Genomic DNA, 144179 nt, shown 5'->3' with positions numbered 1-144179 from the left:
AGCACCCTCTTCTGCTCTCTCAACCACGCTCTTTTCATTTCCACACATCTCTCTTACCCTTACGTTACTCACTCGATCAAACCACCTCACACCACACATTGTCCTCAAACATCTCATTTCCAGCACATCCATCCTCCTGCGCACAACTCTATCCATAGCCCACGCCTCGCAACCATACAACATTGTTGGAACCACTATTCCTTCAAACATACCCATTTTTGCTTTCCGAGATAATGTTCTCGACTTCCACACATTCTTCAAGGCCCCCAGAATTTTCGCCCCCTCCCCCACCCTATGATCCACTTCCGCTTCCATGGTTCCATCCGCTGCCAGATCCACTACCAGATATCTAAAACACTTCACTTCCTCCAGTTTTTCTCCATTCAAACTCACCTCCCAATTGACTTGACCCTCAACCCTACTGTACCTAATAACTTGCTCTTATTCACATTTACTCTTAACTTTCTTCTTCCACACACTTTACCAAACTCAGTCACCAGCTTCTGCAGTTTCTCACATGAATCAGCCACCAGCGCTGTATCATCAGCGAACAACAACTGACTCACTTCCCAAGCTCTCTCATCCCCAACAGACTTCATACTTGCCCCTCTTTCCAAAACTCTTGCATTTACCTCCCTAACAACCCCATCCATAAACAAATTAAACAACCATGGAGACATCACACACCCCTGCCGCAAACCTACATTCACTGAGAACCAATCACTTTCCTCTCTTCCTACACGTACACATGCCTTACATCCTCGATAAAAACTTTTCACTGCTTCTAACAACTTTCCTATCACACAATATATTCTTAATACCTTCCACATATATATATATATATATATATATATATATATATATATATATATATATATATATATGATTTGGTAAACAGAGAAGAGGTAGTAAAAGCTTTGCGGAAGATGAAAGCCGGCAAGGCAGCAGGTTTGGATGGTATTGCAGTGGAATTTATTAAGAAAGGGGGTGACTGTATTGTTGACTGGTTGGTAAGGTTATTTAATGTATGTATGACTCATGGTGAGGTGCCTGAGGATTGGCGGAATGCGTGCATAGTGCCATTGTACAAAGGCAAAGGGGATAAGAGTGAGTGCTCAAATTACAGAGGTATAAGTTTGTTGAGTATTCCTGGTAAATTATATGGGAGGGTATTGATTGAGAGGGTGAAGGCATGTACAGAGCATCAGATTGGGGAAGAGCAGTGCGGTTTCAGAAGTGGTAGAGGATGTGTGGATCAGGTGTTTGCTTTGAAGAATGTATGTGAGAAATACTTAGAAAAGCAAATGGATTTGTATGTAGCATTTATGGATCTGGAGAAGGCATATGATAGAGTTGATAGAGATGCTCTGTGGAAGGTATTAAGAATATATGGTGTGGGAGGCAAGTTGTTAGAAGCAGTGAAAAGTTTTTATCGAGGATGTAAGGCATGTGTACGTGTAGGAAGAGAGGAAAGTGATTGGTTCTCAGTGAATGTAGGTTTGCGGCAGGGGTGTGTGATGTCTCCATGGTTGTTTGATTTGTTTATGGATGGGGTTGTAAGGGAGGTAAATGCAAGAGTCCTGGAAAGAGGGGCAAGTATGAAGTCTGTTGGGGATGAGAGAGCTTGGGAAGTGAGTCAGTTGTTGTTCGCTGATGATACAGCGCTGGTGGCTGATTCATGTGAGAAACTGCAGAAGCTGGTGACTGAGTTTGGTAAAGTGTGTGGAAGAAGAAAGTTGAGAGTAAATGTGAATAAGAGCAAGGTTATTAGGTACAGTAGGGGTGAGGGTCAAGTCAATTGGGAGGTGAGTTTGAATGGAGAAAAACTGGAGGAAGTGAAGTGTTTTAGATATCTGGGAGTGGATCTGTCAGCGGATGGAACCATGGAAGCGGAAGTGGATCATAGGGTGGGGGAGGGGGCGAAAATTTTGGGAGCCTTGAAAAATGTGTGGAAGTCGAGAACATTATCTCGGAAAGCAAAAATGGGTATGTTTGAGGGAATAGTGGTTCCAACAATGTTGTATGGTTGCGAGGCGTGGGCTATGGATAGAGATGTGCGCAGGAGGATGGATGTGCTGGAAATGAGATGTTTGAGGACAATGTGTGGTGTGAGGTGGTTTGATCGAGTAAGTAACGTAAGGGTGAGAGAGATGTGTGGAAATAAAAAGAGCGTGGTTGAGAGAGCAGAAGAGGGTGTTTTGAAATGGTTTGGGCACATGGAGAGAATGAGTGAGGAGAGATTGACCAAGAGGATATATGTGTCGGAGGTGGAGGGAACGAGGAGAAGAGGGAGACCAAATTGGAGGTGGAAAGATGGAGTGAAAAAGATTTTGTGTGATCGGGGCCTGAACATGCAGGAGGGTGAAAGGAGGGCAAGAAATAGAGTGAATTGGAGTCATGTGGTATACAGGGGTTGACGTGCTGTCAGTGGATTGAAGCAAGGCATGTGAAGCGTCTGGGGTAAACCATGGAAAGCTGTGTAGGTATGTATATTTGCGTGTGTGGACGTGTGTATGTACATGTGTATGGGGGGGGGGGGGGGGGGGCATTTCTTTCGTCTGTTTCCTTGCGCTACCTCGCAAACGCGGGAGACAGCGACAAAGTATAAAAAAAAAAAAAAAAAAAAAAAAAAAAAAGTTTGTTGAGTATTCCTGGTAAATTATATGGGAGGGTATTGATTGAGAGGGTGAAGGCATGTACAGAGCATCAGATTGGGGAAGAGCAGTGTGGTTTCAGAAGTGGTAGAGGATGTGTGGATCAGGTGTTTGCTTTGAAGAATGTATGTGAGAAATACTTAGAAAAGCAAATGGATTTGTATGTATCATTTATGGATCTGGAGAAGGCATATGATAAAGTTGATAGAGATGCTCTGTGGAAGGTATTAAGAATATACGGTGTGGGAGGAAAGTTGTTAGAAGCAGTGAAAAGTTTTTATCGAGGATGTAAGGCATGTGTAGGTGTAGGAAGAGAGGAAAGTGATTGGTTCTCAGTGAATGTAGGTTTGCGGCAGGGGTGTGTGATGTCTCCATGGTTGTTTAATTTGTTTATGGATGGGTTTGTTAGGGAGGTGAATGCAAGAGTTTTGGAAAGAGGGGCAAGTATGAAGTCTGTTGGGGATGAGAGAGCTTGGGAAGTGAGTCAGTTGTTGTTCGCTGATGATACAGCGCTGGTGGCTGATTCATGTGAGAAACTGCAGAAGCTGGTGACTGAGTTTGGTAAAGTGTGTGGAAGAAGAAAGTTAAGAGTAAATGTGAATAAGAGCAATGTTATTAGGTACAGTAGGGTTGAGGGTCAAGTCAATTGGGAGGTGAGTTTGAATGGAGAAAAGCTGGAGGAAGTGAAGTGTTTTAGATATCTGGGAGTGGATCTGGCAGTGGATGGAACCATGTAAGCGGAAGTGGATCATAGGGTGGGGGAGGGGGCGAAAATTCTGGGAGCCTTGAAGAATGTGTGGAAGTCGAGAACATTATCTCCGAAAGCAAAAATGGGTATGTTTGAAGGAATAGTGGTTCCAACAATGTTGTATGGTTGCGAGGCGTGGGCTATGGATAGAGTTGTGCGCAGGAGGATGGATGTGCTGGAAATGAGATGTTTGAGGACAATGTGTGGTGTGAGGTGGTCTGATCGAGTAAGTAACGTAAGGGTAAGAGAGATGTGTGGAAATAAAAAGAGCGTGGTTGAGAGAGCAGAAGAGGGCGTTTTGAAATGGTTTGGGCACATGGAGAGAATGAGTGAGGAAAGATTGACCAAGAGGATATATGTGTCGGAGGTGGAGGGAACGAGGAGAAGAGGGAGACCAAATTGGAGGTGGAAAGATGGAGTGAAAAAGATTTTGTGTGATCGGGGCCTGAACATGCAGGAGGGTGAAAGGAGGGCAAGGAATAGAGTGAATTGGATCGATGTGGTATACCGGGGTTGACGTGCTGTCAGTGGATTGAATCAGGGCATGTGAAGCGTCTGGGGTAAACCATGGAAAGCTGTGTAGGTATGTATATTTGCGTGTGTGGACGTATGTATATACATGTGTATGGGGGTGGGTTGGGCCATTTCTTTCGTCTGTTTCCTTGCGCTACCTCGCAAACGCGGGAGACAGCGACAAAGCAAAAAAAAAAAAAAATATATATATATATATATATATATATATATATATATATATATATATATATATATATATATATATATATATATATATATATATATATATATATATATCCCTGGGGATAGGGGAGAAAGAATACTTCCCACGTATTCCCTGCGTGTCGTAGAAGGCGACTAAAAGGGGAGGGAGCGGGGTGGCTGGAAATCCTCCCCTCTCGTTTTTTTTTTTTTTTAATTTTCCAAAAGAAGGAACAGAGAAGGGGGCCAGGTGAGGATGTTCCCTCTAAGGCCCAGTCCTCTGTTCTTAACGCTACCTCGCTAATGCGGGAAATGGCGAATAGTATGAAAGAAAGAAGAAATATATATATATATTTTTTTTTTCTTTTTTTTTTTTTTGCTTTGTCGCTGTCTCCCGCGTTTGCGAGGTAGCGCAAGGAAACAGACGAAAGAAATGGCCCAACCCACCTACATACACATGTATATACATACGTCCACACACGCAAATATACATACCTACACAGCTTTCCATGGTTTACCCCAGACGCTTCACATGCCCTGATTCATTCAACTGACAGCACGTCAACCCCGGTATACCACATCGATCCAAATCACTCTATTCCTTCCCCTCCATTCACCCTCCTGCATGTTCAGGCCCCGATCACACAAAATCTTTTTCACTCCATCTTTCCACCTCCAACTTGGTCTCCCACTTCTCCTCGTTCCCTCCACCTCCGACACATATATCCTCTTGGTCAATCTTTCCTCACTCATTCTCTCCATGTGCCCAAACCATTTCAAAACACCCTCTTCTGCTCTCTCAACCACGCTCTTTTTATTTCCACACATCTCTCTCACCCTTACGTTACTTACTCGATCAAACCACCTCACACCACACATTGTCCTCAAACATCTCATTTCTAGCACATCCATCCTCCTGCGCACAACTCTATCCATAGCCCACGCCTCGCAACCATACAACATTGTTGGAACCACTATTCCTTCAAACATACCCATTTTTGCTTTCGAGATAATGTTCTCGACTTCCACACATTCTTCAAGGCTCCCAGGATTTTCGCCCCCTCCCCCACCCTATGATCCACTTCCGCTTCCATGGTTCCATCCGCTGCCAGATCCACTCCCAGATATCTAAAACACTTTACTTCCTCCAGTTTTTCTCCATTCAAACTTACTCCCAATTGACTTGACCCTCAACCCTACTGTACCTAATTACCTTGCTCTTATTCCCATCTACTCTTAACTTTCTTCTTTCACACACTTTACCAAACTCAGTCACCAGCTTCCGCAGTTTCTCACATGAATCAGCCACCAGCGTTGTATCATCAGCGAACAACAACTGACTCACTTCCCAAGCTCTCTCATCCCCAGCAGACTTCATACTTGCCCCTCTTTCCAAAACTCTTGCATTCACCTCCCTAACAACCCCATCCATAAACAAATTAAACAACCATGGAGACATCACACACCCCTGCCACAAACCTACATTCACTATACATTATATATATATATATATATATATATATATATATATATATATATATATATATATATATATATATATATATAAGTATATATATATATATATAAGGAAAAGCAATTGTAAAATAGTTATAGCACTAGGCCACGTAAAGTATAAAAAAGTAATATATGCTCACTGGTCTTTAACAGTGAATGATAATCAGGGAAATACTTCATGGTGGAGGGGGCTATGGTAAAAGTTTCCTGGGGTATGTGTAAGGAAATGCAACTGTAAGTTACATAATGTTTAAAGAACCTTCGAGGAGAACACTGGAGGAGGGATGGAACTCTTGTGTGTTCATGTTCGTTCGAGACGCTTGGCGTCGCCGAGGGAAACTATTATACAAAGAGCAGGAGGAGTGAGGGAGGAGGAGGAGGAGAGGCGCTTCATGCTGCCTTGTTAGGCCAGTGTGAGGCCGGTTGCCTCCACTGCTGTTTGGGTGATTGTAGTGTGCAATTAAGTGATGCTCATTGTTTAAGGTGCTGTTAACGAAAGTAATATTGTCATTGTCGTAGAGGCAAGTGAGATATGTGGAACACGAATGTTTACATATGAGACATCAGTGGCAGGTAGCATACAAAAATGTATTGATGCCTGGCGAGACGCGTCGTGTATGCGATTTAAGATTCCCCAAGTGTAAGCTTGGCATTGACGCCTGTCAATGGTAGCCCGTCTTTGGCTGTGTCATTAGTGGCACATATTAGGTGGGAATTACCGTGGCTGACACACTGAGAGAGAAATCAGCTCCGGGTATATTTAGACGCCAGAATGAAATCAAAGACTTGACTCGGTCCCAAGGTAAAAATTACTCTGAATCGATGCGCCACATTCCTAAGGCAAGCAGTAACAACTGAAAAAAAGACTACAGCTCCTTCAGGAGTTTAACAGTTGTTTACGAAGCAAACCCCAAACTCTCAGCATTGTTATGCGCGTCAGACAACACTGTGATACCACAGTTCGTTGACCAAGGTAGGCAGCTTTAAACAAGTACAACCAGCGCCATGCTATTGCAAAAATTCACACATACATTGGGACTGTGGATTAAAGTCTGGAACATATTATTGTTGACAAGATGGGATTGGCAACAACTGTGTGCATTATCTTTTTTTTTTTTTTTTGTCATTGCTGGACCGGGACGCGCTATTGCTTCTCTGTGTGTGAGCTGTTTTATTCCGTGTGTGAGTGTGTGTGTGTGCAAAGTGTGTGTGGACGTGGAGGATTATATTTTGAAGGGCCATGCCGGGTTCTTGTGTGACTGGCATGGTAGTCTCCATCCTTAATACTGCTCAGGCTGGGGATGCCTACCAGGTCCTTGTGTGTGTACGTTCCCAACAAGGTTGTTTCAGAAACATTATTATGAGCACTCGTATCTAGTTCAGTTGTATTTTTGTGTACTCTTTGTTATTCTTTACCTTGAAATGTTACTAGGACTACGTTTAAGATACTCATATGTAATTCTCTTTTATCCTCGGTGAAAGTAAAGTATTATTTTACTGAAAGAAACTCACTCGCGAAATACCCGATTCACTCGAAATCTTTAGTTTCTCATACAACAGAAGCGATTGTCATTTTCTTTTATAGGTGCTTCATTGCTTTTGTAACGGTAACTAATTCAAATAACTTTAAAAGTACAATTATGTATGTAAGTTTTCCCACTAATCTAGAATTGCAAATTATGATTACTTATCGTTATGAGAACCCAAATCCCTTCAGTCTATCGCCTCAAAGTACCCCACTGTCAATACTTCACCCAAATTGCAGTGGTGGAAGAGTTCAGCTTTGTGTCGCAGTCGAGCAGGTATCATGCCTTATGTTACCTTAGTGGTGCACTTGTCCATATTACTTGGCATGAAGATAAGAACAATGACAAAACACTTTTATAGGATTCATTGAAATACTTTTGAATAAGCTGCTTTCCAATAGCAACCCAATATCATGGAAAACATTGTCTCTCTCTCGAGGGACAGTTTAATGAACCCGCCCCCCTCCCGGCATGAACCTCAACCAAAGTCGTGGGGTAATGTGTCATAACTGGATGCACTTTTCTTTGTTAAGAATGAATGACTTCAGTCGGCATGCATTTTGTGTGTGTGTAAAGATTCACCAGGTCCAAGCTCTGGGTGTGTGTGCATGCATTATCTTTTTCCTGGTTTGTCATTGCTGGCACAGGCTGTTTTTTGTTTCCAAATTTGTAAGATGCTTTCTTGTGTGTGTGTGTGTGTGTGTGTGTGTGTGTACACAGAGGATTCTATTTTTGGGGCGCCCTACCGGTTCCTTGTGTCATTTGGAAGATGGCCCCCATCTTTTATATTTCTCAGGTTAGGAGACTTTACCAGGTCCATGTGTCACTTGGCAAAGTGGTTCCCATCTATTTCTCAGATTAGGGAACTTTAAGTCCTTGAGTCACTGGCAAAAATGTCCCCATCTTTCATATTTCTCAGATTGGGAGACCCTACCAAGTTCCTGTATCACCAACATGGTGGTCCCCATCTTTTATGTTTCTAAAGTTGGAAGACCCTACCGGATCTTTGGGTCATGTACAAAGTATTGCCCATCTCTAATATTTCTTGGGTATCCCTACTAGGTCCCAATATCACTAATAATTACCACTCTTACTACTAAACAAGATGCCACTTAGCCAACTGTAGAACACTTGTGCCTTAGGGACAAGTTCTATTTACAAGAAACAATCTTTCTCATTCCGAGTCATGACCTATAGCAACTAAGTTGTCCATACTATTCATGCCATATCCAGAGTAAAATAACATTTGCATTTTTTACTATGTTCTTGAAATATCCAAGTTCCTTAAGTAATTCATCAGTTACATGTTTTCTAATAGATATTTTTGGTGTTTTATGTGCTAGTCAGTCTTTTGATAACATATTCTTAGCATCAGTTATCATACCTTATACTGAGCCAAAACTTTGGTCTGGAGTAAAAGCATTTTCTATTTGCATACAGACAGTGGAAAAATATGCCCTCAGCTGTTTGAAACATTCCACAGACTAGACCTCTGTCTTCCGTTAGAGCTATTCCCATTTTGCCTTTCAAGTGTTTCATGTAGGGCTGGGTTGAGCAGTGACATTACTGTGCTTTTATCAGCAAGGGAAAGTTAGGAATTTCACATAAGATACTAATCCTATAGGTACTGGCAGTATCATTTGTCTCTAAAGAAGCTGTCACTAACCATCCTGATACCCAGGTGGGTAGTGCTGGTAATATGCCTCCTTGGTCATTGGCTACTACTACCTGATTGATTACATTATCACAATAGGGCATTAGATCACACACACATGTACCATTATAGAAAAAATTAATGAGACCTGGTGGCCAATGGTGACATCCAGGAAGCCTCCTAATTATGTGGATAAATAATTTGATGTTTTCTTTAGTTATGGTGCTTCTTAGTTGATAAATTGCTTAATGCCTGTCTATGACATCCCATTGTACCTATGCATACCAACACACATGAATGCATAACGATCACATTTGACAGAATACAAATATTTAGATAACCAGAATGCATAAGCTGTCAGTGTGTTTGGAAATGAATGATAGAATTTTCCTTTTTTTGTGTGTGTCATACATGAACCATTAACCAAACTGTTGTCATATCTTAGTAAACATTAATACTCCTCGCCTGTTCATTAATGTACTTCAATGCAGTCCTTTACATTGTTTCTGATCCAGCAGTGAAGCTTGCCATTAGAGGTTAAGGAACTTTTCTTCCTATTGCAAGTGACACATCCCCAGAAATCAAGCCCTTCATCTAAGTGTTACTGGGTTAGTTTAAACCAATGCTTATGAAGTATCTCTATTAATCCTTTTTTGTAGCAGATGTCCTGTGATTTGTGACAGGAGGTGACAGAGATATGCAAGAAGTATGAGTGAATAAACCTCATAGAAGTGAAATACTTGCTCTCAAGAAAATTATATAAGGCACCTGTACAAAATTCCTAGCATTTGGGAAGCAGACTTTATGTCAATTCTGTTGGGTTTCCAAGACAGAATGCTGGGTATGGTCATGGACAACATACTGAAATGTGAAATTCAAGAGAGGGAGTGCATTACAGCTCTTTTCAATTCAGCTAGGTCACTGCTTCCACATTCTGATTTGTTGCATAGAAATTATGCATTAGTAAACATACAAAGCAGAAAAACCAAAGGAAGGGAGTTCAGAATGCAGACATATGCAACATCTTTTGATCTCCAAAGAGTTTGGTAGGGTGTGACATGAGTCTTTGCATACTAAACTACCTACTTTGGTTTTTCTGCTTCTCTCTGTTCCTTAATGCATAGTTTCCCTTCTGGCCATTTCATTGCAGTAGTCATTAATGGAGTGAATTACCTCTCTTATCCTAACAAGAGTGGTTTTCTTCAGGGTTCTGTCCAATCATCTATTCTTTTTCTTATCTCAATGTGATTTCTCTTTTACATCTAAACTCATTTATTTTTATGCTAGTGATTCCACTTTACATGCTTCAGCTTACTCTTTATCCCCTCTTCCCTCTAATAATCGTTCCTTTCTCATACTAAACGTATTTTCACTTTTCAGACTTGCCTCTGTTCTGGAGGTAAACTTGGGCCCTTGCATTGTAAATATACATAATGACCTTATGGTTCTAAAGCAGTTCCTTACAGTAAACTTAGAAAATAAATCCTTCAACCACTCCATCTGAATCTATGCGATATCTGGGTGACCTTTTTTCCCATATATTTATGAATTGAGATTTTCTAGCACAGTTCCGTGGCTAAGTTCTGTGATGGGGTATGAGAGAGGGGTATAAGGGTGTTGAATTCCTTCACAGGACCTATCATGTTCAGTTGCCCTTCATGCATGAGGGGGGGAGGTATTACACAGTTTGTTTTATGTTGCCACCAGAGCCAAAATTTTCCTGCTTCTACTTACCTTCACAATTTTTTTTACCTTGGAGGCTCCAGTCACAGACAAAATTTCACATGAGGGCTGTGTCTTATTTGAAATATGGAGCGATTAATGAAAAGGGAAAAGAAGAGACAAAGGAAAGTAATTACAAATTTTGGAGGTGAAAAGCCTGTCCTTTAAAACATAGAAAAGACATGAGAGGGTAAGAGTTCCAAAGCTTTGAGGTGCAGATAAAGAAACAGTTATCAAAATGACACCCTTGAGTTGTCAAAAACCACACAGTAACCATATGATGCAACAATTTGCCAAGTATTGCATGGTCTAGCTAGAGGTGGAAGTGCACAGGTAGCCAGCTCTCAGGAGCAAAAACCACTGAAAGCAAAAACCAAAGTAGTACCTATAGAAGAGGGAAAGTTAACCAACATGGCAGCTAGGGCAAACAAGCTAAGTTGTAAAATTAGTCTCGCAGAGTTAAGAAGTTGGACCATTTTGGACTCTGTTGAGTAAGGCTGCAGAGCTTGAACTGCCCTATGTGTGAGAGCAGCACTCCATAAAAGGATGGATCAGTCCTCTATACGAATGGAGCAACTGTTCAGAAGAAAAGAAATTTCAACATCTAAACAGGACTCCCATCTTTCTAGAGGCAGACTCGGCTATTTCTGTAATGTGGGGTTTCCAAGTCAGAGTACATATTACAATAATACTAAGTATGTTAATTGACTTAAGAATTGGAATTACAGAACCATAAAAGGAGAGAAGAAAGTTGTAAGGAATTTTTGATATATAAATGGGCAGAAACTGGGTCTTGGGGCAGTAAATTTGGCTACATTACGTCTACCCAACTGAGATACCCCGTCTAATTCAGACTTTATTGAGGATATTGTGTCAAGATGAGGTGCACATAGAGTGAGAGAAGAAGGACCAGAATTGAAAGATGTGGAGGATCATATGAGCATTTGGTTACTTGTAGAAGAAAGGAAATTGTTGATAAAAAGGACAAAATGTGTAGCAGACATGACAGAACTTTGAGATACCTTTGTTGATGGAGAAAGGGGGCAGCAGCAGCAGTGAGGGAAGGAAACTTAGAGAGGAGCTCAGAGATGAGACCCCACTGCCACATCATGTCAAAAGCTTTGGACATGTCAGGGGCAACTACATAGGATTAACCAAAATGTTTCAGGGATGTTGACTAGACATTATATAGACAGGAAAGAATATCACCAGTGGATCTTGCCTTATGGAAGCCATACTAGTGATCAGAGAGGAGACTTCAAGATTCAAGATGTCTCAGGATACTGGAGTTGAGGAGGGATTCAAAGACTTTGGAAATGGTAAATATCAGAGCAACAGGATGATAGTGTGAGGGGTCAGGCTGGTCACCATATTTAGGGATGGGATGTACCAATGCATGCTTCCAAGGAGAAGGTAAAGTAATGGTTTTTAAATAGAAATGGAACAGATGAGCAAGCAAATCTGCAATTTCAGAGGCACACTCTTTCAGTGCATAGAGGTTGATACCATCAGGACCATAAGCCTTGCTTGTATCCAGAGAGAGAAGCACTTTTCAGACCATTCAAAAAAAGATTACGGGAAAGCAACAAGAGGTGAAGGAATACTAGAGTCATCAAAAGTTGAGTTAGAGGAGAAAAGAGAACTGAATAAAGTTGTTTTGTCTATGGCAGAGACTGCTATAGTAATGTCAGACCAGAAAAGTGAAGTAAAGGTGGACCAACAAAAGTTGTTTGTGATGCCCTTAGCTAAAGACCAGGAAGGTCTATTGGTGGAGGAAGAGGAGAGGTTATCACACTTGCTTTGCATAAAAGAACACTTTACTTCAAGGATAATTTACTTGCATTGATTACAGGCAGTGATAAATGCTAAACAGTAGTCAAGGGAAAGAGAATTTTTGCAAACCCGATATACTTCAATGGATTCAGAATATGAACAGTTGAATGAAGGAAGGATTGGAAGAAGAGATTGTCTTGGAAGAAGAGGGGATAAATGCTTCCATTCCTGTTACAGTAACCTCTGGTATGCATTTGGTGGGGAGTGAAGCATCACCAAAGGAGACAGTAACTTACGTAGGGAAAGTAGAAAAAATGTTGCAGGTTATTTGAGTACGATTTGCTGAAATGTCAATATTTCTATTTAGAAGGAGCTGTTGTGGAGTGGTCCTTTTGAAATAGACCCATTTATGAGAGTGTGGTCCGATGAACCAGTTTGGGGCAAGATTGTGTAGCTACTGCTGAAGGATTAGAGGTGAAAACAGTGCCAAAATATTAAGAGTAGTCAACAGTGATATGAAAGCATGGGTGGGGTGGGTGATAATTTGCTCAGGATCACTAAGAATTGAGAACATGAGGGCTTAAATTCAACCATATATAATACCCTTATCGCTGTTATTCATAGCGTCTATGTACATTAACAGTAATTATAACATCTGGATCGTTGAAATGGAGCATGTGAGGGCTTCAGTTCAACCATATAGGTTATTCATAGTGTCTATGTACATACCATGGTCATTTTAACAGAACAGAGGAAAAATGATAAATCATTTTATCAATATATAGAAAATAAAAAGCATGATAAAACAAGTCTAGTCCCAACATTATTCACTATTATATATAATACTGATGGAACAACTTATTCTTGGACTTTCATGGGCTGAAATTGCCTTAATATTATTTCTCATTCTGTATGGAAAAAATGCCTTTATACAACTTAAAAAAAAGAGATCATACAGAAGTGGGCAGAAAACTACTGAGAGGTTAAAAGGGTTGATCTTGTGTATGAGAGTTTATATCATAAAACAGAATGAACAGAAAGATAAATCTTTCAGTTGTATGTAATAATATTACATAGTTTACATCAAGTATTAAAAAACTCATCTTGAAAACACTTTATTCATAATCAGTACCATACAAATATCCAGAATTTTGATTTCTTTCTAGCTTATTACATGGTAAGGATGAGAAGTTCAAGGAACATTGCTATTCATGTCAGCAAATTAATACCATAATAAAACACTGAAAAAAACTACATCAGTGTTGTTATACAGGTTTTAGCTCTTTCTATATGCAGTATCAAAAATAAACATTAACTACCATTAAAAAAGTTAGCAGATGTATACTGACAATACCCACAATCACAGCAAACTGCAGTCCCAGTAAAACACCTCATGTACAATAGATGCTTTGCATCTTTTGATCTAAGGTCAGTATAATAACCAATTCTTAAAGAGAGAACAATGATAATGAAGACCTGCTGTGATAGTTATGAAGAAAGAAGCCAATATATTCACAACAATATACAAATGTTACTATAGTCTGAAAGCTCCAACATCGTACTTTGTCCAAAAGAAAAAAAAATCACAAAAGATAGTCATTTGACAGGGATTCCTGGCCGAATAACCACTTGACTGGGAGGACCTGCCTGAATTGACATTAACAGTTTCACTGAGGACTAACTATGATTCTATCCTGATTTTGACATGCATTATGTGTGTATAGGGAAGAAAGAATACTTCCCATGCATTCCCTGCATGTTGTAGAAGGCAACTAAAAGGGAGCTGGAAATCCTCCCTAAAAGAGGGAACAGAGACACAGGCTAAGTGAGGATTTTTCCCCCTGAGGCTCAGTAATCTGTTCTTGATGCTAATTCATTAATGGTGAATATGTATGAAAAAAAAAGATACGCCAAGACTAAGTCAAACACAGGCTCTTGTAAGGTGTGTATGTGTGCATGGGCCACCACTAGCATAGGATGGCCCCTGTATAAGTATAGTGTAGTGGGCTGTTGTATGGGTGTATTTTGCAAAATGGAATGATTCGTTTCATTCAGTTTAAGGAATATGTATCGTATATGCATTATACTGCCATGTAAATATTCAAGATCTTACTTTGTGTGTGATTTTACCATGTATGTTTGACTTTACTTGTATACATTACAAGGATGACCTTAATAACTGATAAGTTAATACATATTCTATCTATTTTTACTACTGACATTTGACACACATGATAAGTAAGTCATAATACTGAGTTACATTAAATTTCATAAATAGTCATAAAAATTTACATGGCACTATAGTGCTTATATAACGCAAACTAAGATCAGGGTAGAATCACTCACAAAACCTGGTAAAATAGCTGATGGTAATTTGGCCAGATCCCAGTCAAATTATAATCAGTCATAATTTGACCAAAAGCCTGGGTAATAGCTGATGGATATTCAGCAGGGAATCTCGATCAGATATCTCCTTAAAAAAAGTAAACACTTACTCAACCTTAGGAGCTTTCAGTTTTGGAATTGCTTCCCAAAAATTGAAATTAGGAAAATCATTAATTATGAATTTTTCAAGGTCCATTCTCATTACAAAGGAAAACATCTAGTGAATATATTTCATGTATGGATATATTACTGACAACTATTTGCTTCAATATCAAACTAACAAATATCAATTACATTTCAACCCATCAAAAAGAGTAAAGACACCCGTACTTCTGAACTGTATTGACCATATATTTCCATCTTAAAATTTCTGGTTAAAGTGTGCTGGCATATCTATCAGCTGCTAGGACTGTTGGAAAATATATCAAATGAACTCTCCTAGGATGACAAAGAAAGGGAGGTGACAAGGAGAGTATATAGTTAGTTCCTCACTGAAAGCAGTCTGTCCATTTGATGACAGGTGTGCTAATTTCAGACGAGGTTCTGTCGTCTTCAGAAGACAGTGACATGAATGATATGCTATGCATGACCGTCTTTACCTGACAGTGACAAGAGTGAAAGTACTGATGAAGAGTAAATGACGTAAAATGAATCTGATGGTAGTAGTGAGAAATGTTCATCAGTAGATGAGGAAGCATGTTATGATCCTCTTAAATGACTAAGCTTGTGACCACATGGAAATAGGACGCTTTGGATATAATCTCCCTTAATTTCACTTTGATGACTCATTCTCTACATTAAATGACAAGAATCATAATAGTTGACAAAAATACAAACTCCTGCCATTCACTTGCAACCTTTAAAATCAAGTAGCTTCAAGAGGTCCATCCATGTGTCCAGGAACTCATAGCTTAAAAGGGTTAACCAAATTTTGTGCAAATAATTTTCAGTACTTAAAAACTAATACAGAAATAATTCACAAGTATATCTTTGCACACAGAAAGCAATATTTTCATAACAGTAATGTACTCAAATTACTGGGTAACCAACCATTAAAACCATTATGATTAAGCATCAAAATCAGAAAAACTTCACACAACAGTTAAAAACTAGAGTTCATATCTAATTTTCTTACATTTAGATGTTTACAAAAATTTATCGGTTTCCTCAGAATTTCTTAAAAACTGGTCATCAACTAAACTAATGAACAAAACATAAAACCTTGAGGTGCATTATCATCAGCAGGACACATATGTTTTTACAAATGTTTACATGTGTCATAGCCTATATACCTAATGAGATGAATACATGAATATGAAAATCATACTAGATATCACTAATAAAATTAAATAAATACATGGATAACTATTGTACTTAAATCTATCACTGCTAAACACTTGGAACAGTACCAAGCCTGTGAGACACTCATAGCAAAATGTATTCATCATTACTTGCTTTACTTAAGTCTCTTGTGTTACTAAAATTTGAATTAGTAAATGTAAAGGGTGTAGAAGAACTGATACTCTCTGAAAGCTGATTAGCCAAGTCTTTGTTTCCCATGGAAGCATTACCATTTGAAAGGTGATTTTTCACCTAGCACTGGCATTTTAGAATGCAGCTTACTTAATAGTCAGCCATATATTATCAAACTTAACATTATCCTTCAAATATATACATTATTGGATGTTATTCTTTAGAGATTACTATGATCAACATAAAAGCAAGTTTTCTCTACTATCTTTATTTTCACTATACTGCCTACTACCTTGCATCAAATTGTTACTTTTGTAAACTGTCAGATGTGACCCTAAATCTTTCCAAATAACCTCATTTCCTGGCACAAGTAATATCAAATGCTTCCTTCATATGACTGCAAAATGAGCCTGAAGATGCCTTTATATAATTTTCAAGTACTAACGCTTTTGTTTTTACCTGAATGTGTGGACAGTCATTATTTAGGAGATCCTACATGCCTGATCCTACTTGAAATATGTGTAAAGGTAACATAATACAATGAAATGTCTCTCAAGTTGTCCCAAAGACCTAGCAGTTCTGTCACATTCAGTCACATGAGGGGTAGAATGAAATCATGTTGCAGAGGGATATAAGAAGAATGAATGCAAAAAATCTCGAGAAGAGTTGTGAACTACATGCATATTTCTGTGTACGAAGAGAAAATAAAGCCAACATGAAAAAACTGCTATAACATTTGACAAAGAAAGTTAACATATTAAATGCAAACAGGTATATCCACCCAGTTATAACAACAGTGCTTGCCAATCTCCAAAGTGCTTCATGAAATTAGGTAACTTAATCTCCTATTTTTGTTTAGTTTTTCTTGTTATTTCATTTACTCTTTTTTGTCCCAATCGCCACCATCATTGAAATCATACAGTGTACCACTACATGTATTAGTTCTGAATGATGTTTTGGTATGCAATTTAGTTTTAATCTCAGTATCATGCAGTGCCAAACTTCCTTTATCATGTTCTGACTTTCGGATAAAAATCAAAGCATTAAATCATAAAAACAATTTCCCAAATACTGAAATCTATCAAATAATGAGTGTATATATAATAGGTTAACCTGTTTAAAAAATTACACCCTTAACCACTATAAGCAGGGGATGCATTCCTGGAATAATGTGTGTACAGTAAATCCATGCTAAAGGAACTGAGAGTAAACTGTGTGGGAAAATAATGATGCATTCCAAAATCCTCCCAGATTTCAGTTTTCTTGGGCACTCACCAATTTCTATACTGTCTATTTACATAAAATGCTTTTGCACTCATTTCACTTGAGCTTAACTCTTAAACTCTTAAAGTAATATCCTCCCCACAACATATCTGAAATATTAATTCCAACTAAATTTGAATTCAGTGTTACCTCTACAGACAAGAAGACAAGAAGTATAGGTGCCAGATGTCACTGTCAACTTAAACTAGCATAAGGGAATATCAACAAAGCTTAGTTAACAACAGAAAACCAAGGTGGGTATATAATTATGCACTTGATCCATCTAGGTACCTGCCTAATATGTAGTGTAATTTTTGAAATTTAGTGTAAACCCATCCATGACCTTTACACTAATACATTACTTCTTTACTACCTTCCTGGTCTCTAGTTGCTCTGGCACTGCATATCATGAATTTTTGTCTATCAATGTTGTCCAATTTAGAAATAAAAAGCCTGTAATTAGGCCACTTGTCTCTCTTTTCTCCTCCATGGTGGACAAACATGTAGCCCTCAGCCTCTCATTGTAGTTCATCTCTCTTAGTTTTGTTAACTTCTCAGTTGTCCTTTCCTGAAGAACTTTGAATTCGATCTTTGTGTTTCTGTAGGTGTGGTGTACAGACTTGAGGTCATAATCCAGTTTTGCTATAGCATTTCTTGAAAATGATTACCCAAATATTTCCTTATCCATATCATTAAATGCAATACTCATGTTGGTGAGCAGATGGTTTACCTCTTTCATAGTTACCCTGTAAAGCTATGGCAAGAGATTAGGCACTCTGTTTACCACTAGGTCCCTTTCACACACATAGGCCTACAGCTTATTTCTCACTAGGTAATAACTGTGTGGAGGCCTTCTTTCACTTTGTCCCATCCTCATTACTTTGCACAAACTCATATTGTATTCTCTCAACTATTCATCAGAATAACTTTGGAATTTATCCAAGTTCTCTTGTAAATTGTTGCAATCATCCTTATTCTTCCCTTCTTTTGTGACCCTGCCATCATCCATAAACATCCATGAATATAAACATGTTTAGCCTGTCAGGCAATTAATTTATATATACTATTCCAAGAATAGAAATGGGCCAAGACTGAGCCCTACAGCACACCACTGGTGACCACACCCTTGTAATCTGCATCCTTTGTTTCCCTCCCCTGAGGTAATCAATCCATCCTGCCTTTTGATCACCTTCCAGTGGATTACAGCATCAAAAGCTTTCTGCCTATCCAAGAGTATATAGCCTATCCATCCATCTCTTTGATCTAAAATGGAGCTTACATTTGTCATATTAGTTGAGAAAATTGATTATGCATGATCTCTCCCTAAATCCATGTGTCCCGGTTAGGTAGTTTCTTCTTTGCAACAAGTCATCCATTTTCTTCTGATTGTCTTTTCCATGGTTTAACAGAGCACAGTTCTAAAGGAGATCAGGCTGTGTAGTTTAGTACAACATCTAGATTACTTTTCTAAAAAACAGGCACAACATTTTCCCTTCACACCTTTAGAACAATGCCTTGCTGCAGTAACTTGTTGAACAACATTCAGTGTTGTTGAACAAGTGTCTCTGGACCACTGCCAAAGATGTCACCATCAACCACACTGAGAATGTGATGATGCACATCAACCTAGGCACAGTCAACATCCTGCCCCCTGATATTACACTTGGACCTGACATCCTTTGGGTAGTCAGAGACTTCAGACTTCTTGGTGCCACAATAGATGACAGTTTAAACTGGAAGAGTTATGTAGGTACTATTATAAAATATGCCTCATACCATCTGTACCTTCTCTGACTGAAATCACTAAGCGTTCTACCACAAAAACTTAGGAATGTCTATAACATCTTCATTCTACCTAAACTCACCTGTGCCTCCCCAGAGCTCAAACAGACAGACATAAGAACATTCCCATACCCACCATTATGAATGTCATAAGCAGTCTATGAACAAGTGGATAGGAAAGAAAATAAACAACTCAGTTTTCAGTTACTGCACAACTACATACTTCATATTCATCTACATGCATAATGCATAAACCATAATATTTACCCGGTAAACATCCTTGTATATCTGCCACCCTGACTCTGTAGATGTACTCCACTTCTATGCTTATCCAAATCATGGAAATATCCATTCCACCTTACATGTGTCCTAGCCTATATACCTAATGAGATTTTTTTTTTTTTTTTTTCTTTTTTACTTTGTCGCTGTCTCCCGCGTTTGCGAGGTAGCGCAAGGAAACAGACGAAAGAAATGGCCAAACCCCCCCCATACACATGTACATACACACGTCCACACACGGAAATATACATACCTACACAGCTTTCCATGGTTTCCCCCGGACGCTTCACATGCCTTGATTCAATCCACTGACAGCACGTCAACCCCTGTATACCACATCGCTCCAATTCACTCTATTCCTTGCCCTCCTTTCACCCTCCTGCATGTTCAGGCCCCGATCACACAAAATCCTTTTCACTCCATCTTTCCACCTCCAATTTGGTCTCCCTCTTCTCCTTGTTCCCTCCACCTCCGACACATATATCCTCTTGGTCAATCTTTCCTCACTCATTCTCTCCATGTGCCCAAACCATTTCAAAACACCCTCTTCTGCTCTCTCAACCACGCTCTTTTTATTTCCACACATCTCTCTTACCCTTACGTTACTTACTCGATCAAACCACCTCACACCACACATTGTCCTCAAACATCTCATTTCCAGCACATCCATCCTCCTGCGCACAACATAATTTATTTGATTATTCCTTGGGCATATATGAATATGAAAATCATACAAGATATTACTAATAAAATTAAATAAATACGTGGATAACTATTGTACTTTTTTTTTTTTTTCGCTGTCTCCCGCGTTTGCGAGGTAGCGCAAGGAAACAGACGAAAGAAATGGCCCAACCCACCCCCATACACATGCCTTGATTCAATCCACTGACAGCACGTCAACCCCGGTATACCACATCGCTCCAATTCACTCTATTCTTTGCCCTACTTTCACCCTCCTGCATGTTCAGGCCCAGGAGGGTGAAAGTACTTGTACTTTTTATGATTAGATATATAGTTACCATTATGATCTCACAGTTCCCTATCATCTGTAATACCTCAACTGCGTACTTTTAGCCAAACGGCTGCCTAAATTCAAGAAAACATAATTTATTTGATTATTCCTTGGGCATATATGAAGAGACCTCGTCTGTTTTCATAGCCTAATTGTTTGATCATTTCTATGACTTCCATAACTTCTTCCTATTCCACTTTACTTATGTTAGGGCAATAGAATCATCCACTCTGAAAACACTTTGAAAAATTTCATTCAGCCCCTCATAATCATCAGTTCTTCTTTCCTCTGAATCCCTTAGCCTGATTAATGACTCTTTAAGAGATGATTTTTTTCCTGATGAAATTATCGAAAAGTTTTGACATGTCCTTTGTCTTGCCCACAATATATTTTACAAAGTGTCTTGCTGTTATCATCTCTTGCTTTCTAATATCTTTCATGTGCGGGTAGGATAGTGTCGTCCAAATCTCCTCCATAAGGCATCTCTAAGCTCTATTCTTTTGTGGCACTCTTTATTGATCTATGCCTCTTTCATTTTTAACTTTTCTCATCTATTCACATCTATGATAACCATATTCTGACTTTTGCAGTGTTACCTTACATTTAATCTGGCTAAATTTCATCAAGCATGTTTTAAACCAACTTTGGGAGTCCGATTAGGTCTCCTTTCAACCTGATGTAATCCTCCTTGCTTTTCACTTTCCTCAGAACCTTTGCATCATCTGCAAACATCTTCAGGTATGAATGCATTCTTCCAAGAAAGTAATTAATATAGATCAAAAAGAGTATTGGTCCCAGGACCAAACCCTGTGCCACTCTGGTGGTCACCTCAACCATTTGGAAAAGGCTCCTCTGACATGTTTCCTCTGTTCCCTCCCATTGAGATAATCCTTTATCCAGTGAAACAGTTTCCCCTCTTACTCTTGCTTGGTGATCTGCCTTCTTAATCAGCCTCTATGTGGTACAGTCAAATGCCTACTGGCAGTCCAGATACAGACAGTCCACCAAGCCTTCTATTTTGTATGGGACTGAGCTCGCTTTCTCGTAAAACTCCTTTCCCTATAACCATGCTCTCTCTCACTTGGGAAATCTCTCCTCTGTATTAAGTCATGCAATTGCTTTCTAATAATCTTTCCAAAATCTTACACACTCCACTCATTAGTGAGACCAGTCTATAGTTCAATGCCTGTTCCCTTAGTCCTTTCTTATGTATAGGTATGAAGTATGCACAGTGGCAGTATCCTGACCAACGAGTTTAGGAGGTACTGCTCCTGTGGTATGGGCTCAAAATTGAGAAGTTTTGAATTTCACTGCCTCAAGGTGGTACTCTAGTTTTCTGGAATATCCAAGCCTCACCCTGTCTTCTTGTGATGACCTTGTTAATACATCCTTAGAGGTGGAACAGAAAGGGGATGCATTCTCAACTCCATCAGGGCAATAGTAGTAGTCTTTTTTCTTTAACACAGACAAACACTTGAGGTGTCCTGGGATTTTAGTTTTTCAGGTAACTTGGGAGCCCCACTGCCTCTGGGATTCATGGTACAGAAGTTACCCTGTAAAGAGTGAGGCATGAAAGGCTAGGAAATGGCACTGAAGTATACCAGTTGTGCTGGGGAGTAAAATGGATGAGCAATTGAGGGTGATGACACTGAATGTATATGGGATAACTGGTGAGAGTAAAAGGATGGAGCTTGTGGAGAAATTTAAAAGATATTGTTTGGATGTGCTAGGATTGGAAAAATCCATATCCTTGGTCAGGGTGTATGGAGTGAAAATGGAAATGATGAATGTAAGTTATGGGAGAGAATGAAAGGAGGAGTGGTATGAATAGGAATGAAAGAAAATTATCAGAAGAGGCAAGGAAGGATGAGCTTTTGAATTGGCTTCTAGTCTTCCCTGCTTTCTCCTTTCATCAGCCTCTCTGTGTGTTTGACCTTACTTCTACCCGAGCAGTATTTGATACCACTCCAGGTGATTCAGTGTACACTTTTGACCTTTCTTTTATTTGAAAGTCTCCTGATACTGCTCCGACAGTTCCTTGACCAATAATGTCAACAAATTTTTCCCTCTGTGTCTCTGTTCCTTCTAAGTCTCACTTACTTCCTTCATAGTCCTTGAATAGCTTATTCAGTTTTCTTAACTCTAGTTCTAGTTGTGTTATCCCTGATCTTACTCCTTCACAATTTCCCATAGCATCCCCAAACATTTGCTGTCTGGTGTTTTCATGTCTACCCTTTTTTCTGCTTTTATATCTTGTCCTGCCCTTGTTGATCTTATTATGGCTGGTTTTGGTATATTCTTGCAATTAAATCCATACTATTCATTTCTGGTTCAGGCATTGCTGTAGGTCTTGAATTATCCCCTAAAGAAAAACCAGGTGCAGTCATTGAAGAGTATTAGAGTAAATTATCCAACAAACTAAGGAGAATTTGGATATTCAGCTGCTAGTGATGACATTTGATTACATCAAAAATAAAAATTTCAGTTCCCTTTGGCAAGTTGCACTTTCATACACTGACTTACCACACTCGTATTCTTTACAGTGTTATTCACTTACTCTCTTACAAATTTCCTTTTTTCAAAAGCACACAAATAAATGGATGAACAGGTATTTACTCAAGTTGGCAACACTCCTTTGTTCGATTTGAGCCTGGTAAGCTTTTAATCCAAAACCCCATGTAACTCACAAAATTTGACACTCTAAATCTCTAATACATATACCTCTAAGGGCCCCTTTTCCCTTCAAAATCTTGAGAAAAATGGGAATCACTCCCTGGACCTCTTTCCACAACCACTGTATACTCTATAATAAGCTGATACAGAAAATTCTTCTTGATATATTCAAGTAGCTTGTTTGTCCAAGACTCTATCTCTAAAAGTTTGATTTGCTAGTTTATTTTTTGTATCAAAAATCCCCCATTGTCAGGACTTCACGTTCTCAGAGGAATGAGTGTCTTGTAACTTGCTTCAACATCCTGATTATTCCTTTCTTGCTTGCACTGAACATATGCTCTGGGCCATTCCAGTTCCTTGGAGGGTTGTGAACTAAAAGTAATATATACTTACTTCTAATAATTGCTTTACCCATTATGTAATATTTGAATGTGTCATTCATTAATGTTCCCTGGAATTTCATGATATCCAGACAGACTGCAACCCTACCCCTTTATCCATCTCTCACATTCATCTCTGTTACCACCCCACCCATTAACAAAGTAAACAGCCATTGTGACATAATATGATCTATAGATAATTTGAAATGACTAAAGCAGTGGATGGCCTATTGGCAACAGCCAATGTGTCGGTGTCTGCCACAGCTTCCTCCACTTCTTACTGGCTTAATCTATTAGTATGTTTATCACTATCCCATGTACTTTTGCTTTTAGAGTGCTCCTAGGGCTCCAGAAAAATTATCTATCCTATTATTAAAACAGGTGCTTTTGAAATGCAGAGAGCTGAATACTCCTCTTCCAGTTGTAGTTCAGATGATGAAAAATGCCATGAAGTGATTTTGAAGACTCAGTCTCCAACCACAAGGAGGTAAGTTAGAGAAATGATCACTTGCTTAGGTTGTTGGGTACATCCTTTGTTTGTGTTGGTAATATGTAGAGATTTAAAAGCCTGAATATTGTCCCAAGATTTATATGTCCATGGGGTACAGTTTAAATAGCTTGGGTTGCTTAAATGTCTCGTACTACTTTCTTTTAATACTCTAAATTTCCTAAGATTCCACCATCTGTAGGAGACTATTTTCTATCCGAGGACCATCAAGAAAAAGTTAGTCACCAGTTTGATTTTTATCTTCCTCCCATATCAAAAAGTTTTTCCCTTTCTGCAATCAAAGGTATCTCACTCTTGTTGCAATCCTATCATCTAGAGAGTATGAATAAGCTACAGTATTTTCATTTTACCTGCATCAATTTGCTGGCTCTCTTTTTGGTTGGTTTGAAGATTTCAAGTCTTGTGCCCAATGTAAACATTACTTTTGGTTTCTCTTGAGGGATGGCTGTTGCAAGATTATAATCCAAACACCTATTTTTTCAGTAAAAAGGAAAAAATATATTTTCATTTAATGAACAAATTAAAAGAAATAATCATAAAAATACGCAAAAGTAACACCTACATTGTGAGTATTAATCAGTACTTTACTTGCTGTGCACTGAAGACTTTTCAGTCTCTTTTTCAGTAATATTACAAGGATATTACCATCACAAAAAAATCTGGTCAAAGTCATTGCTCTAATTGTGATGATGACGTAAGGCAAATATTTCCTTTACATCAGTGTCATAATTACGTCAGTGATTGACCTATTTTGTTCTGCAATGACTGTCACAAATTGAGAATATGCCTGGAGGCTGCACCAGGTGCTTAGGCTATTACCAGGACCAGAGAGGCATTACAATAATGGCTACCATATGGACATGTTGGGAACTAATCAATAAACTTAACAAAAATCACCAATCAGTTACAATGGTATAAGAAAACAGTCAAGTTTCTTGGCCACGGCAGGGGTGGGCTAAGGAAAAACAAGTAACAATGTATATCAAGCTATAATTGAAATGGAACATGAATATGTACACTCATGGAACACTTAATTATAATGATAATGCATGCACACACTTCCCATAGACAGAGTGGCTATGGGCCATCCAAACAAAGAGCATCCAAATAAATGCACCATCCTCACTTGCAGATTAATATAATGACAACACGAATCAAGGAACAAACATAAACACCACAAACAGGATAATCTGCAAAACAAAATAAAATCACATGCAATAACAATGATGATTAACTGGAAGGATATCACTATTTCACCTAATAACAGTCAAAAGCTGTTCACAACAACTTTGGAGTTCACACACATCCTAGTTGTCAAATATAACAATCACTTCACAAGTGTATCCACATGACTGGAAGTAGTTAAAAGATTTCACCAATAGCTTACTAAATAAGCATGACCAGTCAGTGTTAATGTGATCATCACTCACTTGGCAACAGTTAAAAGGTGTCAGATGAATCACTAGTTATGTTGAAAAGTCATTAGGCAAGTGTAGTGGTTAAACACTTGGCAACTGTTAAAATTAAATGCTTACTGATGACTTATTTCTGCAGTGTGATGGAAATTTAATGACTTTGTTGATGTGAAGCTAATCCATTGACTTATCTCAGTGATTTGAATCCATAAGAGGACCCAGTGGGAATATATCCTGTGACATTTACACACCTGATGTGAAAGCTTCTCTTCAAGACCTTTGGAGGCTTGTCATGGATTGCAGATGAATCATCATACTTGTAAATGGCACTTGTTTTATAAGGCTTGTCAATTGTGTTCAGAAGACAACAGCCTGAAGATATAAACATTACAACAGGAGCCATAGATAAGACTGATAAAATGCTGCAATCATATGTTGCTGGAAGTGTAGCCAGGCACTATAGGTGAATGCCGCTAATCTGAACAAGCTGAGTGCTGTAAGTGAGCACCAGAGGGCTAAAGTAAGCCTGGTGCTGTTGAAGAATAGAAAACTGAGCAACCCTGGTGCTGCAGATGAGCACTGGTGGAGTAACTGAGCAAGCCCCGCTGGTGAGAAAACTAAGGATTCTATCTAGCCACAAGTCATAAAATTATTGCCTGTGCTGGAATCACTTAACATGGAGCAATTGGAAAAGTGATTCTGAATGGTTACACAACCTTTACAACATATACACACTGAGTGAATATCAGCATTATTACTCACAATATGGAGTAGGTTCTGACACAAACTTTTACAAAATATAATTTAGTTCCATTGTGCTCAAATGAGTCATTTGCTCCCATTTACAGGTTTAGAATAAATAAATATGCATGTAATGATTCAGAAAACTGGATATGATATTTAGAAAGAAAATTAAAAAATAAATGGGAAAATTCTTCCTCTCTGCTACAAGACAATGTAACAGAATATGAATTAACTGACACATGTATGGGTGTGGAGTAATGCACTTTATGTAGTGAATTATTTCGATCTACAGTTTTACAAATATAGTCTGCATAGGGTAATCAAAGTCACTATAACAGGACAGTGATGACATCCTTTTAACATTACTAAAAACATACTATTTAATATATATATATATATTTTTTTCATACATATTCACCATTTCCTGCATCAGCAAGGTAGCATTAAGAACAGAGGACTGAACCTAAGAGGGAAAGTCCTCACTTAGCCCCCTTCTCTGTTCCTTCTTTTGGTAAAGTAAAAACTGGAGGAGAGGATTCCCAGCCCCCCTTCAACTGCATTACCATCCATTCCCACTGCCTTGCTGGATTTCATCTTCTGCAAGGCTTTCATCGCCTCTTCTCTCTTTGCCAAACCACTCTCCCTGACTCACTTTGCACACCACCCTGACCAAAACACCCTACATCTGCCACTCTACTATCAGACACTATCAAACACATTTAACAATCCTTCAAAATACTCGCTCCATCTCCTCCTCACTCCATCACTGCCTGTTATCTTATCCTCCGTTGCCCCCTTCATCGATGTTTCCATTTGTTCTCTTGTCTTATGCATGTTATTCACCTCATTCCAAAACATCTTGTTATTCTCCCTTAAGTTTAATACTCAATAACCCCAATTCTCATTTGCACTCTTTTTCAACCCTTGTACCTTCCTCTTGACCTCCTGCCACTTTCTCTTATACATCTCCTAGTCATTTGCACTCCTTCCTTGTAAGTGTCATCCAAACACCTCTTCCTTCCCTCTCACTAACAACTTTGCTTCTTCATCCCACCACTCTACCCTTTCTAATCTACCCAACTCCCACCTTTCTCAAACCACATGCATCTCTTGCAAATGCTATCACTGCTTCCCTAAAGACATCCCATTCCTCACCCACTCCCCTCACTTCATTTGCTCTCACCTTTTGCCATTCTACACTCAATCTCTCTCAGTAGTTCTTCACAAAAGTTTCTTTTTCAAGACTCTCTTACTCTCTTCTCCCCAACATTTTCTCTTCTTTTCTGAAAACCTCTACAAAGCTTCACCTTAGTCTACACAAGATAGTGATCAGACATCCCACCAGATACCCCTCTCAGCACTTTTACATCCAAAAGTCTCTCTTTTACACACGTGTATATATGCTTATGGATGGGGTGGTTAGGGAGGTGAATGCAAGGGTTTTGGAGAGAGGGGCAAGTATGCAGTCTGTTGTGGATGAGAGGGCTTGGGAAGGGAGTCAGTTGTTCGCTGATGATACAGCGCTGGTGGCTGATTCAGGTGAGTTTGGTAACATGTGAAAAAAGAAGTTGAGAGTAAATGTGAATAAGAGCACGGTTATTAGGTTCAGCAGGGTTGAGGGAGGTAAGTTTGAATAGAGAAAAACAAATTAAACAACAATGGAGACATCATGCACCCCTGCCGCGAACCAACATTCACTGGGAACCAATCACTTTCCTCTCTTCCTACTCGTACACATGCCTTACATCCTCGATAAAAACTTTTCACTGCTTCTAACAACTTGCCTCCCACACCATATACTCTTAATACCTTCCAAAGAGCATCTCCATCAACTTTATCATATACCTTCTCCAGGTCCATAAATGCTACATACAAATCCATTTGTTTTTCTAATATTTCTCATACACATTCTTCAAAGCAAACGCCTAATCCACACATCCTCTACTACTTCTGAAACCACACTGCTTTTCCCCAATCTGATGCTCTGTACTTGCTTTCACCCTCTCAATCAATACCCTCCCATATAATTTCCCAGAAATACTCAACAAACTTATACCTCTGTAATTTGAACACTCACCTTTATCCCTTTTGCCTTTGTACAATGGCACTATGCATGCATTCCGCCAATCTTCAGGCACTTCACCATGAGCCATACATACAGTGAATATACTCACCAACCAGTCAACAACACAGTCACTCCCTGTTTTTAATAAATTCCACTGCAATACCATCCAAACCCGCCACCTTACCAGCAAAACTTGTCCAAATGCCTCTCTCTTATCTTTCACTAATAATCTTACTTCTTCATCCCACCACTCACTACCCTTTCTAATATGCCCACCTCCCACGCTTCTCATTCCACAAGCATCTTTTGCGCAAGCCATCACTGCTTCCCTAAATACAATCCAATCCTTCCCCACTCCCCTTACTTCCTTTGCTCTCACCTTTTTCCATTTTGCACTCAGTCTTTCATGGTACTTCCTCAAATAAGTCTCCTTCCCAAGCTCACTTACTCTCTACTCTCTTCACCCCAACATTTTCTCTTCTTTTCTGAAAACCTCTACAAATCTTCACCTTTGCCTCCACAAGATAATGATCAGATGTCCCTCCAGTTGCACCTCTCAGCAAATTAACATCCAAAAGTCTCTCTTTCATGAGCCTATCAATTAATATGTAATCCAGTAATGCTCTCTGGCCATCTCTCCTACTTACATATGTATAATTATGTATATCTCTCTTTTTAAACCATGTATTCCCGATCACCAGTCCTTTTTCAGCACATAAATCTACAAGTTCTTCACCATTTACATTTACAACACTGAACATCCCATGTACACCAATTATTCCCTCAACTGCCACATTACTCACCTTTGCATTCAAATCACCCATCACTATAGCCCAATCTCGTGCATCAAAACTGCTAACACACTCACTCAGCTACTCCCAAAACACTTGCCTCTCATGATCTTTCTTCTCATGCCCAGGTGCATAGGCACCAATAATCACCCATCTCTCTCCATTCACTTCCAGTTTTACCCATATCAATCTAGAGTTTACTTTCTTACACTCTATCACATACTTCCACAACTCCTGTTTCAGTAGTACTACTCCTTCCTTTGCTCTTGTCCTCTCACCAACCCCTGACTTTACACCCAAAACATTCCCAAACCACTCTTCCCCTTTATCCTGGAGCTTCATTTCATTCAGAGCCAAAACATATATATATACATATATAAAGGGGGGCCGAGGATTTTCCCTCTATGGCTAGTCCTCTATTCTTAATGCTCCCTTGCTAATGCGGGTAATGGCAAATATGTATGGAAAAAGAAAAAATATATATCAGTTAATACTCAATATGTAGTTATTGCATTCCCTTGTTTTAGATAAAAAATTCAAGCTGAAGTTTCAATGAAGCAAAATTTGATTTCAAGTTAAAATTCTCAATTAGATTTTTTGTGTTTATCTTGATTTATTGGGAATCAATCTAACATGCAAAATATAATTCACAATGAACAACATATATGTGGTACATAATCTTTTTCAGCCGCTCTATAAATTATGTCTATCTATTCTATCTCTGATGCCCATATCCTCTGGGAACTTCCTCAAGCGGGTAGCCATGTTAAAAGAGTATCCAAAACAGGTGAACTCCAGTGCTGCTTTTCCTTTAGTGCCTCATCCTTCACAGGCAACTGGCAGAGGGCAACTCTATCAGAGTATTTCCAGAGGCTCCTACCAAATACTACTATCTATGCATCTAACTAATGTTTCTGCCTAATGTTACCAGCTGCTATTACTACTACCTAATGCTCCTTCCCTCAACTGCCCCTATCATTCTTTAAGAGACAAGGCTAGCACATAGCACTTACTGCAAGGAAAATCTGGAGTTCAAAAGAATGAGAAATGCAAGTGCTGTCAAGTGTTACGTGATATCTGTCGATAGAATGCCAGTGATCAAGGTGTGAGCGAGGCAGAAAAAAAGACAGTTACCCGAGTCAAAAGTAATGTAGTATTAATGTTAGCAGTAATAATCTAGCAGTATAATATACAGGTAGATATATTATCAATACTAATGAAATTTGTAAAGATGAAAAAGAGTAGGTACTATAATTTATGTTGCATGTTCCTTTTATTTCATATTGTACTTTACTGTACATGTGAGTGTCATTTCCCAATAAATAAAATAAACAAATAAAAGACTGACTTTTTACCTTGCATCTAGCTGGTGTGAGAACCATAACAGAGAGGCCAGGACCTGGGCACAAGGGGCCTAGAGTATATAAAATCAATATGACAGTGCATATCCTGTTTCATTTGCTTTACAAAGCTAGGTGAATAGTAATAACCCAAAGAACAACTAACTAAATATACTGAAGTGCTTTATTATATTGATAACTGTATGCAACAAAATATGTGGTAATAAATCAAGCCTATATTCCTTTGTATCATTCATCATGTATACCATGTATTTTCTTGTTGTACTGGGTTAATCATGTCCATGTTATAAACACATCAGATTTCATTAGCTCTTCAGAAAATGAACACTCCAAGACAAAACAGACTTTTTAAGTCATCCATAAGTTGCTGTATTTCAATGTTTATTGTTTGAATATGCTCTTGCTATAATAACTGTATCTTTGGCTTTGACAATACTAATTCACTGAAAATTATTCTTGAATTTTGGTATATTGACTCTGTGGTTATAGGCCTCAGTGAAGAGCAGAAATTATGTAAAAGAGGCAGTCAGAGCATGAAAAAAAGGACATTTGACTAGAATATTTTGAGAGGATACATACTATGTATCAAGGGATGGTTAAAGGTTTTAAGGCTGGCAATAATTAAAAGCCTAGAATTAAAAATACCACAGGGCCCCAAAACATCTTTTCCTGCCCCAGGTCAATCTCCCACTCTACCTAGCAGGCACTGATGATGCATGAGTGACACTCACCTAATTTTTCTTGAAACTAGTGTCAAAATACAGGATATGCATAAGTGAAACTGCACATTCTGGGACTATGCAAATGGGAGAGGTGTAAAAATATCACTTATCGAGGTTATGGCTGTCATAGTCATTACAATTATTATTAAACATGTAATGGTCAATACAAATGTGATTAACTTTGAACTATGCACTCTACTTACTCCAAACTAACTCATCAGTAAATACTGTGAGTGTCACACAAATATAAGAAAGACCTATAAAAATAAAACCATTTTTCATATTCATTGTCAAGAATGAAGCATTATGGGTTAAGAGTGCACTGTAAAATACCATTTTGATATAAAGCTCCTCAGTATGATTAAGTTTACTTCACTTATCATACGAATGTTACCCACTTTCACAAATATTTAGCCCAGTTCTCAGGCTAAGAAATCCTGCTCCATGGGCAAATACTGTACCTATAAACTGAAAATATTTTCATTTTCAGCTGAAACTCACTGCATTTCACTGTGTCAATCAAATTTACAATTAGTAACAATATTGTTTCAATTTAAATTCAAACACCTTATGACAGTTTTCCTCAAAAACTACCTTATCTCCCCAACTTCATCTCCACAAAAAGCCTGTGCTTTTAAGTCCCATTAGCTTATAACCTGATGATCAAGAAGCCAAAAAATTTCTCGAGTATCTGACAAATTCATATAAGAATATATCCCAAGCTGGAAAACATCTACTTTGCAAAGTAACCTCCATCTCACAAACCATAGTAAATGATGCTGGTGGCAGCAGAATAATTGGAACACCAATGGGAGGCCTCATGGATTCATGGATGTTGCTGAGTTAAGCTGGTGCTCCCAAAGGTATTAAGTTCTTCCAGTTTTGAATAAGTGGGTGGAGTGAATTTTCGACGCAGGAACTTCAGGATGTACAGGGGAAGGCAAGAGACTAATGTGATGACTACTACCTTCCAGAAGAAATCTTTGGATTTGATGAAGTCCCAGTCTGGAAAAAAAAATTATAAAAATTCCATGAAAAGGACATACTACTTTGTTTACCAAAACTAATACCATAAGTATAAGCTACTGTTCTGTTTCACACAGCAGTAATTAATGAACTTGATAGTCAAAGTTCATGCTTATGTTGCCTATTAAAAAATATCAAAATACCTAGGCCATGGGCAACACCTCTCTTAAACCTTAACTGGAATATGCAGTGTTGAAAAAAAGTTTTTCATACAATTATTAAACTGTCCCTATTGCGACTAACCAACAAATATGGAAAGTTAGCAAGAGAAGTCAAACGTAAACACAAACTAGTTACATCATCATCAACACCAACAGACTGTGCTATCTCACCATGAGCTCTCCAAGTGACATGTACGAAAAGGCATTTGTCCTAGCATGGCAAACTAAACAAAGCCTCAGCTCAAACAGTCTAAGTCCACATAAAAGTTATCTATTTCAACATCATTTCATGAGCATGACAGGGTGCCAAGAGTGCAAGTACTCTTACTAAAAGAAAATAGCTTGTGTGCTGGGTAAGAGGCTACCCATTCATCCTCAATTGGACTGTGGTCTCTGAATTTGGGAAGCTATGATATGGGTTGCTGTCTAAATGTATTTCATTACTATGATATACATATAAAACAGTCCCACTGAGAGTATATAAGGAGCTATCAAAAAGAAAAAAAATTCTAAGCACAATATCTATTAATATGCCTATCTATAACTAGTTCCCTTCGGGAACTTCCATTAAGAGGTGGCCATGGTAAAAGAGTCTTCACTTTTCCCTGTCTTTACATGCCTCCCTCGCATACACTATTCCATGCATTCTTACGCAACTTCACTTCTTCCAGTATTCTTCCACTCTATTTCCCCATGTCAGACGTGGCCATCCTCTCACACCAATCCCTTTAAATGTACATTCATACACTCTCCTTGTGAACTCCAAGTCTTGCACTCTTTTCACATACCCAAACCACCTCAAAGTATTAAATTTCACCTACTCTACCACTCCACAATTAATTTCCTATGCAATCCCAGTTGTACCACTTCTCTCATACAATATTTCATTTCATTCTTCACTCCATCTAGTCATACCACATGCTCCTCTAAAACAGCTTATTTCCACAGCCTAAATTCTTGACCTCTGTGACTCATTCCACGTCCATGTTCTGGCTGCATAGGTCAGGCTTGGAAGAACTATGCTGTCTCTCAATCCTCTCTACCCTTCCTCATTGTATCAGGGGACCCAATGACTCTTGTATTCTGTACTGCTTTCTCCTTTATCTCTCCTTCCCTATCCCTAAACTTACTTCTTATATACTTAAATTCTTTCACTTTGTCCAGTCTTTCTCCCTCAATATCCAAAAGTTTAGTACAATTTCTTCTTTAACTTTATACAGTTTTGCAAAATTTATACTTCCAATTTGTTTCCTTTCAAACACCATTACTTTACTCTTACTTGCATTTACCTCCAATTGCCTATACCTACACACATCATCAAACACAATTACAACCTCCTGCATCTCCTCTCCACTCTCAGAAAACAACACAGTATCATGCACACACAGGCTTGCCACTAGCCACCATACCTTACTGCCACACTCCATCTCTGCACTCCCTTTCCCTGGTTTTGCTTTCATCTCTCTTATCACTATATTCATAGGTCTATCAAAAAGCCACTGTGACATCACAGCCCAGCCTTATGCCAGTATGTGAACTGAAACATTTTTCTCTTAAGTCTCCACCTACTCTTATATATGCATTTACTCCTCTATAGAAGGCTTCCACACCATCGAACAGTTGTCCCCCTATCCTATATATCCTTAACACATCCCATAAAACATTCCGCTTGACTTTGTCATACGCTTTCTCCAGATCCATAAAAAATGCATACAACTTCTAAACCTTCACTAAATACTTTTTCACAGTCACCTTTACCACAAAAATCTGATCCACACATCCCATACCTTTCCTAAAACCCTCCTTGCTCCTCACTTATTCTGCATTCAGTCACTTTCATCATTCTATCAATCAACATTCTTTCATACATTTTTCCTGGAGTACTCAGTGGGCTTATTCCCCTAAAATTGATACATACATATTTAGAACCTTTTCCTTTGAATAAAGAAATAGTAATAGCTTTCACCCAATCCTCAGGCACAACCTTCTGTTTCCATGCTATATCACATATCACACTTTCTCCTTCATACTTCAGCATTTCAGCCATAATCCTACCCACTCCAGGTGCCTTTCCCTACCTTCAGCCTCATTATTGCCCATTTTACCTCACTTTTTGTTATGTGCCCTTGCACTTGTATCCCCCTCCTTCCATCCTCCATACCCATGCACATAACAACTGTTGCCTCACCTCCCACATTCATCAGTTCTTCAAAATACTCTTTCTAGCTTCCTTTCTCATCTTCCTCTTGATTCAGTGACTCCCCTTCCTTACTTCTCACATTAACATTTCCACTCTTAAATCAATCTCTTTCCTTTTTCACCTCCTTCAAGTACAATTTCTTATTTTCCCTGAATGTTTCACTCAACTTTCTTCCGAATCTTCATCTACTCTTTCTTTGCTTTCCTCCATTGGCTTAACACATCTAAAATTCTTCCATACTCTACTACATGCAATTCTCTTCTCTTCCATAGCATTTCTGGTCTCTTGTCTATTCAAGGCTTTCACTCTCTCTTCCTTCTCCTCTCTTCTCGTTGAAGAATGTGTGAGAAATAGTTAGAAGAACAGATGGATTTTTACGTAGCATATATGAATCTGGAGAAGGCATATGATTGGGTGGAAGTGTGGAAGGTCCTACGAGTATATGGTGCAGGAAGTAAGCTGCTAGAAGCAATGAAAAGTTATTAAAGTTACCAAAGGTTATTATGTTTAGTAGGGCTGAGGGACAAGTTAACTGGGAAGTAAATTTGAATGGAGAAAAACTGGAGGAAGTGAAATGTTTCAGCAGTGAATGGAACCATGAAAGTGGAAGTGAGTAACAGGGTAAGAGAGGGGGCGAAGATTCTGGGAGTGATGAAGAATTAGTGGAAGGAGAGAATGTTATCTCAGAGAGCAAAAATAGGTATGTTTAGAAGAATAATAGTTCCTACAATTTTATATGGTTGTGAGGCATGGGCTATTGATAGGGTTGTATGGAGGGTGGATATGTTGTAAATGAAATGTTTGAGGACAATATGTGGTGTGAGGTGGTTTGATCGAGTAAGTAATGAAAGGGTAAGAGAGATGTGTGGTAATAAAAAGAAAGTAGTTGAGAGAGCAGGAGACGGTGTGTTGAAGTGTTTTGGACATATAGAGAGAATGAGTGAGGAAAGATTGACAAAGAGGATATATGTGTCAGAGGTGGAGGGAACATGGAGAAGCAAGAGACCAAACTGGAAGTGGAAAGATGGAGTGAAAAAGATTTTGATCGATCGGGGCTTGATCATACAGGAGGGTGAGGGGCATGCAAGGAATAGAGTGAACTGGAACGATGTTGTATACCGGGGTCAATGTGCTGTCAAAGGACTGAAGCAGGGCATATGAAACATCTGAGGTAAACCATGGAAAGGTCTGTAGGGCCTAGATGTGGATAGGTAGCTGTGGTTTTGGTGCATTACACATGACAGCTAGAGACTGAGTGTGGATGAATGTGGCCTTTTTTGTCTGTATTCCTGGAGCCACCTTTCTGAAGCAGAAGGTAGCGATGCTGTTTTCTGTGGGGCACAGTGGTGACAAGAATGGATGAAGGCAAGCAAGTATGAATGTGTAAAGTGTATATCAATCTATCTATCTATCTATATCTCTGATGCCTAATTGGAATTCCCTTAAAGGGATATATATGAATATGTATGTGTATGTACATGTATGTATTGTACATGTATGCGCATGTATGTAAATATGTGTGTATATGAGTGGATGGGTCTTTCTTCTGTTTCCTGGTGCTACCTTGTGCGGAAATGAGTGACAAGGTGAGGGAGGAGGTGAAGGTTCTTGGAGTGATGAAGAAAGTGTGGAGGGAGAAAACATTATCTCGGAGTGCAAAAATGAGTATGTTTGAAGGAATAGTAGTTCCAACAATGTTATGTGGTTGTGAGGCATGGGCTGGATGTGTTGGAAATGAAATGTATGAGGACAATATGTGGTATAAGGTGGTTTGATCAAATAAGTAATGAAAGGGTAAGAGAGATCTGTGGAGATAAAAAGTGTGGTTAAGAGAGCAGAAGAGGGTGTGTTGAAATGGTTTGGACATATGGAGAGAATGAGTGAGAAAAGATTGACAAAGAGGATATATGTGTCAGAGGTGAAGGGAACAAGGAGAAGCAGGAGACGAAACTGGAGGAGGTAGGATGGAGTGAAAAAGAGTCTGAGCGATTGGGGCCTGAACATACAGGAAGGTGAGAGGCATGCAAGGAATAGAGTGAATTGGAACAATGTGGTATACTAGGGTAGACATGCTGTCAATGGACTGAACCAGGGCATGTGAAGTGTCTGGGGTAAACCATGGAAAGGTCTGTGGGGCCGGGATGTGGATAGGGAGCTGCAGTGTTGGTGACAGCTAGAGACTGAGTGTGAACGAATGTGGCCTTTCTGTCTGTATTCCTGGCACTACCTCAATGAAGCAGGGGATAGCAATGCTGTTTTCCTGTGGGACGGGGTAGTGACAGGAATGAATGAAGGCAAGCAAGTATGAATATGTACATGTGTATGTATGTAATGTCTGCATAAGTGTATGTATATGTATGTATGTGTGTGTAAGTGGGTGTAAATGTATAAATATGTGTATATTAGTGGATGGGCCATTCTTTGTCTGTTTCCAGGTGCTACCTAGCTGACACAGGAAACAGCGATTATGTACAATAAATATAAAAATATAATAGTAATTTTTTTTTTCTTGCTTTGTCGCTGTCTCCCGCGTTTGCGAGGTACCGCAAGGAAACAGACGAAAGAAATGGCCCAACCCACCCCCATACACATGTATATACATACGTCCACACACGCAAATATACATACCTACACAGCTTTCCATGGTTTACCCCAGACGCTTCACATGCCTTGATTCAATCCACTGACAGCACGTCAACCCCGGTATACCACATCGATCCAATTCACTCTATTCCTTGCCCTCCTTTCACCCTCCTGCATGTTCAGGCCCCTGATCACACAAAATCTTTTTCACTCCATCTTTCCACCTCCAATTTCGTCTCCCACTTCTCCTTGTTCCCTCCACCTCCGACACATATATCCTCTTGGTCAATCTTTCCTCACTCATCCTCTCCATGTGCCCAAACCATTTCAAAACACCCTCTTCTGCTCTCTCAACCACGCTCTTTTTATTTCCACACATCTCTCTTACCCTTACGTTACTTACTCGATCAAACCACCTCACACCACACATTGTCCTCAAACATCTCATTTCCAGCACATCCATCCTCCTGCGCACAACTCTATCCACAGCCCATGCCTCGCAACCATACAACATTGTTGGAACCACTATTCCTTCAAACATACCCATTTTTGCTTTCCGAGATAATGTTCTCGACTTCCACACATTCTTCAAGGCTCCCAGGATTTTCGCCCCCTCCCCCACCCTATGATCCACTTCCGCTTCCATGGTTCCATCCGCTGCCAGATCCTCTCCCAGATATCTAAAACACTTTACTTCTTCCAGTTTTTCTCCATTCAAACTTACCTCCCAATTGACTTGACCCTCAACCCTACTGTACCTAATAACCTTGCTCTTATTCACATTTACTCTTAACTTTCTTCTTTCACACACTTTACCAAACTCAGTCACCAGCTTCTGCAGTTTCTCACAAGAATCAGCCGCCAGCGCTATATCATCAGCGAACAACAACTGACTCACTTCCCAAGCTCTCTCATCCCCAACGGACTTCATACTTGCCCCTCTTTCCAAAACTCTTGCATTCACCTCCCTAACAACCCCATCCATAAACAAATTAAACAACCATGGAGACATCACACACCCCTGCCGCAAACCTACATTCACTGAGAACCAATCACTTTCCTCTCTTCCTACACGTACACATGCCTTACATCCTCGATAAAAACTTTTCACTGCTTCTAACAACTTGCCTCCCACACCATATATTCTTAATACCTTCCACAGAGCATCTCTATCAACTCTATCATATGCCTTCTCCAGATCCATAAATGCTACATACAAATCCATTTGCTTTTCTAAGTATTTCTCACATACATTCTTCAAAGCAAACACCTGATCCACACATCCTCTACCACTTCTGAAACCACACTGCTCTTCCCCAATCTGCTGCTCTGTACATGCCTTCACCCTCTCAATCAATACCCTCCCATATAATTTACCAGGAATACTCAACAAACTTATACCTCTGTAATTTGAGCACTCACTCTTATCCCCTTTGCCTTTGTACAATGGCACTATGCACGCATTCCGCCAATCCTCAGGCACCTCACCATGAGTCATACATACATTAAATAATGATGATAGAGTGGCAGATATAGGGTGTTTTGGTCGAGGTGGTGTGCAAAGTGAGAGGGTTAGGGAAAATGATTTGGTAAACAGAGAAGAGGTAGTAAAAGCTTTGTGGAAGATGAAAGCCGGCAAGGCAGCAGGTTTGGATGGTATTGCAGTGGAATTTATTAAAAAAGGGGGTGACTGTATTGTTGACTGGTTGGTAAGGTTATTTAATGTATGTATGGCTCATGGTGAGGTGCCTGAGGATTGGCGGAATGCGTGCATAGTGCCATTGTACAAAGGCAAAGGGGATAAGAGTGAGTGCTCAAATTACAGAGGTATAAGTTTGTTGAGTATTCCTGGTAAATTATATGGGAGGGTATTGATTGAGAGGGTGAAGGCATGTACAGAGCAGCAGATTGGGGAAGAGCAGTGTGGTTTCAGAAGTGGTAGAGGATGTGTGGATCAGGTGTTTGCTTTGAAGAATGTATGTGAGAAATACTTAGAAAAGCAAATGGATTTGTATGTAGCATTTATGGATCTGGAGAAGGCATATGATAGAGTTGATAGAGATGCTCTGTGGAAGGTATTAAGAATATATGGTGTGGGAGGAATGTTGTTAGAAGCAGTGAAAAGTTTTTATCGAGGATGTAAGGCATGTGTACGTGTAGGAAGAGAGGAAAGTGATTGGTTCTCAGTGAATGTAGGTTTGCGGCAGGGGTGTGTGATGTCTCCATGGTTGTTTAATTTGTTTATGGATGGGGTTGTTAGGGAGGTGAATGCAAGAGTTTTGGAAAGAGGGGCAAGTATGAAGTCTGTTGGGGATGAGAGAGCTTGGGAAGTGAGTCAGTTGTTGTTCGCTGATGATACAGCGCTGGTGGCTGATTCATGTGAGAAACTGCAGAAGCTGGTGACTGAGTTTGGTAAAGTGTGTGAAGAAGAAAGTTAAGAGTAAATGTGAATAAGAGCAAGGTTATTAGGTACAGTAGGGTTGAGGGTCAAGTCAATTGGGAGGTGAGTTTGAATGGAGAAAAACTGGAGGAAGTGAAGTGTTTTAGATATCTGGGAGTGGATCTGGTAGCGGATGGAACCATGGAAGCGGAAGTCGATCATAGGGTGGGGGAGGGGGCGAAAATTCTGGGGGCCTTGAAGAATGTGTGGAAGTCGAGAACATTATCTCGGAAAGCAAAAATGGGTATGTTTGAAGGAATAGTGGTTCCAACAATGTTGTATGGTTGCGAGGCGTGGACTATGGATAGAGTTGTGCGCAGGAGGATGGATGTGCTGGAAATGAGATGTTTGAGGACAATGTGTGGTGTGAGGTGGTTTGATCGAGTGAGGTAACGTAAGGGTAAGAGAGATGTGTGGAAATAAAAAGAGCGTGGTTGAGAGAGCAGAAGAGGGTGTTTTGAAGTGGTTTGGGCACATGGAGAGGATGAGTGAGGAAAGATTGACCAAGAGGATATATGTGTCGGAGGTGGAGGGAACAAGGAGAAGAGGGAGACCAAATTGGAGGTGGAAAGATGGAGTGAAAAAGATTTTGTGTGATCGGGGCCTGAACATGCAGGAGGGTGAAAGGAGGGCAAAGAATAGAGTGAATTGGAGCGATGTGGTATACCGGGGTTGACGTGCTGTCAGTGGATTGAATCAAGGCATGTGAAGCGTCTGGGGTAAACCATGGAAAGCTGTGTAGGTATGTATATTTGCGTGTGTGGACGTATGTATATACATGTGTATGGGGGGGGGGTTGGGCCATTTCTTTCGTCTGTTTCCTTGCGCTACCTCGCAAACGTGGGAGACAGCGACAAAGTATAATAATATAATAATAATAATCTTACAATTTTGGATATTTTAATTCTTTAAAAAAATGAATTCCACTCCTAACCATTGCTGTTGAAGCTGCATACAAGTCCAAATAGCCAATCAATCTAGCATGGCTGAATATTGGACGTACAAGACTGATTGATGGATAGTTAATGGTGGGAGATCAACCTTTACTCTGTGCCATTACCGATGGTTCATATTGTGAAAACGTATGTGGTATTTTGAGTACCTAAAACAAAATTCTATCCTTTCTCTACACTCAAGAGACTATAGAAAAAGATTATGACATCCTAAATTTGAATGGTTTCTTGAAGAAAATCAATATCTTTTTTTACTAAAGATCTGATTTTAATACTTTTGATTGTATATTTGATGATTTTATCATCTTAACTTTTCAAAAAAACTAATGTACTAATAATTTTTCGAGTCCTTTTTCAAATATCTTACTTTTTTACAATTATAATATCTTAATATATCCCTGGGGATAGGGGAGAAAGAATACTTCCCACGTATTCCCTGCGTGTCGTAGAAGGCGTCTAAAAGGGAAGGGAGCGGGGGGCTGGAAATCCTTCCCTCTCGTTTTTTTTTAATTTTCCAAAAGAAGGAACAGAGAAGGGGGTCAGGTGAGGATATTCCCTCTAAGGCTCCGTCCTCTGTTCTTGGCGCTACCTCGCTAATGCGGGAAATGGCGAATAGTATTAAAGAAAGAAAAGAAATATCTTAATATAAAAAAAGTCTGCTACTAATTACCTGTGTTGTTGCCATGGCACACAATTCTAAATAATCAATCTAGTTGGAGGTTAGGGGTTAGTTATGGAGTGATTTGGGTCGGACGGGAAATATTGTAGAGAAAATATTGGCAGTGTACTTCCTATATTTATGAGCCTAAGAACAGGCTGACAGGATCTGTCTACATAAAAGTTTGAATACTTATCAAATAAGATGATGCATTCAAAGACTGTGAAGGAATTCATAGGCACAAATGAGTAAGGAAACATTTTGGAATGTGAGTAGCTCAGAGGAACTGCAAACTGCTATGTAGGAAACTGAAAAACTGTATGAGATAAACTGAAAAAGGGAATTCACAGAGTAGATCTGTTTGGGTCCTAGCAACATGGAAAGTGTTCAAATTTCCAAGTAACTAAGGATTGATCTTCTTATAATGAAGGAATTTACAGTAGCATAATTGACTGGGTGAGGAAGGAAAGGGTAGCTGCTAATAGCCTATGGAGGTAAAGATGAGATTTCTCACATGTGATGAAGTTCCAGAGGGTACAGTTTAGCTTAATATATGGCAAAAGATTGAAACACTGGTCAGTAGTGTCAGAATGTCAGTACAATAGGTGAATACATACTTCATAATGCTTATCAGAAAGATCAGATTAAATACAATGTCAGAATTAGGTATGGAACAAAGAGAGTAGCTACAAAAGTGATGAATGAAATTCTGAGATGTTTTGGACATAAAGAGAGGGATCTTGAAGGCATAAAAGAGTGAAATGAAAGAAAGGTGAGGGATAGGAGGATCATGGGTAAAGTGGGAAGTCTGAATGAGCGACTGTGTGGCCGACATGAATATAAACTTGGGCATCTGATAAGAATTATGTAAAGTGAGAAACATGGATGAGACACAGCATATGCCTTTCTTTTTGCTTGTGGAAGACTGCATATCAATCAATTAAAGCCAGATGGATATCATGGAGTTTTGTGAAAAGGCAAGACTACCTATTTGTTCCATATCTTACAGAAAAGTTTGTATTATTGTACTTGGAGTCTACATTTTCTCACAGTAAAGATGATGACTCATAAACTTACCAAAGTAATGCATGAAGATGACAGACAAGGCATAAAAGCCAAGTGAGAGAAATTGTGCAACAATCATGAGAGGATGCCACGTCCGCACCGTAAGACCCACCATGAGCAGCTCCGTTAGGATCAGTGAAGTAAAGCTGATACTTACAACATGAATCAACTCATCCTCAAACAACAGCATTGCACCATACATAAGCACACCACCTATTGAAAAAAGAATGTTGCTAGTCAATTCTTAATTGCCTGATTTGAAGTAAATATATGTTTGCATCTTTTTGGACTGAAAAATGTGATTTGCCTCTCCACTCATATAAAAGGAACTGTTGGAATACTTCAGAAATTCAGAAGGAATCTGAAAGGAGACTGGTTGTCTGGTCATTTTGATAGAATATGTGTACAAGAACTGCTACCAACATATACAAATATTTACTGTTTTTCACTCTTGATTACTGTTTCCCACATTAGTGAGGTAGCACCAGGAACAGACAAAGACTGGCCACATCTGCTCACATCCATTCTATAGCTGTCACTGCACCAAAACCACAGATCCCTATCCACAACTAGGCCTCACACACCTTTCAATGGTTTACCCTAAATGCTTCACATGCCATGGTTCAGTCATTCCAAATCACTCTATCCCATGCATGTCATTCCCCCTCTTGCATGTTCAGGCCCTGATCACTCAAAATCTTTCTCAGTCCATCCTTATATCACCAATTTGTCTCCCTGTTCTCCTTGTTCTCTTCATTTCTGACATATATATCCTCTTTGTCAACCTTTCCTCACTCATTCCCTGCATATGTCCAAACCATTTCAGCATGCTCTCTTCTGCCCTCTCAACCATACTCTTTCTATTACCACACATCTCCCTTACCCTTACATTATTTACTCAATCAAACACTAACACTACATACTGTCCTCAAACATTTCATTTCCAACACATCCACCCGCCTCCTTACATCCTCATGATACTCTAGGAATTACTATTCCTTCAAACATACTCATTTTTGCCCTCCCAGATAATGCTCTCTCTTTCCACACATTCTTCAGTGCTCCCAGAACATTCGCCTATGACTCACTTCAACTTCCATGGTTCCACTCACTGCCATGTCCACTCCCAGATATCTAAAACACTTGCACTTCCTCCAATTTTTCTCCATTCAAACTCACATCCCAACTAATCTGTCCCTCAACCCTCCTGAACCTAATAATTTGCTTATATTCACATTCACTCTTAACATTTTCCTTTCACACACTCTTCAAAATGCAGTCACCAACTTCTCAAGTTTCTCACTCAAATCTGCTAACAGTGCTGTATCATCAGCAAACAATAACTGAATTACTTTCCAGTCCCTCTTATCCCCTACTGACTGAATATTCGCCCCCTCTCCAATACACTCGCATTTGCCTCCTTCACCACCCCTTCCATAAACAAACTGAATGATCATGGGGACATCACACACTCCTGCAGCAGACCAACCATTCACTCTTCTCTCTTCCTACTCTCACAGAAGCCTTACACTCTTGATAAAAGCTTCTCACTACTTCCACAAAACATATCTATCAACCCAGTCATGTGCTTTCACCAGATCCATAAATGTCACATACAAATACATATTTTTCTATTTCTCGCGCACATTCTTTAAAGCAAACACCTGATCCACACATTCTCTGCCACTTCTAAAACCACATTGCGCCTCTCCAATCTGATGTTCTGTACATACCTTCACCTTCTCAGTCAATACCCTTCCATACAACTCACCAGGTAATACTCAACAAACATATACCTCTGTAGTTTGAACACACCTTTGCTTCCTTTGCCTTTATACACTGGCACTATACATGCATTCCACCAATCCTCAGGCACATTACCATGATTCATAAATACATTAAAAACCCTTACCAACCAATCAATAACAAAGTCAATCCCTTTTTCAATAAATTCAACTGCAATACCATCCATTCCACCAGCCTTGTTGCATTTCGTCTACCACAAAGATTTCACTACCTCTTATCTCTTCACCAAACCACTCTCCATAACTCTCTCACTTCACATACCACCCTGACCAAATCACCCTGCATCTGTCACTCTACCATAAAACACATGTAACAATCCTTCAAAATGCCCACTCCCTCTCCTCCCCACTTCATCACTAATACTGGGCTTGTACACCAAAACTGCTGACACACTCATTCAGCTGCCCCCAAAACATTTGCCTCATGATCTTTCTTCTCATGGCTAGGTGCATAAGCACCAATAATCTAATATCACATGCCATCCAGTTTCAGTTTTACCTACATCAATATAGACTTTTCTTCTTCCACTCTATTACACACTTCAACTACTCCTGCCTCAGGATTAGTGCTAGTCCTTCCTTAGCTCTTGTCCTGTCACCAACCCATGAATTTACTCCCAAGACATTTCCAAATCATTCTTCCCCTTTATCCTTGATCTTTGTTCTAATCAGAGCAGTACATCCAGGTTTCTTTCTTCAACATACAACCTATCTCTCCTCTCTTCTCATCTTGGTTACATCCACATACATTCAGACATCCCAGTCTGAGCCTTCAAGGAGGATGAGCACTCCCTGTCTGTTTCCCTCTCTGTTTCCTATTTTAGAAATTGAAACACTGTGCTGCACTTCATCTTATACAATACTTTCAATACCCCTTCTTTTTCAACTTACCACTTTCCATGACTCTCATACTTAGCATTTCTCCTAGTCATGAACACATCCCACATCTACCATCCATTCATCAAACACAGTTAACAACTCTTCACTTCATTCCTGCCTGTTATCACTTCCTCATCTTCCCTCTTCAAAGATGTTCTGATTTATTCTCTTGTTTTCTCAAAGTACTAACATCATACTAAAACATTTTCAAACTCTCCCTGAACTTTGCTGATATTTGCTTACCCTAACTCTCATCCGCACCTCTTTACCAGCCCCTGCACCCTTCTCTTGACCTCCTACCACTTTCCTTGTGCATCTCCCAGTCACATGCACTCCTTCTCAGTAAAAAATACCCAACCACCTCTCTTCTCTGTTTTCCTAGCAAATTAATTTTCTTATCACCACTAATTACCCTTTCTCAACCATCCATCTATCATCTTCCACATGCCTTGCACATGTAAGCAGCACTTTACTAAACACCTATTTCCCATCCACTCCCCTAGCTTCATTGGCTCTCATCTTTTATCATTATACACTCAAGCCCTCTTGGTATCTCTTCTTGCAAGCCTCTTTTCCAATTTCACACAATTTCACAAACCTCTTCCCACCGATATCATTTCCTCTTTTCCTAGAGAGTTTACAAACCTTTGCCTTCACCTCCTTCGAGCAATGATTGGAAATCCCATCAGCTGCTGCTCTCGACACATTCAGATCCACAAAGCTCACCTTTGCAAGCCTTTCAATTAGTCTGTGATCCAATAATGCCCCCTTATCTTTCATACTCACTTATGTATACTTATGCATGTTCTTTTCAAACCAGGTATTCCCAATCACCAGTCCTTTTTCATTCCACAACTCCACAAGTTGTTCACCATTTCTGATTACCTTATCTAATATCCCATGTACTTTAATTATACTATCAACAGCCACATTACCCACCCTTGCACTGAAATCATCCATCAGTAATACCCAATCCTATGCATCAAAATTGCTGACACTCTCACTCAACTCCTACCAAAATACTACCATCCCTTTCTTAGTCCTCTCCTTTTCAGGTGAATAAACACTAGTTATTGCATATCCATTTATCTATCTATGTCTCTGATGCCTGTTTCCTTCAGGAACTTCCACAAAGGAGTGGCCGTGGAAAAGGAATCTCCATAACTAGCAAACTCCAGCATCACTTTTTAGTCTTTAGTGCCTCGCCCTAAACAGACAACTGGCAGAGAACAACTCATGCACAGTGTTTCCAGAGGCTCACACATTATGTTCCTACCAACTGCTTCTACCTAATATGTTTACCTTATATTATTATTTTATTTTATTTCTATTTTGCTTTGTCGCTGTCTCCAGCGTTTGCGAGGTAGCGCAAGGAAACAGACAAAAGAAATGGCCTAACCCACCCCCATACACAATGTATATACATACACGTCCACACACGCAAATATACATACCTATACATCTCAATGTACATATATATATACACACACAGACACATACATACATACCCATGCACACAATTCACACTGTCTGCCTTTATTCATTCCCATCGCCACCTCGCCACACATGGAATACCATCCCCCTCCCCCCTCATGTGTGCGAGGTAGCACTAGGAAAAGACAACAAAGGCCCCATTCGTTCACACTCAGTCTCTAGCTGTCATGCAATAATGCCCGAAAACCACAGCTCTCTTTCCACATCCAGGCCCCACACAACTTTCCATGGTTTACCCCAGACGCTTCACATGCCCTGATTCAATCCGCTGACAGCACGTCAACCCCGATATACCACCTCGATCCAATTCACTCTATTCCTTGCACTCCTTTCACCCTCCTGCATGTTCAGGCCCCGATCACACAAAATCTTTTTCACTCCATCTTTCCACCTCCAATTTGGTCTCCCACTTCTCCTCGTTCCCTCCACCTCCGACACATATATCCTCTTGGTCAATCTTTCCTCACTCATTCTCTCCATGTGCCCAAACCATTTCAAAACACCCTCTTCTGCTCTCTCAACCACACTCTTTTTATTTCCACACATCTCTCTTACCCTTACATTACTTACTCGATCAAACCACCTCACACCACACATTGTCCTCAAACATCCCATTTCCAGCACATCCACCCTCCTGCGCACAACTCTATCCATAGCCCAAGCCTCGCAACCATACAACATTTACCTTATGTTCCAACTAATTACTTTTACCTAATGCTTCCACCTAACATTCCTACCTACTACTCCTACCTAATGCTCCTGTCCAATATTCCTACCTACTTCTAACTATTTCTCCAACCATTTTGTCATAAGGTAGGGCTAACACTTAGTGCTCACTACATGAAAAATCTAGCTTTACAAAAAAGAACGAGTTGTGTAAGTTAACATTTGTTAAGTTTTATGTGTGACAACGAGAACTGTATGTTTGTGGCCACAATGCCAGCAATAAATATGTGGTGAAACAGCAAGAAAAGACAGCTACCTGGGTCAGAAAAATGCAACTTGACAGCCACTGAAGTGCTGGCTCATTACACAGCTGTCACTAGCCCTCCCATTACCCAGGCAGGTAGCAATATACCTCCCTGGTTGGTGGATGCCTACCAACTCCTACCTATCTACTACCCAGTTATCACTCACTTTTCATAATCCACTTTCATCCCTATCTGAATCAGTTTGAAGCTCACTTCCTTGCACTCTTTCATATACTACCACAATTCTACCTTCAGCAGCAGTGCTACCCCTTACTTAGTTTTTACCATCACACAAACAACCGACTTCACCTTTAAGACATTTCCAATTCATTCTTTCTCCTTCTCCTTTGGTTTTGTTTTTGTCAGAGCTAGAACATCCAGGTTCCTCTCACCAAATACGCTATCTATTTTTCTCCTCTTGGTTACATCAACCCTATTCTGAACCTTTGAGAAAGATGAGTGCTCCTTGCTTAGCTTCTTCTGTTCCAACATTTAAAAATCAGAAGTGATTTAGGTTTCAAATGAGGCTGATCTGCTGAAAAGAGTTTTTACAAAACTCTAGATGAAGCTATTTTGCTTTTTCTTAAAATAGTGAATCCTGCAAGAAAAAGGAAGCACCATAGATAAATTTTTTCTTATAAAAAGTATGGTTAGTATGAAGTCAGAAGAATGAAGATACAAAGAAAGACAACTTGAAAATCTTGTCAATTGCTGAAAGCAGTGTTCATCATCTACACTTTCTTTCTTTTGATTTTCCTTATGTTTAGCAAAGCATTAAATTAGCAGGATGACATCAAAGTAGGTTCAAACAAAAAAATCCTGAGGATACTGGAATCATTCTGCTGCTTAGCTGAAATGAAGAGCATGGACATGACTGGAATCAAATGAAGAACACTATGCAATAAAAGTGAAATTATCCAGGGAAAAAAATACAATTAAGATGCAAACCTAAGTAACTCTAAAAAAAAAAAGGGGTAATGACCAAAATTCTGATGGATATGTGTCTGAGAGACACTAATGTAGGACAAATTGACAGAAACATGAGCTAGATAAAATGAAAAAGCTTTATAAGGGACATTCAGGTACAGGAATAAGATACTTTATGTTAAGATAGTTTAGAGATTTGGGACAGTTAACCTGTATAAATATGAAAAAGAACAGGATAGAAAGGGGATTACAGGTAAGAAAATATATATAAAAAGAGAAATACAAGCACAAAGATAAATACATCTGGCATATCTTTCCTTATATTATACGTTTAAGAGAAAATAAATCTTATGTCAGGAGAGTCCTGACAGCCCCTTACTTTGTCCCTGTACCTGAAAAAGTTTCTAAGGCCAAGAATGTAGCAGACGTACTTTTGACATAACTATTACCTACCTTGGTACATACTAATTAGCACCCAAACAAAGAAGGTCTTGTAGGACAAAGACCTTCCTTTAGTGAGGTCTTTATACAGCTCAGGGTATGTGAGAGCTATATTTGGGGACACATCCTGATCGAGGACCAGAGAAAACACAGGGAAGTTCGTGTAAAAGGTAGCATATCTGTAAGAAATAGAAATATTAAAAGTTAAAGAAATCACCTCTTTTATCTACAATCACCCCAAGATGAATTTGTATGAAAGAGTCCTTTTATTAACCAGGACCTTTCTAATTAAGGCTCCTGCTGCCCAAGGCTGAACTACTTCCAGAGAAGTTCTTGAATGAGACTGTACTCCTAATGACACAGCCTTGAACTGGTGGAGTCCAGTAACAACAATCACATCTTTAAAAAGATTATATATCACATGTACCCCAAGCATGATTACAGTATCTGTTTTAATTGAGGACTGTTTAGTGCTAGATTACTGAACAAAACAAGGTGATAAATTTTTCCTTTTAACTGCAACAATGTAAAGATAAAAACACTATTGTAAGGCTGTACAATTTAAGTAATCATGTTTTTTAGTTAATTCACTCCCTCTTCTTTATTAGCATTTATTATATTATTTTGTAAACTGACATATATTTTCCTCTCTTCCTACACGTACACATGCCTTACATCCTCGATAAAAACTTTTCACTGCTTCTAACAACTTGCCTCCCACACCATATATTCTTAATACCTTCCACAGAGCATCTCTATCAACTCTATCATATGCCTTCTCCAGATCCATAAATGCTACATACAAATCCATTTGCTTTTCTAAGTATTTCTCACATACATTCTTCAAAGCAAACACCTGATCCACACATCCTCTACCACTTCTGAAACCGCACTGCTCTTCCCCAATCTGATGCTCTGTACATGCCTTCACCCTCTCAATCAATACCCTCCCATATAATTTACCAGGAATACTCAACAAACTTATACCTCTGTAATTTGAGCACTCACTCTTATCCCCTTTGCCTCTGTACAATGGCACTATGCACGCATTCCGCCAATCCTCAGGCACCTCACCATGAGTCATACATACATTAAATAACCTTACCAACCAGTCAACAATACAGTCACCCCCTTTTTTAATAAATTCCACTGCAATACCATCCAAACCTGCTGCCTTGCCGGCTTTCATCTTCCGCAAAGCTTTTACTACCTCTTCTCGGTTTACCAAATCATTTTCCCTAACCCTCTCACTTTGCACACCACCTCGACCAAAACACCCTATATCTGCCACTCTGTCATCAGACACATTCAACAAACCTTCAAAATACTCATTCCATCTCCTTCTCACATCACCACTACTTGTTATCACCTCCCCATTTACGCCCTTCACTGAAGTTCCCATTTGCTCCCTTGTCTTACGCACCCTATTTACCTCTTTCCAGGCATGTGTACGTGTAGGAAGAGAGGAAAGTGATTGGTTCTCAGTGAATGTAGGTTTGCGGCAGGGGTGTGTGATGTCTCCATGGTTGTTTAATTTGTTTATGGATGGGGTTGTTAGGGAGGTAAATGCAAGAGTCCTGGAAAGAGGGGCAAGTATGAAGTCTGTTGGGGATGAGAGAGCTTGGGAAGTGAGTCAGTTGTTGTTCGCTGATGATACAGCGCTGGTGGCTGATTCATGTGAGAAACTGCAGAAGCTGGTGACTGAGTTTGGTAAAGTGTGTGGAAGAAGAAAGTTAAGAGTAAATGTGAATAAGAGCAAGGTTATTAGGTACAGTAGGGTTGAGGGTCAAGTCAATTGGGAGGTGAGTTTGAATGGAGAAAAACTGGAGGAAGTGAAGTGTTTTAGATATCTGGGAGTGGATCTGTCAGCGGATGGAACCATGGAAGCGGAAGTGGATCATAGGGTGGGGGAGGGGGCGAAAATTTTGGGAGCCTTGAAAAATGTGTGGAAGTCGAGAACATTATCTCGGAAAGCAAAAATGGGTATGTTTGAAGGAATAGTGGTTCCAACAATGTTGTATGGTTGCGAGGCGTGGGCTATGGATAGAGTTGTGCGCAGGAGGATGGATGTGCTGGAAATGAGATGTTTGAGGACAATGTGTGGTGTGAGGTGGTTTGATCGAGTAAGTAACGTAAGGGTAAGAGAGATGTGTGGAAATAAAAAGAGCGTGGTTGAGAGAGCAGAAGAGGGTGTTTTGAAATGGTTTGGGCACATGGAGAGAATGAGTGAGGAAAGATTGACCAAGAGGATATATGTGTCGGAGGTGGAGGGAACGAGGAGAAGAGGGAGACCAAATTGGAGGTGGAAAGATGGAGTGAAAAAGATTTTGTGTGATCGGGGCCTGAACATGCAGGAGGGTGAAAGGAGGGCAAGGAATAGAGTGAATTGGAGCGATGTGGTATACAGGGTTTGACGTGCTGTCAGTGGATTGAATCAAGGCATGTGAAGCGTCTGGGGTAAACCATGGAAAGCTGTGTAGGTATGTATATTTGCGTGTGTGGACGTGTGTATGTACATGTGTATGGGGGGGGGTTGGGCCATTTCTTTCGTCTGTTTCCTTGCGCTACCTCGCAAACGCGGGAGACAGCGACAAAGTATAAAAAAAAAAAAAAAAAAAAACATATATTTTCAGCTGCTGGCTGTATTTTAATATACAGGAAATAGTTGGTAGAAAGATATCCACCAGGAAGGTATATTACCAGCGCCACCCATCTAGGTATTGAGAGGGCTAATGATGGCTGCATAGCGAGCCAGCACTTCAGTGGATGTCAATTTATACTCCTTTTACCCAAATAGTTGTCTTTTCTTATTGCCTCACCCACACCTGGACTGCTGATATTCTGTCCACAAACATACACACTCTCCTTGTCACAAACAACAGTTGACAACACTTAAGACAAACAATTCATTCTTAGCAACGCTACATTTTCCTGCGGTGAGCACTTTGTACTAGCCCTGTCTTTTGGCAAAATGGTAGGAGCAATTAATTGAGGTGGTAGGTAGGAACGTTAGACAGGAGCTTTAGGAAGAAACAATTGGTAGAGGTTCTGTTTCGTTTGTTTCCTTGCACTACCTCGCAAACGCGGAAGACAGCGAATAAGTATTAAATAAGTATAATAGTAGTTTGTAATATCAGGCAGGAATATTAGGTAGACACATTAGGGAGAAGCACTTGGTAAGAACATTGGGTAGGAGCCTCCGAAAACACTGTGCTAAAGTTACCTTCTGCCAGTGGCCTGTTACAGGGTGTGGCACTAAAGGCTAAGAAGCAGCAATGGAATCTAAAAGTTATGAAGACTTTTGCCATTACCATCCCCTTGAGGGAGCTCCTGTAGGACATGGGCATCAAAGATAGAGACAAACAGACAGAAGACTATTAATATCATTTTCTATACGAGACTAATATCATTATCATCAATCTTTTTTATATCTGCTCACCCTTTTCCACCTTTACAAGGTACTATTTGAATAAAATCATCAATTGGCTCCAACTGGCTCCTACTTTTGTTCTTATAGGGATTAACATCCTGGGTGCATTAAGAGGCATGTGAAAAGAGAGGTCAGTTCTTAACAGGACAAAGACAGGTACGTATGAAGGCAAAGAAGTCCAGCCAGAGTTGCGAAATGTGAGTCTTGGGCTTGAATGCAAGAGAAAGGAAGAGAGTGATATATTAGAAAAAAATGCCTATGGAAGATATGTGGTGTGAGGTGGACTATTCATGTAAGGAATAACAGGGCAAGAGCAAAAAGTGGTAGTAAATGCAGTCTGACTGAGATACCCAACCAGGTTGTGCTGAAATGGTTTGGACACATGGAGAGGAAAAGTGAAGAAAGATTAAGTGAAGAAAGAGGAAGAGACAAATGAGATGCAAGGATGGAGTGAAGGAGGCTTAGGGTATTTAAGGGTGAGAGTAACAGGCCTGCATGTGATAGGAAGAAATGGAGTAACATGGTATATGATGGAAAGAACTGGACTAACATGGTATATGGGGGGCGATGTGCTATGTTGATGGGCTAAACCAGAGCATATGATGTGGTCAAGACCATAGTCATGAAAAATTGTGGAGACTGATTTTGGATGGTAAATTCTGGTTTCATTATATTACACACAACAACTAGTTAAGAAATGTGTCTCAATAAGGCCACTGTTTGGTTGGTCTAATGATACTTAGCAATGGCATAAGAAGAATCACTATCAAATATGAAAAAAATCATTATTATAATCATGATTATTATCATTATCATTATTATAACTGATATTAGTTTATCTGTTTCCTTTAACATGTTTGGCATTTCTGGTGTTCTGTGAGGTAGCACCAAGAACAGATGAAGAATTGGCCATATTCACCCATACCCACTTTCTGTCATACCAAATGCACTGAAACTAGGGCCCCATCCACAATCAGGCCCAACAGACTTTTCCATGGTTTTCTCCAACAGCCTCATGTGACTTGGTTCATTGTTGTTACCATTACTATTATTTTTTCATACTTGATTGCCATTGCCCACATTAGCAAGGTAGTGCCAGGAACAGATGAAGAAAGGTTGCATTTACTCATATCCATTCTCTAGCTGTCATGTGCAATGCACCAAAACCACAGCTCCTTTTCAACAACCAAGCCCCACAGACTTTCCCATGGTTTCCCCTGGATGCTTCACATGCCTTGGTTCAGTCTATTGACAGCACATTGTTCCAATTCACTATCCCATGAATGCCTTTCTCCCTCCTGCATGTTCAGGTCCTGATCTTAAAATTCTTTTTACTTCATCCTTCTACCTCCAATTTGGTTTACCCCTTTTCTTTGTCCTCTCCACTGCAGATACAAATATCCTCTTTGTCAACTTCTTCTTACTCATTCTTTCCATATGTCCAAACCATTTCTGCACACTCTTGTCAGCTCTCTCATCCACATTCTTTTTATTACCACAAGTCTCTCTTACCCTTTTATTACTTAATCAATCAAACCATTATTATCATCATTATCATTCTTCTTATTATCATCATCATCATCACCATCATCATCATTATTATTCATTATTATTATACTTGAAGGGTCAGGACCTTGAACATGCAGCAGGTTGTGAGACATGCATGGGATAGAATGACCAGGAGTGATGTGGTTTACAGGGAATGATATGCTGTCAATGAGTTGAAAATGGACATGCAAAGCAGTTGTGGGAAATCATGAAAAGGCCTGTGGGGCCTGGTTGTGGATGGGGGTTCTGGTCTCTGCATTACATATGACAGCTAGTGTGTGTATGTAAGCAGATGAGGCTATTCCTTTATTCATTCCTGGCACTACCTTACTAATATGGGAAGTGGCAAAATGTGAAAGGTGTCACATATATATTTTGTGGGAAGAAAGCTCCTAAAGGCAGTGAAGAGCTTTTATCAAGAAAGCAAGGAGTGCATGCAAACAGGAAGAGAAGAGGATGAACATTTCAAGGTAAAGGTGGACCTATGGCAGAGGTGTGTGATGTCACCTTGGCTGTTTAATCTGTTTACGGATGGGGTGGTGAAGGAAGTGAAACCAAGGTTCCTGGATAGAGGCAAAGGTATAGAGTCTGTTGGAGAGAGCCTGGGGGTGAGTCAGTCATTCTTCACTGGCAACAAGGTGCTAGTAGCAAATTTGAGTGAGAAAATGCAGAAGTTGGTGCCCTGAGTTTAAGAAAGAGTGTGAAAGGAGAAAGTTGGCAGGTAAATGTCAACAAAAGCAAGGTTAGTAAGTTCAACAATGAAAAGCGACAGGGTATATGAAGTGTGAGTTTGAATGGAGAGAATCTGGAGGAAGCTGAGTGTTTTATATACTTGGAAGTGGAAATGGAAGTAAATGAAATTGGGAATTGAAGTGGGACACATGGTGGGTGAGGGAGCAAATGTCATAGGCACATTGGGAAATATGTGGAATGAAAGGTCACTATCTTTGAGGGTTGAGATTAGTATATTTGATGGGACAGTGGTCCTGTCAGTGCCATATGGATGCAAGGAATGAGAATCAGAAAAAATGTGTAAAGAATAATGTAAGAGGACAGCATGTGGTACAAAGAGAACTAATCAAATAAAAATGATAGGAGAAGAGAGAGAGATGGTAATAAGTGGAGCACTGTATGAAAAAGGTGAAACTGTACGCTAAAATGGCTTGGACATATGGAGATGATGAGTAAGGAAACAATGACTAAAACAGTATACATATCAGAAGTGGAGAGAACAAGGAAAAGGAGAAAACATAGGAAGAGGTGGAGGAATGGAGTGAAAGATGCTTTGAAGATTCAGAGACTGAAGATGCAGGAGGATGTGAGGCATACTGGGGAGAGTGAACTGGGGGCAAATGCAAGGCTTGGAGAGAGGAGTAGATCTGCAGTCTGTTGGCTGTGGAGGGTGTGGGGGTCTTGAAGGTTGACTAAATTGAAAAATTGCATAAGCTGATGTCCAAGTTTAGGAGAGTGTGGGAAAGGGAAAATCTGAGAGTAAATGTGAATATAAGTGAGGTGAAGTTTAGCAGGGGAGGAGGAGAGGTTGGTTGAAAAGTAAATCTAACAGGAGAGCCTAGAGGAAGCAGAATGTTTTAGACACCTGTGAGTGGATATGGAAACGCACAAGGGTTTAAGATCTTGGAGCACTGAGAAGTGTGTGGTAAGAGAGGTCAATGTCTGAGAGGGTAAAGACAGTTATGTAAAATGGTACACTAGTCCCAACAGTGTTATATGCACGCTAGATGTAGACCCTATATAATAAAAAGATGTATGGAAAAGGCTGGATAAATTGAAAATAAAATGCTTGAGAACATTATGTATCATGAGATAGGTTATTCAAGTAAGAAACAAGATAGAAGAGATAGCTGTGATAGTAATACAAGTATATGTCCAGTAAAACTTAAGAGGGTTCGCTGAGATGGATTGGTCATATGGAGAGGATAAGTGAGAAGCCGATGAAGATGGAATACTTGACAGAAGTGGGTGGAACATGGAGATGGGGGAAACTGTGAACAAGATGGAAGGATGGAATGAAAGATGCTTTGAGTGACCGGTGCCTGAACATGCTTGAAACTGTGAGGTATGCAAGAGACAGAGTAATTAAGAGCAATACAATGAATAATGTGGCATCAGTTTGCTGAGCCGGGGCATACGAAGCTGTCAGAGGGCTCTGGATTTGGTGTCCTATTCATGAGAGCTAAAGAGAGGAAGTACGCAATTGAAGCCATTCTTCATCTGTTGCTAATACTAGTTCACTATGCAGGAAATGGCAAAAAGTTAAACTACTGTGAAAGTGAAGCATTCATTGTTTCGACAATACTGTAACCACATTCAAAGGAGAAAATATTTCCTGAAATATGTAGGTAAATACATCATTCTCCATTTTTTATTGGCACTTATTCATTAAAAACAAATAAGTTTTGTAAGACCATAGATGTAGAATTCTTCAAGGAAATTTTTATGATTTTTGAGAGAAACACAAGTAAAATCAAATCAAATGCCACTTCCGGATCATTCAATTATTCTGTGTTGAACAGTATGGGAATTACTGTTCTAGCATTAACAGAAACCAAACTTACCCAACCATGAGGAATCCTTGATACAAAGCAACACTGGAAAAGTAGAATATTGATGAAAATATTGCTTGAATGGTGGATATGATGAGGCCACGATGCATAACAAACTGGGAGAGAGCTGCTGAGCGCTTGTAAGAATTACGACCATGCACAAGACACAGCCTTGCAATATGCTGGAATTGTTCAACACTGAAGTCAGCTGCTAAGGAGGCTTGCTTCCCTTCCTGTGGATAAGAGATTCTTATCTACAACCTTAAAAACCCTAAATTCCAAAACACTTAATTCCTAAAATTCATATTTATAATTTACATTTCAAGGTCTAAAGGCTAATAAAAAAAATCACTGAAATTGAAGAATGTCCTGCTATATTTCCAAGTTAACCATTACTTGCAACTATTAGGTTTTCACAAACAAAAAATTTCCCAGTTCTTGTGTTACATGTTTTGTAATTCATATGTATGAGAAAACTGGAAAGATAAATGACAAGTAAAAGAATCATATATATATAAAAGGGCTTTAAAAAAAACATAGAAATGTGAGTCTGAAATCAATATCAAATTCACAGTGTATCCAGTTCAGTATAAACTAATCAGTCAATCACCATCTGGTAAGTGAACGAACATCAACCACCAAGTTTATCAATGCAGAATTTCTTCGAAACAATTCATTCATGGAAGTATCATTTTCCCATCTTGATACTAATATAACTTTTATAAGTGTAGTTCCACATTCTCACATTCCATCATGCCCCTGGCCTCCCATTATATGTAAAAGACAACAAAGATGGTGTGTGAAATAAGATAGCAGGCTTACAATGAATGATAAAGGTCTGTAAATATGCCCATCATGAAGGAGAGAAGATATATGAGTGTGTTGCTAACAGCCTTCAAGTTTCTAAACTGTTTGGATGACAGCGACTAAAAATAGTTCTTCACAAAATGCAGTAACAGATTAATCAAAAGTCATAAAAAGAAGCTAGGCAAAAGGCTTGTTGGAAAGGATCTGAAGAAGTATTATTTTAATATTCTTAGTGTAAGAGTAATGGATGGTAGGTACAGACTAAGTACTGTAACCGTAAATGCTGGAGGTATACTGATGTTTAAAAAGATGAATTTTGAAGGATGAAAAGCTGTTCCTTTTATGAGGAGGTGTTTCATAAGATATGAGATTCTGCAAGATCCCTAAGTTTAGAAGTGTCCAACTTCCCTCCTTCTGATGAAGTTTAGGCCTATCACCACCTGCTTACCATACTTCAGTAGTTGTAGCCTTCAGCTCAACCTAGCTTATGCCCATGCCAATCAGCGATCTCCATTCAGGAGTGACATGATCATCATCCAGCTAGGCGAGTTGCTAGTTATGCTGGTAGCCTATAATCCTAATAACATGGATGTCAACCTAATGGTAGTTATCTCTGGTTAAGGTGAGCTTTTTTAAAAAGAAACAGAAAGTTGAAAGGACACCACAACCTGAAAAACTGATTGTGAAACATCACCTTACAGATAAGCAGTTTTTCATTTTTCAAAAGTCATCTTTCTCTCTATGGTATGTCTTTCCTGCTAACTGAGAAAGCATACCAACATGGAGGAGTAGGGTTAGAGAGAAAATTTTATCCTACAAAACACTATGGAAAAAAGTTATATTAAAAGTGATGTGTGGCACATTAGCATGTTTATGTCTCAAAGGAGGAGAACCAAGTACCACAAAAGGTTGATTCATGGCATTAGGGGTAAATAATCATTTGATATATGGTAGAAGTTTAAGAATTTCAGAGACTTCTTATAAATCTTATCCATGGAAAGGCTCCCCAGAGAAAATAGAGGGGAAGTCAACATTTTGACATCACAGGCTCTATTAAACAAACCAGGTTGAGCCAACAAGACCAGTCTTAATCCAAAATGAAATACTTCTTGCTAAAAGGGTTTTCAGATTTCCAGGATAAACAAAGAGTTCCTTGATGGTCTCTTGTGATTTATGTGGGCTCCTACATTCAACTGTGTAGAAGGCATAATTGTTTTCCAAGAAGTAAGGGTTACTTGAAACTTACTAGTTCCATTTGTTTTTAACCCAGAGTTTGGATTGCTCTCAAACTATATCAGTCATCAATGAAATAGAAAAGGTTGTTAAGTCTGCATACTGAAGGTATTTCTCTAACACTTCTTCCAGTCTTCCAAAATTAAGCATTGAGGGAACAAGTGAGAAGGGGTTGAAAAAGTGGATATTTGTATCAGAAGTGGAGGGGACAAGAAGAAAGGGGAGATCAAATTAGTGACAGAAGGGTGGAGTGAATACAATTTTGAGAGTTCAGAGCCTGAACATACTAGAGAAAGAGAGGAATACACTGAATAAAGTTGAATGATGTCATTTACAAGAGAAGAAATGCTGTCTATGGACTGAAACAAGGTATATGAAGCACTGCAAAACTTACAAAGCACAAAAGTAGCTGAGTATGAATTAAACAGCAAAAGGAATTTCAGTTCTCAACCTTACAACATAAATTCCCCACGAACCACAGTTAAGAATCCTTTTCGTCTGGAGTAAAGGAGTAAAGACGGAAAGGGAACAAGCTACTGAAAAATGCTTAGAGCCACAGAATAAGTCATGCTGTGAGGCATAAGGAATAAGGGAGTCTAGGCATGATAACATCAAGTTTTGAGAGTGATGTGATAAGGAAAATACTCAGCACTCTTGGAATGCCACGACAACAAGAAGGCATACCAAGACACTAAATCAACACCAGTAAGGATGTAAAGCTTGAATCATCTAGATGTGAGTAGCAGTCCATACAAGGACTGATAAATCCTATGTATAAATGGAGCAAATCTTCAGTACAAAAGAAATTTCAACATATGGACAGGACTTCCAGTTTCTCTGAGGGAGACTTAGCTATTTACATTATGAGAGATTTCCAAGAAAGGCTGATGTCATAGTGATGACAAGTATATTCACTGTGTTAAGTGACAGCATTATCAATACATCACAAAAAATAGGAAAGCTTGAGAAGGATTTTTCTTTTTGAGAGAGAAAGATATGGGCAGAGATTGAGTTTTGGAGGCATTAACCTTAACCAGGTTTCATCTACCCCACTGAGGTATCCTCTCCAGGAATGAGATTACAGAGGAAGTCATGCTGAGAGGAGATGCAGACTGAGTGAGAGATGATGAAGCAGAATTAAAGGAAATGAAGGATTATAGTAATGAGTCATCAGCATATGAATGCATCTTATTATCATATGAAGAAAGGAAACCAGAGATAAAAAGAAGAGTGTAGGAGCCAGAAAAGAACCTGAGACCCCACTGTTGGCAGGGAAAGGGTGAGAGGCTGATCCATCAACAACTATGGAGATGGATTGGCCAAAGAGGATACTAGATATGTGGGGGGGGGGGGATATATATGGGAGGGGAGTCAAAAGAGGGAAGCTTGGAGACTTGATCCCAATGCCACAACCAATCAAAAGCTTTTGATATAAAAATGGCACTTGCACAGTGAATTTATCCACCTCAGTGAGCGATACCAGTATCTACTAAGATATCTCATATTTCAGCATGTGTTGTGAAAACTTGGTGTTACTCAAGAGATGGCCTTTAGTGGTTGGAATATGATTCCAAATAATTTTGCCAAAGCTTTCAGATTCAAAGTCACTTATAAGATTGGCTGAGTATTAAGCATTCTTCTCCTTCTTACTTAAAGTACTATTATTCTAAGGTTTAGAAAAGTTCCACTTTAGGAAAATCATAGAAACAACTACAAGTAATGGATCTTTTACCCATATAACATCAATAATAGAGCACATTAGGTAACTAAGGGAAGTCACATAAGGTTTTCTAAGTTCTGTTCTGTTTATCCTAATTTCATGATACAGTTACAAACTTTTCCAAAGTCAATACATTCCCTCCCAGTTTCAATATGGTAAGGTTTTCATAGGTTCTGACAACTTTTAAAAGTGCTTCCCTTAATTCTACATTGACTCAAAGAAACCTATTTCAGGAAAACATGTAATGGAGGTTTACTGTACTTTTACTTGGAAAAAGTTGTGGATACAGGGTACAAGCTGAGAGAGGAGGCTGTAAATGCAGACCATAAATTAATTTTAAAGACTATACATTAAAGAAAGTTTTTGAGACTAGGCCCCATGACAGTAAAACCACTTTCCCCTACTGCAGAAATAGGTCTATCTATCTGTATCTCTGATGCCTGTTACACATGGAACTCCTTCAAAGGGGTGGCCACAGCAATACAGTCACCATAACAAGTGAACTCCATTGCTGCTTCTCAGCCTTGAGTGCCTCACCCTTAACAGGCCATTGGCAGAAGGCAACTCTGGTTCAGTGTTTGCTGAGGCTCCTACCTAATCTTCCTTATGACTACCACTATCTAATGCTCCTACAAACTACTACTACCTAATGCTCCCCCCTAAATGTTCCTGCCTACTACTTCTATCTACTGCTCCTACCATTTTGCCAAAAGGCAGGGCTAGCACATAGTGCTCACCACAGGAAAAACTAAAGTTATAAGGAATGCTATGTGAGTTAAGTTTTGTCAAGTGTTATGTATGACGAGGATAGACTGACCGTTTGTGCACAGAATGCCAGCTGTCCATGTGTTAGTGAGGCAGACAGAAAAGACAGCTACCTGGGTCAGAGGAGTGCAACTTGACATCCAATGAAGTGTTAGCTCATTATACAGATGTCAGTAACCCTCCCAATACCCAGGCAGGTAGACTGATAATATATCTCCCTGGTCATTGGCTGCCTACTTATTACTACCTACAGATATAGGTAATCACATAATAAACTTTTCACAATATAGCACTGTTCCTTAGATAATGATGCAATGATAATGATACCTTTCTACCTTAGCACTCTTCAACTAAAACGATATTTTTTGTATGACTATATATCCATAATTACTTTTTTCAGAAACAAAATCATACCTTGCCAACTATGCCAATACCAGCATCTGCAGCTTGAATCATTGACACATCGTTGCCTCCATCTCCTACCGCTGCAGTGCGTTTTTTAGTGTGACGCTGTATAAGACGTACAACAGCAGCTTTCTGCCACAAGAAAGGACGTTTATTACATACAATTAATGTAATTTTATCATGAGCTTTATCATAAATTTCAAAATAATTCTGACAATGATGGATAACAGATCAAAAGTTAGTATGAAGCCAAATGAGTTTCTGTGATAAGTAAAACACTCCAAGTAAGAGGAGGTAATATAAACAACTGAACAGTTTCTATCTCTCTTTTATGATAATTTTTCATTTTCATTCACTGTTTCCTGCATTAGATAGATAGCGTCAGAAAGAGATGACTGGGTCTTACAGGAAATATCTTCACTTTGCTTCCTTTCTCTGTTCCTTCTTTTCAAAAGTAATAATACATATGGTGAGAACTTTTGCTTTGTATTCCAGATCAATATATCACTAATTATGGGTCCTCCAACAAAGGTTTGACCTAACAATCCAAGAAGTTCAAAAAAATACTCCTTTAAAATGCTGGTATATGTAATATTCAGGTTCCACTTCATTAAGGATTAAGCACAAACTTTTTGAAACATTTATGATACATGAGAAATCTAAGCACAGAATCATGAGTGATAAAGAAAACAAAATAAAAGAGACCTTTCTAAAATAAAATATCTGACTCCAAACCATTAACAATTTCTATTATTACCGTTAAATCACAGACTTAAGATCAATGAATTGTAACAAAAATGAAATTTTCACAATATTCAAATTTTTCTTATACAAAAATCAACATAACATTCATTCTTCAAAACTGCACATAAACATGTGAAATTTGCAAAGGGTACAGTGATAATCAGAATCATTTAGTAATATGTTCATATCTTACATAAGGCCAAAACTAGTTTGTGCTTCTCAAGTTTGGCAAAGAAGGGGAAATGAGCTAACAGAGATGGTCCAGAGGAAAGAGAAAAAGATATTTCCACTCTCAAAAGAAGTGAAGTACAATGAAAAGCCTACAGCCTTAAATTTGCCCAACTTGGAAGAGAGAAGAGTGAGGGTAATCTTGTCAAAACCTCTGGGTTTTTAAAAGAGATCCATGACATGGACAGTGAATAATTCTTCAAGAGGTGCAGGGACAGAGCCAGAGGACATAATGTGAAAATAATAATGAAATGCTAAAAAAGATATGAATGAGTACTTATATAGTAAAAGAGTAGTGGAAGAATGGAATAAAATGAATCAATCATGATTAATGCAAACAGCACAAAGACACTTAAGAAACTGCATGACAGATGAAAATGTTCATGAGCTTGGACCCCAAAAGTGTATACAAATAAGTGATTACCAATAATTACACATCTAAACTAAAAATGAGTATTGACGTTAAATGCAAACTGAAACTTAAGAATGTTTGAAAATACCTGAGTTGGTGAACATCTGCACACTACAACTGCTGGACATTGCACAGCAAGATCCATCAACTCATGTTCATAATACTGAAGACAGGTTTCAAGTGCATCACCCTGAGAAAGAATAGATAAATGAAAGAACTAAAAGTTATAAAATGCTTACTCAATTTCTTTACGTATAATATGGAAAACTCATAAAAAAGTGACTTCATACAATACATGTGGAAGCATGCCAGTATATACATGTCATCATATGACTGGATAGTTGCACTGACTGTACAGTTGTACAAATGAAAATGTGAATAATCAATGTAATTTCTGGTAAGTGACCTTTCACAAAAGATGCATGTCTACATTCACTTAATCCATTCCCAGTGAATGAGAAAGTTCATGATAATAAAAAACTATAAAACTGTTGTCAAAACTAATTATAATGAATCTATAAAAACAGAGAAACTCTTTCTCTTCTGTAAGCATGAGAGACTCTCTATGGTATTCCCTTGGAAAATCAGGGTTAGGACTTCCCAATCCTCAGCTTTTCTGATGAGGAAGTGGTGGCCTTTCCCACCCTTGCAGTCCATTCAACCATGCAATGACAGCATGCTTGTTTCAGGCCAGCCTTCTGCCAACTAGAGACAACCACAGAGAAGAAATCATTAGCCTTCTCTTTCTAGCTGCCAGCAGCTAAAAATGAGTAAATTGCAGACATCAACCTAAAATCAGTCAGAGACAGTATAAAGGTCTTTTGAAGAAAGAGAGAGGAGGGGTAGGGTAAGAATACCAGGTAAAAATGCTGATATGGCACTGCTTAGGAGAGAAAAGTTTTTCAGTTATCTTAACTTGCACCTCTTTCCCCTGCAATAAGTCCTTTAAGCAAGACAGCACACCTACTTGAAAGAGAAAGGATGATAGAAAACTTTAAAGAAAGAAAACTAAAGTTACAACCAAAAATAAATACCTTCAATGGTCATTTGGAGGCAAACTGGACTATTCGAAAGGAGAAATCCCCAAAGCTACACAATATATGAACTAAAATACTATCTGATAAAGGCAGGAGGAGTATGCTAAAGATCCCGCTTTTTTATTTCCTCCTACATGAAGTCTGAGGAAGACGAAGGCAGAAAGGAACATTCCTCACATCAAGAACTCTAATATAAAATCCAAGGTAAGTCAATAAAATTAGCTTCTTAATATCTTCTCCTTTCATACTTGATTGTCATTTCCCATATTAGTGAAGAAGCACCAGGAACAGACAAAGAAAGGACACATCCAATCACATCCATTCACTAGCTGTCATGTGTAATGGCCCAAAACCATAGCTCCCTATCCACAAGCAAGTCCCACACACCTTTTCATGGTTTAACCCAAGATGCTTTACATGCCCTGGTTCAGTTCACTGAAAACGCATCGACCCCATTATAACAAATCATTCCAATTCACTTTGTCACATGTATGCCTTTCATCCTCCTGCACATTCAGGCCCCAACAGCTCAAAATCTTTTTCACTCCATCCTTCCATATCCAATTTGGTCTCCTGTTCTCCTTGTTCCCTCAACTTCTGACACATGTAATCTCTTTGTCAACTTTTCCTCACCCACTCTCTTAACATGTACAAACCATTTCAGCATGTCCTCTTCTGCTCTCTCAACCACATCTTTTCATCACTAAACATTTCTCTTACCCTTTCATTATTTACTCAATCAAAACATCTCACCACATACTGTTCTTAAACAATTCACTTTCAGCACATCCACTCTCTTCTGCAAAGCTTTTTTGATAGCCTATGCCTTGCATCCATATAATATTGCTGAGATTACTATTCCTTCAAACATAACCATTTTTGCCCTCCCGAATAACGTTCTCTCTTTCCACACATTCTCTAGAACCTTCACCCTCTAAAACACTTCACTTCCTCCACTTTTTCTCCATTCAAACTCAGATCCCCAACTAAACATATCCCTCAACCCTGCTAAAACCTAATATCCTTGCTTTTATTCAAATTCACTCTCAGCTTTCTCCTTTCACACACTCTTCCAAACTCATTCCCCAACTTCTGCAGTTTCTCACTTGCATCGGCCACTAAAACTGTATAATCAGCAAAACACCAACTGACACACTTCCCAAGCCCTCTCATCCCTCACAGACAACATACTTGCCCCTAATCTTTACCAAAAAGGGTTTCAAGGTTCCAAGGTTGCATGAATGAATGGTCACCTCAATAATGGCAAAATACAGAAAGTTTCTAAGAAATTTAGCTAGGCATGGGGCATGATTCTCTCAAGATGAAGTCTTCCAAGATTTGATAAAAACAGGCTTGTTTCTGTCCTCAACTGTTCCACTCTTTGCCAAAAATTTGGGGCTTGGATTTTCCTCAACCTAGAAGGGACTGTAATTAAAGAAAAGAAAATTCTTGTGTCAAGACAAAGTGTGCAATTCACTAATTCTCCTCACACAAAAAAAAAATTAAAATAGCATTAATTCCCTACCAAATGACATCAGTGCCTCCTTGGTTAAATGAAAAGTTTGCAGGTAATTCATTTTGTAACACCTGTATGCCCTCTACTCTTACCTCAATAATCTGTAAATTTCTGATATCTTCCACTATCACAAAATTCCTCAATAGGACCCACAGCTCTATTGCTGTTTGAATTTCTTGGTATTTCTTTCTATTAAAAGGCAATAAACGTTTTAGAAGCAACCAGAAGGACCATGACTGAAACTCCAATACAGAACAGTTAAGATGAACCTTTTGAGATAATTATATGAGATACAAACAGGTCCAGTAGAAAGTATGGGTTTTAAATTAAGGGTTTTGAAAGCTAATAAACCTTTCATTTCTGAGGTACTGTTGAAATCTATTAAACCTTTTATTTCTGAAGCAGTGTTCACTAAGCAATGAGATACTCCTTGGGAGAAAGTTGGGGTCTAGATTACATCACCTCAGCAAATATCTGCACGGAAGCACTCTTCACTCACCCTTTTCAGCTGATTCATGAATGAATAAAACCTTCCGATCAAACTGAACAGACCCAGTCTCAACCAGAGTAACCATACATCTTGCCTAGTCACCCTTTTCAGCTGATTCATGAATGAGTAAAACCTTCCGATCAAACTGAACAGACCCAGTCTCAGCCAGAGTAACCATACATCTTGCCTAACAGAAATTTACAATGTCATTTTTTTCTGATATTCAGTTTTTCTGTAATTTTTCCTCTAGAACAATGATACATCTTGAAAATCTAACACAACCCCTTTGAAGTTTATGCTGTACATATTCTAGCAGGAAGTGACCATTACTGATCTGTGCTTTTCTTTTTTATTTTCTTTCATTCACGTATGCCATTTCCCTTGTTAGTGAGGTGATGCCAAGAACAAACAAAGAAATAGCTTCATTTGCTCATATCCGTTCCCTAGCTGTCATGTATAATGCATCAAAACTGAAACCCTCTATCCACAATCAAGCCCCACAGACCTTTCTATGGTTCCCCCCTCTGCTTCATATGCCCCAGTTAGCACTTTGATAGCACAATGTTCCCTGTAACTACACTGCTCAAATTCACTCATCCTTTGCATGCTTTGCACAATCCTCCATCTTCAGGCCCCAAGCCAACAAAGCATCTTTCACTCCATCCTTCCTCCTTCTTACTTTCTTCCTTTTCCTTGTTCCTTTCATTTCTTAAGTGTATACCTTCTTAGTCATACTTTCCTCTCTCATCCTCCCCATATTTCCAAACCATTTCAGCACACACTCCTCAACTGTTTCAAACACACTCCTCTTAATACCAAACCTCTCTCTTTTCCTATCATTTCGTATCAATCAAATCTCATTACACCACAGACATTTAATTTCCAACTCATTCACCCTATGTTTTATAATTTTTCTTTAAGGCCCAAATATCTTTTATTTTTCTTAACAATGTGCCTTATCTCCCAATTTTTTTTTTGGACACTCTACAGGAATTCTTTTGTATAAGCTTTTGAATGGGGATTTTTCCCTTTAACCCATTCACATGTCACCTTTAATGCTTGCAGAAGCATCCCATGTACTTTGCCCTCTCATTATATAATAATTTGTGAAGCTGGGAAAAAGACTGATATCAGAATGAGGGTCCCTGTGAATTATATTCGTTTCTGACAAAAATACTTACATGAATATTGTATATATTACTAAATACACCTGATAGTACACCTGGTGTATTTCATGTGCATGGTAGTAGAACAGCAGAAATGGGGAATATGAGCAATTTTTCATCATGACAAGATCTTATATCATTTAGAAAATCATGTTCTTTATAGCAACCTAACAGATATATCTTTCAGAAAATCTGATAAAATCCAGCATACAGAGATCACAATAGATTTTTAGAACTGACATGCTGAAAGCTATTTTTCATACTTGTTTGCTGTTTCCTGCTGTAGCAAGGTAGTAACAGGTAAAGAAAATAAATGGCCTCATTTGCTCAGGTCCACTCATTAGCTGTCATATATGCACCAAAGCCAGAACCTCCTATTCACAATCAGGCTCCACATTTTCCTGTGTTTTCCCCTAACTGCTTCATATGCCCTGGTTCAACTCACTGATAGGATGTATGCCATATCACTGCAATTCCCTGTATCCCTTGCAAACCTCACATCCTCCTGCATGTTCAGGCTCTGAACACTCCAAGTGTCTTTCACATCCTTCCACTTCCTGTTTGGTTTCCGTCTTTTCCTTGTCCCCTCCACTTACAACATAACCTCTCTGCACTCATCCACTCTGTATGTCCAAACCTCTTCAACACACCTTCCCCAGCTCTCTCATACATACTCCTTTATCAAGCCCATCACATACTCTATCTTCTCTTCTTTGATTAACCCTCTACCTATAGCACTGTTCTCAAACAATTAATTTATAACACATCCACCCTCTTTCATACTTATTTATCTAAAGCCCAGACCTCATATCCACATAAGACAATTGGAACAACTATACCATCAAACATTGCCATCTTTGCCTTCATAGAAAATTACCTCTCTTTTCACTCACATCTCAATACATCCAGGATCTTAGCCCTCTCACTCATCATATGGCTCACTTAAGCTTTCATGGTTCCAGTGACTACTATATCAATTCCTAGGTATCTAAATCATCCCACTTCCTCCAGTCCTTCCATCTTTTCAATTTCAAATGCCAATCAATCTGTCTTTCATTCCTTTTTTGAATGATTGAGGCTCCAGTCACAGACAAAAGTCCACAATAAGGCTGGATCTTAACTGAAATATATAGAGATTAATGAAAGGAAAAAGAAGAGACAAGAAAAGCATTTATAAATTCTAAAGTCTTTTGAAGTCATAATATTTAGGAAAGACATGAGAAGGTTGAGAGTTCCAAAGCTCTGAGGTGTAGGGAAAGAAATAGTTTTGAAAATGGCCCACCCTTGAGTTGCCAACAGCCACACACTAATTGTGTGATAAAACAGCTTGCCAAATATTGTGTGGTCTAGCTAATGGTGGGGGCACACAAACATCCAGCTCTCAGGGACAAAAACCAAAGTATTACCTATAGAAGAGGAAAAATGAACCAGCTTTGTGGTGTACAGCAAGTGGGTCAAGCTTTGAAGTAAGCCTGGGAAAGGTGATAAGTTAGACTGTTTTCGACTCAGTCCAATAAGGATGCAGAGCTAGAAACACCTCAATTGTGAGAGTAGTGCTCCATAAAAGGACAGATCAGTCCTTTGAATAAAAAGAGCAACTACTTGGAAGAAAAGAAATTTTGACATCTAAAAAGGCCTAGCAGTTTCTTAGAGGCAGACTTAGCTATTTCTGTAGTGTGAGTATCTTGAAAATGTAAAAACCCTTAAGTATGTGTTCTATTCGAGGAAGAGGCATAATACATATACCTAACAAATGTAACAAGTAAGTTGTGAGGAATTTTCCTTGGAGTGAGACACTGGGCCAGGAGGCATTAAAACTTAACCAGATTTGTCAACCCATCAGTTCTACCTGTCAAGTCTCAATCTGAACTTACAAGTAGAAGACTGATTGAGTGAGGGAAGTCCCCCTTTGAAGCCGAGGACTGATGCACGTAAGTTCCATTAATAAGCTTCATTATCTATCTTGACAGATTGAATCCTCTCATTCAAAGACCCAACAACAATAAGCTTTACAACAGTAACCTCTAATACTTGTGCTTTTGAAAATGAGAGAGTTGATTTCTAATAACCAGAGATAACTCACAAGGAGCTAACTATATTAGCAAAGTTAGCGACAAGCCAAAACAGGAGCAAGGAGGGAACATTGAAGCAACTTTATGGAGATGGAACATATGTGGTCATAAATGCATTAAACTAGCCTAATTTCACTCTTCCCACTGAGTTAAATCTAAGTCCAAATATCTTTAATTTAAGTTTATGGTGACCTAATTCCCAATTTTTGGAAAAGGAATTCATTTGAAAGGTTTGAATGGAGTATTCCATGTATGAGCAACAATGAATTCATTTAATGTGTGCAAGGAACATCCATGATTTCAAAATGAAAAAAATTGGGAAGCAGGACAAGAACCTTGAAGACCAGTGTCTGGAGGCTGATCATATCAACAACTCTACAGAAGATCAGAGAGGAAGTACATATGAGGAGTGGACTCAAAAACTTTGGAAACAGATGTCAAAGCAACAAGACAATAGTTAGAGGGGCTAAAATGGTCACCTCTCCTTTCAAACACTTCCAAATGCAGACATCAAACATCAGCTTCTCCAATTTCTGACTCAAATTTGCCCAAAGGGTTAAGGTTTTCATCAAAATCACTATAAATAAGGGCTAACCCAAAAATCACCTTAATTCAACATTAACATTCATATACAGATATGAATTTATGAAATCATACAGTCTTACTGGGCCTAAATGACACCTCAAGAAATTCTTTCCTTTAATATTACACATTTCAGTAAGAACATTCTTAGTATATCCTTTGATTAACTCAACTGATTTCTGTCTCCACGACAAGCAAAGCTTGGTCATATGGTTTGCACCAGTCTCATTCACTACTAATCCCATTTTCATTCACAAAATCAATTTTCTTATCATCAAAACACTATACTCTGATGTTCTTTTGATAAGGTACTGCACATCTAAGCACTGTTACCCAGACTCTGGTAACATACCAGTACTTTCTGGGAAAAGTATACAAAATACCTTTAAAAGATTTTCAGAAGACTGGAAGTTACCTTAATGATGAGAGCAGAGTCACTCTTTCTCCTGAGAGCATTAAGTTCTAAATGAGCCTCTCTCCTGCTAGAAACATTTCCCATGACATGAAGACCCTGATTAGGGGATACAAGACGGGAGCTTTTTGCTATACAGGTGGCAGTCTCAAGCTTATCTCCTGTTAACATCCAAATCTGTGAAAAACAAGATAATCAAAAGATACAGTTTCTTTTGCATCAGTGAAAAAAAGCTAATATTCAAATCCCAATTGCATGAAAAATCAAAGGCTGAATAGAGTCAAAGCTTCATCCATTCCATTAACTAAACAGTAATATACTACCCATTCCGAGTTCAGCTATAGTATATAAAAAAAAGATGCAGTCTGTATTTCTATAAAATATTACCTGAAGTATATAACAATAATGACAAACACCTACACCATAAAACAATAAAAAACTAAAAACAACTAATGATATGGATGTGAAGAATGGACCCTTGCTATCTAAACAAAAAAGTACAGGATTGGGGCAGATATGTTGGCAATGAAATCATTGAAGAAAATATGTGGTTTGAGGAGGGTTGAATATACAAGAAATGATAATAAGAAAGGGGTGTAAATAGTAAGAGCAGTGTGGTATACAGAGGCAAGGTACTATCAACAGACTGAACCACAGCATATGAAGTGGTCAGGAAAAAACACAGAAAGGTCTGTAGGGCTGGTTGTAGCAGTTGGTGTACATGGGATATACAGCGTTGTAAACAGAAATGGTGAGGAGTATGTGGATTTGTGTGCTGAAAAAGGACTGGTGATTGGGAATACTTGGTTTAAAAAGAGATATACACATAAGTATATGTATAAGAGTAGGAAAGATGGTCAAAGGGCATTATTGGATTAAGTGTTGATTGATAGGTGCATAGAACTGAGACTTTTGGATGTTAATGTGCTGAGATGGGCAGCTAGAGGGATGTCTGATCACTATCTTGTGGAGGCAAAGGTGAAGATTTGTAGAGGTTTTCAAAAAAGAAGAGAGACTGTTGGGGAAAAGAGGGTGGTGAAGAGTTAGTGAACTTGGAAAGGAGACTAGTGTGAGGAAGTACCAGGATAGATTGAGTGTAGAATGGCAAAAGATGAGAGCAAATGATGAGGAGAGTGGGTGAGGAATGGGATGCACTTAGGGAAGCAGTGATGGCTTGCATAAAAGATTCATGTGGCATGAGAAAGTTTGGAGGTGGGCTGATGAGAAAGGGTAGTGAGTGGTGGGATGAAGAAGTAAAGTTGTTAGTGAAAGAGAAAAGAGAGGTGTTTGGATGATACCTGCAAGGAAGAAGTGCAAATGGCTGGGAGATGTATAAAAGAAAGCAGAAAGAGGTCAAGAAAAAGGTGCAAGGGTTGAAAAAGAGGGCAAATGAGAGTTGGGGTGAGAGAGTATCATTACATTTTAGGGAGAATAAAAAATTGTTTTGGAAGGAGGTAAATAAAGTGTGTAAGACAAAAGAACAAATGGGAACATCGGGAAGGGGGTAAGTGGGGAAGTGATAACAGGTAGTGATGAAGTAAGAAGGAGATAAAGTGAGTATTTTGAAGGTTTGTTGATTGTGTTTGATAACAGAGTGGCAGATATAGGGTGTTTTGGTCGGGGTGGTGTTCGAAGTGAGGGGTCAGGGAGAATGGTTTGGTCAGGAAAGAAGAGGTACTGAAAGCTTTGCAGATGATGAAATCTGGTAAGGCAGCACGTTTGGATGGTTTTGCAGTGAAATATATTAAAAAAGGGGTGACTGTGTTGTTGACTAGTTAGTAAGGATATTCAGTGTATGTATGGATCATGAAGTGCCTGAGAATTGGTGGAATGCATGCATAGTGACATTATGCAAAGGTAAAGGGGATAACGGTGAGTGTTCAAACTAAAAAGGCATAAGTTTGTGGAGTATTCCTTGGAAATTATATGGGAGGGTACTGAATGAGAGGGTGAAGGCATGTACAGAGCATCTGTGGTTTCAGAAGAGGTAGAGGATGAGTGGATCAGGTGTTTGCTTTGATGAGTGTGTGTGAGAAATACTTAGAAAAGCAGATGGATTTGTATGTAGCATTCATGGATCTGGAGAAAGCATATGATAGAGTTGATAGAGATGCTTTGTGGAAGGTCTCAAGAGTATGTGGTATGAGAGGCAAGTTCCTAGAAGCATCGAAACGTTTTTACCAAAGTTTTAAGGCATTTGTATGAGCAAGAAGAGAGGAGAGTGATTGATCTCCAGTGAATGTTGGTCTGTGGCAGGGGTGTGTGATGTCCCCATGGTTGTTTAATTTGTTTATGGATGGGATGTTCAGGGAGGTAAATGCAAGAGTTTTTGGAGAGAGGGGTGAGTATGTAGTATGTTGAGGATGAGAGGGCCTGGGAAGTGAGTCAGTTGTTGTTTGTCGATGGTACACCTCTAGTTGTTGATTCGAGTGAGAAAATGCAGAAACTGATGAGTGAGAAACTGCAGAAGTTGATGAGTGTGTTTGGAAAAGTGTGTGAAAGGAGAAACTTGAAAGTAAATGTGAATAAGAGCAAGATTATTTGGTTTAGTAGGGTTTAGGGACAAGTTAATTGGAATGTAGGTTTAAATGAAGATAAATTGGAGGAAGTGTTTTAGATATCTGAGAGTGGACTTAGCAGCAGATGAAACCATGGAAGCAGAAGTGAGTCACAGGGTGGGAGAGAGAGCGAAGGTTCGGGGAGTGATGAAGAATGTGTGGAAGGAGAAAACATTATCTCGGAGCAAAAATAGGTATGTTTGAAGGAATAGTAGTTCCAACTATGTTATATGGTTTCGAGGCATAGGCTATAGATAGGATTGTATGGAGGAAGGTGGATGTGTTGGAAATGAAATGTATAAGGACATATGGTATGAAGTGGTTTGATCAAGTAAGTAAGGAAAGGGTAAGAGAGATGTGTGGAAATAAAAAGAGTGTGGCTGAGAAAGTAGAAGAGGGTGTGTTGAAATGGTTTGGACATATGGTGAGAATAAGTGAGAAAAGATTGAAAGAGAGGATATATGTGTCAGAGGTGGAGGGAACAAGGAGAAGCAGAAAACCAAATTGGAGGAGGAAGGATGGAGTGAAAAAGATTTTGAGCGATCGAGGCCTGAACTTACAGGAGGGTGAGGTGTGCAAGGAAAAGAGTGAACTGGAACAATGTGGTATACCGAGGTCGATATGCTGTCAACAGACTGAACCAGTGCATGTTAAGCATCCGAGGTAAACCCTGGAAAGGTCTGCGGGACCTGGATGTGGATAGGCAGCTGTGGTTTCGGTGCATTACACATGACATAAAGAATAAGTGTGAATGAGTGTGGCCTTTTTTGTCTGTATTCCTGGTGCTACCTTGCTGAAGTGGGGGGTGGCAATGCTATTTCCTGAGTGGTGGGGCAAAGACAGGAATGGAAGAATGCAAGCAAGTATGAATATGCACATGTGTATATATATGCATATGTCTGTGTATATGCATATGTATATGTATGTATATGTTGATATGTAAATGTATGTATATGTGCGTGTATGGGCATTTATGTATATACATGTGTATATGAGTGGACGGGCCATCCTTCGTCTGTTTCCTAGTGCTACCTCGCTGACATGGGAAACAGCGATTAAGTATAATAAATAGATAAATAAATATATTTCCCTGGAGTAAGAGAGATGTATGGAAATAAAAAGTGTGGTTGAGTGAGCAGAAGAGGGTGTGTTGAAACAGTTTGCACATATGAAGAGAATGAGTGAAGAAATCTTTCTTCACTCATTCTCGCCATGTGACCAAACCATTTCAATGCACCCTCTTCTGCTCTCTCAACTACGCTCTTTATATTACCTCACATCTCTCTTACCCTTTCATTACTTACTCGATCAAACCACCTCACACCACATATTGTCCTTAAATACCTCATTTCCAATACAACCACCCTCCTCTGCACAACCCTATCTATAGTCCATGCCTCACAACCATATAACATTGTTGGAACCATTATTCATGGTAATACAAAAGTTGATATTATCTTCTGAAAATTAATGGACAGAAATGGGAAACACGCCGCATATACCCCAGGATAAAATCCTGGGATGAAGCTAAGTAGTGATGGTGTAGTTCACTATAGTCCTGTCAAAACTATTCTGTAATGATTAGGTTCCATCATGGAAAACAGAGGGAGTCAATGCAAATGATAGACTTCATTTCGATAGATTATCATTTTTCTACTAAATTAATAACAAAACTTTTATAGTTTACCTTCATCCCTGCATTTCTTAACACTTCAAGAGTTTGTTTGACATTTGTTTGGAGTTTGTCTTCCACTCCTGTGAGGCATAAAAGTTCCAAGTCACACTCCAGACTCTCTACAACAGCAGCTACTCGACTACCTCTTTCTGTCACACTTAACTTGGCTGCTGATAATCGTTGCTGCATTTTGGGGAGAATAATGGAAGATCATTGGAGCATTTCTGAAACTCATAGCTAAAGATAATACTGTGTTCATGCAAAAAACTGTAGACAAGTTTGTGAAGTATGCACAAAACTGTAAAAATAAATTGTGGAAATAGAGGAACAGGAGGGTAGAATAAAAATTTGTGGAAACTGGTTGAAGAGAAAAGTCTGAAAGGAGAAGCTAAATCTTCCAAAAAAAAAGAGGATGGTAAAGGGAGAAGAATAAATGTTCTTGAAGAAAAAAATTTAAAAAGTTGGTGCAAATGAACAAAATGAAAGCAAAAGAGAATGTCAGGGAAAGATGAATGAAAATTAATAAAAAATATCAACCAATCTAGGAAGCATGTAAAGAGTGAAGAGATTTCTCTAAAATTTCCAGCAGCATTAGAACACAGTAGAAAAAAGAGCCTGTCCTTGGCTGTCTTGAACCCTAGTGCTAGTTCTCTGCATCTTCTAGAAGAGCCCTGTTTTTTCCACATCAAAAATCTGATGTGGGGTGTAGCCATGTCCTTAATCTTCCATGAATGCCAGGGTGGCAAATTCATCAGTGCTGGAGCCTTTAACATAAAAAAAAAAAGGTTCTCCCTTCATGCTGGTGTTGTGAAGATTGTGGTGTTTCTTGAATTTCTCCGACCAGCCTCTGCTTACTTGACTTAGTAAATAAGGAGGAAACAGTAGTTTCTTTAACAAATTTGTAAAGTTTCAGGTCATCTTGTACAATCACATCAATGACAGGAATTTTTTATTATGATCAAGCTACATAAACAGCATGTACTCCATATTTTCCAAAACTTGGTCTCAAGACTGGTTTGTTTGCTTCACCAGCCTGAACAGAAGCATACTTAACCTTCTGGAAGGCACTGCATACAAAATGAATCGTAGACTCATTGGCCCCACAAAAGTAGGTTACATTACATAGCTGATGACCAACTTCTGGCCTCTTGCTGATGGCTAATTTGTTTTCCAAAGAGACACTGCACATTTTCTTGCTTGACACAACCTCAAACAGAGAGACTGCTGGGCATTTGGGTCCTGCAGCAAATAACACTACAGCCAGATTATATCCTTAAGTTAAACAGACCAACTAGAGATGACACCATACAGTAAATAATGCTGCCCATGAGCTGCTCCTTGCTCCTCCCATTGTGCAACAGGATATGTGTGAAGCACATACTGCCATGGTTCAAAGTGGCAAAAAAAGAAAAAATCCACACTTCTTGATTTATTTTGATAAGAAAATATGAGCACCTCACATACGTACTAAACAATTACACAAAAAACTTGTTAAATCTGATAAAAAATCATTAGAGAAGTGTACTATGTAAGTGAACCATGTAGCTGCAGAGCAATATCCATGAATTTTGAGGTTGGGTACTCATTAGTAGGCTGCATATCTGTGAAAACACATAACTTGAGTCTGTGTACCTTGAGGTCTAAGCGTGATAACATTATACTCCTAATCAAACTTATGTAAATGGGAATAAAGTTGAACTTCAATAAAGTACAGGTTGAATATCCCTTATCTGAAATGCCTGGGACCAGAAGTGTTTCAGATTTTATATATATGGATGGGACTCAAGTCTAAATACAAAATCCATTTATGTTTCATATACACCTTATACACGCACATAGCCTGAAGGTAACATATACAATACTTTTAATAATTTTGCACGACACAAAGTTTGTGTAACAGTAAACCATCAGAAAACTAAGGTGTCACAACCTCAACTGCCCATGTGGTTGTTTTGCACCACCTTCATTTCTGACTCTGAATTTATATGATACTGATAAGAAATTATTTTCTCCCACTCATTCACACATAAGTACTTAACAGTAAAAAAATATGAAATACCATTAACACAATGCAAAAATGTGTTTAGGATAACTAAGCAGCACAGTAGCATCAGCAGAATACCTGTATCAGCTGTTAAACAATAACAAAAAGAACTGCAGGTGTTCGGTTTCCACCTACAATGCTGTGTTTTGATTAAAAGGTTACATTACATTGCATTCTAATTTTTGGTGCAAAGTGAGAGGGTTAGGGAAAATGATTTGGTAAACAGAGAAGAGGTAGTAAAAGCTTTGCAGAAGATGAAAGTGGGCAAGGCAGCAGGTTTGGATGGTATTGCAGTGGAATTTATTAAAAAAGGGGGTGACTGTATTATTGACTGGTTGGTAAGGTTATTTAATGTATGTATGACTCATGGTGAGGTGCCTGAGGATTGGCGGAATGCGTGCATAGTGCCATTGTACAAAGGCAAAGGGGATAAGAGTGAGTGCTCAAATTACAGAGGTATAAGTTTGTTGAGTATTCCTGGTAAATTATATGGGAGGGTATTGATTGAGAGGGTGAAGGCATGTACAGAGCATCAGATTGGGGAAGAGCAGTGTGGTTTCAGAAGTGGTAGAGGATGTGTGGATCAGGTGTTTGCTTTGAAGAATGTATGTGAGAAATACTTAGAAAAGCAAATGGATTTGTATGTAGCATTTATGGATCTGGAGAAGGCATATGATAGAGTTGATAGAGATGCTCTGTGGAAGGTACTAAGAATATATGGTGTGGGAGGCAAGTTGTTAGAAGCAGTGAAAAGTTTTTATCGAGGATGTAAGGCATGTGTACGTGTAGGAAGAGAGGAAAGTGATTGGTTCTCAGTGAATGTAGGTTTGCGGCAGGGGTGTGTGATGTCTCCATGGTTGTTTAATTTGTTTATGGATGGGGTTGTTAATGAGGTGAATGCAAGAGTTTTGGAAAGAGGGGCAAGTATGAAGTCCGTTGGGGATGAGAGAGCTTGGGAAGTGAGTCAGTTGTTGTTCGCTGATGATACAGCGCTGGTGGCTGATTCATGTGAGAAACTGCAGAAGCTGGTGACTGAGTTTGGTAAAGTGTGTGAAAGAAGAAAGTTAAGAGTAAATGTGAATAAGAGCAAGGTTATTAGGTACAGTAGGGTTGAGGGTCAAGTCAATTGGGAGGTAAGTTTGAATGGAGAAAAACTGGAGGAGGTAAAGTGTTTTAGATATCTGGGAGTGGATCTGGCAGCGGATGGAACCATGGAAGCGGAAGTGGATCATAGGGTGGGGGAGGGGGCGAAAATTCTGGGAACCTTGAAGAATGTGTGGAAGTCGAGAACATTATCTTGGAAAGCAAAAATGGGTATGTTTCAAGGAATAGTGGTTCCAACAATGTTGTATGGTTGCGAGGCGTGGGCTATGGATAGAGTTGTGCGCAGGAGGATGGATGTGCTGGAAATGAGATGTTTGAGGACAATGTGTGGTGTGAGGTGGTTTGATCGAGTAAGTAACGTAAGGGTAAGAGAGATGTGTGGAAATAAAAAGAGCGTGGTTGAGAGAGCAGAAGAGGGTGTTTTGAAATGGTTTGGGCACATGGAGAGAATGAGTGAGGAAAGATTGACCAAGAGGATATATGTGTCGGAGGTGGAGGGAACGAGGAGAAGTGGCAGACCAAATTGGAGGTGGAAAGATGGAGTGAAAAAGATTTTGTGTGATCGGGGCCTGAACATGCAGGAGGGTGAAAGGAGGGCAAGGAATAGAGTGAATTGGATCGATGTGGTATACCGGGGTTGACGTGCTGTCAGTGGATTGAATCAGGGCATGTGAAGCGTCTGGGGTAAACCATGGAAAGCTGTGTAGGTATGTATATTTGCGTGTGTGGACGTATGTATATACATGTGTATGGGGGCAGGTTGGGCCATTTCTTTCGTCTGTTTCCTTGCGCTACCTCGCAAACGCGGGAGACAGCGACAAAGCAAAAAAAAAAAAAAAACTGATATATAAAAACAAATATATCTTTTATTTTATTTTATTTTGCTTTGTCGCTGTCTCTCGCATTTGTGAGGTAGCGCAAGGAAACAGACGAAAGAAATGGCCCAACCCACCCCCATACACATGTATATACATAAACGTCCACACACGCAAATATACATACCTATACATCTCAATGTACACATATATATACACACACAGACATATACATACATACACATGTACATAATTCATACTGTCTGCCTTTATTTATTCCCATCGCCACCCCGCCACACATGGAATAACATCCTCCTCCCCCCTCATGTGTGCGAGGTAGCGCTAGGAAAAGACAACAAAGGCCCCATTCGTTCACACTCAGTCTCTAGCTGTCATGTAATAATGCACCAAAACCACAGCTCCTTTTCCACATCCAGGCCCCACAGAACATTCCATGGTTTACCCCAGACGCTTCACATGCCCTGATTCAATCCACTGACAGCACGTCGACCCCGGTATACCACATCGATCCAATTCACTCTATTCCTTGCCCTTCTTTCACCCTCCTGCATGTTCAGGCCCCGATCACACAAAATCTTTTTCACTCCATCTTTCCACCTCCAATTTGGTCTGCCACTTCTCCTCGTTCCCTCCACCTCCGACACATATATCCTCTTGGTCAATCTTTCCTCACTCATTCTCTCCATGTGCCCAAACCATTTCAAAACACCCTCTTCTGCTCTCTCAACCACGCTCTTTTTATTTCCACACATCTCTCTTACCCTTACGTTACTTACTCGATCAAACCACCTCACACCACACATTGTCCTCAAACATCTCATTTCCAGCACATCCACCCTCCTGCGCACAACTCTATCCATAGCCCACGCCTCGCAACCATACAACATTGTTGGAACCACTATTCCTTCAAACATACCCATTTTTGCTTTCCGAGATAATGTTCTCGACTTCCACACATTCTTCAAGGCTCCCAGGATTTTCGCCCCCTCCCCCACCCTATGATTCACTTCCGCTTCCATGGTTCCATCCATTGCCAGATCCACTCCCAGATATCTAAAACACTTCACTTCCTCCAGTTTTTCTCCATTCAAACTTACCTCCCAATTGACTTGACCCTCAACCCTACCGTACCTAATAACCTTGCTCTTATTCACATTTACTCTAAACTTTCTTCTTTCACACACTTTACCAAACTCAGTCACCAGCTTCTGCAGTTTCTCACATGAATCAGCCACCAGCGCTGTATCATCAGCGAACAACAACTGACTCACTTCCCAAGCTCTCTCTTCCCCAACAGACTGCATACTTGCCCCTCTTTCCAAAACTCTTGCATTCACCTCCCTAACAACCCCATCCATAAACAAATTAAACAACCATGGAGACATCACACAGCCCTGCCACAAACCTACATTCACTGAGAACCAATCACTTTCCTCTCTTCCTATACGTACACATGCCTTACATCCTCGATAAAAACTTTTCACTGCTTCTAACAACTTGCCTCCCACACCATATATTCTTAGTACCTTCCACAGAGCATCTCTATCAACTCTATCATATGCCTTCTCCAGATCCATAAATGCTACATACAAATCCATTTGCTTTTCTAAGTATTTCTCACATACATTCTTCAAAGCAAACACTTGATCCACACATCCTCTACCACTTCTCAAACCACACTGCTCTTCCCCAATCTGATGCTCTGTACATGCCTTCACCCTCTCAATCAATACCCTCCCATATAATTTACCAGGAATACTCAACAAACTTATACCTCTGTAATTTGAGCACTCACTCTTATCCCCTTTGCCTTTGTACAATGGCTCTATGCAAGCATTCCGCCAATCCTCAGGCACCTCACCATGAATCATACATACATTAAATAACCTTGCCAACCAGTCAACAAAACAAATAAGCATTTAATTTATGATAATCACATGGGGCTATAAATGTAATGAAAGCTAACTGAGAAAAAATTTCAAAGCAATAATGTTGCTGGTCACGTTTTGCTCTAACACGGCATTTCAGGTGGAGATGAAATTCAGATTTCACATGAAAATACTGTTTTGCACTCACTAAATAAACTTGATCTCTGCTTCCAAAAGAAGGTAAATGCAGCAATGAATACTAGAATTACATGTGGCCTGAGAAACTTGAGATGGAGGGTAAATCACTGTTGACATCATCACGAGAGAGAACATCAGAAGAAGTTGAGGGATCAGCAATTGGGTCTTCTAAGGATAAGGAGGCATTCTGCTGGATGGCTTTTTCAAATATTTCTTCCAGAGTCATCTGCCTCATTAACAATGGTTTTTGTCTTAGAAGTCTCTCCTTGATTTTATAAATTGACATGATTTCTTGTTCTCTTATGAACGTATGCTGCTCTAGTCCTTCAATAAGTCCATCACACATTTTCACCATATTGTCTAAAGGCAGTTTTTCTGCAGGACTAACAAAATAATCTTCATCGTCTCCATTATCACGATCACCTTGATTCAGAACCATTTCAGCTATTTCAATATCAGTTGGTGACTGAACAACAGGAGCCTCATTATTGATATTAAAAACTTCTTCGATATCCACTTCTTCCAGCTCACTGATAGACTCTAGAGGCCTTTTTGACATTTTCAACAATATCTTTGTATTGCAGAGCATAGAATAAGCAAACAACACAGAGTAAATTGCAGTGACAGTGGTTTGTAACAAACTGGCACCAACTGAGTGTCAGAGCAAGTGAGGTCAGGTGTGGAAATTTCCACTTGTAACGTCATATAGCCAGTAGAGAAAAGAGCACCAAAGAACAGAACAGAATATAAGAAAAAACATAAGGCGTATACATAAACACACTTTAAACTAACCTCAACTACAAGAGGCACAAGATATTTTAAAGTATAAATGCCTTACCTCAAAGTGTGTGTACTGCTCATGAGTGAGGATTTTGCGAGCAACAACCAAGGTACGGAGACCTTTCTGTGCCAAGTTGATGCATTCTTCCTCCAGCCAGTCATTATATTCAACCATGGATGCCATCACAGTGTCTGCTCCTTTCATATAGAGAACAATTTCACCTGATGACTCCTCCTGGCAAGGTGTAAGTCAAAATATTAAAATGTATGAACTGACCATCCCTTAAACAAGTATAAGTAATGAAAAAGCATGCTTAAAATCTAATCTAATCAAATGATGCTAATACTGAAAATCTCGACACTTACTTTTTTCATGGTTACTAAAAGATATTAATTATTGTTAATCCATCAATTGTTGCTGAAGCCTTTAAAATCAGCCCATCAAATTCACTTCAAAAACTTTAGTTACTGTAAAAATTCAAATGTAGCATGTGTGATATAACTTCAGTCTTTATCTATTAACTGAACCACTTCAGTCTTTATCTATTAACCCAGTCTTCAAACACTGTGTACACAGCCACTTAGCATCTTAGTACATAAGGCCATATGAACTTAATCCTCTGACCCTCTAACATATGTATGCAGTACCTGTGGTATAAGTTTGGTCAATATCCATATTACACGTCTTCATATATCATGTACAGAGACAACTAGAAACATTTTCATACACAGAAACTTGCAAATTTGATCCTCTTAACCTTAACCTCAAAAAATTCATCAGATAGACAGCTTTGCATTTAGTATCTATGAAACAAGTTTGGTCTATATCCAATCATCCATTCATGGGATATCATGTACACAGACATTTTGTTGCATTTCTAAACACAAGACCTGGAGAACCATACCTTTGGCACTAACTTTGAAAATATGTAAAATTTTGTTTTATTGTGTTTAGGGCTGGAATATTTTCTGCTATTAGCTTACATTCAAATTCATTCCTCTAATCTGCTGTGTACATAAATTGCTGTTTCATCTTTTTCATACTTACACCATCGGCTCTGTCCTAGAGGGAACAGCTGGAAGCAAGGCAACAGAAAAGTATGATGGGATGTGAGGAACATAAACAGTCATAAACTCAAGAAACATACTCAGTGAAGAGAAAGTAAATGCAACTGTAACATGAAAATTCAAGATGGCGGTGGATGACAAATAACCACCAACAAGGGATATACTACCATCTAGGTATCAGCAGAAATGATGATGGAAATCAGCACTGTGGTGTATGCCATGTTCTCTCCCCTGGTCCAGGTAGGTAGTTGTCTTTTTCTCTTTGCTTCACCTACATATGAACTGCTAGAATAATAATCCATAGATTCACACTCTCACCATCACTGATTTCCCTCAATACATACATGAGAACATTCCTGGAAGCTCACTGATCTTATGATCCTCTAGTGCCAAACTAGAATGGTGCCACCAGTCAAGGAGAACAAGACATTTCTTAGGGCCCCCTTGACCATCATTAGGTGACCGGTAATCTCCTCATTTCTTCCGTCACTACTAAAGGTGCCTCTTTCTGCATTAATTCATCCAGCTTTCATGGTCTCATATCTAACCTTGCATCTACTTTTTCCCTTGATCTCTCTATAGCCCAAGTGTCTAAGGGTGCTTCTCTTCTACACTATCAAATCTCTAAACATGATCTCATTTATCATTCCCTCTCCAGGAGCAGTTTGTGCTTACTTGTGCTCACTGTAATAGTAAATTACCTATAGTTTACCAAGTAGATCATTAATGTCCTAAATGTAAACCACCTGGGTCATATTCATCTTCCCTCTATAACTCTGCCTTTTTTTTCATACTATTTGCCATTTACCGTGTTAGTGAGGTAGCATTAAGAACAGAGGACGGAGCCTCAGAGGGAATATCCTAACTTGGCTCCCTAAACTGACTTGAAACTACATGTGGTCTAAAAGTCCAAATGGCCTTAAATACAATATGGCCTTGAACTTCAATGTTAATTCCATACAACCTTGAGCTTTACAGATATGTGACTGAATCTCTGTGATGCCAAATGCTTCCAAATACTTCACACACCAGTTCTTACCTTCACAATGATTCCCATTCTTTTTGTCTCTGAGGTGAAAGGGAAGATCTGAAGTACAGTGTAGGTCAGCAGTTTGTTTGTGGGTGTACGCAAAGTTAAGGACGTCAGGTCTCGATGTACCAAGGGTAAGCCCACACTCTCTGTCCAGCACACTAGAGAAACCTAAATAGTATGTTATATAAAGATTATTTGTCCCTTATATCATAAGGAATAAACTGTTTGTTACTGAAGCACATGTGAATAATGATTGCTAGATATTAGGCTATAGGAATAATCAAATTAAATCAGAGAATAATTACAACAAAAAATAAACAAGATCTCCTTTACTTCTACCTTTTGCAAACAAATCGTAAACTCTTTGCACTGCTAATCCTAATAAATGTTGTTCAATCTGACAGATAGGTAGTAAGGAAGCAAAAAAAAAAAGCTGGTACTCAGGAGTCAACTCTAGAGCAAAAACTGAAAGAATGGTAATATGCACAGAACATTGGGTTGGGGAGAAGCAGTGTGACAAAAGAAGAGAAAAGTAGACCAGAGGTTTGCTTTGAAGGATTTGTATGAGAAATACTTGGAGGGCAAGAATGAGCTGTAAGGGCATCTGTTAATTTGGAGAAAGCTGGATGGCTTGAGAAATAGTGCCTTCAGGAAGTGGATTCCTTTAGGTATCTGGGAGTGGATGTGGTAGTGGATGGAACCATGGGGGCTGAAGTGAGTCACTGAGCAGGGAAGAAGATTACAGTCCTGACTACATTGAAATGTGTGTGAAAGGTCTCTATCTGTTATGGTAAAGATTTGGTATGCTTTATCGATATGAGTCTTGGGCCATGAAATCAAAGGAATAGAAGAGGGATGTGTCGAAAACGAAAGCATGAGAACAATATATGGCATGAGGTGGGTTAAGTGTGTGAGAATGACAGTGCAGTATGAATAAGAGCACTGGGCAGGGTGTGCTAATCTGGTCTGGACATATTGGGAGGATGAATGACAAAAGGCTAGCTAACAGAATGTATGTGCCATAAGTGGAGGGAGGAAGGAGAAAGAGAGACCAAGGAGGTTAAGGGATAGAATGAAAGAGGATTAGATTTAGGTTTAACAAGGCCCGAACATTCAAAACGCGGAAAGGTGTACATGGGAAAGAATGAACTGGACTGATATGTGGGTACTATGCACTCAACAGACTGAAACAGGGAACATGGAACAATCAAAGTAAGCCATGGAATAATCTATGGGACTTGGTTATGGATTGTGGGCTCTGGTTTTAGTGCATTATACAAGATAGCTAAAGAATGGTTATATGTAAATGGACTTTATTTATCTGTTCCAGACACTTCCCTGTTACAGCAAGAGAAGTAACTGTGTATGAAAAAAAACATTTTTTTTTTTTTTTTTTTCATACTATTCGCTATTTCCCGCATTAGCGAGGTAGCGTTAAGAACAGAGGACTGGGCCTTTGAGGGAATATCTTCATATGGCCCCCTTCTCTGTTCCTTCTTTTGGAAAATTTAAAAAAAAAAAAAAGAGGGGAGGATTTCCAGCCCCCCGCTCCCTTCCCTTTTAGTCGCCTTCTACGACATGCAGGGAATACGTGGGAAGTATTCTTTCTCCCCTATATATATTTATCTATTTATTCACTTTGCCCCGTCGCCGTCCCCCGCGCCAGCGAGGCAGTGCAAGGAAACATACTCGCCATTTCCCACGTTAGTGAGGTAGCATCAAGAACAGAGGACTGAGCCTTAGAGGAAAAATTCTCAATGGCTCCTTCTCTGTTCTTTCTTTTGGAAAAGCAAAAACTGGAGGGGAAGATTTCCAGCCCCCTGCTCCCACCCCTTTTAGTTGCCTTTTATGAAAAGCAAGGAATACGTGGAAAGCATTCTTTTCCCCTCTCTCAAGAATAACAAAATATATATACAAAATATATATACATCTCATGCCCAGGTGCATATGCACCTGGGCATGAGAAGAAAGATCATGAGAGGCAAGTGTTTTGGGAGCAGCTGAATGAGTGTGTTAGTGGTTTTGATGCACGAGACCGGGTTATAGTGATGGGTGATTTGAATGCAAAGGTGAGTAATGTGGCAGTTGAGGGAATAATTGGTATACATGGGGTGTTCAGTGTTGTAAATGGAAATGGTGAAGAGCTTGTAGATTTATGTGCTGAAAAAGGACTGATGATTGGGAATACCTGGTTTAAAAAGCGAGATATACATAAGTATACTTATGTAAGTAGGAGAGATGGCCAGAGAGCGTTATTGGATTACGTGTTAATTGACAGGCGCGCGAAAGAGAGACTTTTGGATGTTAATGTGCTGAGAGGTGCAACTGGAGGGATGTCTGATCATTATCTTGTGGAGGCTAAGGTGAAGATTTGTATGGGTTTTCAGAAAAGAAGAGTGAATGTTGGGGTGAAGAGGGTGGTGAGAGTAAGTGAGCTTGGGAAGGAGACTTGTGTGAGGAAGTACCAGGAGAGACTGAGTACAGAATGGAAAAAGGTGAGAACAGTGGAAGTAAGGGGAGTGGGGGAGGAATGGGATGTATTTAGGGAATCAGTGATGGATTGCGCAAAAGATGCTTGTGGCATGAGAAGAGTGGGAGGTGGGTTGATTAGAAAAGGTAGTGAGTGGTGGGATGAAGAAGTAAGAGTATTAGTGAAAGAGAAGAGAGAGGCATTTGGACGATTTTTGCAGGGAAAAAATGAAACTGAGTGGGAAATGTATAAAAGAAAGAGACAGGAGGTCAAGAGAAAGGTGCAAGAGGTGAAAAAAAGGGCAAATGAGAGTTGGGGTGAGAGAGTATCATTAAATTTTAGGGAGAATAAAAAGATGTTCTGGAAGGAGGTAAATAAAGTGCGTAAGACAAGGGAGCAAATGGGAACTTCAGTGAAGGGCACAAATGGGGAGGTGATAACAAGTAGTGGTGATGTGAGAAGGAGATGGAGTGAGTATTTTGAAGGTTTGTTGAATGTGTTTGATGATAGAGTGGCAGATATAGGGTGTTTTGGTCGAGGTGGTGTGCAAAGTGAGAGGGTTAGGGAAAATGATTTGGTAAACAGAGAAGAGGTAGTAAAGGCTTTGCGGAAGATGAAAGCCGGCAAGGCAGCAGGTTTGGATGGTATTGCAGTGGAATTTATTAAAAAAGGGGGTGACTGTATTGTTGACTGGTTGGTAAGGTTATTTAATGTATGTATGACTCATGGGGAGGTGCCTGAGGATTGGCGGAATGCGTGCATAGTGCCATTGTACAAAGGCAAAGGGGATAAGAGTGAGTGCTCAAATTACAGAGGTATAAGTTTGTTGAGTATTCCTGGTAAATTATATGGGAGGATATTGATTGAGAGGGTGAAGGCATGTACAGAGCATCAGATTGGGGAAGAGCAGTGTGGTTTCAGAAGTGGTAGAGGATGTGTGGATCAAGTGTTTGCTTTGAAGAATGTATGTGAGAAATACTTAGAAAAGCAAATGGATTTGTATGTAGCATTTATGGATCTGGAGAAGGCATATGATAGAGTTGATAGAGATGCTCTGTGGAAGGTATTAAGAATATATGGTGTGGGAGGTAAGTTGTTAGAAACAGTGAAAAGTTTTTATCGAGGATGTAAGGCATGTGTACGTGTAGGAAGAGAGGAAAGTGATTGGTTCTCAGTGAATGTAGGTTTGCGGCAGGGGTGTGTGATGTCTCCATGGTTGTTTAATTTGTTTATGGATGGGGTTGTTAGGGAGGTGAATGCAAGAGTTTTGGAAAGAGGGGCAAGTATGAAGTCTGTTGGGGATGAGAGAGCTTGGGAAGTGAGTCAGTTGTTGTTCGCTGATGATACAGTGCTGGTGGCTGACTCATGTGAGAAACTGCAGAAGCTGGTGACTGAGTTTGGTAAAGTGTGTGAAAGAAGAAAGTTAAGAGTAAATGTGAATAAGAGCAAGGTTATTAGGTACAGTAGGGTTGAGGGTCAAGTCAATTGGGAGGTGAGTTTGAATGGAGAAAAACTGGAGGAAGTGAAGTGTTTTAGATATCTGGGAGTGGATCTGGCAGCGGATGGAACCATGGAAGCGGAAGTGGATCATAGGGTGGGGGAGGGGGCGAAAATTCTGGGAGCCTTGAAGAATGTGTGGAAGTCGAGAACATTATCTCGGAAAGCAAAAATGGGTATGTTTGAAGGAATAGTGGTTCCAACAATGTTGTATGGTTGCGAGGCGTGGGCTATGGATAGAGTTGTGCGCAGGAGGATGGATGTGCTGGAAATGAGATGTTTGAGGACAATGTGTGGTGTGAGGTGGTTTGATCGAGTAAGTAACGGAAGGGTAAGAGAGATGTGTGGAAATAAAAAGAGCGTGGTTGAGAGAGCAGAAGAGGGTGTTTTGAAATGGTTCGGGCACATGGAGAGAATGAGTGAGGAAAGATTGACCAAGAGAATATATGTGTCGGAGGTGGAGGGAACGAGGAGAAGAGGGAGACCAAATTGGAGGTGGAAAGATGGAGTGAAGGAGATTTTGTGTGATCGGGGCCTGAACATGCAGGAGGGTGAAAGGAGGGCAAGGAATAGAGTGAATTGGAGCGATGTGGTATACCGGGGTTGACGTGCTGTCAGTGGATTGAATCAAGGCATGTGAAGCGTCTGGGGTAAACCATGGAAAGCTGTGTAGGTATGTATATTTGCGTGTGTGGACGTATGTATATACATGTGTATGGGGGTGGGTTGGGCCATTTCTTTCGTCTGTTTCCTTGCGCTACCTCGCAAACGCGGGAGACAGCGACAAAGCAAAAAAGAAAAAAGAAAAAATATACATTTTATCATTTAGATTAAATATCCATATAAACATTCACCAAGTTTGTTTTTTCTAATGCTAATATGGTTAAAAAAAACAGTTCCTTCAGTGGCTTTTCCCCCATGCCACATCCAATCAGCTCTTTCATAAACATTCTCTTGTTTTTCATTCTATTTCCTCTTCATCCCTAAACTACCCACAACATCTTTTTTACTAGCAACACCCTTTTTAGAGTCCTTTCCAAAACATTTTCCTTCACATTCATTAAACTGCACACTTATCCCTTCATCATATGATTCCAAAGTTTATAGTTTTAGAGTTACATATCTCATTACATCTTGTATACTGGCACAGGATTCAACCTTTCAATTAATCCTTAACAACCAAGCACCTTAAACCTCAATTTATGTAAATATACAGTCTAATGATTCAGAGATCTTGACTTAACCTCATTACATCAAAAATGATTACATCTACCTAGTGCAACAACTATATTCTTAAGGTCAACAACCAGAATCTGTTATCTACTTAAACAGCATGTAGTGGCAGATATTAAAAACCTTTATCTATATTAGGATCAACTAAGTCCAATATGATAATGGAGTGGCAGACGGGACACGCTTGTCCTTGCTGAAGATGAGCTACAAACATAACCTTAAAGGTTCAAGATTTGTATTCAGGGGACCTCAAAAAACAATGCCTGGTATTTGGATGACTGCATATAGCTATGGTGTTCCCCAATCAATGTATACAAAATGTTTAGTAAAAGAATAGAAAATCAAAATTACAATTTTCTGAAATTAGCATACCTCATCTGGACTGGATGCTTGGTAAACAACACTATGCATAGTTTGAATATCTTCTGTTTCTTCAACAGTTGGATTTACATCCCCTTCATAAACTGGGGTCACATTATGGCAAAGAGCAAGAGCTTTCACAGCCTCTCCCACACGAGTTATTACTGTTCGCCTCATGCGTGTAGGGGTGGCAGCAGCTCCTGCACTACCACCATCTTTACTGAAGAATGTTTTAACATGGGCTGAGACCTGTTGAAACACAAGTTAATAAAATTTCACAATGATATGGTGATATATCTAATACAAAAGGTGGAAGCTTTTCAATGTATCAAACAGTAAAACTAAAAGTAAGTTCTACTTTTCCTTACAAGTAAAGACACAGATAAATCTCGTGATAGCTGAATCATATACAACATGGTAAAGAATTATGAGACAATATGGAAAAGAATGATACTGTATTTCAAGATTATTATTTGGATCTCCATATTCAAATTATTCAGGAATTAATTTCAGTCTTATACTAATCTGATCAACTGAATCTTACCATCAAACAAATTGTGCACATGATATTGAAGAAAAATTTCCAACTTAAACATCTATGAAAATTTCTTTCTGTCACTGATTAACACATACTAATTGGTGACTGCAAATTATAACTTCCTTTAAAACATAAGCTCACTTCCTTAAACTCCTTACAAGTGCTTTTACAGTATTCTAGTCTTCCAGGGACAATCTTTAAAGCTCATCATATAGATACACATACATATGTACATATTATCATCATCATTATTATCATTATCATTATCATTTATTATTATCATCATTATCATTATCATTATCATCATTACTATTTTCATTATTATTGTTATACTCGATCGCCGTTTCCCGCATCAGCGAGGTTGTTCCAGGAAACAGACGAAGAATGGCCCATCCATTCATTATTTATTCATTCATTATACTTTGACGCTGTCTCCCGCATTAACAAGGTAGTGCAAAGAAACATACGAAAGAATGGCCCAACCCAACCACATACACATGTATATAAATAAACGCCCACATATGCACATATACATACCTATACATTTCAACATATACATACATATACATACACAGACACATACATATATACACATGTACACATTCATACATGCTGCCTTCATCCATTACCACTGCCACCCCGCCACACATGAAATGACACCCCCCTCCCCAACGTGTGCACAAGGTAGCGCAAAAAAAACAACAAAGGCCACATTCATTCACACTTAGTCTCTAGCTGTCATGTGTAATGCACCAAAACCACAGTTCCCTTTCCACATCCAGGCCCCACAAAACTTTCCATAGTTTACCCCAAACGCTTCACATGCCCTGGTTCAATCCATTGACAGCACATCGACCCCGGTATACCACATCATTCCAATTCACTTTATTCCTTGCACGCCTTTCACCCTCCTGCATTTTCAGATCCCAATCACTCAAAACCTTTTTCAGTCCTTCCATCTGAGATAACGTTCTCGCCTTCCACACATTCTTCAATGCTCCCAGAACCTTTGCTCCCTCCCCCACCCTGTGACTCACTTCCAATTCCATGGTTCCATCCACTGCTAAATCCACTCCCAGATATCTAAAACATTTCACTTCCTCCAGTTTTTCTCCATTCAAACTTACCTCCCAATGGACTTGTCCCTCAACCCTACCGAACCTAATAATCTTGCTCTTATTCACATTCACTCTCAGCTTTCTTCTTTCACACACTTTACCAAATTCAGTCACCAACTTCTGCAGTTTCTCACCCGAATCAGCCACCAGCGCTGTATCATCAGTGAACAACAACTGACTCACTTCCCAAGCCCTCTCATCCCCAAAAGACTGCATACTTGCCCCTCTTTCCAAAATTCTTGCATTCACCTCCCTAACAACCCCATCCATAAACAAATTAAACAGCCATGGATACATCACACACTCCTACCACAAACCGACATTCACTGGGAACCAATCACTTTCCTCTCTTCCTACTCATACACATGCCTTACATCCTCGATAAAAACTTTTCACTGCTTCTAGCAACTTACATACCACACCATATACTCTTAATACCTTCCACAGAGCATCTCTATCAACTCTATCATATGCCTTCTCCAAATCTATAAATTCTACATACAAATCTCTCTGCTTTTCTAAGTATTTCTCGCATACATTCTTCAAAGCAAACACCTGATCCACACATCCTCTACCACTTCTGAAACCACACTGCTCCTCCCCAATCTGGTGCTCTGTACATGCCTGACCCTCTCGATCAATACCCTCCCATATAATTTCCCAGGAATACTCAGCAAACTTATACCTCTGTAATTTGAACACTCACCTTTATCCCTTTGCCTTTGCACAATGGCACTATACATGCATTCTGGCAATCCTCAGGCACTTCACCATGAACCATACATACAATGAACATCCTCACCAACCAGTCAACAACACAGTCACCCCCTTTTTCAATAAATTCCACAGCAATACCATCCAAACTTGCCGCCTTGCTGCCTTTCATCTTCTGAAAAGCTTTCACTACCTCTTCTCTGTTTATCAAACCATTCTCTCAGACCTTCTCACTTCACACACTACTTCGACCAAAACATCCTATATCTACCACTCTATCATCAAACACATTCAACAAACCTTCAAAATATTCACTTCATTACTACTTGTTATCACCTCCCCATTTATCCCCTTCACTGATGTTCCAATTTGTTCTCTTGTCTTATGCACTTTATTTACCTCCTTCCAAAACATCTTTATATTTTCCCTAAAATTTAATGATACTCTCTCATCCCAACTTTCATTTGCCCTCTTTTTCACCTCTTGCACCTTTTTCTTGACCTCCTGCCTCTTTCTTTTATACATCTCCCAGTCATTTGCACTATTTCCCTGCAAAAATTGTCCAAATGCCTCTCTCTTCTCTTTCACTAACAATCTTACTTCTTCATCCCACCACTCGCTACCCTTTCTAATCTGCCCACCTCCCACCTTTCTCATGCCACAGGCATCTTTTGCACAAGCCATCACTGCTTCCCTAAATACATCCCATTCCTCCCCAACTCCCCTTACATCATTTGCTCTCACCTTTTTCCATTCTGCACTTAATCTCTCCTGGTACTTCCTCACACAAGTTTCCTTTCGAAGCTCACTTACTCTCACCGCTCTCTTCACCCCAACATTCTCTTTTCTTTTCTGAAAACATCTACATGTCTTCACCTTTGCCTCCACAAGATAATGATCAGACATCCTCCCAGTTGCCCCTCTCAGCACATAACATCCAAAAGTCTCTCTTTCGCGCATCTATCAATTAACACGTAATCCAATAACACTCTCTGGCCATCTCTCCTACTTACATAAGTATACTTACGTATATCTCTCTTTTTAAACCAGGTTTTCCCAATCACCAGTCCTTTTTCAGCACAGAAATCTACAATCTCTTCACCATTTCCATTTACAACACTGAACACCCCATGTAAACCAAGTATACCCTCAACTGCCACATTATTCACCTTTGCATTTAAATCACCCATCACTATAACCCAGTCTCGTGCATCGAAACTGCTAACACACTCACTCAGCTGCTCCAAAAACAGTTGCCTCTCATGATCTTTCTTCTCATGACCAGGTGCACAGGCACCAATAATCACCCATCTCTCTCCATCCACTTTCAGTTTTACCCATATCAATCTAGGGTTACTTTCTTACACTCCACCACATACTCCCACAACTCCTGCTTCAGAAGTAGTGCTACTCCTTCCTTTGCTTTTCTCCTCTCACCAACCCCTGACTTTACTCCCAAGACATTCCCAAACCGCTCTTCCCCTTTACCCTTGAGCTTCATTTCACTCTGAGCCAAAACATCCAGGTCCCTTTCCTCAAACGTACTACCTATCTCTCCTTTTTTTTCACCTTGGTTACATCTCCACACATTTAGACAACCCAATCTGAGCCTTCGAGGAGAATGAGCACTACCCACATGACTTCCAATTTTAGAAAGTTGAAATACAAGGAAGGGAGGGTTTCTAGCCCCCCACTCCCTTCCCCTTTAATCGCCGTCTACGACATGCGGGGAATGCGTGGGAAGTATTCTTTCTCCCCTATCCCCAGGAAACAGACGAAGAATGACCCTTCCATTCATATACACATGTATTTACATAAATGCCAATAACTGCACACAAACATACATATAGATATACATATCAACATATACACATATACATACACATAAACATACATATATACATATGCACATATTCATACCTGCTTGCCTTCATCCATTCCTGGCATTACCCCACCCCACAGGAAACAGCATCACTACCCCCTGCTTCAGCGAAGTAACACCATAAGTCCACACCATTTCAATACATCCTCTTCTGCTCTCTATGCCACACTCTTTTTATTACTGTAAATCTCTCTTATCCTTTCATAACTTACTCGATCAAACCACCTCACACTACATATTGTCCTCAAACATTTCATTTCCAACACATCCGCACTACCCAACATAACCTAACCATGGAAAGGTCTGAGGGTCCTGTTTGTGCATGGGGAGCTGTGGTTTCAGTGCATTATAATCAAATAATAATCTTTACAGTTCTTCAGTACATACAGGTTTTACAAATTAAAACAACCCCAAAGACTGGATTTCTAAGGGCTACAAAGGAATACGTTAAAGGTTTCTCAAGTTAATGACATGTCTTCTTCTGCCTCATTTTATATGTACAAGCCTTAGTAAACTGAACTTCCACTCTGACAAAACAAAGTGAGTGGGATGAAAAAACTTATGGCAGATATATCTTTAATGCCTAATTACCTTTCCCACTTTAGAACAGCAACATCAGAAACATACAATGGCCTGATTTGCACATATTCAATCTCTTGGTAACTTACTTCTTACTTCCATCTGCAGGCAGGCTTTCAACCTATGAGTGAGAACTGTTGCAGCCATTCCACTCTAACTTGGAAAACTCAATCTTCTAGCAGTTTTTTCAACCTTCTAAATATACATTTGACTAACATTTCCTGGATATTATCTTTCCATCTCTTTCTAGGTCTGCTAACTTGTATTCTTCCATGCAGTACCTAGTAAAATGCTATTCTAAGTATTCCCTCTTCATCTACTCTATCCAAATCCAACAATCTCAAATTTGCTTGTTCAGTTCCTGGCAATAATTGTTGAATCAGGTAACGCAAGAGGTGACATAGATAATCCGAGTAACCCTTCCCTCTCCTCAGTCCACTCTTTTAACACCATATATTAGATTTCTTCTCAATTTAAATGGCATCACTTTGCAACTGCCCATCATTTCTAAAGTCAAGCAAAATACTCTGCTTTTATTTTCAAACATTCTTGTTTTCAAAAACCACCTTTTGCGTAAAGTGAAATACAAATGGGGATTTCAATTTACACCTACTTCTGATTCAAATGATAAAACAGCATTATTTTCATGAAGCATTCATCCCAGGTTCCAGTCTGTTCTACTCATGTTCAACCTCATTCTCAGCTCTTGTACTGTCCTATCCATACTAACATAATAAAAATCATGATGACACTTTACAACCCTGAAACACGAATGTCTGATGCCTATGAAACTTCCTATCATAATAACTCAAAAGTCAAGAATCAAGGAACTTACATGAGTTCTAGGCATCACTGTACTGTAAGGTATTTTCACAATTCATCCTCAACTTAAAGTTATCACAAGCATTACTTAACAATTCTGAAATGGTGGACACTAAAAAGAAACTACATAAGTAAAGGCTCATATGCAAAAATAGGAAGGTAAATGTTGCATTAAATATATACCACCTACTATACCTCATCAAATGTGTCTGTCCCATATGCTACAGTTCCAAGATGGAGAATCTTGAACACCATTTCATTCTGTGTGAGAGTACCAGTTTTGTCTGTCAGTAAGTATGTGATACGTCCGAGTTCCTCAGGAATGGTTGTTGAACGCACCACAGTTCCTTGCATGTCTTGGTCACGCTGGATCACCCAAGAATAAAAGGTTTTTCCAACATCTAAGTTGACCCGCAAACTGAAGCAAGATGTGGAGTCATTAACTACACCTATCCAAAGGTAAAAATTTAAACAAGATTTAAATTTACCATATTCCAGGAAATTAATATTCAGTATTTCCAAGAAATCTTAACACTTCATAGTACTGTATTCTAATGTTTGTCTCACCTGATTGGTATAATGTATGAGAAGAGAAGCATAAATCGGAAGAAGTAACGATACCAGGGACCACCAAATCCCTTCAGGCACATCATTACCACAGTCAAGCCTAATACTGCCACAAACAGAAGCTGTTGACACGTGATCAAATTACATTATGAATTTAAGTACAATACATTAAGCATGTATGGGTATGTATATTTGCTTGTGTGGACATGTATGTGTATACATGTGTATGGGGGTGGGTTGGGCCATTTCTTTCGTCAGTTTCCTTGTGCTACCTCGCAAACGCGGGAGACCGGCAAAGCAAAATAATAATAATACAACATTAAGCAGTTTCAAATATAAAGCGAGTGTTACATATTGTTGCTAATGTGGATAATGGGAGATGGTAATAGTCAAATGATGACTGGAGCAGGTAAGGATTATGGTACTTTTTGGCTTACTGAACAATGATTCGTATTGCTTTATTACTCTTTAGTATGTTACTCACCCCCTTCTAATCATCTATATATATGTGCTTTCTTCTGATCTTAGTGGGCTAATGGTATTCCTGTATCTCCATTTGCACTATGCTTATGAATAGAAGCATTTTTTCATCTCCAATTTTAGTGATGACTTTCTTCTGACTTCTGAGCCTTATATGATTTTCTGAGTAGGACTTGAATTCTGTCTGTTCCTAAGATAACACAATCAACATAGTTTTCAGCTTTGTAAACTTTGAGATAATCCCCCGTGAGAGCAATACCCACTTGAAATTTTCCATCTGATATTAGTTGGCATGAGAATTCCCAGAGGAAGACAAAGACGGGGTCCTTATGAATCAAGATGTGTTATTCTTCTACCACAAATGTGCAGAGGCAGCATGAGCCTATGATTTATCTTAGTAGATTCAGAGGACATGCCACACACAGAACCCAGGCACCTTCTGCTCCTCTGAAAGACTATAGTCCTGATCAGGATGGAATACTGCTCACAGCTGTTGACACTACATTAAGCAGGGGACATATGAGCTCTAGAAAGGCCTAGTCCTGGTACAAATTCACCTAGCAGATCAGATCTGTTCCCAAAATGATGAAGGAGAGCTACTTGGTCATCTGTGTATGTAAATACTTGAGATTTTTTTTTTTTTTTTTTTATACTTTGTCGCTGTCTCCCGCGTTTGCGAGGTAGCGCAAGGAAACAGACGAAAGAAATGGCCCAACCCCCCCATACACATGTATATACACACGTCCACACACGCAAATATACATACCTACACAGCTTTCCATGGTTTACCCCAGACGCTTCACATGCCTTGATTCAATCCACTGACAGCACGTCAACCCCGGTATACCACATCACTCCAATTCACTCTATTCCTTGCCCTCCTTTCACCCTCCTGCATGTTCAGGCCCCGATCACACAAAATCTTTTTCACTCCATCTTTCCACCTCCAATTTGGTCTCCCTCTTCTTCTTGCTCCCTCCACCTCCGACACATATATCCTCTTGGTCAATCATTCCTCACTCATCCTCTCCATGTGCCCAAACCACTTCAAAACACCCTCTTCTGCTCTCTCAACCACGCTCTTTTTATTTCCACACATCTCTCTTACCCTTACGTTACTCACTCGATCAAACCACCTCACACCACACATTGTCCTCAAACATCTCATTTCCAGCACATCCATCCTCCTGCGCACAACTCTATCCATAGCCCACGCCTCGCAACCATACAACATTGTTGGAACCACTATTCCTTCAAACATACCCATTTTTGCTTTCCGAGATAATGTTCTCGACTTCCACACATTCTTCAAGGCCCCCAGAATTTTCGCCCCCTCCCCCACCCTATGATCCACTTCCGCTTCCATGGTTCCATCCGCTGCCAGATCCACTCCCAGAAATCTAAAACACTTCACTTCCTCCAGCTTTTCTCCATTCAAACTCACCTCCCAATTGACTTGACCCTCAACCCTACTGTACCTAATAACCTTGCTCTTATTCACATTTACTCTTAACTTTCTTCTTCCACACACTTTACCAAACTCAGTCACCAGCTTCTGCAGTTTCTCACATGAATCAGCCACCAGCGCTGTATCATCAGCGAACAACAACTGACTCACTTCCCAAGCTCTCTCATCCCCAACAGACTTCATACTTGAGATACAAGTATGAAATCTGGCCTGATGATGGAAGGGAAGAATCAACTCCCGTACAAACAAAAGAAAAGTTACATCTGAATGATTCCAATCTAAAAACATACAAGGAAGTATCCAAACACTGCAAACAGCCAGTTTTCATTTCTGAGGACCACAGCTCCTCAACTCCCAAAAATAAAACATCAGGAAATTATGGGTATGTCTGCTAATGTTAAGAGGAGTTTAAAGGGGTTTCTATGAACCATACATGATGAATCCTCTCCCCTACAATACACAGTGCACCAACGGACAACTTCCAAGTCAATCTATCACTACCGAAAGAAACACTGGAATGAGAGTGAGAGAGACAATGTTCTCCAAGACCCAATTTCTACCCATCTCTCTATCGAAAACTCCTCACAACTCTCGCCTCTCTTTGACAGTTCTGTAATTCCACCTCTTGGCTTAATGAACATACTTGGTATTACTGTAACATCCACTCTTTCTAAGAAACCCCACATTACGGGAATAGCTAAGTCTGCCTCTAAGAAACTGGGTGTCCTGTTTACATGTCAAAACTTCTCTTCTGACCAGTTGCTCCATTTATACAAGGGATTAATTCATCCTTGTATGGAGTACTGCTCTCACGTTTGGGGAGGTTCTAGCTCTGTATCCTCACTTGACAGAGTCGAGTCGAAAGCAGTCCAACTTATAAACAGTCCCAGGCTAACTTCCAAACTTGACCCCCTTGCCCTGTGCCGCAATGTTGGTTCACTTTCCCTCTTTCATAGGTATTACTTTGGTTTTTGCTCCCAGGAGGTGGCTGCTTGTGTGCCCCCACCACTGGCTAGACCACGCAATACCTGGCAAGCTGCTGCATCACATAATTATGTGTGGCCATCGGCAACTCAAAGGTGGGATGTTTTGATACCTGCTTCAACCCTACACATTGAAGCTTTAGAACTCCCTGCCTTCTCATGTCTTTCCCAATAAGTATGGCCTAGCACACTTCAAAAGACAGGGTCTTAACTTTCTCAAAAGTTCATAGATACTTTCCCTTGTCTATTCTCTTTCCTAAATCTTTCGAAATTTCAATTAAAGCCAAGTATTGATGTGGACTTTTGTCGGTGACTGGAGCCTTCAACATAAAAAAAAGACCGAAAATATGTTATAGTTTTGAAGAGAAGCAAATCAGAAATGCCCAGATAAAGATAATCCCTTACTTAAGGAGAGGAATACTTTAAATGAAAGAGCTTTAGGCAAAGGAAGATAAGTTGAGAAAGGTTGTGCTGGATGTTAAGAATTGTGGGAGGATTCTCTGGAGATTCTAACTATTTTCCAGTTCTTGTGGAGGTAATGATCAGGGATAAGTGTAGGTATGGTATGAGGAAGAATGGAAAAGTTAAAGTGAAAATTTGACGTGCTGGCAAAGGAGAAGATGAGCAAAAAAACAATGCAAGGTGGAGTATGCAAGAAGGGTGACAGAAGTTTTGATGAAAGGGCAATAAATGCAGGGATGCAGCAATGTGTGAGTGAGGTGTTTAAAATGTTTAGAGAAAGACTGTTACAGGCTGTAAAATTAGTAGTTAGACACAAGGTTGTGAGATATAAGAATAAAAGTACAAATTCATGGTGGACAAACGAGATTAGAAATGCTACAGAAGAGAAGAAAAAGGCATTTGGTAGACTGCTTAAAAGGACGGTATGAGTGGATTCAGCAGAGGGGGGAAAAATATGAAACGTATCAGCAGAATGTTAAGAAGGTGACAGAAAAAAGCAATGAGGGAGAAGATTTTGGAAAGCTGAGTTACAAGTTTAAGAAAAATAAGCACTTGTATAGTATAGAGGTAAAAAAAAAAGAAAAAAAAAAAGAGGTAGATGTAAGTAGATGTAAGAGTGGAAATGTAAATGTGAGAAGTAAGGAAGGGGAAGTTGTTAAACCAAACGGAGGAAGTGAAAGGAAGATAAAAAGTGTATTTTGAAGAGCTGATGAATGTGGAAGTTGTTACATGGGAGGGAGGCATGTGAGGACAGGGATAAATGTAGACTCTTGCTGTAGCCACCCAGTGATGGGAGTTCCAGGAGGGAATGGGCATCAGGGTTATAGACAGATAGTTACATGCATGAGCATGCATGGGTATGGACAATAGAAGGAAAAGGATACAATGCAGGGGCCTATAGCAAGAAGGGAGGTAAATAGGGCAATAATGAGGTTGAAGGCAGGAAAGGCACCTGGAGTGAATATAATCATGGTTGAAATGATGAAGTATGGAGGAGAAAGTGTGATACAGGGAATGCATTTATCATGTAATTTAGCATGGAAGCTGAAAGTTGAGCCAGAGGACTGGGTCAAAGCTATTAACGTTCCTTTATTTAAAGGAAAAAGTGTTAAGGATATATGTAGCAATTATAGGGGAATAAGTCTGTTAAATATACCGTGAAAAGTGAATGCAATGGTATTGACTGACAAAGTGATGGAAGTGACAGAATGCAGAACAAGTGAGGAGCAAGAAGGTTTAGGAAAGGTGGGGGTGAGTGGATCAGATATTTGTACAGAATGGTGATGGAAAAGCATCTAGCAAAGGTAAGAAATTGTGCACAGCTTTCATGCATCTGAAGAGCACATATGACAGAGTTGAGTGGAATGCTTTATAGGATGAGTTAAGGATACATGGGGTAGATAGACAACTATTTGAAGGAGTGGAAGCCTCATACTGAGGAGTAAATGCATGTGTATGAGTGAACAGAGAGCTGTGTGAAAGTTTCAGAACACATGGGTGTGAGGCAGGGCTATGCATTGCCAGCATGTCTTTTTAACAAATATATGGATGGAGTGATGAAGGAGATGAAAGCAAAACTAGGGACAGGGGGTACAGAGATGGAATGTGGTGGTGAGGTAAGGTGGATAGTGACAAGCCTGTGTGTAAATGATACTGTGTTGTTTGCTGAGAGTGAGAGAAATTGCAGAAGGTTGTACGTGTGTTTTATGATGTATATCCTTAGGTGACTAAAGGTAAATGTGAGTAAAAGTAAAGCAATTGTGTTTGAAAGGAAACTAAGCATAATTACAGATTTTGCAAAGCCCTACAGAGTAAGTGAGGAAATTTTCTAAACTTTGTTGCAGATATTGGAGAGAGAGAGAGAGAGAGAGAGACACTGTAGGAGGTGACATATCTTAAATATCTTGGAGCTATCTTGAGTAAGTTTGGTGATATGAAAGGAGAGATAAGGGAGAGAACAGTACAGGGTAGAAGTCATTGGGTCCCTTAATGGAATAATGGAATAGTGATCGGGGCCTGAACATGCAGGAGGGTGAAAGGAGGGCAAGGAATAGAGTGAATTGGATCGATGTGGTATACCGGGGTCGACATGCTGTCAATGGATTGAATCAGGGCATGTGAAGCATCAGGGGTAAACCATGGAAAGTTCTGTGGGGCCTGGATGTGGAAAGGGAGCTGTGGTTTCGGGCATTATTGCATGACAGCTAGAAACTGAGTGTGAACGAATGGGGCCTTTGTTGTCTTTTCCTAGCGCTACCTCGCACACATGAGGGGGGAGGGGATGTTATTCCATGTGTGGAGAGGTGGCGATGGGAATAAATAAAGGCAGACAGTGTGAATTGTGTGCATGTGTATATATGTATGTGTCTGTGTGTGTATATATATGTGTACATTGAGATGTATGGGTATGTATATTTGCGTGTGTGGACGTGTATGTATATACATGTGTATGGGGGTGGGTTGGGCCATTTCTTCTGTCTGTTTCCTTGCGCTACCTCGCAAATGTGGGAGACAGCGACAAAGCAAAATAAAAAATAAAATAAAAATAAAGGGTGTATGTATGAAAGTGAAGAAAGGATTAACGGATAGCACAGTACTCCTGACCCTCATCTATGCAACCAAAACATGGATAAGGAATTAGTTACAGAGGATAAGAATCCAGGCTGCAAAAATGGGCTATTTGATAGGAGCATGTGGTATGACTTGATGAAATGAAGAAAAAAACGAGGGCATGTATGAGAGATTTATTATGACGGAATGCAAAGAAACAACTTGTGGAGTGGTAGAGTGGGTGAAATGTAGTACTTTGATATGGTTTGGGCATATGGAGAGAATACAAGAAGGGGATTCTATTTATAGAAGCATGCATGATAGTACAATTAAGGGATTAGTGTAAGAGGAAGACCACCAGTGATATGGAGAAATAGATAGACGAGTATTGGAGGGACAGAAATAGTGGAAGACTGTGTGGAAAGGTGTATATGTGGAAGGCATGTGAGGACAGATATAAGAAAAGATTCTTTTGCTGTGGCTATCCCCTACATGGTAGTTCCCAGAGGGAATAGGTATCAGAAATATAGATATAGATAGCTTTAGGAATGATTCCTCATGTCATCATGTATTTTAATAGCAACATTAATTTAGATAGGAAGCTAATGAATAGATGTAAGGAAATGCAGCCTTTCTTCATCTGATCCTTGTGCTACCTCACTAATACGGGAAATGGCAATCAAGTATGAAAAAATTAGTTTCATGTGATGACTCGGAGTACAAAGTAATGCTTCCTGTGTGAAGAACTTTGGTTACTACAGTGCACTGGACAGAAATTGTTGATAATAAACTGAAAAGCTGTATGCATTTGATGTAAACGAAAATATAAGTGGAGTTACAGGTAACAACATAGCATAATACTAAAGCCATGGTTCAAACCACAAGCTTAATGACCCTACTGGGAGATACTAACATGGCTGTGATTAGCAAGCCTACAGATGATAGTCAGCACTGAAAACTTTACAGTTGTAGATGGGCTTTATGAAGGTCTAATGGTGTAGAATGGTCTCTCTAGCTTGTCTTTTTAAAGCTTTTCTGAGAGTGATATAAATTGATATGGAGGAAGATCTTAAGTATGGTTGGAAGAAACAATAAAGGTGGTTTTGATGCAGCATATCTATATAAGAGGTTTTAGTATGGAGGAAAATATAGAGGATGTGTTATATGAAGAAGGTTCTAAAATGGATATCTGCTATAAATCAGGACACAGAATACAGGATGTCAAAAGAAGAGATGCAATAAAGATACTTTTAGCATATATTCAATTTCAAGTAACAAATTGAACACTCATAAAATCCATGAAAGTTTGATGACAAATGGAATTAATGAACTGTGTAGTATCAGAATACTTCATGCAAAACATCTTTCATTTAGCAAAATGTGCAAATAGCATGAAAGGCTATCCTAAAACAGTACCACTGATGACACAAGTATCTACCTTTGTCAGGTTGTTGATTTCTAGATCAAGCAGTCCAACCTTAGATCTTGGTGCAGCGTTATTCATAACCGAACGTGTCTCTGCTCCTGTGTATACCACTAGCCCCAGCAACCTCCCAGATGCCACAACTGTACCAGCCCAAACAGTGTTTTCCACACTTAGGGATTCTTCAGTTTCTGTGTCATGCTACGGGAACAAAAATCAGATGAAATGGCATCAGTGATATTAAAATGTTTATATACCATGAGTTGATACAGGACAATCATTATGCAAAATTACTTAATCGTACATCTAACACACATACTTGATCTTGGAAATAGAGATAAACTCCATTTAAAACACCAATAACCTTTTATAAGTCGTTACATGTCTGGTAAGGTAAGTCATGAAGTGGTTGAGGGGACGAAGCTTCTGGGAGCTTTGAGGAATGAATAAGAAGAAAGGTCACTATCGGAGAGGGGAAAAATGGGTATGCTTAAAAGTAAAGTGGTCCCATCGATGCATGGATTGAACCAAGAAATATGAACCAGTTGGGAAACTACAGCAAGGTTTGCAGGGTTTGGTTGTGGATAGAAGGCTGTAGTTTCGGTGCCTTAATCATGCCAACTAGAGAATGGATGTGAGCATGTGAGGCCTTTTCTTCATGTTCCTGGTGTTGTCTCACTAATGTGGGGAACAGTGAGCAAGTATTTTCATTACAGAGTAAATGGTTCATGTTTTGTTTTGTAGGAGTGACCATCCATTCAAGGTGACTGGATGATGTGAGCTGAATTTGAGTCTATTTGGGGTTAAAGGAGCAATTAAAGACTTGAGAAAATGCAAACATTCTGTTTTGGGTTAGCCAGTGTTCCAACAGCATAATGTAATGCTCCACAGTTCTAGTTATTACTGTAGAGTCAAATATATTAGTTTACCCTTTCCCTATGCTAGTGAGGTAATGCCATGAACAGACAAAAAAAAATGACCTCATTTGCTACATCCAATCTCTAGCTGTTATGTATTAAAGTATAAAAAGTCAGAAGAAATGTAAGTAATACATATGATTAAGAGTTTAAATTTACCTTTGTGAAAGTACCAATGAAGTTATGAATATCCTTCTGGGGTTTCTCAGCATACACTGTGGCATCCATTGAAAACAGTTCTTCATTCGTGTCCATCTTTTGTGTAACTGGGACAGCCAGCCGTAATTTCCAATCTGTTTCCCCATCCAACTGGTCTGTACGGATGAAACAGGTACCACTTGTCTCAGTCGTACGTAAGAAAACCATATCTGCAGGCACACGCTGGTCCTGAGAAGGTTTTGCGTATTAATAGCAAACAAAACAGAAATACGCCAAATTAATAAAACAGAATACAGAACACTGGAGTATCACCTTTCCACATTACTTTCCTAGCATACAGTTCAGCTAATCATCTGTGAGCTAGTAAAGTAATATGTCCTGGAAACTGTTTAAAATCTAATCCTTGAATTATCACCAGAGAATATGATTAGAATTCGAAACAGTCAGGAAAACCATAGAGTGGTCTGTGGAGCTCAGCTGTGGATAGTGGGCTATGACCTCTGTGCATTGGAAGTGAGAAAGTAAGGCTGTTTGTCTGTTTGTTCCAAGTACTACATGGTAAAGGTAGAAAATAGCAAGCAAATATAAAAACAAATATGATGATAGCATCCTGTACTTCAAAATCAAAGAATGCTACCTATCTGAAGAGGAAACATTCATTCATTACCAAAAATAAATCCTCATGTGCTGTACACCTGAGTAATGAAAGTATTTTCTTTTACCACTACCAGAGTTACCATGAGTTCTTTTTCTTTCTTATCATACTTGTTCAGTGCTTCCTGCATAGATGAGGTAACACCAGGAACAGTTGAAGAAACAGCCTCATTCACTCAAATCCACACTCTTGCTATTGTGCATAATGCATTGAAACCACTGCCCCTATCCACAACCAAGCCTCACAGACTTTCTGAGGTTTCCCTTCAACACTTCATGTACCTTGGTTCAGTCCAATGACATATTGCCCCTTGTATACCACATCATTCCAATTCCCTCTATCCTATGCATACCTTAATCCTCCTCCATGTTCAAGCCACAAATGCTCCAAAAGTTTTCCACTCCATCCTTCCAATTCCACTTCAGTCTCACCCATGTCCCCTCCACTTGTCAGCATCTCACTCATTTTCACCATATGTCCAAACCTACCATTCAAAAGGTATTTTTTCTGAAATTAATAATATTACAATACAGTAAGCCTTTATTTACATGTTTGATGATTTCCTGGGTGAATAAATATTCAGGCTGAGCCGGTGTCCCTCCTAATCTATATTTACATACTTCAGCATGCAGTTTTGTTATAATTTTCCATCTTCCAATGATATATGTTTCATTTTTCATACATATATACATATAATTGCAAGGTTGAGGAACAAGCAAATTGGGAAGTAAGTTTAAATGGAGAAAAAATGGAGGAAGTGAGATGTTTTAGATATGTGGGTGTGGACTCAGTAGTGAATGGAACCATGGCAGCAGAAGCAAGTCACAGGATGGGGAAGGAGGCGAGGGTTCTGAGAGTGATGAGAATGTGTGGAAAGAGAGAACGTCATCTTAGAGAGCAAAAATGGGTATAGTTGCGAGGCATTGGATATAGCTAGGGTTGTATGGAGGAGGATGGATTTGTTGGAAATGGAATGTTTGAGGACAATATGTAGTGTGAGGTGGTTTGATCGAGTAAGTAATGAAAGGGTAAGAGAGATGTGTGGAAGCAAAAAGAGTGCGGTTGACAGAGCAGATGAGTGTGTGTTGAAATGGTACTGGCATATGGAGAGAATGAGTGAGGAAACATTGACAAAGAGGATATATGTGTTAGTGGTGGAGGGAACAAGGAGACGTGGAAGACCAAATTGGAAGTGGAAGGATGGAGTAAACAGATTTTGAGCGATCAGGGCCTCAACATACAGGAGGGTGAGAGGCAAGCATGGAACAGAGTAAATTGGAACGATGTGGTACACCAGAGTTGACATGCTGTCAATGGAGTGAACCACAGCATGTGAAACATCTTAGGTAAACCATGGAAGAAAGGTCTGTGGGGCCTAGATGTGGAGAGGGAGCTGTGGTTTCACTGCATTACACATGACAACTAGAGACAGTGTGAACAAGTAGGGCCTTTTTTGTCTGTTTTCCTGGCACTACCTCACTGAAGCAGGGGTAGCAATGCTGTTTCCTGTGAGTTGAGATAGTGCTGGAAATGGAAGAAGGCAAGCAAGTATGAATATATACATGTGTATATATGTATATGTATGTATATATTCAATCTTTCCTCACTCATTCTCTCCATGTGACCAAATCATTTCAAAACACCCTCTTCTGCTCTCTCAACCACACTCTTTTTATTACCACACATCTCGCTTACCCTATTATTACTTATTCGATCAAACCACCTCACACCACATATTGTCCTCAAACATCTCATTTCCAGCACATCCACCCTCCCCTGCACAACTCTATCCATAGCCCATGCCTTGCAACCATATAACATTGTTGGAACCACTATTCCTTCAAACATACCCATTTTTACTTTCCAAGATAATGTTCTCGACTTCCACACATTCTTCAACACTCCCAGAACTTTTGCCCCTTCCCCCAACCTATGATTCACTTCCACTTCCATGGTTCCATCCGCTGCCAAATCCACTCCTAGATGTCTAAAACACTTCACTTCCTCCAGTTTTTCTCCATTCAGACTTACCTCCCAGCTGACTTGACCATCAACCCTACTGTACCTAATAACCTTGCTCTTATTCACATTTACTCTCAGCTTTCTTCTTTCACACACTTTACCAAACTCAGTCACCAGCTTCTGCAGTTTCTTACATGAATCAGCCACCAGCGCTGTATCATCAGCAAACAACACCTGACTCACTTCCCATGCTCTCTCATCCACAACAGACTGCATACTTGCCCCTCTTTCCAAAACTCTTGCATTCACCTCCCTAACAACCCAATCCATAAACAAATTAAACAACCATGGAGACATCACACACCCCTGCCGCAAACCTACATTCACTGAGAACCAATCACTTTCCTCTCTTCCTACACGTACACATGCCTTACATCCTCGATAAAAACTTTTCACTGCTTCTAACAACTTGCCTCCCACACCATATATTCTTAATACCTTCAACAGAGCATCTCTATCAACTCTATCATAAGCCTTCTCCAGATCCATAAATGCTACATACAAATCCATTTGCTTTTCTAAGTATTTCTCACATACATTCTTCAAAGCAAACACCTGATCCACACATCCTCTAACACTTCTGAAACCACACTGCTCTTCCCCAGTCTGATGCTCTGTACATGCCTTCACCCTCTCAATCAATACCCTTCCATATAATTTCCCAGGAATACTCAACAAACTTATACCTCTGTAATTTGAGCACTCACTTTTATCTCCTTTGCTTTTGTACAATGGCACTATGCAAGCATTCTGCCAATCCTCAGGCACCTCACCATCAGTCATGCATACATTAAATAACCTCACCAACCAGTCAACAATACAGCCACCCCTTTTTTAATAAATTCCACCGCAATACCATCCAAACCCGCTGCCTTGCCTGCTTTCATCTTCCGCAAAGCTTTTACTACCTCTTCTCTGTTTACCAAATCATTCTCCCTAAGCCTCTCACTTTGCACACCACCTCGACCAAAACACCCTATACCTGCTACTCTATCATCAAGCACATTCAACAAACCTACAAAATACTCACTCCATCTCCTTCTCACATCACCACTACTTGTTATCACCTCCCCATTAGCCCCCTTCACTGAAGTTCCCATTTGTTCCCTTGTCTTAGGCACTTTATTTACCACCTTCCAAAACATCTTTTTATTCTCCCTAAAATTTAATGATACTCTCTCACCCCAACTCTCATTTGCCCTCTTTTTCATCTCTTGCATCTTTCTCTTGACCTCCTGCCTCTTATCTTTTATACATCTCTCACTCATTTGCATTATTTCCTTGCAAAATCGTCCAAATGCCTCTCTCTTCTCTTTCACTAATAATCTTACTTCTTCATCCCACCACTCACTACCCTTTCTAATCTGCCCACCTCCCACACTTCTCATGCCACAAGAATCTTTTGTGCAAGCCATCACTGCTTACCTAAGTACATCCCATTCCTCCCCCACTCCCCTTACCTCCTTTGTTCTCACCTTTTTCCATTCTGTACTCAGTCTCTCCAAGTATTTCCTCACACAAGTCTCCTTCTCAAGCTCACCTACTCTCACCATTCTTTTCACCCCAACATTCTCACCTCTTTTCTGAAAACCTCTACAAATCTTCACTTTCACCTCCACAAGATAATGATCAGACATCCCTCCAGTTGCACCTCTCAGCACATTAACATCCAAAAGTCTCTCTCACGCGCCTATCAATTAACACATAATCCAATAACGCTCTTTGGCCATCTCTCCTACTTACATACATATACTTAAGTATATCTCTTTTTTTAAACCAGGTATTCCCAATCACCAGTCCTTTTTCAGCACATAAATCTACAAGCTCTTCACCGTTTCCATTTACAACACTGAACACCCCATGTACACCAATTATTCCCTTAACTGCCACATTACTCACCTTTGCATTCAAATCACCCATCACTATAACCCAGTCTCGTGCATCAAAGCTACTAACACACTCACTCAGCTGCTCCCAAAACACTTGCCTCTCATGATCTTTTTTCTCATGCCCAGGTGCATATGCACCAATAATCACCCATATCTCTCCATCAACTTTCAGTTTTACACATACCCATATCAATCTAGAGTTTACTTTCTTACACTCTGATATATGTGTCAGAGGTGGAGGGAACGAGGAGAAGTGGGAGACCAAATTGGAGGTGGAAAGATGGAGTGAAAAAGATTTTGAGTGATCGGGGCCTGAACATGCAGGAGGGTGAAAGGCGTGCAAGGAATAGAGTGAATTGGAACGATGTGGTATACCAGGGTCGACATGCTGTCAATGGATTGAACCAGGGCATGTGAAGCGTCTGGGGTAAACCATGGAAAGTTCTGTGGGGCCTGAATGTGGAAAGGGAGCTGTGGTTTCAGTGCATTATTACATGACAGCTAGAGACTGAGTGTGAACGAATGTGGCCTTTGTTGTCTTTTCCTAGCGCTACCTTGTGCACATGAGGGGGAGGGGGTTGCAATTTCATGTGTGGCGGGGTGGCGATGGGAATGACTAAAGGCAGACAGTATGAATCATGTACGTGTGTATATATGTATATGTTGAGATGTATAGGTATGTATATATGCGTGTGTGGACATGTATATATATACATGTGTATGCGGGTGGGTTGGGCGATCCTTTCGTCTGTTTCCTTGCGCTACCTTGCTAATGCGGGAGACAGCGACAAAGCAAAATGAAATAATAATAAATAATATGAACATATGTTGACATGTATATATATATATATAAATGCAAGTTTATGTATGTATATCTGGGTATACGAGTGGATGGGCCATTCTTCGTCTGTTTCCTGGCACAACCTCACTGACGTGGGAAACAGTGATCAAGTATAATAAATGTCCACATTATCTAGAACATTTTCAATAATGTCTGTGCATGATATAACAAGAAACATGGGTGTATGCCTGGAAGAACATCACAATAAACATTCTTTCCAAATGCAATATGTCCTTAGAAGTTTTCTTTGCTCTTAAATGGTGTGGGAGCAAACAACTTCGAGAAAATTAGGACACTACTATAATCTAAGCCATTCAAGTCAGTTGCATCTAATAAACTCACAGGGCGATTATAATTTTCCTCTACTGCCCTGCTGCCCTTGCAACACACCACTATTGTACACTTTTCAATATTTTGAGATATACTGATCTGCCAGAGGGATAATATAAGGACAAGGATATTGAAACAGTCTCTGAGATGAGAGGAATTGTATTCTAACTCACTCATGCCCTACTCACCTGTCTGGGATTCTTGAAAGCCCATAAAACATACGAAATTTACTCAAAGAGGTAGTCTGTATCATATATGGAACATCAGCAGTCAGTGGGTAAAAAGATATGGATTACATCCAGATCTATGCAACAGAAGAACAGCTAACTCTTAACCTTATTCATCTGAATATCAAGCGCTATTTGTTTTCCCATATCATGTTGTGGTAAGACCTCTCACAGACATTTCAATTGCATCCTACCTTCATTAAGCAGTAAACCCCAAATGCAAAAAAAACTACTTAATCTTTAATCATAATGTGACAATACACCTAGCATTTCATGTACTAAAGCAAACAATAAACTTGCAATCCTGTATATCCCATGGAACAATACATAATTGGAAGAATCAAATATTACATCTTAATATGACCAAGGATATCAATTATCAATATACGTAGAGTTATCTTACTTTTTCAACAAATATCAAGTCCCCAACTTTGATACTGGCACTTGTGACTGTTCGTTGACCTCCAAGTCGGGTCATTTTCTTGTACTTTTGCTGATTTACTTCTTTGTCTCGCTGTCGTCTTCGCACATCATCTACAGCTTCACGGGTCATTGTGACTAGGATAACAAAACCCTGGAATGAAAAAAGAAAAACTGCAATGTCTTTTTTGATCTTCCTTTCCCTATCATTTTTCCTATTTCCTTCCAATCAGTTCCTTCACACTGCATCCAAAGGTAATTTGCAATATTTCTTTCATCTTTCAAATGCTCATTCAATCGTTTTTACTTTCTTATACCAGTCACTTCTCTCTTGTATGTTTAATGATATCCTTATATCCCTTACCTATCTCATTTATTTTACTTTTTTTACCAATATCCACTAACATTTCTTTTGCACTTCAAGATAGGACGGAGGATACAATTACATCCAACTTGTTTAAGTTATTACATGGCTGAATTGCAGTATTGTGAAACTGAACAAAGAGGAAAGTGTTTAGATGGGAACAGAGGGGAAAGGTCTAAGTGTAAATTCCATTTTACATGTAATGAAATTAACTCAAATACTGATTTTCCATTCCAATAATCTGCACAGTTGCAAATCCAAAGGGGATTCAGTATGAAAAAAAAGATTAAATATTAAAGTAAACAGGAAAGAGAAAATGAGTTTAAGTATGTGATGTGGAATCATTAGTACAAAAGAGACGTTTACAAGTTGATGAGAGATTTTTGAGAAAAGAAACAGAATAGGTGATTAGGACAGAATCCTGAGGAAAACAACTGTTGATACGGTAAGTGGGGGAAGTCAATCCATCAAAGAATACCACAATGGATTAGCTAGAGAAGAGGTTATACATTAGAAAACAGAGAGAAGCAGAAAAGCCAAAAGAAGTTACTTTAGAAAGCAATAGGCAATGACTTATGCCACACTCTGTCAAATTCTGTGGAGAAGTCAAGAGCCATGACAAACGAATCACCAAAATCCCTACCTAAGTGAGGATAAGAGGTGAGTTATATATGGGATATCACCAGCAGACCTTGCATGGCAAAAGCTGTATTTGTAATCAAACAGAAGGGAAAATTATTCAAATGTCTGAGGAAGATGTGCATAATTCTAAAAAGAATTCTCTACTATGATTCTGCACAAAAAAAAAAAAAACGAATAGAATCATAAGGTAGTGTAGAGTTTCATGGCCTGAAACACTCTGTCCTTGTCCTTGTATGGCAAACATAATAAAACCAGAAGATGGGGTGTATTACTTTCTCCCAAAGTAGATAACTTCTGGTATTCGGGCAGAACAGCTGGAGGATCCCTTGCGAGTGAAGCAGCACTCACTCCAAAAAATCAAATTTCAGTTCAAAAGCTGCCAAGATGACTATTAAGGTCTCCCAAAATGTTAAAGTTGGAGTTTTTCAAAATAGGCATGCCCAATTGGAAGTGATTCAGGTCAGAGGACATTATGGGGAAACAAACTGCATCTGTGTAGTGGAAGGTTTCAGGTTTGAAAAAAAAGGTCAAGCACGTTAAAAGAGTGGTCATGATGGTCAGGAACTTGTACTGGGCGTTTAACATAAGGTTCCAGGTCATTAAGATGGGAAAAAGAGTGGATCTCAAGTCCATCAAGATCATCTCTGGTAGAGCCTAACTAATCCTTGTGGTGTACACTGAAATCCCCTGCATAAAGGATTCCAGCACATGAAATTTGATGAGTGCAATGCTTCATAGCATTTGCTTCATAGCATTAAGTTAAATAGAGTTCTTGAGGAATTCAAGATGAGTGCAATGCTTCATAGCATTTGCTTCATAGCATTAAGTTAAATAGAGTTCTTGAGGAATTCAAGGGATGATTTTTTTTTTTTTTTCAAACTATTCGTCATTTCCCGCGTTAGCGAGGTAGCGTTAAGAACAGAGAACTGGGCCACTGAGGGAATATCCTCACCTGGCCCCCTTCTCTGTTCCTTCTTTTGGAAAATTAAAAAAAATTGAGAGGGGAGGATTTCCAGCCCCCCGCTCCCTCCCCTTTTGGTCGCCTTCTACGACACGCAGGGAATACGTGGGAAGTATTCTTTCTCCCCTATCCCCAGGGATAATCAAGGGATGATATGATAGATAAAAGCAAAGGTATATAGGGCAGAGAATTTTTGAGCTGGATTATTTCAAAGTTCCAAGTCCCAAAATCCATGTACCTAGCAAGGTGTTTTTGTGTTAAAGTAAGCACAAACACTGCCCATGGAGCAGAACTAATGGTAGAGATAAATGTTGGAGATATGACAGTGTCAAGAAGAAGGCAACCAGGAATTGAGAAAGAAAATCAGAGAAGATGAAGACATATAGTGTTCTATACAGAAGATGGATTTGAGACTGCATTTGTTACAAAAATTGATTTTCCAGGGGGAAACAACTTTTTGTGGTGACAAAGAGCAGCTGCCGTCTCCCTGGCTTTATGATCCTGTTGGTAAAGGATGATAGTCTTCCAACCACAAATAGCTAATGCAGAAAATACATTTCAATGAAACTAAATAAAAAAACCTCTCTGAATTGACAGTTTACTATTGGAATGAGGATAGTTTGGGGGTGATGGCATAAATGACTATGTTGCTATGTGGCTAATAAACATTCTAATGAAGTAGCTATGTTGCTCCTATCAGAGCATATTTTCTGGGTCTTCGTTCAAAAGCAGTTCTGTTTCTTCTATTTGAAGACATATGTATCAATTTCTTCATCACTACTGCATGAAAATGCAGTAATAAGTCTCCTTAATGAAAAAATATTTTGCTACCAAGTCTCAAATCTGTTTCAGGCATTTCTTACTTATACCTCTTGGTTCAAGTAACACTTATTAACACATCTCATTCCAAGATAGGCCATAACTTTCTCTTAATAGTATTCCAAACTTCCTTTTTAACTTGCACAACTACATATTCCATTTTATTTCCAGGTCTGTGACCACTCTTTCCTTTGTCCTTAAGTAACCTCTCCCTATCTTTCAGCAGGTGTTACCAGACTCCTCCTGCAAGAGGTTACAATGCGAATGAAAAGTCACTTTTGGCAAGGTTGTATCACTGGAAGTACAATCTTGTAAAGGAAATTCTTACTCCAAAGGAGTCAACATTTTGCTGCAACTGGAAGTAGTGCAGCCTTGGGCTGCAGAAGCATGTAGAAAGTGGTCCTGGGTAACACCAGGACTATTTCTTAGAAAGGTATCCTATCTACCTACATATAAATCAATAAATAGATAAATAAATAAATAAACATCTTTCAGTGTTCTCATACTTCTCACTCTCCCTATCACCTATTTTCTTAGAATCTAAGTTTTGCACTATGTATCAGACATTCCTTCATTCAAACTCATCTCCAGTTTTGTATCCAAAAAACACTACCTATCTCTGATGCCTGTTCCCTCTGGGAACTCCCTCAAGGGGGTTGCCATAGCAAAAGAGTTTCCATTACAGCTGAAACTTTGGTGCCACTTCTTAGTTTTTAATGTCTCACCCTCAACAGACCACTGGCAGAAGGCAGCCCTTGCATGGTGTTTCTCGAGGCTCCTGCCTGATCTTCCTATCGACTGCTACCTGATGTGTTTAACAAATGTTTCTGCCTAATGTTCCAACCCATTACTTCTAATAAACATTTCTTCAATATACTGTTCCTTTCAATTTTTTTTCATGTTAGCTGAGATGGCACAGACAGCTGAGGCCCTAATCAAAGCCATCCCATCAATAAGGCAGGGTACTGACTGAGAGGGTAAAGGCATGTACAGAGCATCAGACTGGGGAGGAGCAGCATGGTTTCAAAAATGGTATAGGATGTATGGATCAGGTGTCTGTTTTGAAGAATGTGTGTGAGAGATACTTAGAAAAACAGATGGATTTGTGTGTAGCATTTATGGATCTGGAGAAGGCATATAATAGGGTTGATAGAGATGCTTTGTGGAAGGTCATAAGAGTATGTGGTGTGGGAGGTAAGCTGCTAGAAACAGTGAGAAGTTTTTATCAAGGGTGCACGGCATCTGTACAAATGGGAAGAGAGTAGAGTGATTGGTTCCCAGTGAAGGTTGGTCTAGAGCAGGGGTGCTTGATGTCCCCATGGTTGTTTGATTTGTTTATGGGTGGGATGGTTAGGGAGGGAAATGCAAGAGTTTTGAGAGAGGTGAGTAAGCAATCTGTTGGGGAAGAAAGGGCCTGGAAAGTGAGTCAGTCGTTGTTCACCAATGATACAGCACTGATGGCTGATTCGAGTGAGAAACTGCAGAGGTTGGTGAGTGAGTTTGGAAAAGTGTGTGAAAGGAGAAAGTTGAGAGTAAAGGTGAATAAGAGCAAGGTTATTAGGTTCACTAGGGTTGAGGGACAAGTTAGTTGGGAAGCAAGTTTGAAAGGAGAAAAACTGGAAGAAGTGAAGTGTTTTAGATATCAGGGAGCAGACACAGCAGTGAATGGAACCATGGAAATGAAAGCGAGTCATAGGGTTGAGGGAGGGGGCGAAGGTTCTGGGAGTGATGAAGAATGTGTGGAAAGAGAGAATGTTATCTCAGAGAGGAAAAATGGGTATGTTTGAAGGAATAGTAGTTCCAACAATATTATATGGTTGCGAGGCATGGGCTATAGATAGGGTTACAAGGAAGAGGATGGCTGTGTTGGAAATGAAATGTTTGGGGACAATATGAGGCATAAGGTGGTTTGATCGAGTAAGTAATGAAAGGGAAAGAGAGATGTGTAGTAACAAAAAGAGTGTGGTTGAGATAGCATAAGAGGGTGTGTCACAATGGTTGGACATATGGAGAGAATGAGTGAGGAAAGGTTGACAAGGAGGATAAATGCGTCAGAGGTGGAGGAAACAAGGAGAAGCGGGAGACCAAATTGGAGGTGGAGGGATGGAATGAAAAAGATTTTGAGCGATCGGGGTCTGATCATACGAGAGGGTGAGAGGTGTGCAAGGAATTGAGTGAATTGGAATGATGTGGTGTACCGGGGTTGACGTGCTGTCAATGGACTGAACCAGGGCATGCACAACATCTGGAATAAACCATGGAAAGGTCTATGGAGCCTGGATGTGGATAGGGAATTGTGATATCAGTGCATTACACATGACAGCTAGAGGCTGAGTGAATGAATGTGGCCTTTTTTGTCAGTTTTCCTGGTGCTACCTCACTGATACAGGGGGTGGTAATGCTGTTTTCTGTGGAGTGGGGTGGCACCGGAAATGGATGAAGGCTGCAAACTCCTTATCTAGAGCTGTGAAAATCATTTCATAAGACCTAATTTTATGTGCAGTGGTGGCATCAACATATACACATATACATACACAGACATATACATATATACACATGTACATACATACACAGACATATACATATATACACATGTACATACTCATACTTGCTTGCCTTCATCCATTCCAAGTGCTACCATGTCCCACAGGAAACAGCATCACTACCCCCTGCTTCAGTGAGGTAGCACTAGGAAAACGCACAAAAAAGGCCACATTCATTCACACTCAGTCTTTAGCTGTCATGCGTAATGCACCAAAACCACAGCTCCCTATCCACATCCAGGCCCCACAGACCTTTCCATGGTTTACCCCAAACATTTCACATGCCCTGGTTCAGTCCATTGACAGCACGTCAACCCCAGTATACCACATCGTTCCAATTCAGTCTATTCCTTGCATGCCTCTCACCTTCCCGTATGTTCAAGCCCTGATCACTCAAAACCTTTTTCACGCCATCCTTCCACCTCCAGTTTGGTCTCTAACTTCTCCTTGTTCCCTCCATCTCTGGCACATGCTTGTCCTCTCTGTTAACCTTTCCACACTCATTCTCTCCTCATGTCCAAATAATTTCAATACACCCTCTTCTGCTCTCTCAACTACATTCATTCTATTTCCACACATCTCTCTTACCCTTTCATTACTTACTCGATTGAACTACCTCATACCACATACTGTCCCCAAACATTTCATTTCCAACATATCCATCCTCATCCATACAACACTATCAATAGCCCATGCCCTGTAACCATATAATATTGTTGGAAATGCTATGCTATTCCTTCAAACATACCCATTTTTGCTCTCTGAGATAATATTGTCACTTTCCAAACATTCTTCATTACTCCCAGAATCTTTGCCCCTTCCCCACCCTGTGACTAACTTCGCCTTCCATGGTTCCATTTGCTGCTAATTCCACTTCCAGATATCTAAAATCCTTCACCTCCTCCAATTTTTCTCTATTTAAACTTGCATCACAATTAACTTGTTCCTCAACCCTGTTGAAGCTAATATCCTTGCTCTTATCTAATTTTACCCTCAACTTTCTCCTTTCACACACTTTCCTAAACTCAGTCACCAACTTCTGAAATTTCTCACTTGAATCAGCCACCACAGCTGTATCATCGGCGAACAGCAACTGACTCACTTCTCGGGACCTTCCATCACAAACAGACTACATACTCATCCCTTTCTCCAAAACTCTTGCATTTACCTCCCTGACCACCCCATCCATCAACAAATTAAACAACCAAGGAGACATCACACACCCCTGCCGCAGATCGACCTTCGCTGGGAACCAGTTACTTTCCACTCTTCCTATTCATACACATGCCTTACATCCTTGTAAAATCCTTTCAGTGCTTCTAGCTGCTTACCTTCCACACCATATATTCTAAAGGCCTTCCACAAAGCATCTCTATCATATGCCTTCTCCACATCAAAAAATGTCACATATAAATCCATCTGTTTTTCTAAATATTTTTCACACACATTCTTCAAAGCAAATACCTGATCCACACATCCTCTACCACTTTTGAAACCACACAGCTGTTCCCTAATCCAATGCTCTTTACATAACGTCACTCTCTCAATCAGTACCCTCCCATACAATTTTCCAGGAATACTCAACAAACTTATGCCTGTGTAGTTTGAACACTTACCTTTAATCCCTTTGCCTTTGTACAATGGAACTATACATGCAATCTGCCAATCCTCAGGCACTTCACCATGATCCATACATACATTGAAGATCCTTACCAACCAATCAGCAACAAAGTCACCCCTTTCTTAATAAATTCAACTGCAATACCGTCCAAACCTGCCATACGTCATCATCCTCAAGGCTTTCACTACCTCTTCTCTCTTAACCAAACCATTCTCCCTGACCCTCTCATGTCTCACACCACCCTGACGAAAACATCCTACATCTGCCACTCTATCATCAAACACATTCAACAAACCTTCAAAATACTCACTCCATCTCCTTACTACCTGTTATCACTCCCAGCCTTGCCCCCTTCACCGATGTTTCCATTTCTTCTCTTGTCTTTTGCACATTATTTTCCTCCTTCTAAAACATCTGTTTATTCTCCCTAAAGTTTCATAATACTTTCTCACCTGAACTCTCATTTGCTCTGTTTATCAACTCTTGCATCTTCCTCTTGACCTCCTGCCGCTTTCTTTTATACATCTCCCAGTCACTGGCACTTCTCTGTGAATATCATGCAAACACCTATCTTTTCTCTTTCATTAAGATCTTTACTTCTTCATCCCACCACTCAATGCCCTTTCTAATCTGCCCACCTCCCATCTTTCTCATGCCAAATGCATCTTCTGCACATGCCATCAGTGCTTCCTTAAATACATCTCATTCCTCAACCACTCCCCTCGTGTCATTTGCTCTCACCTTTTGCCATTCCACACTCAATCTCTCCTGGTGCTTCCTCAAACATATCTCCTTTCCAAGCTCACTTACTCTAACCACTCTCTTCTAGCAACATTCTCTCTTCTTTCTTGAAAACCTCTACAATTCTTCATCCTCACCTCAACAAGATAGTGATTAGACATCCCTCCATCTGCCCCTCTCAGCACATTAACATCCAAAAGTCTCTTTTACATGCTTATCAATTAATGCATAATTCAATAATGCCCTAGCCTCAGCCAGGTACCCATTTCATCAACCAACCCCTAGGGTGGATGAACAGCTGGGTTGACTGTGGACCAACTGCTGTAACCAGGATTCGAACCTATGTGCTCGACCCTGGGTGGCCTATGAATGCATCGTGGTCAGGAACGTTACACCATCTAGTACAAAGAACAAAAATTTCATACAATTATTTTTGATATGATTATTGGTAACTCAAAAATACTTTTATATAACTACTGGGTATACACAGTGGGCCAATTCATTTCAAATGACACTTACCAAGGGGCCCCAGTAAGTATACAAATATCCAATGCGAAGTTCTGGAATGAACTGAGATGTGGCCATCACAAGGAAATACAAATTCAAGAACAACTTGAACTGTTCAAAGAGAACCTGAAAAAGATAACAGTATCTTAATGAAAATTACATAAAGATATCAGAGACATATTACACATTCTCTTGCAGAGACAACTCTAATGACAAAATGTTTTATTATTATTATTATACTTTGTCGCTGTCTCCCACATCAGTGGGTAGCGCAAGGAAACAGATGAAAGAATGGCCCAACCCACCCACATACACATGTATACTTACACGACCACACACACACATATACATACCTATACATTTCAATGTATATATACATATACATACACAGACATTTACATATATACACATGTACATATTCATACTTGCTGCCTTCATCCATTCCCCTTGCCACCCCACCACATATAAAATAGCATCCCCCTCCTCCGCACGTACGCGAGGTAAAGCTAGGAAAAGACAACAAAGGCTACATTCGTTCACACTAAGTCTCTACGTGTCATTTGCTCCCTTTCCACATCCAGGCCCCAAAAAACTTTCCATGGTTTACCCCAGACGCTTCACATGCCCTAGTTCAATCCATTGACAGTACGTCAACCCTGGTATACATCATTCCAACTTACCCTATTGCTTGCACACCTTTCACTCTCCTGTATGTTTAGGCCCTGATCACTCAAAATCATTTTAACTCCATCCTTCCATCTCCAATTTGGTCTCTAACTTCTCCTCGTTCCCTCCACCTCTGACACATATATACTCTCTGTCAATCTTTCCTCACTCATTCTCTCCATGTGACCAAATCATTTCAATACACCCTCTTCTGCTCTCTCAATCACATTCTTTTCAATACCACACAACTTTCTTACCCTTTCATTACTTACTTGATCAAACCACCTCACACCACATATTGCCCTCAAACATCTCATTTCCAGCACATCCATCCTCCTCCACACAACCCTATCTGTAGCCCATGCCTCACAACCATGTAACATTGTAGGAACCACTATTCCTTCAAACATACCCATTTTGCTCTCTGAGATAACATTCTTGCCTTCCACATATTCTTCAACATTTCCAGAACCTTTGCTCCCTCCCCCATCCTGTGAATTACTTCGATTCCATGGTTTCATCCGCTCCTAAATCCACTCCCAGATATCCAAAACACTTCACTTCCTCCAGTTTTTCTCCATTTAAACTTACCTCCCAACTGACTTGTCCCTCAACCCTAATGAACCTAATAACCTTGCTCTTATTCACATTTACTCTCAGCTTTCTTCTTTCACACACTTACCAAACTCTGTCACCAGCTTCTGCAGTTTCTCACATGAATCAGCCACCAGAGCTGTATCATCAGCAATCAACAACTGACTCACTTCCCAAGCCCTCTCATCCCCAAGCCCCTCTCCAAAACTCTTGCATTCACCTCCCTAACAACCCCATCCATAAACAAACTAAACAAGCATGGAGACATCACGCACCCCTGCCACAAACCGACATCCACTGGGAACCAATCACTTTCCTCTCTTCCTACTTGTACACATGCCTTACATACTTGATAAAAACTTTTCACTGCCAGCAACTTACCTCCAACACCATATACTCTTAATACCTTCCACAGATCATCTCTATCAACTCATATGTCTTCTCCAGATCCATCAATGCTACAAACAAATCCATCTGTTTTTCTAAGTATTTCTCACATACATTCTTCAAAGCAAACACCTGATCCACACATCCTCTAACACTTCTGAAACCACACTACTCTTCCCCAATCTGATGCTCTGCACATGCCTTCACCCTCTCAATCAATAACCTCCCATATAAAAATCAGTTATATTTTGTATACTACAATACTTATATAAAGAAATTTGATTTCCATTTCAACAAACACTTTTCCTAGTTTACACAGAGATTAAATGTCTTACTTTTATATCTTCCTTTTATCTTCCTCTAACATTTGGTTAGATCCTAAAATCTATAGAATTAAAATACTCCAATATTCTTTCAATTTTTCTCTTCACCTTGGTGTGTGATTTTCAAACCTATTTCAATATTGCCATACTAATCAAAATTTCTTTCAAAATATTTTATTCTTTTGAAATACTTGTATACAATTATTTCAATAGCTATTATGAATCTCGAAACTAATTTCAAAATTCCTGTTCAGCACTTCAAGAGGTTTCAATCCAACACATACCCAGTCCCCATTGGGCAATATCACAAGTAAAGAGAGGTTGAAAAAGAGGATATGTGTCAGAAGTGGAGAGAATAAGGGATAGGGGGACACCAAAATGGAAATGGAAGGATGAAGTGAATATGGTTTTGAGTGCTCAGACCTGAACATGCAGGAGGAGGAGAGGCATGCACGGGAGGTGAATTGGAATAATTCATCATACATGGAGCAATGACTGTCAATGGGCTGAGCCAAGACATATGAAGTGGCCAGGGGAAACCATGGAAAGGTCTGTGGGCCTGGTTGTGGATATGGGGCTATAGTTTTGTACAGTTCACATGACTGGTAAAGAATGGATGTGAACAAAGGCCATTTCTTTAATCTGTTCCTGGCACTGCCCTACTAATGTGTGAAACAGCAAAGAAGAAAAAGTATTCATTTATGCTTTCATTCTATTGAAATATATTGGCAATATGACTGAAAAGTTATTTGCAAAAAATGATGTATACAGTATATATTTTTACAAATGCACAATGAAGAATATCCTGCATTTCACATTTCATATGGAAACATATTTTTCAAAAAATTATCTAAAAAAATATCCTAGATTATTTTTCCAGGTTCATTTTGGTAAAAATTGCATTTCTATCTCATTTAGAATGCATTTCACTGAAAGTATTCAAACCTTCAGCACAAGAGTGAAGAGACCCAGGGCGTAAAGCTGGAGGGAGAATCAATCTGCCCAAGACCTAGGAGTGTTAAAAGGCATGATTCCATCATAACATTATCATCATTCCTCTTTTCCAGCATATGATAAAGCTGTTATATACTAAGAAAAAGAGCAATCATAAAATCCATAGGTTGCTAAGTTAATTGACCAACACAAATTCTGCCACAAACTAAGGATTAAATTTGACATAATGCTGTAAGCACAGTAACTATCTGTCTATCTACATCTCTGACATCTGTTCCCACCTGCAACCCCCTCAATGCAGTGGCCACAGCAATAGTTTCTTCATGACTAGTGAACTCCAAGGCCATTTCTTAGCCTTTAATGCCTCACCCTTAACAGGCCACTGGCAAAGATTAACTCCAGCACAGTGTCTGCAAAGGCTCCCATCTAATGTCCCTACAAACTAATTCTACCTAACGCTCCTCCCTAATGTTCCTTCCTACTACCTCAGCCTAATGTTTCTATCTAATGCTCCTGCCTAAATGTTCTTACCTACAAATACATGTTGATCCTACCATTTGCCAAAAAGCTGGGCTAGCACAATGTGCTCACCGCAGGAAAATTACAAAAAATGAGCTGCCTGAGTTAAGTGTTGTCAAGTGTTATGTATGACATGAAAAGATTATATGTTATGGTTAGAATGCCAGCAGTCCATATGTGGGCGAGGCAGAAAGAAAAGACACCTAACTAGGTCAGAGATGTGCAACTTGACAGCCAGTGAAGTGCTGGCTTACTATGCAGCCGTCACTAACCCTCCTGTTACCCAGGCGGGTAGTACAAGTAATATACTTCCCTGGTCGTTGGCTGCCTACCACCTACTACCTATGTCCTTAAAATACACATTAGCAAGTCTAGTCAACAATTCTGTCAAAGCTATTCTATGACAAAAAAGAGAAATTTAATGAATTACAAAAACTAATTAAACCTTACTTTACGTTTTTCAATATACATTAACAAAATTTAGTAATTTTTTCACAAGGCTTACCAGAGGGAAGAAGGAGATAAAATTATACTTCTGATTACGGATGACATTAGGAGGATATTTCTCTGATGTTGGGTAACCAATACGAACTGATCTTGCCGACAACTGACGATGACGCATGCAGCAGCTCACCATGCTTTCACACAACCTGATTCCAAGATCAAACAGATTTACTAAAAGTATGAGGATGATTTACCTGTCAATTCATTTAAAATACAATCTCACAAATTCAACATATTGGGACAGGATGTTTTATAAATTGAAATTTCAATGATCTGAAAGTCAAATCAAAGTGTTTTTGAAGTTTAGGAAAACATGTAACCTTATCATTACTATAAACATTAAGAAAGAAACAGAGGATGATTTAAAAGTCAACATATAATTTGAAAATAATTTCATCAAATTTGTAAGTGAATTATTTTATAGTATGTATTCAAAATTAGGAATAAAATCTGAACAAACAATGCAGATTCTTAAGTACGAGAAGCTACTTCCCACTAGCAGGGTTAAGCCCTAAGTAACAATTTCTGTTCCTGGATAAAAAGTATTATTTTCTAATTGCTCATGCACCACAATACCTATAAGACCAACAGGTGCTAGTTCATGGAAAACCAGCAACCATGCACTAGCACACCTAGGTTTACATCATGGAATGATGGTGAGGTGGCAATAAACAACCAGCAATACTAATCATTCACTAATCACTGAAGTATCTAATCATTAACCACTGAAGTATGTGCTTCAAGCCTGTTACTGTCAAGTCTTGAGATATTCTGATTAGGTAAGAGAAACATGAAAAGGTAAAATAAATGGATCTCAAAATAGCTTTGCCGGCAGTGCAGAAATTGTTTTCGCAGTTCCAAACCTACACTCTCATCTACAGGCACAGCAACATGAACATCTGAGAGTAACTTCACATGGAAGAGGGACCTTATGAAAAATCTAAAGAAAAACATTACCTTTAGCGACATATTTGCCTTTCCTGTAGATCATATCATCAAGAAGGAATCATATGCAAATATGCACAAGGAAGATCAACCTGATGTAAGTGTACATACCATTTATTACAGGTGTTGTTAAAAGCTAATTATTTCTTTCGTTCTTTCAAACTATTCGCCATTTCCAGCATTAGCAAGGTAGCGTTAAGAACAGAGGACTGGGCCTTTGAGGGAATATCCTCACCTGGCCCCTTCTCTGTTCCTTCTTTTGGGGAAAAAAAAAAAAAAAAAAAAAAGCTAATTATACCATCTGATAATATCAAAACTGAAAGCTTCTACAGGAAGTGCAAAAACAAAAGCCATGAACCTTATATGATAAACTTCAGCTGACTGCCCTAACTGTGAAAGGAGTACCAACTTCAGGATTCTGAGAGAATGATTCTTACTGAATGACCAAACAAACTTTCAAAAAAAGTATGAAAAGATCACCAGTCAGAGTGGTATTATCTCTGAATGGAAGGACAAATAAAAAGGAAAAGATCATCTACTAAATTATCTCCATACTCTCTTCTGTACATCTAACAAAGACGAAAATGTATGAAGATTCCAGAACAAAGGCATTTGAAGCTAAAATTCTTCTAAGAGAGGAAAACATTATGTGACATGGATATAAGAGTTGACGACAGATTATCAGCAAAAATTAAATGAAAGTAAATAAACAGCAGGCCCAGATAAGTTGTATCCGAGTACAATGAAAGAGGAGAAAAATGAGATAGGTAAACTCTTAGCTACTCTCTTCAATAAGTCACTTGCTACAGGAAAAGTACCAGAGGAATGGAAGTTCTCTAATGTAACACCCAGTTTCAAAAAGATAATACGTTGCTGCCTGGAAGGTATGGTCCAATAAGATTAACATATGTAGTTGGTAAACTTATGGAAATCATTATTCAGGATAAGACTGCAAACCACTTAGGGGGCCACCACTTAGTAAATGACTCTGAGCATGGTTTTCAAAAAATCATTCATGTATGATAAATCTACTTGATTTCTTTAGTGATATAATCAACATGCATGACCAAAGTAAAGCATGTGATGTCTTTCAAGATTTTAAAAATCATTTGATAAAGTTCAACATCAAAGGTCACAAACTAAAAGAAAGTCACATGATATAGATAGGGCTGTACTTCAGTGGTTAGGAAAGTGGCTCACTAGCTGTACACAAAGAGCTGTGAATAATGGTCAAGCCTCAGAATGGTTAAACGTAACAAGTGGTGTACCTCAAGGATCAGTTTTGGAGCCAGTTCTGCTTCTTATACATATAAATCATACTGATAATGAGGAGTTCTTCAACAAAACTGTGCTTATGTTACAGCCTTGTCAAAGAGACTTTCTACTTGCAGGCAGAGCTTGGTAGCATCCACAAACTTAAGTTGATATGATATACATTACATGAAGTTCTGATCAAACAAGCAGTTCAATACAAATTAACATATTTAACTTACCCAATCAGTAGCCTACATTTTGTACCATTTGTGTGAACAAGGAATATAATGGTCAGACAAATGTAGTATGGGCAAAGTATAGCCATATCAATGTTATCTAAATTAATCTGCTGATCATTTTCTCCAAGTCTAATTTGAATTTAGCACAATAATCCTTATATCTAAAAAACATTATTGCACTATTATCTTAAAGAATTGTCATTTTCCATTTACATTTAAATCTATTTTAGAATGGACAACTACAATGCATTTCATATAATATACTATATCTAAAGAAATTTGATTTCCATTTCAACAAACACTTTTCCTAGTTTACACAGAGATTAAATGTCTTACTTTTATATCTTCCTTTTATCTTCCTCTAACATTTGGTTAGATCCTAAAATCTATAGAATTAAAATACTCCAATATTCTTTCAATTTTTCTCTTCACCTTGGTGTGTGATTTTCAAACCTATTTCAATATTGCCATACTAATCAAAATTTCTTTCAAAATATTTTATTCTTTTGAAATACTTGTATACAATTATTTCAATAGCTATTATGAATCTCGAAACTAATTTCAAAATTCCTGTTCAGCACTTCAAGAGGTTTCAATCCAACACATACCCAGTCCCCATTGGGCAATATCACAAGTAAAGAGAGGTTGAAAAAGAGAGATATGTGTCAGAAGTGGAGAGAATAAGGGATAGGGGGACACCAAAATGGAAATGGAAGGATGAAGTGAATATGGTTTTGAGTGCTCAGACCTGAACATGCAGGAGGAGGAGAGGCATGCACGGGAGGTGAATTGGAATAATTCATCATACATGGAGCAATGACTGTCAATGGGCTGAGCCAAGACATATGAAGTGGCCAGGGGAAACCATGGAAAGGTCTGTGGGCCTGGTTGTGGATATGGGGCTATAGTTTTGTACAGTTCACATGACTGGTAAAGAATGGATGTGAACAAAGGCCATTTCTTTAATCTGTTCCTGGCACTGCCCTACTAATGTGTGAAACAGCAAAGAAGAAAAAGTATTCATTTATGCTTTCATTCTATTGAAATATATTGGCAATATGACTGAAAAGTTATTTGCAAAAAAATGATGTATACAGTATATATTTTTACAAATGCACAATGAAGAATATCCTGCATTTCACATTTCATATGGAAACATATTTTTCAAAAAATTATCTAAAAAAATATTCTAGATAATTTTTTCAGGTTCATTTTGGTAAAAAATTGCATTTCTATCTCATTTAGAATGCATTTCACTGAAAGTATTCAAACCTTCAGCACAAGAGTGAAGAGACCCAGGGCGTAAAGCTGGAGGGAGAATCAATCTGCCCAAGACCTAGGAGTGTTAAAAGGCATGATTCCATCATAACATTATCATCATTCCTCTTTTCCAGCATATGATAAAGCTGTTATATACTAAGAAAAAGAGCAATCATAAAATCCATAGGTTGCTAAGTTAATTGACCAACACAAATTCTGCCACAAACTAAGGATTAAATTTGACATAATGCTGTAAGCACAGTAACTATCTGTCTATCTACATCTCTGACATCTGTTCCCACCTGCAACCCCCTCAATGCAGTGGCCACAGCAATAGTTTCTTCATGACTAGTGAACTCCAAGGCCATTTCTTAGCCTTTAATGCCTCAACCTTAACAGGCCACTGGCAAAGATTAACTCCAACACAGTGTCTGCAAAGGCTCCCATCTAATGTCCCTACAAACTAATTCTACCTAACGCTCCTCCCTAATGTTCCTCCCTACTACCTCAGCCTAATGTTTCTATCTAATGCTCCTGCCTAAATGTTCTTACCTACAAATACATGTTGCTCCTACCATTTGCCAAAAAGCTGGGCTAGCACAATGTGCTCACCGCAGGAAAATTACAAAAAATGAGCTGCCTGAGTTAAGTGTTGTCAAGTGTTATGTATGACATGAAAAGATTATATGTTATGGTTAGAATGCCAGCAGTCCATATGTGGGCGAGGCAGAAAGAAAAGACACCTAACTAGGTCAGAGATGTGCAACTTGACAGCCAGTGAAGTGCTGGCTTACTATGCAGCCGTCACTAACCCTCCTGTTACCCAGGCGGGTAGTACAAGTAATATACTTCCCTGGTCGTTGGCTGCCTACCACCTACTACCTATGTCCTTAAAATACACATTAGCAAGTCTAGTCAACAATTCTGTCAAAGCTATTCTATGACAAAAAAGAGAAATTTAATGAATTACAAAAACTAATTAAACCTTACTTTACGTTTTTCAATATACATTAACAAAATTTAGTAATTTTTTCACAAGGCTTACCAGAGGGAAGAAGGAGATAAAATTATACTTCTGATTACGGATGACATTAGGAGGATATTTCTCTGATGTTGGGTAACCAATACGAACTGATCTTGCCGACAACTGACGATGACGCATGCAGCAGCTCACCATGCTTTCACACAACCTGATTCCAAGATCAAACAGATTTACTAAAAGTATGAGGATGATTTACCTGTCAATTCATTTAAAATACAATCTCACAAATTCAACATATTGGGACAGGATGTTTTATAAATTGAAATTTCAATGATCTGAAAGTCAAATCAAAGTGTTTTTGAAGTTTAGGAAAACATGTAACCTTATCATTACTATAAACATTAAGAAAGAAACAGAGGATGATTTAAAAGTCAACATATAATTTGAAAATAATTTCATCAAATTTGTAAGTGAATTATTCTTTAGTATGATAAATCTACTTGATTTCTTTAGTGATATAATCAACATGCATGACCAAAGTAAAGCATGTGATGTCTTTCAAGATTTTAAAAATCATTTGATAAAGTTCAACATCAAAGGTCACAAACTAAAAGAAAGTCACATGATATAGATAGGGCTGTACTTCAGTGGTTAGGAAAGTGGCTCACTAGCTGTACACAAAGAGCTGTGAATAATGGTCAAGCCTCAGAATGGTTAAACGTAACAAGTGGTGTACCTCAAGGATCAGTTTTGGAGCCAGTTCTGCTTCTTATACATATAAATCATACTGATAATGAGGAGTTCTTCAACAAAACTGTGCTTATGTTACAGCCTTGTCAAAGAGACTTTCTACTTGCAGGCAGAGCTTGGTAGCATCCACAAACTTAAGTTGATATGATATACATTACATGAAGTTCTGATCAAACAAGCAGTTCAATACAAATTAACATATTTAACTTACCCAATCAGTAGCCTACATTTTGTACCATTTGTGTGAACAAGGAATATAATGGTCAAGACAAATGTAGTATGGGCAAAGTATAGCCATATCAATGTTATCTAAAATTAATCTGCTGATCATTTTCTCCAAGTCTAATTTGAATTTAGCACAATAATCCTTATATCTAAAAAACATTATTGCACTATTATCTTAAAGAATTGTCATTTTTCCATTTACATTAAATCTTTTTTGAATGACAACTACAAGCATTTCATATATTATACATATCTAAGAAGCTTTATAGCCATAAAGGTTTCACATTTTGTGATTCAACAGTAAAAAAGCAAAACACAGTGAAAGGAAAATATCAACAAATGAGCTGTTACATCAATACATTAGTTCCTCTATACTCTTCTGCCAATAATAGCTGGAAAGCATTCCTATTACTCATTTCACCATATCTATGCACAATTAGCTGTGAAATACATTTAAGTATACCAATATATACTAACCGGGTAAAAAAGTTTCGTATGCAAAATGACAGGCAACACAGCCTTTGGGTTCCTGTCATAGTAACTGTGCGTGTATCAGTGTCTGTATCAGAAAGTAAATACTGGGATTCGTCTGCTTCAAAGTCTCCGTCAACAGCAGCATGCATCATTACGCTCCCCCAAACTGAAGGTTGATTCTCTGCAAAAATATTAGTAACATTTAAGTCATGAAATTCCCACACGTTTATTAACAATTATGAACTATCAACAGCACAGATACTAAGCAAAATCCACACAAAACCCAAAACACACTGCCTGGAAAGCTTTTTCTCAAACAGCCGATCAAAGCAAACACCTACCTACATCTTATAACTTTCATGTTATGTAACCTTTGTTTGCCATACAGTCATCTGCATTACATGTGGTGATAAGATCAAGAATGTAGCATTTCATTCTTGGAAGTATTCCAAGAAACTAAAGTTTTCTCCATCAACAGGTCTTTTCAATACTTTTTAATGATGTTTCTTTACTATACTGAGCAACTATTTTAAGTAAATTTTCAGTACAAACTAGGAAGCAAAGATACTGGGATCTGATATGAAAAAAACTTAATGGGTCATTACATAAGTAAATGTCTTTGTTTACTAACCGATAAGGAATCTATAATGTGACTAGAGCAAATACTCTAAACTGTGACTCACTATTATTTAGTATGGTAGTAGGTTACACAAGACATAATAAATGCTTTCAGAGACTTTAGCAATGGAGAAGCTGAAGTTATCCTAACACACATTGGTGCAGGTTCTGAATTACGTAAAACCACTTCTTTAAAGTATGCAAAGCTCTATAAGCATCTGAAAGAGCACTTGCTCAGTGGGGAGTTAATCACTGTTTTAACCCTAAAAATTGGTTTATCTGCAAATATCAACCCTCTTTGATCACATAATACCTACAAGTTTAACTGAAACTCTTCCACAGAGACCCAATAACTACATCGTACCTTGCTAAGGTCTATAACATTATCGTGCTGTGACAAACTTCATCGCTTACTAATCTCTGGAGACTATGCCTCCGGCATGTAATTGAAGAACTTAAGTAATGACTTTTCCAATTTTCAAAAATGGAAGGAGGATAAGGAAGGAATAGGAAACCTAATGGATGCTTGCAGGACCTGCCTATGGTAGAGAAATGGGTTTTCACACTTCACACTCTTATGAATAGAGCCCTGTAAATATCTGAGGGCATACAACACAGAAGTGGGAAACTCTTATGAAAAAATTAAAGAAATAATTTAAAAAATCTGATCTTAAATGATAACTTTGCCATCAACCTAGATCATTCACTAATGATAGCAGCATATCCAAATCCACACAGGGGTATTCAACCAAAATTAGGCACAGGTACCATGTAACCCTATAAGGATTGTAACCAAACTTGTTCAGGTTCTCACATGTGACCTGTACCTATGATAAAACAAATTGCCTCACCACAAACTGAAAATGGAATGCGCACTTTATTGGTATAAAGAGGAGCCTTATGTCACAAGCAACTACAATTAGCACCAGAAGAATCCTAGTTTCAGTTGGCTATACAAGACAGTGGTTGTGGTACAACCAACACCATACAGAATGTACCTGTATTAGTATAGGTTGCCTATTCCATCTTCATTTTGAATGAAATGTGCACTTTCATCATTATTTCTAGATGCCTTATGTCACAAGCAACTGCAATTAGCACTAAAAAAGAATCTTTGTCTCACTATGGGAGAAGGCATGGCTGTGGGACATGTGCTTGGTATGCCTTGTACCAATACGTGGCGAATTAGTGACAATCTGAGGCATCAATTATGGTAATAAAGATTTGGAATATGTTGGTCATTTAGTGGTGGAAAAAATTCTTTGCACATCACTAATCCACTGATGATGGCAGAGAAGAGATGATGTAAGAGTCAGTAAAATTTAATAAATCTGATATGCTGAACACTCACAGCGTGCCAAAGTTAAGGGTTTGCACAGCAAAGAATATGGATAATTCATTTTGTTTTTACTTTTTCTGATATTTCCTTGTAACTGATAAGATCAAAATATATTTTTTGAATTATTTGATAAACCCCATACTAAGGACCCCCTAAATTCAGAGTGCCATCCTGTAGGGATTAATAAAGGTGTTATTAAAAGCTATAAACTCCCTTTTGTCAACTGCAACAATGATAGGTCTCTACAGAATACCAAAGCCTCAAAGGAAGCCCCAAATCATTTGACCTACCAAGTTTGATGCCTATCAAATACACTAACATACACAAACTTCAGGGGAAGATGGATTTCAGTCCAAGATATCATCATTCCAGGCTTCATCTATAACATTACAAGATTTGAACCAGAACCACTCCATTTCTTTTACTTGTATTTCTTTTGTGCTGTATATTTTTATGTAATTTATCTAATAATGGACAGTGTTTATGTCCTCAAAATATCTCACAAGTAATGTAACTCATTAATAAAGTGAAAGAATATAGGGCATTTAATCTACATTTAATCTGATGAAACAAAATGTATGGTAAAAAAAACTGAGAAATATAAAGAAAACTAGTGAATGTTGACTATGAACCGATCTTCAACAGTGCATCAAAAAAATATTCTTCCTACTAGCTCTGTAAATATATCAAACTTTCCCAAAATACTGTGGCTTATTTGTTGTCCAAGCACTTACAGATCTCTTCAACCACTTCTGGCTACACTACAAAATCCCTAACATCTGGACACAGGGAAATTTTCCTACATACCAATCCTAAATCCCTCCAAACAATCTTATCGAGAAACTTATTCAAAAGGAGTCCATCACTTTTTTCCTCCTAATTGAAGTGCATCCTCAAAGACACAGGAGCCCCATCAAAGGGGTCTTGGAGCTACTAATAAATAATATTCATTCCTTGGAAAAAACTGGCATACCCTACTTACAGTGTGAAGCAACATATAAAAATATCAATAAACAAGATAAAACAGGTTCTCACTTCCCTTAGTACTATGTATGATGTCCCTTAGCCTCATTACAGTCCTAAAGGTATGTAGGGTCAAGGTTTTTCCAAATATCCTGAATGGCAGCCTGGAGCTTAGGAATGCTGGATGTAGCCTGCCCACACAACTGACTTTAAAATCGACCACAAGTTCTCAATAGGGTTAAAGTCAGGTAAGTTATCCAGCCAGTCCTGAATGTACGTCACACTACAAAATGCAAACCAGTCATGTATTGATTTAGCATTGTGGCATGGTGCACCATCTTGCATAAAAATATCACAACCAGTCTTCCCGAAAGTTAGATAATTCATCACACAGCAGCTCCAGGTACTGATTCTGATTCATAGTCATATTTTGAGATAAAAACACAAGAATTTCAACACCATTACAGCCAAAAGCCTCCTAAACCACTAGTGAGTCTGGAAATTCTACAGCTTCTTGAATGTACCTACGGTTATATAGCCACTACCTGGCCTCCAGTGTATTTTGCCTCTACAGCTCCCAGTAAGTGGTACCCTTTGCCTCTATGGCTACCAGTAACATCAAATGAAGTCTCACCAGACCAGCACACTTTCTTCCATTTTTTGTCATCCCACTGCGAATATTTCCTGGCAAATGCAAGTCTATTCTTGTGCTGGTGGTCTGTCAGAAGCAATTTCTTGCGAGGCATACACCTCTTGAATCTAAAGTCATCATGAAGATGGCTACGAATAATACATTCAGACACATGACCAAGTAGCTGATAAATGTCTTCCTTTAACAGTCATGCTGAAACACATGGATTCTTATCTACTTGATGTTGGATGATCTTCTCAGTACATTGGGAAGTGATACGAGGTTGTCCAGTTCATTTCCTCTGGGTAGGAATGTCAATGTCACCACCATCAAAGAAGTGCTTTCACAATCTCTGCACACTTCGTAAAGCCAGCACTGTAGTTTCAGCTATTTCCTTATTACACTTCCCTGCTTTGTACAAAGCTACAATAGCAGCAATATCCTCTTTAGACAAGTCCTTAGGGCCAGGCATTAAAGCACAAACCCAGCACAAAGCACATGTGGGTAGGATAAAAAGCAGAGGTCATGGGGGACAACAGAAAAAACATTCACAAATCACAATAGCTCCAGGCAGACTGACCACCACCTGGTGCTACCCTGGGGATCCTCCATTCCCACCAATGCCCATGAGCTGCTCCAGTATTTCTCACCATTTCAGAGTCGATGTTTTGGGGATAAGATACTAATAGGTGAAAAATACTAGCACAGGCCCTATCATGCCAAGTTTTCTGCCATGACTGTACATTATTCTAATCCAAGGTAAATATGAATGGGGCATACAAATACCCCTACCCTGTTGGTTACCACAAAAATGCTCAAAAAACTATGGCATCACTTGCTGAAGCTCAGAACACTGCCAGATCAAATTTTGAGTTGAAGAACAATGACAGAACAGTGGACTGGGTTACAACAAAAGCAGGGGCAAGGGCTTTGACAGTAGTAGTCTGGGTTAATGTAACACTAAAAAATGATGTAGTCACATTTAGAAACCTTTCTATCATTTTGGTGAGAGTTCTAAAAAGGCAAGCATTCCACTTCATGATGTTTTTAGATTATGGAGAATTAGAATGGAGATCTTCTACATACAGCACTTCAACTAATAGGATTTCAATTCTTCCAAATACCAAAACAAAAATTCAAAATATAAAATTCTGATCTACCAATACAGAGGCTGGTAGCTGCTGCTGTATTGAAAAAACAAAGAGTGTATCTATCTAGCTAAAATCCCAAGAAATAAGTGAAGGATAATCACTTTATAATGTATAATCTAATATGATGAAAGTCAAAGGGAAAAGGTGCATTACAAAACATCAAGCTAAATAGCATGAAAAAAGTACTTACATATCATGATATAAAACATCTCAACCTTAATATAAATACCTTGAGGTGCCCCACTGGGCACCAAGATGGAGGTGATCTGCTTCCTCATCCTTTTCAATGATACCCTGAAGGATGTAAACCACTAACAGAAGTATGTAGATGACTGCCCTTGGAAATGTTATCACCACCAACTCTCCTAACTTCAGTGCCCTTCAGCACATCATCAACAACCTTCAGGAGTGGACTATAGCCAGTGACAACACCATCAATAACATGAAGACTATGATCAGGTGCATCAACCTGGGTGCAGACAACATCCTGCCCCCTTACACCACACTTGGCCCTGACATCCAAGAGGTAGTCAGTGACTTCAAACTTTCTGATGGCATTATAGGTGATGGTTTAGACTGGACAAGTCATACCACCTGTATCTCCTCCACTAACTGAGACTACTAGGATGCCTGCCATTTAAGCTCAAAAATGTCTACCCCATCTTCATTCTACCTAAGCTCAAATATGCCTCCCCAGCCTGGTACTCTTCACCAACAGCCACACAGAGGGAACAGCTGAAAAAAGTGCAGAAAAGAGCACGTACAATCATCCTGGGCCCTCATTTTGCTGAACCTGCCTATCCTCTTCAATCGATACCAGCAGCTCATGTGACAGTTTTATGAAGTACAGCTGACACATAACATCACTGACAACTGAATGGTTACGGGTCTCTATGAATGAGCAACAGTTAGCCTCATTAGTATTATGGTTGATAAACTGTGCAAATCCTCATAGTTCGCCCTAGTTTAGGGGCAAGTAAGTGTCTGTCAAATAATCATACAACACAGTCCATAGATGAGAGTGAACAGCTACACAGAACACACATTGCACTTTAATACACTCCACAACAATTTCAAAACCAAAACTTCACGTATAAAGCTGTTAGTGAAAACACATTCCAAAAGAACTGGTTATTTTTGAAGCATGGTATTCACATCACAAACCCTCTTACATTTACAGGATGTTACCCCCATAATTACAATGGCCATGGTTTAGATGAGCATCCAGTGCTTTTGTCAGTTCTTCTCACGTCTCGTCAACTTCAATATCTGTCAAGAAAGCTTCTATTTTAACATTTTTTACATGAAAGTTACTGAAAATGACTGCTGTATCAACAGACATCAGAAGAATGAAGGTTCTATTTACAGAAGTTTACCCACCTAAGAGCTGGAGGTAACAACACAAAGCAACTATAGCATTCCTTCTAAGACAAATATTTTTCAACAATACAAAAAGTTGGCCAGATGACTAGCATTAGCTGTACATACAGATCCACTAGTTGGATCAGCATTTTTAACTCAATGTTAGAAACTTTTATATTTAGGAGATTATTCACTATACAGTACTACTGAGAAAAAGATATTTCAAAACAGATTATTAATCTTCACTGAAGACAAGTTTACAGTTTGGAAAAAATGGCATTGAAATGTGTACTGTATAGCAAATATCAGTAATTTCAGTTTACTTCTGTACTCAGATAATCATTTCAAATAAGTTGTTAAAAACCTACCAGCACTGGTTCACCAATGATGGCCTTCATTTTTGGTGTCATGGGAAAATAACCCCAAGCATTAGAGCCTTTGCAGTTCACTCAGACACAAACACACACACACACACACACACACACACACACACACACACATACACACACACACACACACATCGAAACATGTACAATTACAACAAAGAAGCAGTAAAACAATTACTTCAAAGAGGTCAAAAACAACTGATAATACGGAATTTCAATTATAAAGAGACAATATGGGGAATTTAAATTCCTATGACAACACAGGTTTTTATAGTTTATACAGGATAATTTTTAAAAACAACATATCAGAGTACACCAGGATGAGAAGAATTAAGATGTCTGGGAAAGAAATAAAAAGAATAAGAAAAGGTCTTGATCCATATAAAGCACAGGGTCCTGATAGAATTTCACCACATATGCTAAAGATAAGTTTAGATATACTGGAAAAGCCTCTTGAAATGTTGTTCAAGATGTCGCTGGAGAGAGGAAGGGTGCCAAGGGAACAGAGAAGATTAAACAACATGCTTATTCATAAGAAAATAAACCAGGAAGAGGCAATGAACTACAAACTGGTCTCAATGAAAATCATAGTCTGAAAGGTTCTGGAAAAGGTAGTTAGAAACAAAGGGATGATTTTCTTCAAAATGGAAATCAACTAAGTGAGAGAGAGCATGGTTTCAGGGAAATGTGGTCTTGTGTAACAAATATATTAGATTTCTGAGAGAGTCAGCTCTACCTTAAACAAAAGGAATGGCTGGGTGGATTGTTTTTACTGCTTACATGGACAGCCAATAGGTATTTGACACTGTACCACATGTGAGGGCAATTAAGAATAAGGGAGAAATAAAGGATAAACTTCTTCAACAGACATAAGATTTTCTCAGTGGAAGGGGATAAAAATGATGTAAGCCAGAGGAGCCTTCTCTACATGGGTCGAGGTGGCTAACAGGTTGTGTTCTGTGAACATGACTTCTTGATCTACATACAAGACTTGCCTGAAGGTATGGAGTCCTTCCTACCTGGATATGTTTTTCAGATGATGCAAAGGTCATTAGATAAATGAGAAGCAAGCAGAACTGCATCAGCTTACAAGGGGAACTAAATAGACCCTGAAATTTGTCTGATCAATGGCTGAAGAAATTCAATCCAAGCAAATGTAATTAACGAGGATGGGGCAAAGCAAAAGAGAGCTTCAATATGATTATTATCTGGCTGGAAATATGCTTTACAATTCTGAGTGTGCAAAGGACTTTGGAGTCAACATCATCCCTAACCTGATGCCAGAGTTCCTCAACAGAAGAGTTATGGAGACAAACTGTCTGTCAGCAAATATTAGAGTCTTTTAAGGATATGTATAAAGAAATATTTAGCAACCTCCTCATATTCAGCACAAGGATAAAACTAGAATATGCTTCTCACATTTAGTCACCACTCCTAAAAAGGAACAGAGAGCTGAAAGAGATCTAGAGGAGAACAAAGATGGAACAACAAATATAGAGCTGGGCTACAGGGAAAGGCAAGATGCTTTAAGTTTGCCCACCTTGGCAGAGAAGACTGAAGGTTAGCCTGATTACAGCCATTATGTTTTTAATACAGATTGATGATGTGGACAGAGAACAATTCTTCAAAAGATGTAGGAACAGAGTAACCATTGGAGAAAAGATGAAATTAGAAAAATCTAAAGATGCACTTTGACAGTATTAGAGTGCTGGATGAATGGAATATGACCGAGGACATGGTTAATGCAGGTCTTACATAACTTTCAAATGTTATATGAAAGCAGAGAATGCTCAAAAAGTGGGGCCCATCAAGTGTAAAACCTTCCCCATACAGTACAAACACAGATTTGTTAAAAAAGACATAATGAAGTGCTTTTATAGAATAAACATTTATGGAAATATGAATACAATTCAACCATGAAACACCAAAAACATGAAGAGCATGTCTAAGTTTCCCAATATACTTGCTCTGGTATGAAGGATATTTCACATATCTGGGATGGTTCTTCCTCCAACCCCTATCAGTTAAACTGGAGTCAAAAACTTCTAACTCATTAACTCCCCAAGCATCATCTATCTTAAACCATCCTTTCCTTTTTATCATGATGTTACTCCCTTTCTCTGTTCTCTGGATATTATTCTGTCCTATGCTCTTGTGATATCACTGCCTTCTCTCTGTTCTCCAGTTATCATTATATGCTCTGCTCCTGTAAGTTGTCTGCATACATCCCTGCCACTGTGGCTTAGACCCAAGGCATGTCTGGCTGCTGCATTCAATAATTACTTTGTGGAGACTGGCCACATGAGGAATGACCATGATGATACAGTAACTCCTTTTTTCAAGCAGTGAAGCTGTGAAATTCTCTTCCTGATTTCATTCTCTCCTCTTCTTTTAACATTTCTACCTTTAAGAGTCAGATCTACAACTACCTGTTAGGACTTGATTAGATATTCTAATTCTTTTTCTCTTACTTTTTTCTTTCCACCCAAGATGACCTTGGTTGAGGCATGTTTTACCCTTGCCATGTCAATCCCTATTAAAGAAGTGATGATGAACTTGTCATCAAACAAACTAACAAGCTAAGGATTGCTAGAATGAAATCCACATGGGCTGAGATCAACAGACCAAGAGACACATGGGCCAAGATCAAGGTGCCCCTGCTAAGAGTTTGGTCACCATGTGAGCTCACTCCTGGTAGATTACTTCAGTCTTTCAAGGAAAATATGGGTATCTACAGTAGTTGAAACTTTTCTAGAAATCATCATGAATGAAGATTGCACCTACTGCCAACAAATGTCTACAAACAAAGCACACCTGGTCCACCACCCACCCTCCCCAAAAGCAGCCACTGCATATGGTCCCTAGCATCAGACCACATGAATATTGGGACATTTCTACCATAAGTCATTAGGGGAAGTTACATGAGATTTTCATAAGCTTTGTTGACTTTTTGGTAAAATTCTACATTATGGATAAACTTTTCATAGGATTACGATATATGTTCTACTACTCTTAATAAATCACTGTTGACACTGTAAAGAGTGATTTAAAAGCAAGATTTTCCTTTATCACTCTTGAAACTTATCTTCCAGTATCACATCGGTTATGAGGGAGAGGGAACTTTGTGAGGTTAAATAATAATGCGGGAGACAGCAAAACCACAGCTCCCTTTCCACATACAGGCCCCACAAAACTTTCCATGGTTTACCCCAGACGCTTCACATGCCCTGGTTCAATCCAGTGACAGCACGTCGACACCGGTACACCACATTATTCCAATTCACTCTATTCCTTGCACGCCTTTCACCCTCCAGTATGTTCAGGCCCCGATCACTCAAAATCTTTTTCACTCCATCCTTCCACCTCCAATTTGGTCTCCCACTTCACCTTGTTCCCTCCACCTTTGACACATATATCCTCTTGGTCAATCTTTGCTCACTCATTCTCTCCATGTGACCAAACCATTTCAATACACCCTTTTCTGCTCTCTCAACCACACTCTTTTTATTACCACACATCTCTCTTACCCTCTCATTACTTACTCTATCAAACCACCTCACACCACATATTGTCCTCAAACATCTAATTTCCAACACATCCACCCTCAGCCGCACAACCCTATCTATAGCCCACGCCTCGCAATCATATAACATTGTTGGAACCACTATTCCTTCAAACATACCTATTTTTGCTTTCCGAGATAATGGTCTCACCTTCCACACATTTTTCCAAGCTCCCAGAACTTTCATCCCCTCCCCCACCCTGTGACTCACTTCCGCTTCCATGGTTCCATTCGCTGCCAAATCCACTCCCAGATATCTAAAACACTTCACTTTCTCCAATTTTTCTCCATTTAAACTTACCTCCCAATTGACTTGTCCCTCAACCCTACTGTACCTTATAACCTTGCTCTTATTCACATTTACTCTCAGCCTTCTTCTTTCACACACTTTACCAAATTCAGTCACCAGCTTCTGCAGTTTCTCACCCGAATCAGCCACCAGTGCTGTATCAGCAGCGAACAACAACTGACTCACTTCCCCAGCCCTCTCATCCACAACAGACTGCATACTTGTCCCTCTCTCCAAAACTCTTGCATTCACCTCCCTAACCACCCCATCCATTAACAAATTAAACAACCATGGTGACATCACACACCCTGCTGCAAACCGACATTCACTGAGAACCAATCAAATTCCTCTCTTCCTAATCATACATATGCCTTACATCCTCAATAAAAACTTTTCACTGCTTCTAACAACTTGCCTCCCACACCAACTACTCTTAATACCTTCCACAGAGCATCTCTATCAACTCTATCATATGCCTTCTCCACATCCATAAATGCTACATACAAATCCATTTGTCTTTCTAAGTATTTCTCACATACATTCTTCAAAACAAACACCTGATCCACACATCCTCTACCACTTCTGAAACCACACTGCTCTTCTCCAATCTGATGCTCTGTACATGCCTTCACCCTCTCAATCAATACCCTCCCATATAATTTCCCAGGGATACTCAACAAACTTATACCTCTGAAATTTGAACACTCACCTTTATCCCCTTTGCCTTTGTACAATGGCACTATGCATGCATTCTGCCAATCCTCAGGCACTTCGTCATGAGCCATACATACACTGAATATCCTCACCTACCAGTCAACAACAGTCACCCCCTTATTTAATAAATTCCACTGCAATACCAACCAAACCGACCACCTTGCTGGCTTTCATCTTCCGCAAAGCTTTCACTACCTCTTCTCTGCCTACCAAATCATTCTCCCTGACCCTCTCACTTTGCACACCACTTGACCAAAACACCCTATATCTGCTCCTCTGTCATCTAACACATTCAACAAACCTTCAAAATATCACTCCATCTCCTTCTCACACCACCACTACCTGTTATTACCTCCCCATTAGCCCCCTTCACCCATGTTCACATTTGTTCTCTTGTCTTACGCACTTATTTACCTCCTTCCAAACCATCTTTTTATTCTCCCTAAAATTTAATGATACTCTCTCACCTCAACTCTCATTTGCCCTCTTTTTCACCTCTTGCACCTTTCTCTTGACCTCCTGCCTCTTTCTTTTATACATCTCCCAGTCATCTGCACTATTTCCCAGCAAAAATCGCCCAAATACCTCTCTCTTCTCTTTCACTAATTATCTTACTTCATCCCACCACTCACTACCCTTTGTAATATGCCCAACTCCCATGCTTCTCATGCCACAAGCATCTTTTGCGCAAGCCATCACTGCTTCCCTATATACATCCCATTCCTCCCCCACTCCCCTTACGTCCTTTGCTCTCACCTTTTTCCATTCTGCACTCAGTCTCTCCTGGTACTTCCTCACACAAGTCTCCTTCCCAAGCTCACTTTCTCTCACCACTCTCTTCACCCCAACATTCTCTTCTTTTCTGAAAACCTCTACAAATCTTCACCTTCGCCTCCACAAGATAATGATCAGACATCCCTCCAGCTCCACTTCTCAGTACATTAACATCCAAAAGTCTCTCTTTCACATGCCTATCTATCAACACAAAATCCAATAATGCTCTCTGGCCATCTCTCCTAATTACATACATATACTTATGTATATCTCTCTTTGTCTTTATTTATATTCTATTATACTTTGTTGCTGTCACCCGCGTTAGCGAGGTAGCACAAGGAAAAAGACGAAAGAATGGCCCATCCCACCCACATACACATGTATATACACACACGTCCACACACGCACATATACATACCTATACATCTCAACTTATACATGTATATACACACACAGACATATACATATATACAAATGTACATAATTCATACTGTCTACCCTTATTCATTCCTGTCGCCATCCCGCCACACACGAAATGACAACCCCCTCCCCCTGTATGTGCACAAGGTAGTGCTAGGAAAAGATAACAAAGGCCACATTCGTTCACACTCAGTCTCTAGCTGTCATGTATAATGCACAGAAACCACAGCTCCCTTTCCACATCCACGCCCCACAAAACTTTCCATGGTTTACCTCAGATGCTTCACATGCCCTGGTCCAATCCATTGACAGCACGTCAACCCCGGTATACCACATCATTCCAATTTACTCTATTCCTTGCACGCCTTTCATCCTCCTCTTTCTACCTCCAATTTGGCCTCCCACTTCTCGTTCCCTCCACCTCAGACACATATATCCTCTTTGTCAATCTTTCCTCACTCATTCTTTTCATGGGACTAAACCATTTCAAAACACCCTCTTCTTCTCTCTCAACCACACTCTTTGTAAACCAGGTATTCCCAATCACAAGTCACTTCATATTAAGTTTAAACTGATGGAGCGAGAGGTACTATATCTAAATATGCACACTGTATGAACTAGACACATTGTAAAAAATCAACTGGTAATAATTTCATTAAATTCATGTACAAAACGTGCAACCATGTTATGAAATTTTACCTATCTTATATGTTTGGTCTACTTCTGTCTCGATGAACACCACATTTTCCCTAATATTTACATACTGCACCAATATCCTCTTGATAGTATCTGATCCAACAGAAAAGGATGTAAAGTTCCAAATCAAGCTCCTCAGTCTTTGTTCTGATCTCTTAATGTTACATCACCATTGCACAATAAAGTTACTCCTCATCCAAAGCTAGTTTCAATGAAGGGTTAAACTGGTAATTTACTCAGTCCATTTGTAACACATTCTTATCACCAAACAGAAAAGAGCAGAAGAAACTAAATTTCCAACAACACTGAGCTTTTGTTTACACTGATTCTCTACCTTGCAGAAACTTTTCAGCTTTTCTTACGTATTCATCAACCAATATTTTCCTTGTGATTCATAACCCTTCCCACTTTATTTACAAACCTGTAATAAATAAAAATTCCCATTTCATTTACAAACCTGTGGTAAATAAAAATTCCCATTTCATTTACAAACCTGTGGTAAATAAAAATTCCCATTTTATTTACAAACCTATAATGAATAAAAATAATCAAACTCATTCTCCATTGAAAAATATTCTATATCAAAGAGCAAATTATGGCTCAGTGATGTTCATTTTGTAAAATTATGAGGTAATAATATGACGAAACTAAAAGAAATAATTACACAATTTACCAGTGTATTTGTCCATGCCCTTGAAAAATATTCTATATCAAAAAACAAATCATTGCTCAGTGATGCTCATTTTGTAAAATTATGAAGTAATAATATGACGAAACTAAAAGAAATAATTACACAATTTACCAGTGTATTTGTCCATGCCACGTATGACATGATAAAGATACGGTGTCTTGAACACATTTTCTTTAGTAACTACGTTAAAATGACTTGATATTTTAAATAAAAAGCTGCCTTTGGTAAGAATGATCATAATTTAAAGGTATGCCATTTAACTTTTCTTTTAAAGAGATGAATATCAACAAATAATGTCTCCAAAGAACTAAATTTAAATCACCATTCATCGTTCGCTGTTAATTTAACTTCAATATTGCACAATATCTCTTAGTTCTCCAATTAAATAGTTTTAAAAACCCATCTCTTAGGTAACTATGTAGCTCGTAAATCGTTCCTAAACATAAAAATGTTAAAAAAAACTTACTTTTTAATATATATTTCAGCTGCGGGAGCCTTGACACTGATCTGATGATAACATGTAAACAAATGCTGGACACTGTTGCCAGACTCCAATGTCCAGTAAACGCCACCTTGGCGGAGAATGATCGCTGATATATAGCCAACATTTATGTATTTTTGTGTATAGCCAGGGCTTTATGTATGACTAGGGCTTTGTGTATAAAGCAGGGCTTCATGTATGGGCAGGCTTTCAGTAAAGCCAGGGTTTGTATATTGGCTCTGTGTATAGGTGGTGCTTTATGTATAGCCAGGGGTTTATGTATAACTAGGGCTTCATGTATGGGCAGAGCTTTGAGTAAAGTTAGGGTTCGTATATTGGCTTTGTGTATAGCTAGTGCTTTATGTATAGCCAGGGATTTATGTATGACTAGGGCTTTGTGTATAGCCAGGGCTTCATGTACAGGCAGGGATTTGAGTAAGTCAGGGTTTGTATATTGGCTTTGTGTATAGCTAGTGCTTTACGTATAGCCAGGGATTTATGTATGACTAGGGCTTTGTATATAGCCAGGGCTTTGAGTAAGTCAGGGTTTGTATATTGACTTCGTATATTGCTAGTGCTTTATGTTTAGCCAGGGCTTTATGTATGACTAGGGCTATGTGCATAAGACAGGCCTTCATGTATCTGCAAAAGTGAGTGGTGCAGCATGAGAGGTGAACTCTACCGTGTCTTGGGTTACTGCTGCAGGAGGGAAAAGGTGTTGCTGAGGTCCTGAGACAGTGTCACAGGAGGAAGGGGGTAATACCAAGATCCTGAACCTGAAGAGGTCTTTAAGAAGAAGGAAGCATTGCGAAAGTCCCGCATGACTGCTGCAAGAGAAAGCAGGCGCTACTGAAGTCTTGTGGCTGTGCTGCAGGAGGGAGGAAGCACTGTTGTGGTCCCTTGGTGCTGCTGCTGTAGTAAGACGTTGCTGAGGTCAAGTGGCGCTGCTGCCCCTGGGAGGGGAAAGGTGTTGCCAAAGTTCCCTGGTGTTCGAGACGAAGCCTCGTCGTCGTCGGAGTGACTGATGCAGAAGGGTATTGCCGGACTTCGCCTGCACATCATCCACAACTCATACCCAGCTCCAAAAACTCATACACTCATTTTCAACACACGTCTGACCTGCACCAGTTATCGCACACCCCGAGAATCCAAGTACGAATTGCTAGTGATAAGAACCCGTGTTAGCCTTAATCATGGCGAATCTTTACACACACACATATATACTTGACTCTCTCTCTCTCTCTCTCTCTCTCTCTCTCTCTCTCTCTCTCTCTCTCTCTCTCTCTCTCTCTCTCTCTCTCTCTGCTTGATGCTTGGGTTACACCTAGTTGGGCCTACCATCCTCATACAAGAGCGTCTGCCTCCACCGAACTGGACTGTGAGAAATATGCAAGTTAGATACCCTTACCAGTGAGCAGGTAACTCACTGGAGGGGCCTGTATGGAGCTACGATCGCCTCGGTGTTAACAACGGTCCCTTAACAACTGTAGTTGTGACCCACCCAGCTGACCGCTGGAATTGTGACCCACCCAGCTGACCGCTGGAATTGTGACCCACCCAGCTGACCACAGGAGTTGTGACCCACCCAGCTGACCACAGGAGTTGTGACCCACCCAGCTGACCACAGGTGTTGTGACCCACCCAGCTGACCGCTGGAGTTGTAACCCATCCTGCTGAACACAGGTGTTGTGACCCTCCCAGCTGACCACAGGCGTTGTGACCCACCCAGCTGACCACAAGAGTTGTAACCCACCTAGCTGACCACAGGTGTTGTAACCCCCCAGCTGACCACAGCAGTTGTAACCCACCCAGCTGACCACAGGTGTTGTGACCCTCCCAGCTGACCACAGCAGTTGTAACCCACCCAGCTGACCACAGGTGTTGTGACCCTCCCAGCTGACCACAGGAGTTGTGACCCACCCAGCTGACCACAGGAGTTGTAACCCACCCAGCTGACCACAGCAGTTGTAACCCACCCAGCTGACCACAGGAGTTGTAACCCACCCACCCAGCTGACCACAGGTGTTGTGACCCACCCAGCTGACCACAGCAGTTGTAACCCACCCAGCTGACCACAGGTGTTGTGACCCTCCCAGCTGACCACAGGAGTTGTAACCCACCCACCCAGCTGACCACAGGTGTTGTGACCCACCCACCCAACCACA

At 39.4% G+C, this 144179-nt stretch overlaps 1 protein-coding gene and 1 long non-coding RNA gene across 3 annotated transcripts; both read right to left on the bottom strand.

The window, feature by feature from the left end:
• Window positions 1-29513: 29513 nt before the first annotated feature.
• On the bottom strand, window positions 29514-121970 carry LOC139764408 (probable phospholipid-transporting ATPase IIB). 2 transcript variants are annotated; one of them, XR_011716369.1, is made up of 19 exons: window positions 121810-121970; window positions 117874-117987; window positions 109647-109817; window positions 103280-103507; window positions 102219-102404; window positions 94838-94959; window positions 94466-94688; window positions 88630-88866; window positions 83064-83225; window positions 81015-81191; window positions 74139-74309; window positions 69897-70070; window positions 62707-62808; window positions 61244-61366; window positions 56317-56537; window positions 48775-48941; window positions 42258-42458; window positions 31925-32164; window positions 30352-30490 (listed from the first exon to the last, which is right to left on the bottom strand). XR_011716369.1 is itself a non-coding variant. In XM_071690969.1 (18 exons), exons 1-18 carry the CDS (start codon window positions 121939-121941, stop codon window positions 31986-31988), a joined length of 3090 nt encoding a protein of 1029 aa, XP_071547070.1. In that variant the 5' UTR covers window positions 121942-121970; the 3' UTR covers window positions 29514-31985. The 2 variants fall into 2 exon arrangements, 1 of the variants encoding a protein (XP_071547070.1); XM_071690969.1 differs by having other exon boundaries at window positions 29514-32164.
• Window positions 121971-128084: 6114 nt separating this feature from the next.
• LOC139764409 (uncharacterized) lies at window positions 128085-142073 on the bottom strand. Its single transcript, XR_011716370.1, has 3 exons — window positions 142000-142073; window positions 133812-133908; window positions 128085-128118 (listed from the first exon to the last, which is right to left on the bottom strand). It is a non-coding gene; the product is annotated as an uncharacterized lncRNA (long non-coding RNA).
• Between the last annotated feature and the right edge of the window lie 2106 nt (window positions 142074-144179).

Source organism: Panulirus ornatus, chromosome 49, assembly GCF_036320965.1.
Source record: "Panulirus ornatus isolate Po-2019 chromosome 49, ASM3632096v1, whole genome shotgun sequence".
In the NCBI taxonomy this organism is placed as follows: domain Eukaryota; kingdom Metazoa; phylum Arthropoda; class Malacostraca; order Decapoda; family Palinuridae; genus Panulirus; species Panulirus ornatus.
This window is presented reverse-complemented; position numbering and strand designations above follow the sequence as displayed.

Excerpts from the sequence above, each read along its gene's own strand:
- LOC139764408 (XM_071690969.1), bottom strand. The coding sequence starts at position 121,941 with ATGGTGAGCTGCTGCATGCGTCATCGTCAGTTGTCGGCAAGATCAGTT. Across the intron at positions 103,508-109,646 it reads ACTTGATATTTGTTGAAAAA|GACCAGCGTGTGCCTGCAGA; the intron begins GTAAGATAACTC and ends AAACCTTCTCAG. Across the intron at positions 83,226-88,629 it reads AAGCATCCAGTCCAGATGAG|GTTTCTCTAGTGTGCTGGAC; the intron begins GTATGCTAATTT and ends CATACTATTTAG.